This window comes from Anabrus simplex, chromosome 1 (genome assembly GCF_040414725.1).
Source record: "Anabrus simplex isolate iqAnaSimp1 chromosome 1, ASM4041472v1, whole genome shotgun sequence".
NCBI lineage: Eukaryota > Metazoa > Arthropoda > Insecta > Orthoptera > Tettigoniidae > Anabrus > Anabrus simplex.
Genome location: NC_090265.1, coordinates 130,424,389 through 130,546,284, shown reverse-complemented (window position 1 = coordinate 130,546,284; position 121,896 = coordinate 130,424,389). Strand labels below are relative to the sequence as shown.

Genomic DNA, 121,896 nt, shown 5'->3' with positions numbered 1-121,896 from the left:
AGCGTTTCTAAAGTTATGGTGTGGGGATTTTTTGCGTAAATACGGTATTGTACTGACTCACCAAATCTCTTATGATCCTATCTCACATTACTGACCTTTTAACAGAGCATACACAAAAGTAATACCGCAGGAAATTGTTGTACTAATGTGAAGTAATAGGCCTATTGCTTTCTGAAACTTTGCTGATTTAACTAAATAATGAGTGAACATTTGAAATTTTGACCCCTCATCACTATAATCTTCCAATATCACCTCATCGCATAGAAATTGTAGTGCAGGTTTCTTCTCATAACAGTGATCTAAAACAACACACACAATGAAAAAATATTTTATTTACATCATATATACATAATTCTAACATGGCGATTTACACCACCGATGCACAGAATTCTGCAGCCTTTACATGTCAGAGATGTCAATGATGTTGAAGATAATGAAAAATACTAGGAATCTGCAGGATTGAATGGCCATTTTCTGGTCAATCTTCACACTTGATAACATGGTTTTCTCTCATTAGCTCTCCTCCACGTCCTGTACAAGAAGACAACAGGGTCAAGGAATTTCACAAAATTTTACATAAGATATTTCAAGAGCAAAATGCACAATGCACATTACTTCTGGATAAAATTAATGAAGCCAATATCATTCATAATTCACTAAATAACTGTAAATATTGATGAAGACCATGAGTGTACTGATTCAGAAGTTACTTCAGTAAAGCAAAATACATTTTATGTCAGAATGAATTCATAACTCCAATAAGTGTAATGTTAACACATTCACTCCCAGTTCCCTCCGTGGGCATTTAATCATGTAGCCCCACAATTTTTTTATTTTGTTAGTGGTTTTATATCGCACCGACACAGATAGGTCTTATGGCAATGATTGGATAGGAAAGGCCTAGGAGTTGGAAGGAAGCGGCTGTGGCCTTAATTAAGGTACAGACCCAGCATTTGCCTAGTATGAAAATGTGAAACCACGGAAAACCATCTTCAGGGCTGCCAACAGTGGGATTCAAACCCACTATCTCCCGGATACAAGCTCACAGCCACGCACCCCTAACCACACGGCCAATTCGCCTCGTCCCACTATTTTTAAATGCCATGGTGACTCACTAGGTAACTTGTAACACACAGCTTTAACTTACCATTACTCTTATACTCATCATCATCATCATCATCATCATCATTTTTTCGCTCCAGCAAGCCGGGTGCAGTTATGTATAAGCCTCCTGCAGTTTGTCCTGTCCATTCATAGATTATGTTCATGTTTGCAATGCCAGTTTACATATCTGATGTCAAGGTCCTTGAAAATCTGCTTCTTCCAAACATCTTTTTCCAGGAACACTGTGGTCAAAGTATGTTTGAGGAGTCCTATGGGGATCCATTCTTTTTATGTGACCATACCATTGCAAGCTTCTCTCCAATCCAAGCTGTTGTCGGATATTCATATTCCTTATTTTATCCTTTTTTTTTTTTTTTTTTATATAGACAAGAACGGAGGTACTTCATTTTTTGCTGCCTGAAGGCGACTGTTGATCCAGTAAGTATTGATGCTTCCAGTCCATACGCCAATATAGGTACCATATATACTGTATTCTGTACACGATGACCTTGGAAATTAACGGAAATGTTTCATCCCAAAGTATTTGATGTACAGTGTGATAGAACGTATGTATTTGTTTGCAAATCTCTTGATGTATGGTATTGTCTGAGGACAGAACATTACTTAAGTACTGGAAGTTATGTACAATATCCATCGCCTCATCTCCAATTCTTAGATAAACAGCTGGAGAGTTTCTACTCATCACCAAACCAACTGTGTTGGTTTTGCTGATTTTAAGAACTAAGGTTTTAAAAGCTTCATGCCAAAGATCTAGTCTACCTTGTACTTCTGCTTCCGTCTCATCCCATACCAGTATATCATCAGCAAAAACTAGGGCATTAAGTTGCTGGATCCTTTCTTTTAACTACTTTAAAAACTTGATCCAAAGGTCAAAATCCATGCTGTTCCTCATCAAGTGTAGGTTCAACATATTCTCCCTGCTTCCAATCATTGGGATCACATTGTATTTTTTTTTCCTCCTAAGTTCACAGATAACTTAATTATCCTTTCACTAACAAACTCAACTTGACTACAAGCATCTATTCTTTATGAATTGAAATCCCACTCCGTACTTAGACTCTACTTCATTTCCAAACTCTTACAGACTAGACTCCATCTGATATTTATTTACCTGGTTTTCTTCAACTTGGTTTCACTCAACCCCATGATCAGAAGTTTCCTCCTTTCCATGAGGTTGACCAGCTCTTCAGTTTTGTTTGTCAATGTCAGGATATTTAATGTACCCACTCTGATACTTTGTCTTTGTTTGGTTTGGGTAGCTGGTGTAACATCAGGCTGGAAGCCGACATTTGCACCAAACTGATGTTGTTGTTGTGAATTTCTATATCCAAGGCTTGTATTATTCGTGAAAGCAACTTCCTCTGTTGACCTGCTGAGCCGAACACAAAGGGAGATTTTCTTTCAGGGTTTTCTCCCTTAGCCTTTGATGTCCAGTCATCTCAACCTACAGTACAAGGCAGCAAGTTGTATTCATACTCACACGAGTCAAAACATGTATGGATAATTTAGAAATGTCATCTTAATAGACAAAATATATTGTTCTGAACAGGAGAATTTGGTAAACAATTACTTTGTGAAAGTGAGAACGTCAATATGGAATGAAATTGATATCATGTAATATTTGAAACAGTTGATGAGGAACTGAATCATGTGAAGCCTCTTCCTGACCTAGGAGACAATAGACACCCTGCATGAATGTTAGATACGTTCTTTTCTTCTGAGAGTTTGATTTCTTGTACAGTTGCAAGCAGTTGAATAAGGTGCAAATTAGCAGATAACAAAAAAACCTTTGGCACATGAATATTGAATTTTCACAACCGCATTGTAATCGAAACAGACTTTCAACGTATTAGGTCGTGTTACGTACATGTAGTACGTGTTGAAGAGATGTTAAGTACAGAACAAAAATGGCCAGCCGGACACCAGTGGGATCCGAACCCACAACCTCCCGATTTCGCGTCGGTTGCTCTACCACAACGGGCGACTTAAACGCACTCTACAGTGTGCTAGCAGCAGTGTCAGACCTGTAGCTCAGATCCTTTCAAACAGAACAAAGATGGCCTGGGCCACCATAGCTCAACTGGTAGAGCAACCGACGTGAAATCGGGAGGTTGTGGGTTCGGATCCCACTGGTTGTCGGCTGGCCATTTTTGTTCTGTACTTAACATCTCTTCAACACGTACTACATGTACGTAACACGACCTAATATGTTGAAAGTCTGTTTCGATTACCTTTGGCACATCTTTTCTGAATGAAGGGTTACAATGCCAGGTACTGATCTGCTGTGTCTTACCACACGCATGAGTTAGGTTATATTCTGTTATATTTATCAGTTTTAGTTTTTCCCTGCTAAATTTAAAGTGTTTCAGCCATTTTAGTAGAATGCATAATTGAAACCATACTTATCATTTTCTTATTCTTTCTCGCAACAAATAGTACTCATCAAAATGTCATCTTGCCTTTATTTAATTGTTTTTGGTGTTCCTGAAATTCTTTGAGTAGTCCTCTGTTTTGATGGCTTGTCCAACATATGGCACGGTTTCACTCCCGTAATTCTTTTGCTAACTGAATACAGTTATAATTATCCATACAGACAGAAAATCCCAAGTCTGTAGGGGTTTAGAAGCTGAAATACTGTATACCAGAGGATTCCACTAGCATTGCACATTTTCAGCTAACATATATGAGTAATTTAGTTGTAAAAGCAGCTACATCACTTTTACAAAAATTTTCAGGAGAGACAAAAATACTAATACTGCATGAAAGAATGAAAGCTTGAAACTCTGGCAAGATTTTTGCACGAGATAAGTGCACACATATCTCAGATATAAACGATCAATAGTTTATAGTTTTGTAAATAATTAGGAATTTTGGATGTATCTGGTTTAGAAGCCAGCTGCACAGATGTATCAAGTTTTGAAAAAATATAAATACTAATTAATAATTATCATTGTCAAAATGTGAACAAAACATGAACATTTAGGTAATAATGTAAAATGTAAGTTGCAGAACAATCAAGTTGAAAGTATTTTAAGCATGGAAGTACTATGTTTTGTTTGTTCACATTTCTTGGCCATTCAGTAGCCTACACAACCAGATCAGTAACTTCACATGTGACAGTTTCAATAGGCCTGATAGTGTGCTTTGATATGACTGCGTGGTATATCTTTGTGTCAATGGACTTTGCACACGTGACGATTTCATATATTGCACATTTTATATTTATTTATTTCTGGTTATTTGATTTATGCCACAAGACTACAGACCTGTGTTGGCAGCTAATGCATAAACCCGTTTTTTGAAAAGAAAGAAAAAAGAGAAGTGTGCCAACGAAGTTACGAGAGGGATGAAAGACATGTTACCGACTATGTTGAATTTAGCAGGAGAGTGGTGTTATAAATAAATATGGCAATTAGAAGATGATGCTCATTCTCCTAATAATATAGTACATTTTATCATCAGTGATCTTGATATTACAAAGACGCACGTCATGTGGAGTGAATTTTGTGTGATAATAAAATTGTGTCTTGAATTTGGTAATACTTCTGGTATGTGCGAGTCACCACAAGGTCACCTACTTGCTAGCTGTTAGCATACAGTCGGTCACTGGGACATTCGCCAGACGTCATTCTACAGTTGTCAGTCGACATTTATTCTCCATTCTCCCAGCTGACTTTGGAAAGCAACAGTCTTGCTTATGAATAACCTCGTGTTCTTGGAGACTTGCCACTTTAGCCATTTTTATTGATAACAAGCCCAATAGTTAACAGACGTCAAGTTGATCGAGAATGCTTGAGTACGTGTTCACTGATAATATTGTGAGGAATCTGCTAGTTGGCAACATTATTAATAATCTTTGTACAAGTTTCAGCTTAGAATCAAAAGGTGTCTAACCACCAATTTGACATGGAGACATCACCCAGTACCGTGTGTGATATTAGTTTCATCATGAGAGCTTAAGCCCTGAAACCATTGCCGACAACATTGAGATGAGAAAATGCCAGCCGTAATCATAGCATTGGGGACAATTAATCATCGTCCAGTTTGAAAAAGACATCGAAAGCTAAGTCGACTCAAATATTGCAGTAAATATCTGTCCAGTAGTGGGTTAGTTAATGTATTTATAGTTATTAAATGGCCTTGTACAATAGTGTAGTCGAGTTGTTCTCATATTTTGCTATGCAGTAGTTTCAATATATGGTCTTACATGTATTTCTATTTGTCAAGCAAATTTGGATGATTTAGTGATTGGTATAACACACTGTCATGATGATTATGATTATTCATGTGTGTTTCTATTTAACCCGGCATTACTCGCTAGGTCTCTACGAGCGCCGTTACTCGCTAGTGAGCGCAGTGCTCACCTTCATTTTAAAAAGCCAAAATGTGCCCATATAAAGATGGAGGTATTTTTAATACATCAAATTGAGCCCAACCTCACTTCTCAAAACCATTTCACCTCTGTCTAATAATAATAATAATAATAATACTAATAATACTAATAATAAGGATCGAACCTGCCAAGTTGGGGTCGGAGCGCCAGTTCCTGAACCGCCTGAGCACAGCGCTAGGAACACGAATACTTAAATTTGAACAAACAGTTATTTATTTAGAAACTCTAATAATTAAATTAAACAAATCTGACGTAGGAGGATTATGCTAGTACAAAATAAATTATTCAAACATATAAACCAACATAACAGGAAACAAATATTTTACACAGTCATCATTTCACATTTTACATTCGAACTACACTCACTCATCACTTTCGTTGATCTCAGCACCATTTTTGGAACACTGTTTGCACATTATTACAGTATGTTCTTTGCAAATGACCGCAGCACACTGCACACATCGAGCAGTCATTTTTCTGTTCTTCTTGCGTGGACAATACATACACTTTTGACGTTCCACCCCATGAGGACCCTGCTGTTGCTACTGCTCTTATCTTCTTATCTGCATTTTCAAAATTGTGTCCAGATTTACAACTGATTATCATGTAACCAAGTGTGATTTTACCAGCTCTCTGCTCAAACATTTCAGATACTCACGCCGTGACTCAGTATGACCTGTGTTGCTGCGATAAATGATTTGGCTATTTATAGCAGCAATATTCAACAGTGAAAAGAAAATAGTGAGGGGCCACCTACAACTTACTCGAGCTAATGAATATAGACTCTTCATTTCATCGACAACATCAACTGCGCCTTTAGTAAGGTTGTAAAAAGATATCACCTCCGATTTCTCCATATCTTCAGTATCTGGATCAATTTTGTCATTATTGTGCATTGTAGAAAGCATAAGAATATTTTTGTTTCTTTTTGAAACATACGACACCAAGAGAGACTTTTCTCCATACCCAAACATGCTGCTATAAACTGGTCTCCCTCTGACATCAAGAAAGGAAGCGGGAATCTCACGTTTATTCTTCCTGAGTGTGCCGACAATCGTCGTACGGTGATTTTCCAAAAGATCGATGGCTAAGGCACAGAGGTAAACCAATTGTATGTTGTAATATTATGCCCTGTGCTGGCAATTGGCTCAATTAGTCGTTTCACCATGCTCCTTGCGCTAATATCCATTTTATATGGGCCATCAGATTGCTGTCCTGCATAAATTTCCAGTTTCAGGGTATAGAATACCCTGGAATCCACCAAAGCAAACATCTTAATTCCATATTTATTAGGTTTTCTAGGCATAAATTGTCGGAAGCCACATCGCCCTCGAAAGCCCTCCAACATTTCATCTACAGTGCAATATTCACCAGCTTGGTACACATCTGAACAGTGGAAGACAAAATCATCGAACAACTTTCGGATGGGAGCAAGTTTGTCAGTTCTTTTTCTTTCTTCTCTATCATAGATACTGTCGAATCGCAGAGCACGAAGCAGTGTGCAAAACTGGTTCTTGGACATCACAGTGTGAAAGAATAATGGAGCAGTTGAATCATTTACCCAGAGATCGTTCAGGTTGACATGTGACGATTTCAACACGCCAGCCATATACAGTAAGCCCATCAAAGCCCTAATTTTGTCAATATTTGTATCCGGAACATCCCTAGGTCTAGCATAATTTGCCCTCATTTTAGCTAAATATGCATTCGTATATGTGACAATATTCAGCAGAGTTTCCGTAGGAAAAAACAATTCCCACGATTCAATAGGTGTTTTGACACATTGGGCTTTCCTTTTCACTCCAGGTAAATGTGACACCAAATTATGTCTCCGTGTTCAAATTATTGTAGGGGGTGCATGGAGGCCCCACTTGGTAATTCCATCCCTTCCGAGAATGAATGGAATGTGGCCTTCAATCAACGAAACTGCATCATCTTCCTCATAACATGCAGACACTTCTGTTTCAGAGTTATGATCACTTTCGTAAACATCATCTGTTTCATTACCATCACTTTCATTGTTCAAGTCCACTTCCTCCTCCGTTTCACTCAACCACGAAAGTATCTGATCAGTGGACGCCATTATAGCTTGTATAAATTCACCAACAACAGTTACAGTATAAATATTTCACACTAACACAAGCATAAGACAAAACTCGACTTACTACAATGCGAAAAATTTGAGTAACACTGTTACTCGCTACTGAGCACTCCGCTCACCAGACATGCACTGTCGCATCTAATAATGGACTGAGGGTCTTTGTTTACATATATAACTGAAATAACTGGCACCTTTACTTCCTAACAGACTGTTTGAAAGGTATAGGGAGTTTCAAAAGAAAAGGTCGTGTATCATTCCAACAACAAGCAGTATACTATGGAGGTGAGCGCCGTGCTCATCTAGCGAGTAACCGCGGATTAATTCTCTTAAATTGATCCTGTATGGCAGATAATTTGATGGTAATATGTATGATTTTCACTTTATTAGCTGAATATAGGTGCATTGTTGGATGCACTTGTGAACGGTTGGCTGTTGAGAGAGCTCTTGCATTATTGTAGTGATAAAGTAGTTAAAACCTATTGAAATTGTTGAAATTTTGTGTGTTCCATTTAGTGCTATTTATATATTGGTGTTTAGTGCTTGTTGGTAGAAATTTGGATTAGTGACATTTATTTGAATTTTATAACAAGTAATTCACTTGGTGTTCAGTAGATTACGTTTTCTAGGTTAAATAGGCTAGCTACGTGTACCTTGTTTCGAATTTAGGTTTAGGAAATACTTTAGGTAATAATATTAACTTTTAAAACAATATTTTTAAATATCTGTAGGTTCGTTGGTATATTACAAAGGCATATTATCATAAGGAGTTGTAACTCATTGTAACTTCCGCCGTAACTTTTCCGATATTTCCTATAGATATCCATTCAAACTATCACAAAGGTAATAATTTATTAAATTAAATAACACGATATGCCTGTAAACTTCGATTTAAAAAGAAGTTAAGGAGATTACATGGTAATTTAAACTGGATAATTACGGTACTTAACAGTTTTTGGATTGTTGACGATTGTTGCTACATGCACATGGTAGTTGTGTAAATAAATACAAAATCACTGATTACTTTATTCCGATAATTTGTATTCTTAGTTCCCTGCATACTTTGTACATTCCACCTTTGTTTATTCATTGAGTAAAAGTTAATAATCAAACAATCAAATTACTATATCCCAATAATATTGCAGTTCAAGCCCCCGGCTTAGTTTTGACAGAAATTATTGTAGGCAACCTCTTATTTTTCAGCATTTAAGGACACTTTTATTCTCCGTCCCGCGTAGTAGGGAAAATAATAGTAATCCACCAGCCGTAAAAATTCATATAAATGTGCTGAGAATTGTAGTGTAGATACAGTATATTTAGATAGTACCGTATTTTGCCTGCTATATACTGATAATAATCTGTCTAACCATTTAGCTTTGTTAGTAATCTTTGAGTACAGAAGTTCTTGCAAATTTCAAACTTGCAATTTTAATTTCTGTTTGTGTTTAGAAGTGACATATGGTAAGCTACTGGTATTGTAATTAGGATACTTCTGAATGTAGTTTAAAAATATTGTAGTGGACTGTACAGTAGTATACGAGTAATATCTTATTAGAATTTAGCGTCCTTATTTTATTATTGTAAAATATTTGTGTAGTACCGGTATAGTAGAGGTATCTGTAGAAGCTCTCTTACTAAAATTCTGTTGTTGTAATTAGGGCTGGCTTAATTGCAGTTTAGAATTGTTTAATTCTTGTGTATTGCTTACACTATTCAGTAATTAACAGCAGTTTTTATCCTGTTAGGGTGTTGTAGGATAAAAATAGAGTAAGACTAAGTAGTATTGTAGTGTAGTCATATATTAATTACCTTATTGTCGTATGATCTTTGAGTACTATCCTAGACAATATATCCCTCCGTTCATTTTTTTTGCACGTAAGTTATTTTATTTTTATTTTATTTTCATTTTTTCCGTAAAGAATGGCTAGGGAGTGCAAGTGCAGGAACTGTGGGTGTGGCGAGGCATTGAGAGGTATGAGGGAGGAGTTAGAGAGTTTGAGGAAGATAATTAGGAATCTCACAGAAGACAGGAAGACAATGTACAAGTTACAGTATATGTACAAGAGGGAGGGGAAGGAAAGGGGGGAGTTGTAGAAGACAGGTGGTTTAATGTTCTAAGGGGAAGGAGATTGCAGGCTAAGGGCTCTGTTCAGGATCAGAAGTCTGTGCAAAATCGGTACGAGTCACTCCAGGTAGAACAACAGAGGAAAGATCAGGAACAGGGAACTGTTGCTGAGATGTGTGGAAGTAGGAGGAAGAGAAAAGTTAGGAAAGGAAAATGTAGAATAGAGGATAGGAAAAGACAGGTGGAACAGGGTCATGGGAAGGAGAAAAGGGAGGAGGAAGTAACTTCTGCAACTATCAAGAAAGATAGGGCTGACCTGGAAGGGAGGAGATCAAATGAGTTGGGTAGGGTTGAGGCTCTTGTCATGGGGAATTCCATCATTAGACATGTGGGGAAAGTGTGTGGAGGAAAGGGAACCAGGGTAGAGTGTTATTGAGGAATTAGGTTGAGGCAGATGTTGAGGAAAGTAAAAGAGAAGGAGGAGGGGAAGGAGAAGGTGGTAGTGCTTCACGTTGGTATCAACAACATAAGGCAAGCTGATATAAGCACCAACATAGCTGGAGATGTGTGGGATCTGGTAAATGCAGCATGAGTAAGGTTTAAGGAAGCGGAGATTGTTATCAGTGGAATACTGTGTAGGAGGGATACGGACTGGAGGGTGATTGGGGATTTAAATAACACTATGGAGTGGGTCTATGGGAAACTGGGAGTGAAATTTCTAGATCCTAATGGGTGAGCAGGAGAAAGGGATCTGTGCTCAGATGGCCTTCACTTAAACCGCAGTGGTGTATATACTGTAAGTTAGGAAATTTGTTTGGAAGGGTTATAGGGAGGTATATTCAAGGAAATGGGGTGGCCTAGGGAGCGGTGATAAGGGAACAGGGAACTGGAAATCAAGTAGGGATGACATAAAAATGTTAGTGTTGAAATGTAGAAGTATTGTAAAGAAAGGAATAGAAATAAGTAATTTAATAGATATATATACTTACCAGATATTGTTATAGGAGTTGAAACATGGCTGAGAAATGATATAATGGATGCAGAAATTTTCTCACGGAACTGGTGTGTGTATCGTAGAGATAGGATAGGAATGATGGGAAAGGGAGTATTCATACTGGTGAAAGAAGATTTTGTAAGCTACAAAAAAGTTAAAGATGAAAAACATGAAATTTTAGGTGTAAGGCTCATTTCTAAAGATAATAGGCAACTTGATATCTTTGGAGTGTACAGACTGGGAAAGGGTAGCGCTGACACGGATTCAGAATTATTTGATAAGATAATCAGCTATGTGGGAAAAGGAATGTGATTGTAATGGGAGATCTGAATTTACCAGATGTCAATTGGGAAGGAAATGCGAACGACAGGAAGCATGATCAACAAATGGCAAACAATATAGGAAGGACAGCTGATTCAGAAAGTGATGGAACCAACTAGAGGGAAAAATATCCTGGATGTGGTGCTGGTAAAACCAGATGAGCTCTATACAGAAACTGAAGTAATAAATGGTATTTGTGATCATGAAGCAGTTTTTGTTGTAGTTAAAAATAAATGTGATAGAAAGGAAGGTCTTAAAAGTAGGACTATTAGGCAGTACCATATGGCTGATAAAGCAGGCATGAGGTAGTTTCTAAAAAGTAACTATGACCGGTGGAAAACGGTAAATGAAAATGTAAACAGACTCTGGGATGGGTTTAAAGCAACTGTTGAGGAATGTGAAAACAGGTTTGTACCTTTAAAGGTGGTAAGGACCCTCCTTATTATAATAGAGAAATAGAGAGATTAAAGAAGGAGGTGCAGACTGGAAAGAAATAGAGTTAGAAATGGCTGTGGAAGTAAGGAGAAATTGAAGGAACTTACTAGGAAACTGAATCTAGCAAAGAAGGCAGCTAAGGATAACATGATGGCAAGCATAATTGGCAGTCATACAAATTTTAGTGAAAAATGAAAAATGGTAGGGTATGTATAGGTATTTTAAGGCAGAAACAGGTTCCAAGAAGGACATTCCAGGAATAATTAATGAACAAGGGGAGTGTGTATGTGAGGATCTTCAAAAGGCAGAAGTATTTGGTCAGCAGTATGTAAAGATTGTCCAGATAGAGGAGGAGACTAATGCTAAAGAAGTATTAAAATTTACATATGATAACAATGACATTTACAGTAAGATACAAAAGTTGAAAACTAGAAAATTGGCTGGAATTGGCAAGATTTCTGGGGATATTCTAAAGACAATGGGTTGGGATATAGTACCATATCTGAAGTACTTATTTGATTATTGTTTGGTTGAAGGTGGTGGTGATTATTGTTTTAAGAGGAAGTACAAATGGGCAACCATCCTCTATATAACACTAATCGGAGAGAAAGAATGGAAGGGGTCCGACACTTTGGAAAATGAAGGTATCGGCCAAAGGAAAACAAGGGCCATGAACGGCATGAAAATGAAAGACTTCCTAGGCCTCCATACGTAATACCGTCGGGGTCTGAAAAGAACAAGAGTTGACCAAGGACGATAGGAGAGAACAGATGAAAATGAGGAGCCTAGGACAAGTAAGTGGAAGCAATACCAGGACTCAGCTGAGGGCCCCGTGGTCGTCAACCCACGCTCCAAAGTTCAGAGCCCCTGAGGCCCCTTTTAGTCGCCTCTTATGACAGGCACGGGATACCGTGGGTGTTATTCTACCACCCCCACCCACAGGGGGATGTTTGGTTGAAGGAGCTACACCAAATGAATGGAAAGTTGTTATAGTAGCCCCTGTGTAGAAAAGAATGGGTGATAGACATAAAGCTGAAAATTACAGGCCAGTAAGTTTGACATGCATTGCATGTACGCTTTGGGAAGGCATTCTTTCTGATTATATTAGACATGTTTGCAAAATTAATAACTGGTTCGATAGAAGGCAGTTCGATTTTAGGAAAGGTTATTCCACTGAAGCTCAACTTGTAGAATTCCAGCAAGATATAGCAGATATCTTGGATTCAGGAGGTTAAATGGACTGTATCTCGATTGACCTGTCTAAAGCATTTGATAGGGTGGATCATGGGAGCCTACTGGCAAAAATGAGCACAACTGGACTAGACAAAAGAGTGACTGAATGGGTTGCTATATTTCTAGAAAATGGATCTCGAGAATTAGAGTAGGCGAAGCTTTATCTGACCCTGTAATCATTAAGAGGGGAATTCCTCAAGGCAGTATTATTGGACCTTTATGTTTTCTTATATATATAAATGATATGAGTAAACAAGTGGAATCAGAGGTATGGCTTTTTGCAGATGATGTTATTCTGTATAGAGTAATAAATAAGTTACAAGATGGTGAGCAACTGCAATGTGACCTCGATAATGTTGTGAGAAGGACAGCAGGCAATGGTATGTTGATAAACGAGGTTAAAAGTCAGGTTGTGAGTTTCACAAATAGGAAAAGTCCTCTCAGTTTCGAATACTGCGTTGCTGGGGTCTAAGTTCCTTTTGGGGATCATTGTAAGTATCTAGGTGTTAATATAAGGAAAGATCTTCATTGGGGTAATCAGATAATTGGGATTGTAAATAAAGGGTACAGATCTCTGCACATGGTTATGAGGGTGTTTAGCGGTTGTAGTAAGGATGTAAAGGAGAAGGCATACATGTCTCTGGTAAGACCCCAACTAGAGTATGGTTCCAGTGTATGGGACCCTCACCAGAATTTCCTGATTCAAGAACTGGAAAAAAATCCCAAGAAAAGCAGCTTGATTTGTTCTGGGTGATTTCCGACAAAAGAGTAGCATTACAAAAATGTTGCAAATTTTGGGCTGGGAAGAATTGGGAGAAAGAAGACGAGCTGCTCGACTAAGTGGTATGTAATGCCAATATAATGGTCCGTTATTGGACATTATAAATTTTCCAGCTAACTCATTCTTGGTTGCCTGCGTTTCGCCCTTGTGTGCTAAGTTGGGCTCATCAGTTGGTACTTAGCACACCTAGCAAGACGCAAGGCTAGTGCATGCCGTGGAGGCCACTGCATAGGCTACTTGAAGCCACCAGCAGCACTATGGGAGATTATGTCTCACTTCCAAAAATTGATGCCTGCCTGGCCATCAGATGATATAGATGTTGATTCCCATAGGGAACATGAAATATTTGTCCTGAATGAGTAAAGAATGAGTTAGCTGGAAAATTTATAATGTCCAATAATGGACCATTATATTGGTATTATAAATTTACTCATTCAGGACAAATATTTCATGTTCCCTATGGGAATCAACATCTATACCATAAGTGGTATGTTCCGAGCTGTCGCCGGAGAGATGGCATGGAATGACATTATTAGACGAATAAGTTTGAGTGGTGTCTTTAAAAGTAGGAAAGATCACAATATGAAGATAAAGTTGGAATTCAAGAGGACAAATTGGGGCAAATATTCATTCATAGGAAGGGGTGTTAGGGATTGGAATAACTTACCAAGGGAGATGTTCAATAAATTTCCATTTTCTTTGCAATCATTTAAGAAAGGGCTAGGAAAACAACAGATAGGGAATCTGCCACCTGGGTGACTGCCCTAAATGCAGATCAGTATTGACTGATTGATTGAACTTGTGGAGAAATGTGTCAGGATCTTCGCAAGATTAACTTAGATTTTCTCGTGTTTGGAGTCATCATATTAAACCAAATTTTGATTTAGGATCATGTATGTTCTGAATATAAATTGAGAGGGATTACGTTATAACTCAAGTGATAGAAATGATTCCATCCTTTTGAATCAAACCAGCTAATGTCTAAATAGTGTTGCCAACTCAGTGGATTCTCCGCCAAATTTGGCGGATTTTAAAATGGAACAGTGGATAAATTTTCCATTTAGCAGACAGCGGATTTTTTGATGGATTTTCAAGCTTCTTTTAGCGAATTTCAGCGATAACAATATCACCTTTCATCATCTGGAGAAAAAAATAATATAGAACTTAGTACGGCATAATAGTTTACTTATTCCTGTTGTATTGAACTTTTGCTGCATACTAGCACTCATTTCCTAGACCAGCTCTGGCCCACAGCCTCAGTCAGTATTTGTTACAATCGTTACTGTACTCTTGATGAGCCGGGTAGTGTCGTGTTTATAAACGTGCTTCTTTTGACATCAGGTTCTTTTTGGTACGTCAATATGCCGAAGTAAAAGGTTAAAAAGCAGTCACATATTTCGTAAAAAAAGTAGTCATATATTTCGTAAAGAGTGGTTAAATAATTAAACTTTAAAAGCCTAGTTGGTTGAGCTTTCCAGTGATCCCAAATATGGACGGTGCATCTATTGGCAGTCCAATATAAATGAGAAATTGTTTGACATTATTTCTTTCCGCAGTTATCGAAAGCAATGAAAACAGTAATGAAAGTGAAGATAACTTTATAAATAGATTTGAAAATTTTTGTATTGTCTTTGCTGCTGTAAACTGTCAGCATAATCTTTGAAAGGAATAGTACCATGTGGCTTCATATGAAGCAACAGGACCTCAACTCGGCACATCTGCTTCAGAGCATATAGTACACGGAGAAGATGATGAATTCCTGTTCTGAAATTGGTGAGTGTTAATATCTTTTATTAAAATAGCTGGTATATGCTATTTTGCTTCAGTTCGAAATTTAGCGGAATTTAGCACACTTTCAACTAAAATTTAGCGGAGAAAGATTTATGGGTTGGCAACACTGTGTCTAAACGATACACAAGATACTCTTAACTTGTGACACGGAAACCGGAAGATATGTTGGATCTTTGAGAGTCCAAATGTATTATTTGAGGATTGTGTATGCGTAGGGTATGTTGCGTAAGATCATATTTGGAATTCGTGACATCCAGGGTGGATCACGAATGTATTACGATGTTTAATGGGACTTGATATTATATTTCATGATTGATAGAGTGTTAGCACCATGTCTTCGAGATAAAAATGTGTTTGTAGTATAATGAATTGTTTACAGTAAATTGAAGATTGTTGTGCATGCAAATTATAGACGATTAAAGGAATATTTAGGATCTTCATACGATATTAGATAATTCTAGACTGCATGTGTACGATTTTGACTATGTCTTCGGTATATTTGTATCCAGTAATATTTCATTCAGAGTTCTATTGTCATTACTTTAATCATTTTTCACGTTTATTCACGTTGACTATGGATCATTCTTCGAGATTATTCCCAAACATTCGAGGACTTTTATCCCGGGTCAACCACTTGTGTTTGAATGGCGTGGATATTCATCTAGTAAAGCTATGGATATGTGATTGTGTTTGAGCATAACAGTCATTTTGCGTGTTCTCTAAATTTGTAAATATTGTAATATATATTGTAGACATTGTGCTGGGACTAGAGTTGTAGTTTTGGTGTGTTAGTTATAGTGATATCATCATATAACTCCATTGTTTCACATGTGTTATATTGTGGACTAGGCAATGTCATTTTTCTATATTTCAGCGTCTAGATTTGCACTGTGGTGTTGTCAGAGCTTAGATTCTGTTTAATTTAGGTGGACCATTTAGAGTGACATTTCACTGCTTGAATTTAAATCTTTAATTTAATAAAACCTTAGATAAATAGAATAATGGACAGATGCTTATTCCACTGCATCGATTCAGTTTTAAAAGAACATTATCGCATCAAATTATGTCTGTAAACAATGATGGTAAATTCATATTTTGAATAGAATGATTGTGATCTAGTACAATTTTCTTACCAATTTAATTTTTCTTCTTTTTCTGATATTTTCACATTTGATCATGAGAACCCAGATCTTTTCCATTTAATTGAATATTAAATATCAATCAAAAAGAATGTGTAATTATGAATTTGTTAGGGCAAAATAGGAAAGAGTTTAAATGCACCATCCCATTTGATCTATTTTTCTGTACCTCAAGAGCAATAACTAATTTTCTATTAACAATTATTTTTATCATCATAGCTAGAAAGGATGACAAAATAATACTTTTCTTAAGTTTAAATAAACCATGCCAATGTTTGAATTTTATTCAGTTTTCCTTTGTCATATGCCACATCCTTAGTCATGTCATTCAGGCTTGCTAAATCCTTACTGAGCACCCCTGAGGTGTCTCAACGTTTTGCCGCTGATGTCTAACGGGTGCACGTCTTTCTACACACAGAATTTTGCGGAGTAGCATCTTCAGTTTGTATGTCAGTTATCTGGACTATGTTCTTGTAGTACGACAAAGACTTCAGTACAAGTTGTAAATCTCATTATAAAGCCGTATTGGAATTCAGAATAAGAAGTTGTTACAATAATAAAAACCACCTTTCCAATACATAGTAATCCTTTATATTTAGGATCTGTTAATGGTTTTATCCTAAATATAAAGGATGACTATGTATTGGAAAGGTGGTTTTTATTATTGTAACAACTTCTTATAAAGACTTCAGTGACAACCAATCAGGACCAAAATGTTTTTCAAGTAATGCTGAAACATCACAGACTTTCAGCGGAGACATCTTAACACATGTTGGTATCCAAGTCAGAGGTAGCACGTCTTTGATTGTCTTGTATCTTTTGCAAACAGTCCTGTAGCATACTAAGTTAACCCTGTAATGGACTTCTCCCCTAATGAGAACATCATTACATTGCTGTTTCTTTAAAAATAAAAAAACTTGCAGCGATTAAATTGAAAATGCCACCGAGCAGGTGTGAGGACAGTATTAGTAATCACTCTTTTCCAGTCGAAGACCTTACCTGCGAGAGGAATAACTGTTCCAAATTGGGAAAAATATTGGTATTTCTTGTGGATTGAGTATAATATCACGCCTCTTGATTTTGTTTTCAATTTGTGCAAAAACACTGTCGGACGGAAGGAAAGAATGCCCCACAATTGGGAACACAAATTCTATTTTCCCGACAGTCTGAGAAGTGCAGTTTAAAAATCATACACATACCATGCCCATAATGAAATTGTTCTTGTTCTGTCCCCCGCATCCATCTGATGTGAGGCGAACTAGTAAAGCTACGGATATGTGATTGTGTTTGAGCATTGAGGTTTGACAGATAGTGAAATACAACTGAATCTACTTCATTAGAGCTTTTACTGTGCTCACTCTCATCCCAATGGTAAATAAATACATTCTCTTTTGTTAGTTTTCATTCTGAATCACCAACAACTATGCTTAGATTATATTTATATATTTGCCATGAATAATATGCACTTTGATCAGTTACACGAGGCAAAAGTTAATTATTTTGGCAATCAAACAATACTGTCATGAGGCCGTCATGCCTTTCTTTATGGAATGCTTGTGATTTTAGCTTAATGGAATCTCTTCTCACACATCAAAGACTGTCTTTCCTCTGGCTTTCTTGTATTTTTCATTCTTTCATCAGGGGAGATGCAAGTGGAACATTCATCCGTTCTAGAACTGCCAAACCTAATATTGAAAACAGTCCGAAACACATGATGAAAGTAAGATAATTTCACTTTTTTCCTATCGTCTGATGCCGCGGCATCATACAACCGCCACATTTTTCTAATGTTTAGATTGGAATGCAAGTACATCCGACAGCTAGTTTTGCTCCTGCAATAATGATTTTCTACCACACGAATTTCTTAATAAACTCTACCACAGAATTCTGCTTCTCATACAATCAGCTTGCGACCACCACCCCTCTTTTCTACTGGCATTTCCCCTGACCTAAAATGTTGTGAAACAATACCATTAACATGGTTCTTTGACAATCGCAGTGTCTAGGAATGCCTTTTGGCTAACTGGCAAACATTGTGTACTTCACCGTGATATGTTTGTCCCCTTTGTTCTTGTTTACAGGCCTCGATATCTTAGGAGTGAATGAATCATTATATTTTAAAATGTACCAGTCTTGCTTGATTTTCAACTGTGATACATTTCCACTAGTATCGTAGAACCTCCTATGAAATGCAATCTGATCAGCTCGTGTAATTTTCCTGCAACGATAAGCTGTTGCTTTTTTTCCCCCACAGTTACATGTAAGCAGCTTTGGTGGACCAGGTAGGGCATATCTGCAATGAGAATAAAACTCATCTGGTACGAGCTGGGATGAAACAACACAAACTGATAGTAATCTTGTTGTGAGAATGCTACTCAAACATAACTAAAATGGTGGAAGGTTTTATATGTTACTCTTGTAAATATATAGATTAATAAGAACGATACCTTTACTTTTCCTGTCTAGCACTACTCCACATTTCTTCATTATGTGACCTCTTCCTTGGTTTATTAGTTCCAACCAGATGGCACTCCATTTCACACAAAACAGTACTTTAAATCAGTGAATACCACACAATAATCAACACTAACTGTCTGCAAGCGGCAGTCAGACTGAACAGCTGACAATTGTCGGGAAAAAGTGAAGCACAGTACTATACTGCGCAATGCCTTCTCACCGATGTATCTGATTTTGCAGGTGAAATAGTAACTTAGCTGATTTTGAAACTAACCCCCCACTTCGCCTGCTTGTAATAGCGTAATGTATCAGAATATGAACTGTTCTGCACTTACAGGATTACAGAGGACTATTTGGAGGAACAAACCCAGTGAAACCACACTTTTACAAAAAAAAGTGATGTAGTTGCTTTTGCAACTAAACAACTCATATATCCACTAGAGGATTCGCAAAGCATTATTCTGTAATCTTTCCTAGATTGTAAACAAGGAATCGAAGGAGCCCTTTCTAAGCCAGCATACCTTGATCTAGTGGCAGGTTTTGCTCTGGGGGTGTACACTAAAGGAAACTGGTCACTAAGCTATTCTAGTATCGGCCTAATTTTGTAGGGCCTACATGCACTACTATTGTAGTGCCTGTTGTCATTGAAATGAAGAAATTACATACTTTTGAACCGGTTCCTAGGCACTGTTTATGAAGAAAATTGGAATTCAAAAGTGGGATCATCCGCTCAAAAGTGGGATCATCCGCCCAGTAAATCTTCAGTTAATTCTTTGTTAACATAAATGTATTTGGGTTTGATTTAAGCGCTCCAATGTGGGAATGAATGAATGAATGAATGAATCAATAAATAAATAAATAAATAATACCAGTAATAAACATTAGCCCAAAAAATTTGCTTCATTTCTGACACTGAAACTGGTTTCCATGTCAGCAGTATTGAATACTTCATGAATGGGCATAGTGTGGTATTAATGACCTGTTCTGCATACAGATTGATTTGATCACAAACATATGTGATAAAATATAAAAAATGACTTCACGAATGACATCACATCATCACTGTTCTGAATGTCGATATTTAATCCTGCAATGGCCATGAACTCTGTTAAAGGACGACGATAACTTGGCAACTTGTTAGACACGACTGGTATGTCACTCTCAGCATGAAATAAAGAAGTTTTGTCTCCTCATCTTCGCAATCACAGGAATAAGATTATCACCCGAATTTTCCACCTGCAATAACACGGTCATTTACTCGAAAGATATAAATTGTTTACTTGCCATACCAATTCAATCACTCAGCACCACTTAAATTTCAACTATGCACTTTAGGGACTCAAATCTGGCACGTGTTTGTTTAGATCACAAAGTCCACATGGGAAATAACTCCAAATGTTCATCTGCCTGCTATCTTCTTGTAAACTGATATACTATGTCTTCTAACGTATTTTTGAACATAAAAAGTTGGCATGAATTAAAATCCAACTAAGGTCAGATATGGTATTTACACATGTGAAACCTAATCCGACTGTGGTCGGATGTGGGAGTGAATGTGTCAAGACACTCCAAATTTTGTATTAGGTACTCTCAATTACAGTACACTACCCTCCTTACAATGAAATACACATTTTTATCACAACGATTTCAAGTATCCTAAATATAAACGCAGGCCTCAACACATTGCACAAGTGTAATAGTACATTGCACAAGTGTAATAGTAGCAGTATGGTCACTTATTTCAGTTGAAATACTGGAATACAAACAAACCACTTGTGTATAGAAAACAAGGGTAGTTGTATACTGCATGAAATAAATACACAATATTTTATAAAGAACATTTTAAATTAACTTATATAAAAAAGTTACCTCACACTTAATCTTCTTTTCTAAAGGCACTTCTTCACCTTCTAGATACTCCTCAGGCTCTTGTTTGACACTGACAAATGTTGGTTCCTCTAATAAGCTAACACCAGGCTCCTTCTTAACGTTTGTAGTTATCTCTTGATTACTGTTCTCCGAATCCTACAAGCACATTACATTATACAAATAATAACACTAGATGATAAAACTAGAGTAACCAACAAAAGAAAAATGGAAATATTTTCATTTTCAATCCTAGGCCAGTTTCAAACTTAATAAGGAAAGATGAAGATACAGGATTAACAGAAAAATCTTTGTCAAAAGAAGCATTACACATACTGTAATAAATTTCATCATTAAAGAAACGATGAATTGAATAGTACACTTGAGAAGTGGTCACTTTTCCAATTACCGTAACTTAAATTTAAAGGAATGTACTATTTTTATTTTTTTAACATGTTTCATCATTTCAAGGACATCTCCACCTAGAAACTCACATTAGAAGACAGATTCCAATATTTAAAAAAGATATACATACATGAAATAAAAATACATAGAATGTCTATGTAAAGGCAAACAGATAAGCTAAAGCACAAAAATTAACATGGGACATCTACAAAAAGAAATGTTCATCAACAAATGCAAAAATAATACACTACAACACAGTTATAAAACCAGAAGCTACATTATGCAGCAGAAACACTTTTTCACCTGAATAAACAATCAAAGACTGACAGACTTCAGAAAATTGAAAGGAGGATTGGAAGAACTTGCATCAACAAAAAATACCAGAAAGATGGACAGTGGCGGGTAATACCTAACAAAGTCGTGTACAGAGAGCTAGAACCCATTACAGATACTATGCATAAGAGGAGACTGGGATTCTTTGGACATATCAATAGGATGCAGGATTCGAGACTTCTGAAACAACCAGTACAACACAATCCCGTCTCAAAAAATGCCACAACAGTATGTAAATGGATCAGAGAAGTAAGAGAGGATCTGAGGGAAATAGGTGTTACAACAGAAGGCACTACAAATAAGATAAACTTGAATACAAAACTCAGGAATACAAACCTCCGCTTTACCCTTACAAGAAACAAACCAACAACACGCATATTTTCAACCGAGGAAAGGGCCTGAAGATCGGAGGGTCTAAAGAAGTACTGGGAGGGCCGCGCAAAGCCCGAACAATCCCTTCAAAGAGACCTGGACAATGGATTGACTAAAGCGATCCTATGCGGTCATAAAAGAAGAAGAAGAAAGGCAAAAACATTGCTGTTGTCATAGAATATACACTGAGTCTAAAATCTAATTACACATTAAAATGGGCTGTCCATATGGCATCTTGATGATATTACATGTGGAAAGATACCAACTTTACGTTGTGGAATTGACAGTTCTATTTAAATAAGGTAGTATATCTGCATATATAATGGGGGCTGATTGAACTGGGGAACACCTCTCAAACAGAACAGTGGTGAAATATCTTGAAGATAACGCAAGTTGGTATATATTCCTTTAAAATTAGAATATAGGATTGAAAAGGTGGACAATTCTCAAAAGTATATTATTCAAAAGAAGCAATGTAATAATGGACATGTGTGAGAGTGAGAAAGCAGTTAATGTGGTGATTACTAGGGCCTGGATTCATATGCACTGAAAACTCTGAAAATATGCATGCACATATGCACTAAAATGTTGAAAATATGCACAAAAATATGCACTAAAATGAAACATATTGCAATTACCAAACAAATTATTTAATTTTAACTCAGTGTTAAACTGATAAACAAGTTTCATTCTTTGAAAATGATGCATGGCAGTAGGTTTCAACAGTTTTTCAATGTTTTCAGGAGTCAATGACATTCTGTTGTCGGACAGAAGTAATTTATATGCTGAAAATGATCGTTCTACATCGACGGACGTAACTGGGCAATACCTGTACACCGGCACTGACTGCTCGGAACATTCTTCTGGCAAAGACTTCTGGCATTTTTGCAGTTTAATCTGGTAAAACACTGTAATAGATGAAGAGCCAGTTAACAGATGAACGCACATGTTTAAGCAAACCTCGGGTGACTACTGTAAAGAGGAGGAGGAAGGAATGTCAGGAAGAAGGAAATTGCTGTTGTGAAAAACGTCATTATCCATCTACCTACTTGTATAGAGACACTGAAAGCACTTTCCTTGATCAGGGAAGGTTTCGCATGTTACCAAGTGATACAGATTTCATTAAATTTTTCATTTCCTTCAGAAATCTTACTTAATCACATATAAGAGAAATATATGTCTGTATATGCACAAACGTTGCACTGACATTCAAAATATGCATTTGCATATGCGCATATGCATTTTTAAAAAGTCCGGGCCCTAGTGATTACAAATGAGGGTTGGGACATAAGTCGTGGCAACTACTTTTTTCTCCACATGAATGCAGGATCTACCAGACAAACAGAAATATACGGTGCTGTGGAATGTACGAATAATGCTGAGTAGGTTTACCAGGTGTAGGAAAGTGTTGGTCATGAAATCCTTCTGCTACATAATGTTTATTCTCAGTGTACAGTAACCTTTATGGTAAAAACTCAAAGCAGTCCCCTAGATTGTCCACAAAAACATGATGCAAATGTCTGATACCAGTCACTTCACCATGTGTGAATATTGCAATCTCGTGTTTCACAGCACTGGGAATGTCCTCTTGTGTCTCAAACCATCTCCCATGCAATGGTTCTTTCACTTCGGGGACGAGGTCAAAATCGCATGAAGACAGGCCCGAGCAGTACGGTGGGTACCAGTACTTCCCACCCCACCCAAGATGACTCCATACATCCTCTGCTTTATGCAGTCTGTCGCCATCATGGAGAAGAATGACAATGGTGAGAAGATCCAAGCATTTGTCCCTAATGGCATTACATAATTCTCTCTGCAGGAAGGTTCTGAAGTACATTGTCGTCATCATTGTGCCACGTGGAGCAAAGTGACATGCAATCAACACCTCCGATGTCTTAATCTACAATAACCATCAGCTTCACGGGGGGAAGGTTTTGCTGGAACTTCTGTCTTCGTAGTGATTCTGCACGTCGCTATTCTACAGACATATCAAGTGGTCAGAGCATATGGTATATAAAGTCCCCTTTTGCACACCAGTCAGTGCACGTGGCACACACCGTGATGCAATTTTACACCGATGAAGTTCTTCCCATAAAATTCTGTGGATGGTTTATTTTACGATCAGTAGTGTCCATCTTCTGCCCACATCCATCCACCAGGTAATTCTTGTATGTGATACATCAGTCCAGACACTAACATACCTTCCGGACCGTTGAATGTCGCTGCTTGTTTCACGTCTGTGCTGAAATGCTGCTGCCCATCTCACAACGGTTCAATACGGAAGGGTATTATTCCCGGAGGCTTCCATATTCTCTGGCCCTGTAACCCTGGTGAACAGCCAGTTTGATGTGAGCACACTGTGCTTGGCTTCCATTTTGCATGGAGACTGACTCAGTATTGCAGTCCCATCGTCCTGTGCATGGTACCTGTCCAACGCACAGCCATTTTGTGCTGAGTCAATGTACTATAAGTGTCATGCACCAACCCTCGTATAATTCATTATTTGTTCTCTTGCACAATCTGATCAAAAATATCCAGACACTACACAAAACTGTAATCAGACTGTCCCTATGACTCTTTTCTGTATTGGAATTGCCTTTATGGCAGCTCTAACTTTGCCAGGAAAGACTGTCAACATGGTCCTGAGAGCTTGCTGAGTCATGGGAATGCACCGTGGATTCGCGAGACTCTTCAATATTTCAATCAACACACTTCTAATGACCGCGTGTGTGACAAGTGTTTGGGAGCGTTCAGCATGGCAGGCGAGTCATAAAACTCTAGCGCTCTGGAGCATTAGGAATGGCACAGGGTTAAAGTTCTCAATGCAAAGGATGCAAGGCAGTACCTTAATTAAGGCCACGGCCGCTTCCTTCCCACTTCTGGCCCTTTCCTGTCCCATCGTCGCCGTAAGATCTATCTGAGTCGGTGCGACGTAAAACAACTAGCAAAAAAAAAAAAGAGCAAGGAAAATCCTGTGCGTGTAAACTATCTATGGCGCACCGACATCCTAGTAGCGCTGAGAAGATAGTGGAGAAATTGTACACTAGTTCAACGTATATGCTATACTGAAATAGTTTGCAAGGAATACAGAAAAAGCTAAAATTGCTTTCTGAATATACCCAAACCGTCTAACGGTGTTTCTACTCTCCGAGACCTAAGCAGCTGTACGGGAGGCACGCGCATAGTGCTTGACCTTGCAAGGAGCATGCATGTGTAGTATCAATAGCCAAATCTCAGCTGTTAACAGGCTGAGTCAGTTATCACTGTAACACCGTATTTAGTTATCTTAAGTACGAGTCGGCTCGATGGATACGCGATGCATTTATTCAGCAATTTCCTGGTGAAGTGCCATCTTCACGAGCACAGATTCACGTAATTATAAATAAATTTGAAACTACTGGCTCAGTAAAAGTAAAGCAAAGTCATCTCCGTACAGGCCATGAAGGCCCTGGGAGTGTTGGAAGGTAAAGGCTTCCACTATTCGTACCGGTACTTGATGGGGTAGAGTGGTTACCTCTATGCCCGGCCGCTTTTGCCCCCCAGGAATTAACTTGGTACTCATTTTTGGTGTAGGCTGAGTGAACCTCAGGGCCATATGCACCTACGGAAGTGGAAATATCATTTCTTAAATTTTACGACTTCCTGACGGGTATTCGAACCCACGTCCTTCTGGGCAAACCGAGCATGCCTTTACCGCCTCAGCCAGGCAGCCCCTACTGGCTCAGTACTCAATAAAAAACATGCACGCACACAAACAGTTTTAACACAGGAAAAGCTAGATGACATTGGTGCAAATCTTGAACCGTCACCAAATAAATCACTCACAAAATTAGCACACGTAGGAGTTTCAGTTTCTTCTGCAAACAGAGCTACAAAGCTGTTGCACATTAAACAGTAGAGGTTTACAAGGGCCCATTGTTTAAAACCTGCTGATCCAGCCACAAGAGGGAGATACTGTGAGTGGTATCTTGCATCACTGAATGATCATTTATTTAATTCACAGCTGGTGCTCTTTTCGGATGAGGCCTGGTTTCATCTTAATGGTCGTGTAAACAGTCATAACTAGGGCTTGGAAGTTGAGAATAATCCTTTTTTTCTCCCCAAGGTCCCAACGTAATATATACTCTGGGCCATTATAGGCCAGAAAATCGTGGGTTTTATTTGTCCTTTTTTTTAGCCTTTTTTAGGTCTCTGCAGCATTTTTTTTTTTTTTTTTGCAACTTCACTTTCTTTCGACTACATTTTTACTGCCCATTCTCAATTCGAATCATCATTAGTTCATCTATCACCTCTTAAACATCTTTTCTCCTGTACAGTACATATGTTGGAACAACATTATAAAAGAGAGAAAATGAAATGAAATATGAAACTGGTGTTTAATGAAACCAGATGTATGAAATTGTGGGCAAGATCTATCAAATTGTGTACAAGATTCCTTGGTTCAAATCCCAGTCACTCCATTTGAGAACTGTCTGGACAAAGCGGAGGCAGACAGGTTTTTCTCCGGGTACTCCGGTTTTCCCTGTCATCCTTAATTCCAGCAACACTCTCCATTACCATTTAATTTCACCTGTCGTTCATTAATCATTGCCCCAGAGGAGTGCAACAAGCTTTGGCAGCCAGCACAGTTCCTATCCTCGCTGCTAGATGGGAGCTTAATTCATTCCATTTCTGATCTGGTCGAATGACTGGAAACAGGCTGTGGATTTTCATTTTTATAAGTGAAATAATGAAAGGAGAAAATTTTGATGTGTTTTTGAAGATGGAGATCTCACTTGCTTCAAGTACGAACCCTTAACATCCGTTGAGCTGTGGGGGTTTTCTTACCTGTTCCCCTATCGTGCACGTCTCAGGTGGCAGATAGGGGAGTCCGGAGGGTCTGAGAGAAATAAAATACCCTTTCACGGACCAAAAACAGGTATTGCCAGAAAACGTCTTGAGGCATTGTGATTGTTACTAGCCCAAGTCAAGGCTTGGAAGTGGAGGCCTCACCGACATATGCTAGAGAGGCATCCATGGTTCCTCCACATGGGTGATATGGTAGTTCAGGTGAAATGGGGCTGGTGAATGAGGTGAAGGCTCACTGTGAGGTGCTGGAACCAGCACATCACTTTGCTCTACGTAGCCTGGACGAGGCGCGGGTTGGGAAAGAGGCGATCCCAACCTAGCGGGAAAGTCATGGCTGTGAACTCAGTCATGATAATGCCAAGTGGAGACCACGTGAGTAGGCCTGCTGTAGGGGGAACAAACCTGGCTGGTTCGTGCCAGGGGCGGACCACTGGATGGACGACTCAGGGGCATGGTCTCTGCTACAGAGAGCCTGAGTTGTGGGAGGACAATGTCTGGCTGTATGCCTCCACCACAGATGGTGAGAACGATGCTCAGGACCCTACAAGGGGAAAAACCCTATGACTGATTGAAATATGGATGCTTATAAAGAACCAATTTCAAAAACTTCAACATCAAGGGAAGCCATGGAAGTTCCAGTACAGCAGATCCGAGAGCAAGCCCAAGAGAAAAAAATGTAGATAGAAGTCCCAATTGGACAGGCTGTCATCGACTCAAAATAAGAAATGGCAACAGAAGGTTAGAGAAGACTGCTACCACAAGCAAACCAGGAACGTCCGTAGAGACAGAACTGAAGATTTCTGCATCAAAAAGCAACAGATTTCATATCGACAGACCACCTTGCAACAGTGCATATTACAAAGAAAGGAAGAGAGCGAGGAAGGAAGCCAAATAGCGGCTGGAACTTGGACGGAGAAGAAGCCAAGGAACAGGGATCGGCGAGAGGCTATCCCTCCTACAATGCCCAAAAGGCCAAGGTCGGGAGATAGTACACCATCAAGTTCGGCTACAAAACTGCCCACCAAGGAACAGAAAGAAGAGACGGTCATGACCTTTTCGGAAAGACTAACTTCAATCAAGGTAGCAATAATACCTAAAACCTTTCCAGACGGGAAACTGAAGGAGGAAGATGAGAAGGAACTTTCATCTGCTCTGATAGAGCAAATGAAACCGCTGTCAGATGGATGCCTGTCAGGCTTCCTCGAGTCTCCAAGGCTGGAAAGTGGAGCAATGGTACTAATCTGTGCAAATCCAGAAACTAAAAGCTGGCTGGAACAGAGTGTGGCCAATTGCAACCCTTGGAAAGGGAGAATTTGGAGGTCGCAGAAGCCAAGAAGGTGCTGAATACTACAAAGGTCATCACCAGGTTTCCTTCTCCATTTGACAAGATGAAGGTTGATGATGTGCTTGTCAGGATACATCAGCGTGACACCAAACTTCCGATGAAAGAGTGGTGAGTGTTGAATGCAACAACTACCGACGACACAGGAAGGACAATTGTTTCGGCCCTTAATGAAAGGGATTTTGAAGAGCTCAAGAAGAAGAGAGGCTTTAAGGCCAAGCTTGGACTTGGACAGATCAAATTTCAAGTAATTAAGGGAAAAACAAAACCTAGCGTTGGCAAAGATGGTACTGAAAGTTCTACAGGCCGACCTACAACATAAAAGATCAGCTGTGGCCAATTTCGTCAGGAAGTTCAAGTCCGAGGCTATCGATATGGCTTTTATACAAGAGCCATGGATAGTTAAGGGCAGAGTAGCAGGACTGGCGGAATCTGGAGGTAAGCTAATGTACGATACTACATCGAATATGCCTACTTGTGAGCAGAAAACTAAAATGCCTTCTGTTGCAGGAACAATGTTCAAAGGAGTCCAGCTACATGGCTAAATGGTTAGTGTGTTGGCCTTTGGTCATAGGGGTCCCGGGTTCGATTCCCGGCAGCGTCAGGAATTTTAACCTTCATTGATTAATTTCGCTGGTATGGGGCTGGGTGTATGTGTTGTCTTCATCATCATTTCATCCTCATCACAACGTGCAGGTCGCATACAGGAGTCAAACCAAAATACCTACACCTGGCAAGCCAAACAAGTCCTCGGACATTCCCGGCACTAAAAAGCCACAGAGAGTTATAATAATTGAAAAATCTTCCACCTTTTTGATACTTTTTATTTGCTTTTTAGCAAATTATTAATTATAAACAGTACATGTTTCGTTCTCACTTGAGAACATCTTCAGCTGTTGTTAAGCTTAGGTGAATCGCTAAGTTTCTGAATACATTATGTTCAGGTACCTTGTTCCTCTTAAAGACTATTTGAATATAAATTAAATTAAAATGATGTGGTTATTGGGTTGATGAAATGAGACAGGATGAATACATAGTTAGCCTGCTTAAAAACTATATCTATTCATTAGAATAGTTGTTCAAAGTTTCAACCCTGTTACACTAAAAATATCTATTTGTCTTCCAGACATCAGACCTGACATCAGTTCACAACTACAGAGCAGGATTTAACTACATTACGAAAAATAAACAAAGGAGCTCTTCTAAATACATTAGAAAATCTATATATTTATTTAGAACAAAAATGTAATCAGGACAATAACCTGAATGATACAATTGACATTAGAAACCCTATATTCGAAGGAATATTATCAAGTCTTGAAACTTTAGGCAAAAGAAACAACACAGACCATAAAATGATAAATAAGAATGAGCCTCCACCATTTTGTACATCCACTCTCCCCAGCTCTTCTAAAGCTGAAGCCATGACAGTAAGCGACACGCCTCCTCTCCTCTCCGCAGCCTTGCCTCCCCGAAAGGAGGAGCAAACAGCGGAACACACACACCATTATTATACTAGACGTAAAACAGCTTCAAACGTTCCCCCTCCAGGGTCACAGTAGAATTGGAGTCTAACAACAGTAAGGTATGGAACCATTTTATACATTAAGTTATTATGTAAAGACACATGCTTTCATTACAAAGAAAACAAATTCCTATTTTCCTCATTTCATTACAGAAATTGAGACGAAGCTCCCTTCTCAAAAAGTGACCGGCAATCAGCTTCAAAGTTCCGCATTAGACTCAATTTAGAGCACATTACGCAAGCTCAAAAAAAATAACAGCCTACCTGGAAGGAGTGAATGAAATGAGCATTCAGCAGTAATAAGAACAGTGTCAAGAAGCCATTCATTTTTTTAAAAACCTTTTAACTGGAAGACAAATAGATATTTTTAGTGTAACAGGGTTGAAACTTTTAACAACTATTCTAATGAATAGATATAGTTTGTAAGCAGGCTAACTATGTATTCATCCTGTCTCATTTCATCAACCCATTAACCCTCACATTGTTTTAACATAATTTTAATTTAATTTATATTCAAATAGTCTTTAAGAGGAACAATGTACCCGAACATAATATATTCAGAAACTTAGCGATTCACCTAAGCTTAACAACAGCTGAAGATGTTCTCAAGTGAGAACGAAACTTGTACTGTTTATAATTAATAATTTGCTAAAAAGCAAATAAAAAGTATCAAAAAGGTGGAAGATTTTTCAATTATTGTAACTCTCTGTGATTAGAATTTGATACAGAAAATTAAGCTGATTGCAAACTAAAAAACCATATGACATTTCATTTCATTCATTCAAAGGACTTAGTGGTGGCCAAGATAAAACTTGGAAATTGGGAAGGTCCCAGAGAAATAACCATAGGCTCTGCATACCTCCCATATGACTCAACTAATCTGCACCCATCAGAAGAAGCTGAGAACCTAATTTGCAATGTAAAGAAGAAAGTTGAACACCTAGTCCTTGAAGCAGATGCAAGTTCACATCACACGGCATGGGGCAGCACGAACTGCAATGCAAGAGGCGAGTCTTTACTAGAGTTTATTATTGGAACTGAGTTGACAATACTAAACCTAGGAAACAAGCCTACATTTATAAATAAAAATCGTAGGGAGGTAACAGACATTACGCTAAGCACTACACATATTGCAAACTTTATTAAAGATGGAAGGTGCTGGAGGAACCATCATAGGCAGACCACCAGTGCATCCAATTTGCAATAGATGCGAGACTATGTGGGATTGAGATGTACAGAGACCCAAAAAGAACTAAGTGGGATAGATACAGAGAAGTGCTAGGGAAGGCTGTACAAAAAATTCCAACTAACGTGAGAGGACAGAAAGAATTGGATGAGGTAGTGGAACTATTAGATAATGCCATTATAGACTCATTCCATGACAACTGTCCTCTCAAAGAAGAGAAAAACACTGAAAAAGTAAGGTGGTAGAACAACAAACTAGCCAAAATGAAAAAAGAGGTTATGATGTTGTACAGAATATCATCAGGAAATGGTATGTAGGACGTATATCATAGGAAACTCACTGAGTATAACCTAGAGATATGGAAAGCAAAAAGAAAATCTTGGAGACTGTTCTGTGAGAAAGTGGAATCACACACTGAAACAGCAAGGCTCCAGAAGGTTCTTAAAGCAACCCATATAAATCAAGCAGTTACACTGGAGAAACCACATGGGTCGTTTATTCAGGCAGGGAAGGACATGCTGGAGATGCTAATGGTGTGTCACTTTCCTGAGGCTGAGGAGATGACAGAAGAAGAAACGGTTGGAACAGAGACCGGAGCTCGAAGAGCAGACTGGAACTGTGCCAACAGAATAATAAAACACAACCATGTAAATTGGGCAATCGACACGTTTCACCCTATAAAGGCTCCGAGGCCAGATGAGATACTTCCGATACTCCTACAGGAAGGATGGGAGATACTCGACAATGCCCTGACGGACCTCTTCAGAGCTAGTCTAGTTTTAGGGTACAAGCCGAAATCATGGTCTGAAGCTAAAACAGTATTCATACCTAAACCTGGAAGGGAAAACTATGTCCAAGCCAAAGCATACAGACCACTATGTTTAACCTCCATCATGCTGAAAGTAATGGAGAAAATTCTGGATAAATATATTAGAAGAACGGTGCAACAGAACTCAACGTTACATGAAAATCAGTTTGCATATAGACTTGGCAGATCCAGTGAAGTAGCACTCCACCAGTTGGTTTGTAAACTAGAGGAAAGCCTAGAATATAAAGAAATTGTACCGGTGGCATTTCTAGATATAGAAGGAGCCTTCAGCAATACAACCTATGAAATGACGTATGGCTTTTTAGTGCCGGGAGTGTCCAAGGACATGTTTGGCTAGCCAGGTGCAGGTCTTTAGATTTGACGCCTGTAGGCGACCTGTGCGTCATGATGAAGATGAAATGATGATGAAGGCGACACCTACACCCAGTCCTCGTGCCAGCGAAATTAACCAATGATGGTTAAAATTCCCGACGCTACTGGGAATCAAACCCGGGACCCCTGTGGCCAAAGGCCAGCTCGCTAACCATTTGGCCATGGAGCTGGACAATACAACCTATGACTCTATGATCAAAGCATTGGAAAAGAGCAAGGTGAGTAAAACCATCGTCAAATGGATTAAATCCATGTTAGACGGAAGGAAGATAAAAGCAACCCTTTTTGAAGAAACGCTGACGGTTGGGGCCACCTGAGGCTGTGCTCAGGGAGGAGTTTTTTCGCCTCTGCTGTGGAACCTCGTGGTGAACAAAATCATAGCTATGCTCAACGAACAGAGTGTCTATACACAAGGATACGCAGATGACCTAGTGATTTATTATTTATAAGTTTCATATTCTGTATTGATTGGATTCAATGTAATAGATAAGAAAAATGTTCCACCGATCAATACATTTATTGTGGATGAATTACTACACTAGTACCGGTTTCGACCTATCTTGGCCATCATCAGCTAGCACACAAATTTACAGTCATTAGATGAATTACAAAGAAGTTACTTAAGAGCATGATGCTCTTCATGATGCTCTTAAGTAACTTCTTTGTAATTCATCTAATGACTGTAAATTTGTGTGCTAGCTGATGATGGCCAAGATAGGTCGAAACCGGTACTAGTGTAGTAATTCATCCACAATAAATGTATTGATCGGTGGAACATTTTTCTTATCTATTACATTGACCTAGTGATTGTCGTACGAGGTAAGGTGATGAGTGTTATTCAGGACCTCCTGCAATGATCACTCAACCTTGTGGATAACTGGTGTCGGGAAGAACAACTATCAGTCAACCCGAACAAGATAACTCTGGTCCCTTAAAAAAAAAAAAGAGGGAAAGAGATCACTGAAGCTCTTTGGGCAAGATTTATATATGGAAGAACAGGCACTCCACCTAGGTGTAGTGTTAGATAAAAATCTAACCTAGAATACCCATACAGAAAGGAACATAACCCAGGCCAAGAACTTGCTGTATGCATGTAAAAGAGCCATTGGGAAGACATGGGGCCTAAGACCATCAATGGTAATGTAGATATCCACAACGATCATTAGACCGATGATGGCCTATGCTGCAATCATCTGGTATGAAAAATAAAATGGCGTATGCCCGATACTACATAGGAAATGGATACAAAAGAAACAAATGGAAAACTGGAAAAATACTCCAGGATGCAGGCTTGCAAAAGAACTGATAAAAGGACCAAACAAGAAGCATACTAAAGAACTGTTGAAACTCAGCAGAGAAAATATAGGACTGTAGGCAGGACACTGCCATCTGAAAAAACACCTAAGAAGAATTGGAGTAATAACAGACAACATATGTAGGAAATGTAATAAAGCAGAGGAATCAGCTGAACACATACTTTTCGAATGTGAGGCGCTGGGTAGAATCAGACTCTCCACTCTCGAAAATATCCAAGAAGACCCAATAAGAACAACCGGCAACTTTGTGACAGGAACAGATATATCTAGGTGGGAATGAAGGAAAAACATGGTAGCAAAAGATATTAGAGGTCGACACCAATTAGGAACTAATATTTAGAGGCCCCATGAAGAAGAGGAAGAAGGAATACTTTGCTTGGTGTACTAATCAAGGAGATACCTCGATAGTTATTGCAATCCTTCCTGTTCCCTTGCTTATAGATAGGTGCAATTACTGCTTTTATGCAATTTGAAGGTACCTTACCATGTTAATTTTATTACTCTATGAAGCCATTTCATCCCTACCTTCCACTATACTTCACCATTTCAGGTCTAATTTCATCTATTCCTGCTGCTTTATGATAATGGAGTTTATTTACCACCTTTTCCACTTCCTCAAGCGTAATTTCGCCAACATCATTTTGCTCCTCCCCATGAGCTCGGTTGTTCGCGACACCACCAGGAATATTTCCTTTTAAGTTGAGAAGATTTTCAAAATATTCCCTGCACATGTCCAGTGATTCCCTGTGATCTATTTTGAGTCACCTGAATTACCCAAAACACTGATCATTTCCTTTTTTCCTCCCTTCCTAAGATTCTTTATTACTGTCCAGAAAGGCTTCCCTGCTGCTTGACCGAGCCTTTTCAGGTTATTACCAAAATCTTCCCACGACTTCTTTTTGGATTCAACAACTATTTGTTTTGCTCTGTTTCTTTCATCTACGTACAATTCCCTGTCTGCATCAGCCCTTGTTTGGGGCCATTTCTGATAAGCCTTCTTTTTACGTTTACAAGCTGCTCTCACTTCATCATTCCACCAAGATGTTTGGTTTTTCCCATCTTTACAGACAATTGTTCCATAGGTATTCTGTTGCTGTTTCTACTACAGCATCCCTGTATGTCACCATTCTCTTTCTATATCCTGAACCTGCTTACTGTCCAAAGTTCGGAACTTCTCACTAATCCTATCCATGTACTTCTGTCTAATTTCCTCGTCCTGGAGATTTTCTATCCTTATTCATTTGCAGACTGATTTCACTTTCTCTATGCTAGGCCTAGAGATACTTAGTTCACTACAGATCAGATAGTGGTCTGTATCATCGAAAAATCCCTGGAAAACCCATATAATCCTAACAGATTTCCTGAATTTGAATTCGGTTAAGATATAGTCTATTATGGATATGGTACCCCTACCTTCCGATGTGTAGTGGTGAATAGCCTTATGAAGAATGTATTCGTAACTGCTAAACCCATACCAGCACAGAAGTTCAGTGAACGCTTCCCATTCCTATTAGCTTCCATACCTTCCCCACCATTACCAATCACCCTTTCATATCCTTCAGTTCTATTTCAAACTCTCGCATTGAAATTACCCATTAACTACCCTATCCTTGCTGTTGACCCTGACTACGATGTCACTCAATGCTTCATAACACTTGTCAACTTCATCTGCATCTGCACCCTCACATGATGAATACACTGAGACAATTCTCATCCTAATTCCCCCAACTGCCAAATCTACCCACATCATTCGCTCATTTACGTGCCTAACAGAAACTATGTTACGTGCAAAAGGATTCCTGATGAAACAGTCCTACTCCACACTCTGCCCTTCCAACACCCATCAAGTACACTTTATAATCTGCTATCTCTTCCTCATTATCTTCCGTTACCCGAATACCACTTACTCCTAGCACATCGAGATGCGTCCTCTTTACTGACTGAGACAGTTCTACTCTCTTTCTTCCATAAGCCCCATTAATATTGATAGCTCCCCATTGATTTCCATTTTGTTCACTAAGTTGTTTCCAAGGAGTCCCTCACCTGTCAAATTGGAGCGTGACTCCGTTACTCGAGGCTTGCTTGAAATGTTCTGAGCTCAGTAAATTCGTGAAGCAGGATGCTACCCTACTTACACATAGTCCAAGTGAGGATCTCTCCTCTAATGGGTTATGTACCACCGGTGTATTGTATAGTCCTAGCCGCCTGAGCACAAGGAGGGCCATGACTCAGAATATGTCCCGAGATACCCACTCCCATTCCGTAGCAACTGGTATCCCGACTCTCAGGACCACTTACTAGGCCACTTCAGCCGTTGCTCATGGTTCACGAACCAGGACGTGACTACAGTAACCCACACTATGATTCCAGTTATACTAAATTCAATTTTTCAGGGTGTCCACTGCAGGTTCACTGCATTCATTCTAGGTGGAACAATTATTTCACTCTAAATTCTGCAAGTACCTTTTTAACAAACGAGCAATTCATTTTTTAAATTATGTTAATCTAAAAATATAAAATGTCTGAAAGAAGTATTTCACTCATATATTTTTGCACTGTATTTTGCATATCACCAGAATTTTAAAACATTATATAAAACCAAACCCCATGGCGCAAAAGCCCAAAAGGGCCATGGCCTACTAAGTGATCGCTGCTCAGCCTGAAGGCCTGCAGGTTACGAGGTGTCATTAGATCAGCACGACGAATCCTCTTGGCCGTTATTCTCGGTTTTCTAGACCGGGTCCGCTATTTCACCGTCAGGTAGCTCCTCAATTGCAATCACGTAGTCTGATTGGACCTCGAAGCAGGCCTCAATTCTAGGTTAAAAAAAACTTGATCTGGCCAGGAATCGAACCCGGGGCATCTGCGTAAGAGGTAGGCATGCTATGCCTACACCGCGACCAGCAAAACATTATATCCTTACATTAAATATGCAATTAAAACTAAAATATGGATGAATTTGGATCGCAATTTTACGTCCTTTTTGCCAGTTTTTAGGTCCTTATGTGGGTATTTTTAGGTCTCAACTTCTGAGCCCTATTGAATTGACTTGAACAGCTTAAGGAACAGTATAAAAGGCTGGAATTCATTTTGTGCTTAATTGAATATAAAATTAAGGAACTTGTATTATTCCATATAAGACTATAATATAGCTAATAAAAGCCAAGCTTTCAGCGTCTTGAGAAAGAAGTCAGACAACAGGGAATACAGTAAGAGTCATGAGCATGATAATTCAGTATACAAAGAACATAGGTCAGACTCTGGATGCTGGCCAAGACGTAGAGGAAGAAAACTGGCTTCCAAGCCTGTGATTCGCTGATCCGCTAACCATGTAGTGTTCTATGGTACGGAAATCATAGGAGATTTCTGTGGATTTCTAGAACACTGGGTAGGGCTCTGAGGTCTATATAAGCAAGCAGACTTACCCTGAGCCCTTCTGTTAAGAGCTCACTATAACAGTTGTTATATGAATCTCTGCCAGTTTATGGGGAGATTATGTAATTAATAATAATCATTTCCCGTTATTTAGTACTGGAACATCAGACTCTCGAAGACATCTACTCAGGACTTTAGCAACCTTTAGAGTTATACTCCTTTGTACTGTACACAGTGTGCATGCTTTACTGTAGTCTTAGAAGACAAATATTCTTTGAGGACACTACAAGACTTCTTCTCCTCTTTTCTAACCATCTCATTCCATCTGTTCAGTAACAAACCAATCAACCAACCTCCCATGAGGTCCTCTTCCTGTCAGCCAATGATTGGGCAGGAGGATAAAATCAGGAATTTGAGGAAACTTTTAAGCCCATGAAACCTACACATCATCACTTTGGATAAATACATCCGACTGTGTTCTTGCGCTGTGCCCCAAATTTGACCCCATCAACCTGTCCCGCTCGGGGATATTTGAGAATCTTAGATTTTTCTAGGGATCCTGAGATAAAACTTGATTCCAGAGAAACTGATCAAGTTTCTAAGATGCCTGGACGTGCCTCATTAATTTGCACCTATTTTCACTTTTATACAATTACAGATTGCTCCAAACTGACTTCCATTTACACTGACTGGCCAAAAGTCATGGGAAAACATTCAATGTGATGTTAATAACAAGTTGCTCCTCTGCAAGCCCTCAAAACGGCAGCAATACGGTGAGGCATCGAATCTACAAGGTGTTGGAATCATTCTAGAGGGATCTGGACCCACGCATCTTGCAAGGCTTACTACAACTGATCTTGTGTAGTTGGTGCGGGGTTCATGGAGCGTATACCAGCATCCCATAAATGCTCGATTGGATTACGACTGGGGGATCTGGAGAGCCAATCGATGGTCGTAACTTCACTGGGTGCTCCTCCAACCATCTGTGTGCCACCACAGGGAGGCGACATGGCGCGTTGTCCTGTTGAAACATGACATTTCCATCAGGGTACTATAGGGCCAGAAAGGGATGTAGATGGTCTGAAAGAATGTCAAAATAACGTGCACCTGTCAGCGCTCGCTGTAGCCGGATAATGGGGCCTAACTGAAACCATGAGAATGCCGCCCAGACCAGAACTGAGCCACCTCCCACCTGGACACAACCTTGTTGATACACAGGACCCATATTTTCATGGGGCATATGCCACACACGCGCCCATCGGCTTAATACAACTGGAACCGGGATTCATCGGACAATATCACATGCTGCCACTATTCCACGGTGTTTCATGGCACACTGCCAATGTTCACGGGCCCATGCATGTTGTTGAGCTCCGAGTTGAGATGTCAGCAGAGAGACACAAGTTGGGTGTCGTGTGGTGAAGCCTATGCGGTGCAGTTGCCTCCTTACAGCCCTGGTAGAAATGGGTTCCTGACTCCCAACATTCAACTGGGCGGTGATCTGCCTCACAGTAGCTTGTCAAGTGCCCAGTATGGTACTGCGGAGGCGACATGATGTCCGTTCGTTAGACACGTGTGGTGGTTTATGTGGGTGATAACATTCTCTCTGCAATATTGAAGATCCATCCTTAACATTGTTGACCTCGGAAACCTGAATTCGCGTGTAATCTCCACAATGCTATGACCCATGCACTGATGATCATCCCACGTTTAAAGTTGGTTAATTTGCGATGCATTGCCATATTCACGACACTGGTGTCTGTGACAGACTACTAAGCTATGCCACAGCTAGCTGGAACGCTCAGGGGTCATATATGGCACATGTTCTAATGGGACACCCCTTCCTGTGACTTTTGGCCACTCAGTGTGTATACAGTAGAACCCCGCTTAACCAAACTTTGCTTAACTGAAACCTGGCTTAACCGAAATGCTCTGGCAAAATTGTATTTTAATATTTTGTTTTTACCCTCTCGTTCTTAGCCGTCGATATTAGTAATTCTCTTGCTATATGTGCTGAGAGCTACTAGGCAAACCCTGTTTTTATATCATGACTTATACCAGAATGCACGTGTACAGTAGCATAAAACAAAACAGTTTCTTACCATCTAGTTCGTGCCATGATACATTTTTTCTTGAACAAGCAGGAATTATTACTATTACTGCATTATTATTATTAGTCTATTATTCATCATGAATATTATGTAGACTGTGGTTAACGTTGCTTCATTTCCAGGAGTTTCATCTTGTTTACTGCTTGGACTATACTGCAGCTTCTGTTAGGATTCCCGGGAAGTCCAGCGACTCTTCTCCATTTATATTTTTCTTTCACCCAAGATCGTTCCACTGGCCTTGTGGTTTTATACTGTAGATCCAATGCTTTTCTTACCCCCATTGCAAAAGAAATTGTTTCATGATTTCACATTGCTTTGCACTTTGTTGAACAGAGCAATGAATCTACACCAGCTGATGTATTATTGATTAAACACGCGATATAGCTGCACGACAGTGCTGCACCAAGAAATTTCAGAAGAAAATCACCAATTTTATACAAGGAGCGACATTATGTAAACATGTTAATGTTAATATACAGTATGCACCTTTGCTTAACAGAGTTTATGCATTTTTATTTCAACATTTAACTTCCGAAAATATTCACCATGTGTCATCCGAAAAAACACATCAACCAAAGTGGCTCCGCCCCCTTTATTTTGGATAAACGGGGTTCTACTGTATATAGATAGATTTACAAATATTAGTCTACTCTTGCTTCTGGCACAAAACTTACCCCCGAAGGTGAGTCTTCAGATTCTTTTGTCCATGTTGGTTCATCCTTGATAGATATTTTTTCCTCATCTGATTCAGCATCTGCCAGAACCTGAAGGAATGAACAGTAAATAAACTCATTTGAAAGACAGGTCAAAATTGTAAAAAATTCTACTACGCAACACAATGATTTCTGACATGTTTTTTTTTTTTTTTTGGGGGGGGGGGTTATGCCATGTGGGAGAAACAAATGTAGGGAAACTGATTTCTTTTTCATAAGTCTCATTGATATAAAGTGTCGCATCAAAGTTCAGTGTGCTTGCCAGGTTGTTACCAAGAGATCCCAGCCAGTTAAAGAGAAGTGTAATTGTCATCATTCTCGTAAGTCCTAAGGTCAATGAATACATTACCTGAAAGTGTTTATAAAGCAAGGTTCTTGCCTTGCTAACACAAAGGTTTAGTGAGCTACAGTATAAATTTTAACAAGATAAATAATAATGTTACTGATTTAGCATTCAACTAACTACTTTTTATGGCTTTTGGAGACACTTAGGTGCTGTAATTTTTTCCCGCAGGAGTTCTTTAACATGCTGGTAAATCTACAGACAAGGATGGCATATTTGAGCATCTTCAAGTACCTCTAAACCGAACCAGGATCAAACCTGCAAACTTGGGCTCTACCATCTGAGCCACTCAGCCTAACCAACAAATTTTAACAGTAAAGTTACCATAGACAGGCTGCATAGTCCTTGTCACTGAACCACACGAAGGGCAACAAAAGATAATGTTATTGATTTTACATCCCACTAACAACTTTTACAGTTTTTGGAGATGTTGAGTTGTCAAAATGTTGTCCTGCAGTTCTTCTATGTGCTGGAAAATGTACTGATAATGTACTGATACAAACTGATGTGTTTGAGCACCTTCGAACACCACCCGATCTGCCAACTTGGGCTCAGAAAGCCAATGGTCAATCATTTGAGCTACTCATCCTGATGGAAAAGGCAACAAACTCAGAAAATGGGATCTGATCAAGATGGAAAGGGCATATAGAATGCCTGCAACCATTTCGTGTGTCATGAGCGTGATAATTCAGTATACAAAGAACATAGGTCAGACTCTGGATGCTGGCCAAGACGTAGAGGAAGAAAACTGGCTTCCAAGCCTGTGATTCGCTGATCCGCTAACCATGTAGTGTTCTATGGTACGGAAATCATAGGAGATTTCTGTGGATTTCTAGAACACTGGGTGGGGCTCTGAGGTCTGTATAAGCAAGTAGACTTACCCTGAGCCCTTCTCCAAGAGTGTTTGAAAGTAAGCAGGCGTTGTGGATTCATTACTATGAAACACGTTTAAAATCAAACATCAGCTAGGGCAAGTAATACTGTGCAACATGCCAGCCATGTGTATCATATTGGAACATTGCCAGCTCCTTGTGCCATAGTACTGTTGGAAGGGCTCTTCTGCAAGGATTAACTTTATACTCATAAATGATTTAAGAGAGTAACTTCTCTTAGAGCAGATGTGATTCTAAGACAAATCCTCTGCTATTTGGAAAGAATAGGATTTTCTATGAAAGTGGAAATGTATGGTTTCTAAATAAAGCAGCATGACAGCTGCTTTTTCTCTACCAAAAACTAGTCAATGATGAAATGTGTTTCACGAGAGAGAGGTTGTTAAATTTCCACAATACCTGCTAATGGAACTTAATCAATACAGAACTTGAGAGTGTGATGGTGGGGATTATTTTACGAGAAAGTAAAACTAGGCAATCATCCTCTATATAACACTAATCAGAGGGAAAAATTGGAAGGGATCCGGCACTTCAAAAAAAATGAAGGTATCAGCCAAAAGAAAGACAAGGGTCACAAAGGGTGTGGAAAAGAAAGACTCCCTAAGCTTCAAGTACTCTAAAACCATCGGGGTCGTAAAAATCAAGAGTTGACCAAGGAAGGTTGAATAGGATAATTGAAGGTAAGGAACCTGGCACAAATAAGTGGAAGCAATGCCAGGGCTCAGCTGAGGGCCCCGTGATCGCCAACCCATGCCCCCAAGTTAAGATCCCCTGGGGCCCCTTTTAGTCACCTATTACGAGAGGCAGGGGATACTGTGGGTGTTATTCTACAGCCCCCACCCACAGGAGGTAACTTGAGAGAGAGGCCTCACAAATTACTTGAGCTTCTAACAAAGTGCAAGTTACCTAACTTCCCTTCAGAAAGAACAACCTTGGTATCTTGAGGACATCAGTTCTGAGGGTGAAATCCCCAGGTATGAGGCTACACCAAGAATCAGGAGTAAACAAGTGAAATAATTAATACACCTAGGAAGTCAGGCTCTAGTAATAGAATCGATACAAGCAGATCCAAGAGTGTTTGAAAGTAAGCAGGCGTTGTGGATTCATTACTATGAAACACGTTTAAAATCAAACATCAGCTAGGGCAAGTAATACTGTGCAACATGCCAGCCATGTGTATCATATTGGAACATTGCCAGCTCCTTGTGCCATAGTACTGTTGGAAGGGCTCTTCTGCAAGGATTAACTTTATACTCATAAATGATTTAAGAGAGTAACTTCTCTTAGAGCAGATGTGATTCTAAGACAAATCCTCTGCTATTTGGACTGCTGCATTAGCTAAATCAATTGAAAAGGGTCAACTCGTGAGAAAGATTTTGTTGAAATGGTTGTCTTTATATCTACAAACATGTCAGAGATGTAAACAAGACTGGAAACATCGCTCTTCTTAGTTCTGGACAATGACAATTCATTAATTGTGTAATTCTGCTTCAAATGTACTTCTCATGCACCCTTCTAACTGCTGGCCTTACATCACATACAGGGTGGTCAGAAACAACATGAACCGGGTATATGAGCATTAAAGGGTTGGTCGTACTGATAAATAATTGGAAAAAAGTAATCAGATATCTTGTGCTGTTGTCATTTCATCAGCTACTGAAGTTAGCCAATCAGATCACTTTGCGGGTGACTTCAGATGGGCTTTGCGAGATGGTATTGCTAAACCTGCACGTGGCTTACGACCAGCTTAAGAGTGCCAATAGAAGAAATAAACTTCTCCAGGGGAGGGTCTTTATCAAGGACAAGCCTGCTGATAGACTCGCCCCATACGGTGGCATTGGCTGAAACCCACGGTGTGCAAGTGTGTGATGCTCATTTCTCGGCATGGCTCCCAAGATTTAGCAACACCACCTCGTAAAGCCTATTTGAATTCGCTTGCGAAGTGATCTGATTGACTAACTTCAGCAACACTGATAAAATGATAATGGTGCAAGATATTGATGTAATTTTTTCAAATTTCTTATCAGTATTACCAACGCTCTAACGCTTATATACTCTGTTCATGCTGTTTCCAATCACTTGTATAATGTATGAGCCACCACCTAAGTAAACATCACACAATATAGTCACTGTACACACACAAGAAGCTTTCACGATTGGAATTAAAATCACAAACTGTAAAGTGGCTAATGTCATATTTCTGTAAAACAAACAATTTTGCTTTTTTCAGGTGTGTACAACAGATCTGGAGCAAGAAGGTGGTGAACATAGCTAACTGCATTGAATGATCTCCATATTTTACATTATATGCTCAGAGTTATAGGTCTTTTAAATGGAAGTGTGTCTTTACGTTATGTTTTTGTATGAGTTTTGATGAACAACGATACTTTTCTGAAGTTTCTAGTAATTTTGGAGTGTATTTAACAGTTTCTGTGCTCGGTTATGGAGTGAATTGTTGCTAAGGAGGTTGTTTACATGCTTCGGATGTTACAGATTAGGTAATGATTATTTTGTTGGAATCTTGCATTTAGTACATTATATATATGTCACACCAAAGTGAATCCGGAGAAACTGACATTTCACAACTTCAGTCATTCACTTCTAATCAAAATCTTACACCATGTCCATAAATTATATACGAGGTTAAATATTTATAATACAAGATCTCATCCGGAAAAACACAGGAAAAACTTGCCAAGCAAGTGATGAAAGTTTAGATAATACCGGCACGAAAATTGTTGAAAGCAGTTCTTCACAAAACAGCAGTTCGGTGAATGCACATATGCAACAAATTTGAGAAAAGATTCTGTCATTTCAGGAAACATTTTCTACTTTAATCATGACAGATCCTCGCCCAAGTGAGCTGAATCAATTGTATAATGATTTTATTATGGCATTATTTGACATTAACAGCAAACTGCTGGGTCCTAAGCACCCTTCTGTGCATTGTTATGAAATGAGGAAACAAAATAATTTTTTTTTGAGGAAGGATAGGAAATGCAGTGAGTGTAGTAACTCACAGCAGGGATCGAAAAGAGACAGGGAGAGAAGAAAGGAAAAATTAAAGTATGAGCTTGTCCATTATCAATATTTTAATAAATGTAAAAAATGTGTTAGATCACTGCTGAGTATGGGAAAGAATAACAAAATATGTCAGATACCAATTAAAGTACTGAAGGATGCAATGGAAAAAAAAAAGAAAAGAAAAAAATTGTGATTGCCTAATAATTCCATTCTTTAAGTAGCTCACAGCAGGGCGATCTGGACCAGTCATTCAAAATTTCTGTAGATGACATATAACAATCTCTAAATAATATGAGATCTAATTCCGCACCTGGACCTGACAACAAGATATTAGTAGGGACAATAAAATTAACAGAATGTTGTCCCGTAATTTCTGCACTTCTAGAAGTCATGCTTAAATGGGGAGAGGTTCCTGATAGGATGAGAGAGGCAAGAACTATCTTAATTTACAAGGGTAAGGTGTGACCCGGCTAACTGGAGGCATATTTCTGCTGTTCCATGATAAGACGGTTAACAGAAAAGAATATTGATAGAATATTGATGACCTTCGATGTTAGGTCCCTTAAAACAACAAGCATAATCATCATCAGAATATTGAGACAATAAGTTCAGTAAGAATCAGAAAGGATTTATATCTGAGCCAGGAAGATTTGTTAATGTTTCCTAGGCAGATGGATTTTGGTGAAGGCTAGAAATGTCAAGGTCAACATATCCATAGCAATGCTAGATATAACTCAAGCTTCTGACACTGTGGGGTTAGAGTACAGTAGAAGTCCGTTATAGCGAGAATTCACAACAGCGAAAATTTACTCGCTATAACGGATTGTCGTTATATCCTATTTTTGTATAAAAGTCGGAAAATCCCCATGCACATTAAAATCGGTATGAAACGGCAATCAGTTTGTTCAAAACTTACGTTTCCGCATATGATATCGACACTACGTGAAAATATGTTTAATATCATTCTGAAAAAAATATAGTACCGTATTTCATCAAATCCAAGATGAACCCCACTTTTTCTTTCAAAAAATTTAAATTAGGCTCAAAAAGAACTTTGTAAAATCATATGAATGCCTTGTTGTACAGTAGGCCTACGCATCTTTAGGCTATTTTTAGACGCCGAACATTGACTTCCGTCACGCCGTTTTTTTGTTGTTTTTTCGCGGCTGCACAATTATTCTTCATTTCCGCGGGTTTAAGGACCATTAACCTAACATTGACAGCATAATACCGAAGAGAACCCGTTGAAAATTTTCCGGCAATACCTATTCCATGCGTCTCTACAATACAACGATCCATCAGGAAATTATTCTTGCTGTCTATAAAACTGTTACTTTTACGCAGCGTCAGATATAACCGGCTACCGCTACACGCACGTCTCACTTGCCGGGTTCGGCCAAATTCAGCGGCTAGCGATATATAGGCCTAATCGCGGACGTTGTAAGTCAACGAACGGGTTTATTGCGCCACGGTATGGCCATTCCGCCCTTGCGTTTTTCGTGCACATAGGCCTACCCCACAATTTCATCTTCGACTTCTTTAAAGCGTCCTTGTTGCGGACCACTGAATGCATTTTTTGTACAGTACGCATTTTTTAGCCCTTTGTCTTCACACTAACGTCAAATATTGGCTTTAGTTAAGCCTATGTCGTATTTTCTTGCGGCTGCACAATTATTCTACATTTCCGAGTGTTTAATAACCATTAACTTAAAATTGGCATCATAATATCGACTAGAACCCGTTGAAAATTTGCCGGCAATACCTTTTTCACGTATCTTTACAATACGACTATCCATCACGAAAATATTCCTGCTCCTGCTGTCTATAAACCTTAATTTTACTAAGCGTCGAGTATAATAGACGCGTTATAACTCTGCCACTGAGTAGCCATGGCTTTTCTAAAAATTCGAAGGGTCGCATGTTTCGATGCCATTCTGCAGATTTGAGAAACAAACAGGCACTGTACAACCGGTTGTCGTGGCTAGCGACGTATAGTAAAGAGGCGGTCGTTTTTTTTGTCAACGAGTTCTGTGCGCGTGTGAAAAGAAGCAGCGTGGTTACTGCGATAGTTGCCAGTGGTATCCATTAACTTACTGTTAGGTCGCGAATGCAACAACCATTTGAGTTTTCGCATGAGATTCTGAGGGAAAAAAAGTCTTGGATTCGGAGAAATACGGTATCACTCCAGAGATTTCTGTGGCAAACACCTCAGCTTTCTTCTTCAAACAGCGTCACCTAACCAAACCGTATATGTATCATGAAAACATATTTGAAACGCACGTGGGGAAATAACCTCCTCGCGAAAAATGTACATGTAAATAGCCGTAACTAGACGCGAGAAGATATGAAATATCCTCTGAAATCAGTGATGTACTCTGCCATATCTTGAGGTGTATCACATTCTTACTTAATTTCCGTATATACCATTAAAATTAAAATATCGTTTACTTCAGTCTTTTCTTTTAACGAGTTAACAACTGCTATTGGCCACGTTATTTACGCATTTATTACGAAAACGTGTTATCCTCTTTCAGTTCGAAGTTTCTTTAGAGAACAGCAGTCTATGGATATTGCTATTCAACTCCAACATCGCCTTTGAATGTCAACGAGAGAGCTCGCAAATGCACGAAGTGAGAAAACTATACCGTACCGAAAATGATCGATCGCATTTTGTTGCAAACGTTTCAGTTTTTTTATTCAAACAGCGTCACGTATCCTAACTTAACCGTTCTATACGTATGATGAAAACACACTTCAAGTGCCAGTAGAGAAATGATAACTTTCTCGCTATAAATTTTCATAATAGCCTTTCCGTAATTTAACCAGACGCGACAAAATATAAACTAACCTCTGAAATCAATTCAGCACTCTGCCATATCTCGAGGGGTATCCCATTCTTACTTAATTGCAGTATTTAGCCTCAAAATTAAGCAGTTGTTTAGTCAGCCCTAATTTTTAACGAGTTCACAATGTTTATGTACAGGTTATTTATGCATTTATTACGAAAATATGTTCTCTTTCATTTCGAATTTTCTTTACGGAACAGCTGTCGATGGGTATTACTAATCGACTCCGACATCGCCTTCGAATGTCGACGAGAGAAATCGCTAGTGCACATAGTGAGGAAACGATGCCGAAGGTAATCGATCGCATGCAATATCATCGCTGGGGTGCTTAAATGTCGGTAACGGAAAAAATCGCGTGCGCTTTATTGCTCGTAATAACGGATGCGTCAGTGATAGGGTTCTCGCTGTAACCGAAGGACGATACACAGTTTAATAAAGGAATGCTGAAGGGACAGAAAAGGTCGTCGCTATAACGGAGTTATCGTTATATGCCGTACTCGCTATAGCGGACCTGTATTTGGATAAATGTCTGGATTCTCAAGCAAGTACTTTCAAGAGAGAATTTCACAAGAATACACAATTCTAATGGAATTTCTGACCCAATTGAGCTTCAGAAAGGCGTTTTCCAGGGGTCACCTATATCTCCATTTCTTTTTAATTTAACAATAGATTTCAATCTCAAGGAACTTGTCAGAAAAATAAATAACTGACAAACATGGCTTCAAAGTTTCAAGAGAATTAGAAAACTTGATCATAGCTGCTTTCAAAGATGATATTGTTTTCATAGGACATAACATGACTGCACCTCAGGAACTAGTGATGATGATAAAATCATTACTGAAAAAAATAGGTCTCCAACTAAATGAAAGCAAATTGGTTTCTATAAATGTTTAACAGGGAAAGCCGACACAAAAGGACCTGACTCTTTATACTGACTGTTTCACAAGAGGCATTAAACAAGGGGAATCCATTAAATATTTAGGTGTTTCAGTCAACAAAAAGATAAAATTTGTTTGTGAATCATTCATATTAAATCTTAAAAATTACCTCAAAAACTTGGTGTCAATGCCTGTGCTACATCCAGACCAAGAGCTAAACACAGTTAATCAGTACATATGGCCAAAATTTATCTATCTATTGCAAATGGCACCAATTCAACAACTTCCAGTATTTAGAAGACAGAGATAAAATAATTCATAGCTCCGCCAAGGAAATGCTGTTTTTACCATTAGATGTACCTAACAGAATGTTACCAGTATATACCTGTAAGAAGTTCAGAGGTTTGAATCTGGTATGAGCATCTTGATAGGCTTACCTTCAAAACTGTTATATTATTATTAGAATTACTTGGTCTTAATGGCAGACTGTGCTGAAAGCCTGCAGTCTCAATATCTTAGAACTTGAAATTAGGTGTAACTAGTAACTTATATGAAAATTAGCCTTTCCAAGGCTTAAGTGATGTCAGTAGGTAAGAAACCTTAGAGAATACAAAGCTGGAACAGCTAGATCATTTCAAGTATTTAGGATGTGTATTCTCCCAGTATAGTGAGACTGACTCAAGGTGCAGAAAAGCTAATGCAGCATGCAGTGAGCTTGCAGTTGCAATCAACAGTGTATTCTGCAAGACAAAAATCAGCTCCCGTACAAAACTATCTTTACACTGGTCTGTTTTCAGACCAACTTTGCTTTACGGGAGTGAAAGCTGGTTGAACTCAGGATATCTTATTCATAAGTTAGAAGTAACAGACATGAAAGTAGTGAGAATTATCGCTGGTACAAACAGGTGGGAAGAGCGTTACAAGGATACTCGGAATGAAGAGATAAAGGCTGATTTAGGAATAAACTCAATTTATGAAGCTGTACGCATAAGCTGGGTTTGGTGGTGGGGTCATGTGAGGTGAATGGAGGAAGATAGGTTACCTAGGAGAATAATGCACTCTGTCATGGAGGATACGAGAAGGAGAGGGAGACCAAGATGATGATGGTTAGGCTTAATTTCTAATTATTCAAAGATAAGTGGTATAGAGCTAAATGAGGCTACTGAGCTAGTTCATTGCCTACATTATACTCAAGTCCATGAAAAGAGCTGTTTTGAGAAGTGGCTCAGCGTTGTCTGAGAATGCACAACTAGATTGCATTGCTAAGACCTGTTAAACCGTATGGTTTATTAGGCGGGATACAAAATTGATCACATTTGAACTGAAATGATATATATCTCGCTTATGGGAACCAAAAACTTTCACTTCACATTTTAATAAAATAAATGTTTTAATAATAAACATTCATCATCATCATCATCATCATCATCATCATCATCATCAGTCGGTTTACTCATTGCTGAGCGTCATGACCTCATTTCTTCACTTCATTAGTAACTGCATCTGTGGAAATACATAAAAATCCTAACAATTTCAACAGGGACATGGCTATCACTGAAGTAATACATGGTTGCCAGCCATTAAGAATTTATGTAGGTAGTTCTCTTCCTTGTTCTTACACTATTATTATTTTGTTTCAGTGTTTTCCAAATTCGTACTCTGCTCGTCATGAGATGGTTCATTTTGTGCCCAGTGAGCCATCCAGTGACGAAAGAGAGTACCACTTACTATAGACGAATGGTTCAGCAATCTTAAATTCAAACCTTCATTATTAGAGAGGTCTTGCTCATGAACAGACGAGATTTTCTCCTGAAGATGCAGAGCACTCCAAAAGGTAAAGAATTTTACCTTGTTTTCTGATACGGTACAAGCCCAAAAGCTTATTATTATGTATACAATCACGGGTCGTGAAAGCATCAATCTTAATATTCCTAATAATTGCGCACATTAGAAAACCACTATCTGTTACTTGGTAGTTAAACTTCTTAAAATCATCAAAATCGTTAAGAGTCAAGATCGACTACAATATCTTACATTGTAATATCAAAACCAAAATCGCTGAAGTCATAGCGGATCAGCTGCTGACTGTTCACGGTGAGGGCTCATCTAAATAATTTCATTTTGACGCCTAAATAAGAACTTACAAAAAATAAGACAGAATTGCTAGAAAATTCGAAGTATGTTAATGTGAGCATTAAATTAAATTCCAAAATTGGATAGTGCCCTCAGAAATAACAGTACTCCCATCATGTAACATATCTAATGTTGCAATAATTTTATGATAAAAAATGTTCATAACCAGAGCAATTTTCTGCCTCGCTATAGGTGTAAAATTACAAGGCTTTCCTGATCAAATTTTTTTTTTTTACTAGGGGCTTTACGTCGCACCGACACAGATAGGTCTTATGGCGACGATGGGATAGGAAAGGCCTAGGAGTTGGAAGGAAGCGGCCGTGGCCTTAATTAAGGTACAGCCCCAGCATTTGCCTGGTGTGAAAATGGGAAACCACGGAAAACCATCTTCAGGGCTGCCGATAGTGGGATTCGAACCTACTATCTCCCGGATGCAAGCTCACAGCCGCGCGCCTCTACGCGCACGGCCAACTCGCCCGGTCTGATCAAATTTAGAGCAAGCTTTAATAACATTCTTATGAACCTATTCTATCAAAGTTATACATGATGAGATAAAGTCATGAGGTTTGTATTGACTGATAGGGTCCTGAATATGAGTAAGAAATTACAGCAGTCCGTACCAGAAGATTTTGGGAATACTGAAAGCTGGAACTAATTATTCTAATGTATTATTCCAAAGCAAATTTAATAATAATAATAATAATAATAATAATAATAATAATAATAATAATAATAATAATAATACCGGGAGGTACATCTAAATGCAGCGCATACAAAACTAGCGCACAAATGAACTCCTCTATTGGTAAAACAGTGAAACTGAAACTACACCAACTTAGAACTTTACTCAGAAGATGTCACCACTAAAATATTGAGTTATTTTGTTATTGTGCAGTTTCCTAAACTGAGTGAATTTCTCCTCGTTTTGTTCAGACATTTTTCTACAGATGATTCCACTATAAAACTATGATCATGCACCCTAGTGCAAGGTGTAAGAAATTATTTAAAGAAGTTTTGTATTTCTAGGTTTTTGTAACTGATGTTCATTTATTTTTGGGTTGGCAATATTTCCTTTTCTTTTCCGCCAGTTTTGAAGCTAGCCAATCAATAATTTCTGTAATTAATTTTCAACCTATCACAGGCTTCTTCATCTTCTTCTTCGATTCTGAGTGTAACTTTGAAATTGACCAATTAAATTGAGAGGGTGTGGCTGGCTTAGTCTTGAATGATCTTGAACCTTCCTTGAGGGTTTATAAACTGCGGCTTTTCACGTTTCTTGGCCAACTGATCGTCATCTTACTGAGTGTGTGTGTCAAAGCAGGATGCGGGCGGCCTCTTTCATCAGTCAACAGAACATCTACAAGGTAATGGCCACATAACGTCTTTCTTTCTTGCTAACTCCGCAGTTTAACCCGAGGGAAAGGTCCGACTCTTTGGTTATGTAACAAACGGTTCTAAAATATAAATCTTCTTCCGGCTAAAGTAAAGACTTCATAAAATCTTTAACTGTAAATCGGGGATAGAGAGTGATGTACCCTCTCGAGCTCCCCTTCATCTTGGTTTGAGGTGACAATGTTTTCTAGCTGTTCTTTCTACTGTAATTGGTTAATGTAATTTCTATACGAGTCACCTCAGTAGTTTGGGAATAGCCCCTGTTTCATCGGCCTAGAGCCCTTTAGGTTTATAAGTGTTCATTATATTGGAGCACTGTGTGGCTCCATTCACCTTGTGTTTGGGCCAGTTATCTAACCTGTTCTTTTTCCACGAAGGCCCAGTAGATTGGGTATTTAATACCCCTGTAGAAATTATTTTCAAATTGTAAGTTGTGCCTTGAGAGGCCACTAATTGTAAGTTCATGTTGCCTTGAGTAGGCTTGGAAAACTGAGAGCCTGTTAGCACTTTTCAAGTGTTGTAATAGTAAAGAGTGCCTCTGGAAGGCTAGATATTTAGATTTTGGAGAGCAAGTGCTCTTGAATTAGGGGATTTCTGCCCCTGAATAACTTGTGCTCTTTTGTAAATTTGAGCTAGGAGATCAGGAAATGTAAAGCGAGGGCTTGAAGCCCAAGATTTGTTAACACCACTAATCTTGTCTTTTCCTAGACTTGTTTTATGATTATCACTGTACCTGATGTTTCATTGTTAAGTTTGAAGTTCTGAAAATATAACCTTCAGTTCAAATTTTAAATTAAGTTTGATATTGTAGTTAGACCCGTTCAAGCCTGCACCTTCTTTTACCATCCACAGATACCCCAGAACAATGATAATAATAATAATGTTATTGGCTATACGTCCTGCCAACTATTTTTACAGTTTACAGAGACGCGGAGGTGCCAGAATTGAGTCCCATAGGAGATTTTTTCACATGCCAGTAAATCCACAAGAGGCTGATGTATTTGAGCCCCTTCAAATACCACCGGACTGAGTCAGGATCGAACCTGCCAGTTGGGGTCAGAAGGCCAGCGCCTCAACCGTCTGAGCCACTCGGCCCGGCAAGAAAATTTTACTTTCCTACATCTTACTAAATGCATATCGCTATCAGGAATCAAGGCATCCTCTAAAATATTCACTAGGACATAAATACTATTGGAGGTGGAAAGATGACCCACCAAATTGTACAACTTATCCCACTGTTACACTTAAAATTACCATTTCCTCCACAATACAACATCCACTTAAATGGCTTGGTTGTCATATGCAAATATTTTGTAAAACCCCTTCATATTCAAGGAACTTTACACCCCAAAACAGACATACACTGATGGATATCATCCATGGATATTTCATCATCTACCTTAATTAAAAAAAGAACATCATCCTTCATTAGTATGCAAAATGGAACCGCTGTTTGTTCTGAAGTCATCAAAAGTATATATATATAAAATCTTGTTCACAACACTTAGCAAAATTCAGTTTGTCTCCCCCAAACCACTAACCACTTCCTGTTGGAAAGAGATCTTCCTTGAACACAAAAATTTTGGTTTGATGTATTTAACAGTTCGGTCTTTGATTTCAAAATTTTCACAGTGTATATTCCTCATCTATTTCTCCCTTAAGAGGGACCTACACCCATAACAACAAAAAATCATGTATATTTCATTTTTTTATTCCTCAGCAACAGAAAGTACTAAAGAATTGTAATTTGGTCTGCCAATCACACTACGCTTTGCCAATATGTTTGTGTATTTACAAGTCATATGACAAATGTATTTCATGAAATTAGGCACTTAAAATGGCGGTTGCAAATTGTACACTGTTCCACCGTTTCCCTAATATCATTGTTTTTCTAAAATTCTTTTTTCATTACTAATGCATTACTAATGCAGTAGCTAGAGACTGACCTAGAATCATTGGAATCTATAAAGAAAAAATATTTTTTAAAAAAGCTTATATTAAAGTGTAACTTTTTTGCAAGTTTTTTCACAGATTAATTTTTTTTAAACCGAAACTATGACATGTACAGCAACAGTTCTAGGTCATATTGTTCTTCCATATAAGATACACATGTATACTAAATTTCACTTCATTAAAAACTCTGGCAGATACTAAGAAAACGGATTTGAAAATCCAAAGTTTCGGGAAACGAGCAACAAAGTTACCAATGTGTAGGAAAATGTCTGTGACAGTCCTGCACGTTTTTGGTCATAACTTCAAAAGTATGATACATATCAAAGAAATTGTTGCAGTGATTTGAAGAGGAAGGATCAATAAACGTAGTAAAAAATAAATTGAAAATTGACAAATTTTTATCCTTAAAGGTGTAGGTCCCCCCTTAAAGCTTTGTAATCAGGAAATTTAAAAGTTAAGTATCTGCAACAACATTATTTAATCAATAATCTAGTATGGAGCACAAACAAGCCATTTGGGGAAGTGCTACAGCCATTACAGCAATATGCACAATATTATCAAATAGGTTACAATGAAAATAGTGGAAACACTAAAAAATGCATAGCTTTGTAATAAGACAGTGCCACTAACGCTCTCCAGCAGCTCGCGGTTATAACTACTTACAGCTGTCGTCAGCTCCTGTTGGCTGCTATGACACAATACCTGAACTAGAGATCTCGAAATTTTACTTGTACATGAAAACTTATTACTTTTAAGTTTTGAATTATGGAATAGGTTTTAAAGTACAAAATGTATAATCTGAGGTTTTAACATTTTATTAGTCATTTTATTAGTTAGTATTAAAAGTGACATCCGTTTTAGGCCTACAGCTAGACCAAAACCAATTACATGTGATAATGCTGCAATTTTCAAATAAGGCATAAAAAGTGGCAACTATATACATTCAAAAATAACTTTGCCTACTGTACATGTTATATTCTGAAAATTAAAGTTTAGACATGAAAACTTTCTGGAACAATGTACATACAACTATAGATCTTGCAATCAGATTTACATTAAATTCACTTAGCCATACATGAATTCTATTTTTTGTAATTAGAGATTAGGTATGTAGTGACAACTATGCACATGCCATAATTGTACAAATACTATATTATGTAGATTCAAATGCACATTAACATGGAATCACACATGTATTACTTTCTGAAATTTTTTTTTGAGATACATAGGAATCATTTGTTTTGTTTACAAAAGCTTTACTGAGGACTGCAAAGTATGTATGGGCCAACAATAACAATAGCCACACAAAGTTTCTACACTAACATATTCACTCATTAAGGACTTCACTAACTTGCATTTGGCAGCAAAATGCTTTCACTTACAAATTTATCTACATTATTCTGAAAAATACTGGGCATTTTAGAACACAACACGTGAGCACATTCACTGGAGAAAATCATGTTACTTGATTAATATACCACCCCAACATCTTGGTCTGCCATGGTGTGGTCTGTCCTTGCAAAATATTTTTTAAGTCTTCACCAAAACATATTTCTGGGCTCAATACTGTGTTGTTCAAACATGTTTCAGTGAACATCAACAACTTGACGTTATTAAGCTCAGGTGCAAGTGTATTAATGTCCAATATCTTGTTTTTTAAAACTTTATACATTCTGGTAGTAGATGTTGAGTTGCCCAAGGTTTAAATGTATATCACCAGCTAGTAGAAGAAATGTAAGAAGTGAAGAAGAGGTGAAGACATGGTCGTACTTATCTCACTTGGCAGCCTGGTTATAGTGGCGGGGTAAGTTGGTCGAGCACAAGCTACAAGCACAGGAAACTCTAATTCACGTTTTGCGAAGCACCACTCATTCACGTTGACTGATGAAGTACAAAAACTTTCACTCACACGAAAAGATACAATCCAAACAAAAAGATCTCTGCAAACACCACTAATACTGGGAAGAGACAAAAAAAGTAACAGAATTAGCACAAGCGCATGGCTGCTTACCGACAGACAAAAAAAAAAGTAAATTTTTTCATCATTTATTTCAATATATGGCTTGTCTACCATGCCCACTTAGCTTGTGCAGAGATTCGGATCTGAACTGACAAAGGACAGGACATAATCTTGCGTGAGACACTGAGGTGGGAGGTGGGGGCCTCCATCCCGACACTGCGCATCCCAATGGCTGATAGGAGACGTCCTGCAGATATACAGGACAGGTGTGAATAAGGCTTAGCCAAATAAACATCCACGGATAGGGTGAGGCAAAAAGGAATGTAGTCAACGGCCTAAACAGCAGAAGAGGAAGTTTCCAACAGCTGAGAGGGTGGATGAACTGGCTCTACAGCTCACAACCATAGTGCTAACAACAGATGGAAACACTTTCGGAAGGAACTACTCCAGGTGGTATCCGGTGAGGGAAAACCACTGTCGTTTCAGGCGGCCCACACAGGCCTACGGGTTCTGGGGAGCCTGTACCAGTATGCAAGATGGAGTTGGAGCCATCTGGTAGCCAGACCAACAACGGACTTATGACAAACACAACGATGGCTGTCCCCACAAGCCTATGACTAAGAAGCATCACTATTTTGGAACTATTAACATACAGACTCTGCTACAGATGGGAAAATTAAAATGGACTCTGGATAAGATGGAAATACTAGCATTACAAGAAATGTGTTTCACAGACATGAACAGCTTCCATTCTGAGAAAACAGAACCTTCAAAGGGAAATCTGGATTGAAAATTGAATGAAATTTGCACCAACTTAGTGCATCGTTTAGTTTAAATATAAAAATAACAGATTCTGTAATGGACTTCAATTCTCCCTCTGAAAGACTCGCCATTCTAACACTGAAATGTGCAAACAAGATATATACGTTATTCAGTGCACACGGCCCCATAAAATTAGACAACCGAATAAATCCTGAGAAAGTGGAAGCATTCTGGGACCAGTTAAAGAGCAAACTACAGAAACTCCAAGCAACAATGTCAAAATTCTTATGGGCGATTTCAACACACAAGTCAGAAGAGAACGACAGTTTTGAAAAATAGTTGGCTTCTACCTGTCTCATAACAGAACAAACACAAATAATAACAGGCTTATTGAACTGTGTGAAACGTTTGACCTCAAACTCATGTCTACTTACATCAAGAGACTTCCAAGGAAAAAGAAAACTTGGTGCTCTCTGCGAAAAGACCTAGGTGAATATCAATTGGACCATGTTGCCATCTCAGCACAAAACACTAGAGAAATTATGAATGTAGAAATTAGGAAAAGAGCCAATCTAGATTCAGATCACTTTTTGACACGCATAAAATTCAGGCCTCTTTTATTAAACAAGAAAAGACTGCATCCGAATAGGATCATAAAGGTAAACCATGAAAAGCTGCAAGATAACAGAAACAAGTTTCGAAGACTGTTGCGAGAAAGGAAAGCAGAGACCTGGATGGATATCTGGAAAAACATGGCAAATGCAGTCAAGAAAATAGCGCCATTACAATATACATGAAGACACTGATGCTGCACCAAAGACTGCGACGAGGTAACTGACAAGACGAGCAGAGGCATGGTATGCAGACAAAACAAATGACAAATGCGAGACATACAAAGTGGTGCGCAAACAGATGGCAAAGATCCTCCAGCAAGCCAAAAGAATCTCTGAGGAGATCCGCAGCATTGAGACAGAATTTAAGAAAAACAATATGAGAACCTTCTACAGGATCACCAAGCAACACTTAAATGGGTATCAAGCATCAAGCTTGAGTTTTAGAAGGGAGGATGAAAAACTGGCAGTGAACAAGGACAAAAATCGAGAGATCTCAGCCAGATACTTCGAGAAACTGCTAAACTGTGAAGAACCCACAGATAAATGGCCTAAGAAAAATCTGGAACAAAGATTCTGTCACACCAGACAAAAAAAGAGCTTTGTAAAATAATTGCGGAACTGAAGTATAACAAAGCCGCAGATGAAGGCTCGGTCACAGCAGAGATGCTGAAAAATGGTGGAGAAATAATTAAAACATTAAGGGAAGAAAACGAAAAGATCTGAGAATCTGTAGATTGGAAAATTGGTTTTTACATTTTAAAAAATTTAAAAAAAGGTGATAAGCTCATAATGGATCCTAATAATAACTACTGTGGCATTTCCATTGTCCCATAATGTATAAGGCACTATCCAAAGTACTGCAGACAAGGCTAGTGGAGCAAATAGATCATCAGCTACGAGAATATCAGAAAAGGAAGATCTAACGTGGAGCAGATCTGTAGCCTAAAATGAGTACTAAAAAACAATCTCCAAAGATCTGGTAGGGGTCTTTGTAGACTTCAAAAAAGCATACGATTCAGTAGACAAGGAAGTGCTATTCAACATACTTGTAGAATTTGGAGTAGACGCCAAAAGTGAAATTATTAAGCAGACATTAATGGACACCCGTTGAAAAGTAAAATTCATAGGGGAGCTCTCAAAGGAGTTTGAAATCAAAACAGGGGTCAGACAAGGTGATGGGCTATTTCCAGTTCACTTCAACTATCTCTTCGAGAAGATCTGCGAAAGGCAAAAAGAACTGGACAAGGAAGTATGCTCAAACAAGTACATATCGCAATAACAAAAAATGGCATCAAGATCAACTGCCTTGAATTCGCAGACAACCTCGTGATCCTGTCTAGAAACACTAACACAGTTACAGAGCAGATAAATATATTAAAACAGGAAGCAGACAAAGCAGTATTCTAAATTTCCTTCTTACAGTAATATATGTATTTATAAGGACTATTAAAATCTATTAAAATCCTGCCACTCTTTTACAGTTCAAACAGTACACTGCTGGTACAGTGTGCACACAACAGTAGGCCATGCACCACATACCGCAACAAAAGGCTAACTTCATGGACACCGCATTGAATTGCGAATCTCCACCAGCTGCAATCTAAGAATGTGCCAGTTATTTAATCATATCTTCGTGTGCCGTCCTTGATTCAACCATTGACAATTTCCAACATAGGAACTTTTCAGCATTTTCATGATATTTTAACAACAATCACTAATGGAACATTTTAAAATGATGCAACGCGTCTAAGAATTTTAAAGCCCGATATTAATTTAGTCATATTTTACGTATTGTCCACATAGTTCATCCTGGATGTTTTTAAATACTTTTCAACGTCATTTGTGTTGGGGAATATCAAACAGGGTTCAGAAAAGGAAGATCTAGTGTGGAGCAGATCTGTAGCCTGAAAAGAGTACTAAAAAACAATCTCCAAAGATTTGGTAGTGGTCTTTGTAAACTTCAAAAAAAAGCATACGATTTGATAGACAGGGAAGTGCTGTTCAACATACTTGTAGAATTTGGAGTAGACACCTAAAGTGAAATTATTAAGCAGACATTAATGGACACTTCTGTATCTGTTGTTTTTGGAGTCTGCCTCTCAAGTGCTGTGTTTTATCAGTGTAATATGGTTCCTGCTGTTTGTTTTAGTTATTGAATGTGTTTGTACAGTTTTACATTAAGGCTGATGATGGCCAGCCAAGGCCGAAATTAGTTCCTAGATTAAAAATGTAAACATTGCATAATATAGTATTGAAAAGGTGGACCATTATGATATAAGTTTAGTTATTATCATCTGTAATGGAAATGATAAAATAAATAATTACACTTGTAGGAAAGGAAAGCTAAGATTTAAACGATGTAGATTGTATTAACTCAAATTTTGCCCACCTATCTTTCCTGTATCTGTTGTTTTTGGAGTCTGCCTCTCAAGTGCCGTGTTCTTATCAGTGTAATATGGTTACTGCTGTTACAGGAAGAGGGAGGTCTTGCACGAAGGGGCGGAGAGAGTTGCGTCAGTGTAGGGGAGAGTGTGGTTATTGTATGTTGTGGGTGGGACTTTGTTGTAGTACTGTTTGCAAATGATTGGCATAAAAGTTTCTATTAGTATATTTTATTTTTCATTTATTACATTTAAACTGCATATGGTTCATGGTGTGGGTTAGTGTAGTCACGTCCTAGTTCGTGAACCATGGGCAACAGCTGAGTGGCCTAGTAAGTGGGTCTGAGAGTCGGGATACCAGGTGCTACGGAATGAGAGTGGGTATCTCAGACATATTCTGAATCATGGCCCTCCTTGTGCTCAAGCAACTAGGACTATACAATCCACCGGCGGTCCCTAACTGTTACAGCAGAGATCCTCACTTGGACTGTGTGTAACTAGGATAGCATCCTGCTTCACGAATTTACCGAGTTCAGAACATTTTAAGCAAGCCTCGGACTTATGGCAGTAACGCGAGTCCCACTCCCATTTGACAGGCAAGGGACTCCTTGGAAACAACTTGACGAACGAAATGGAAATCGATGGGGAGCTATCAATATTAATGGGGCTTATGGAAGAAAGAAAGTAGAACTGGCTGAGTCAGCAAAGAGGATGCATCTGGATGTGCTAGGAGTAAATGATACTCGGGTAAGGGGAGAGATAGGAGATTATAAAGCAGGGGTGGCCACTAACCTTAATTCCGGGAGTCCCAAAATTAGGAGACAAACTTTGGAGCATGTTTAGAAAATGGTTCATAAAATGAAGACACGTTTTTCATTTTATAACAAATGAAGGAACATTTATTTTCTACACAGAACATTATTGTTCAGGTACACACCAAAGAATGAGATTTTACTTCTGAGAAGTGCTTTTTCGAGTGTTCATTTTTGCTTTAGTTTTTTTTTGGTAAGCGCAGTTCGCAAAAGTTCATTTAAATGTTCATTAGTTAGTTCAGGTCGATATTTAGATTTAATAAATGTAAGCGTTGAGTACAGTGATTCACATACTTAAGTAGTCCCAAAAATTGAGATAAGTCTCTTGGTACACTCCTTTGTTAGTATATTTTTTTTTCTGGAAAATTCTTCCGAAATTCTATGGTAGAAACGCCACTTCATTTGAGTCCTTTTAGTCCTTCGTTCTCTTGCCATTGATTTCGACAGCAAGGCCAGACATTTTACTCATGTAATCTTCAGTTTCAACCTGAACGTCAGGAAGGCTTTCAGTAATTTTCTTCAAACATTTGAAGTGATAAAATATTTTAGTCTGAAGATCTTTCCCCAAAAGCTTTAACTTGCTATGAAAGCTAAGTACAGTCTGAGCCAAATCAGAAGTAAGTTTTTCTCTTCCTTATAAAGTTATGTTTAGCGTTTTTAAATGCTGGACCACATCTGTAAAAAAAAAAAAAGCCAAATCTAACAACCACTGGGGGTCATTTTCAGGAAATGATTTTCCTTTTTCTTCCATAAACTGTTCGATTGGATCAAGTAATTAAAAAAAAAAAAAATTTGCTAAGAATATTGCTTACAGATAGCCATCTTACTAAGCAGTACCAATATACATCATCAGGAGGCTCGTCATTGTTCATATATTCTATAAAAATTTTGAACTGTCGGCGTGTTTTGGCACATGAGCGAATAGAGTTCACAATTTTCAGAACTACCTGCATAATATGCGGGCACTGAAAATATTTTACTGCTAAATGTTCTCTGTGAATAATACAATGTACAGGTAGGAAATCAGGAACTGATGTGTCAGCATTTAAAAGCCCAATAAGCCATTGTTTCATGCCAGTCATAGATGGTGTACCATCAGTAGCAATGCTGACAATATTACCGATAGGCACTGAGTTTTTCTGTAAAACACCATCCAGGGCTTCTGTAATGTCACAACCACGAGTAGTATCCTTCAAAGTAACCAGGTCTAAAATTTCTTCCACCACCTGTTAGTCCCTTGACCCATACCTCACAAATATGGATACTTGTGGTTTATCCTTGATATCATTAGACTCGTCCAGAGCCAGACTTACTGCTGAGCACTTGCTTAGATTTTTTGTTTTTCATTTCATTATACATACATACATTATCATTATAGACTGTTATGCCTTTCAGCGTTCAGTCTGCAAGCCACTGAGAATTTACTAAATGACGCCACAATCCTCGATTTGCAACTAGTGTTGTGGCCTCATTTAGTTCTATACCTCTTATCTTTAAATCGTTAGAAACCGAGTCTAACCATCGTCGTCTTGGTCTCCCTCTACTTCTCTTACCCTCCATAGCAGAGTCCATTATTCTCCTAGGTAACCTATCCTCCTCCATTCGCCTCACAAGACCCCACCACCGAAGCCGGTTTATGCGTACAGCTTCATCCATTGAGTTAATTCCTAAATTAGCCTTTATCTCCTCATTCCGAGTTCCCTCCTGCCATTGTTCCCACCTGTTTGTACCAGCAATCATTCTTGCTACTTTCATGTCTATTACTTCCAACTTATGAATAAGATATCCTGAGTCCACCCAGCTTTCGCTCCCGTAAAGCAAAGTTGGTCTGAAAACAGACCGATGTAAAGATAGTTTCGTCTGAGAGCTGACTTCCTTCTTACAGAATACTGCTGATCGCAACTGCGAGCTCACTGCATTAGCTTTACTACACCTTGATTCAACCCCTTTTACTATATTACCATCCTGGGAAAACACACAACCTAAATACTTGAAATTATCGACTTGTTCTAGCTTTGTATCACCAATCTGACATTCAATTTTGTTGAATTTCTTACCTACCGACATCAATTTAGTCTTCGAGAGGCTAATTTTCATACCATACTCATTGCACTTATTTTCAAGTTCCAAGATGTCGGCACAGTCTGCCATTAAGACCAAGTCGTCAGCATAGGCCAAACTGCTTACTACATTTCCACCTAACTGAATCCCTCCCTGCCATTTTATACCTTTCAGCATATGATCCATGTAAACTACAAACAGCAAAGGTGAAATATTACATCCTTGTCTAACCCCTGTAAGTACCCTGAACCAAGAACTCATTCTACCATCAATTCTCACTGAAGCACAATTGTCAACATAAATGCCTTTGATTGATTTTAACAATCTACCTTTAATTCCATAGTCCCCCAGTATAGCGAACATCTTTTCCCTCGGTACCCTGTCATATGCTTTCTCTAGATCTACGAAACATAAACACAACTGCCTATTCCTCTCGTAGCATTTTTCAATTACCTGGCGCATACTGAAAATCTGATCCTGACAGCATCTCTGTGGTCTGAAACCACACTGGTTTTCATCCAACTTCCTCTCAACGACTGATCGCACCCTCCTTTCCAAGATGCCAGTGAATACTTTGCCTGGTATACTAATCAATGAGATACCTCGATAGTTATTGCAATCCTTCCTGTTCCCTTGCTTATAGATAGGTGCAATTACTGCTTTTGTCCAATCTGAAGGTACCTTACCAACACTCCACGCTAATTTTACTACCCTATGAAGCCATTTCATCCCTGCCTTCCCACTATACTTCACCATTTCAGGTCTAATTTCATGTATTCCTGCTGCCTTATGACAATGGAGTTTATTTACCATCCTTTCCACTTCCTCAAGCATAATTTCACCAACATCATTTTCCTCCTCCCCAAGAGCTTGCCTGTTTGCAACACCACCATGATGATTTCCTTTTACATTGAGAAGATGTTTAAAATATTCCCTCCACCTCTCCAGTGATTTCCTGGGATCTATTATGAGATCACCTGAATTACTCAAAACACTGTTCATTTCCTTTTTCCCTCCCTTCCTAAGATTCTTTATTACTGTCCAAAAAGGTTTCCCTGCTGCTTGACCTAGCCTTTCCAGGTTATTACCAAAATCTTCCCATGACTTCTTTTTGGATTCAACAACTATTTGTTTCGCTCTGTTTCTTTCATCTACGTACCAATCCCTGTCTGCCTCGGCCCTTGTTTGGAGCCATTTCTGATAAGCCTTCTTTTTACGTTTACAGGCTGCTCTCACTTCATTATTCCACCAAGATGTTCGCCTTTTCCCATCTTTACACACAGTTGTTCCTAGGCATTCCCTTGCTGTTTCTACTACAGCATCCCTGTATGCCACCCATTCACATTCTATATCCTGAACCTGCTTACTGTCTACTGTTCGAAACTTCTCACTAATCATATCCATGTACTTCTGTCTAATTTCCTCGTCCTGGAGATTTTCTACCCTTATTCGTTTGCAGACACATTTCACTTTCTCTATCCTAGGCCTAGAGATACTTAGTTCACTACAGATCAGATAGTGGTCTGTATCATCGAAAAATCCCCAAAAAACTCGTACATTTCTAAAAGATTTCCTGAATTCAAAGTCCGTTAAGATATAGTCTATTATGGATCTGGTACCCCTAGCCTCCCATGTGTAGCGGTGAATAGCCTTATGATTGAAGAATGTATTCGTAACAGCTAAACCCATACTAGCACAGAAGTCCAGCAAACGCTTCCCATTCCCATTAGCTTCCATATCTTCCCCACATTTACCAATCACCCTTTCGTATCCTTCAGTTCTATTCCAAACTCTCGCATTGAAATCGCCCATTAGCACTATTCTATCCTTGCTGTTCACCCTGACCACGATGTCACTCAATGCTTCATAAAACTTGTCAACTTCATCCTCATCTGCACCCTCAAATGGTGAATACATGGAGACAATTCTTGTCCTAATTCCTCCCACTGACAAATCTACCCACATCATTCGCTCATTTACGTGCCTAACCGAAACTATGTTGCGTGCAATGGTATTCCTGATAAAGAGCCCTACCCCAGACTCTGCCCTTCTCTTTCTAACACCCGTCAAGTACACTTTATAATCTCCTATCTCTTCCTCCTTATCTCCCCTTACCCGAATATCACTTACTCCTAGCACATCCAGATGCATCCTCTTTGCTGACTCAGCCAGTTCTACTTTCTTTCTTCCATAAGCCCCATTAATATTGATAGCTCCCCATCGAATTCCATTTCGTTCGCCAAGTTGTTTCCAAGGAGTCCCTCGCCTGTCAAATGGGAGTGGGACTCCATTACTCCCATAGGTCCGAGGCTTGCTTAAAGTGTTCTGAGCTCGGTAAATTCATGAAGCAGGATGCTGCCCTACTTGCACATAGTCCAAGTGAGGATCTCTCCTCTAACGGGTTATGGACCACCGGTGAATTGTATAGTCCTAGCCGCCTGAGCACAAGGAGGGCCACGACTCAGAATATGTCTGAGATGCCCACTCCCATTCCATAGCAACTGATATCCCGACTCTCAGGACCACTTACTAGGCCACTCAGCCGTTGCCCATGGTTCACGAACAGGGACGTGACTACAGTACTCACAAACATGAACCATTAGATTTTTTTGTAAATTATAAAAATTAACCACCCTAATAACAGAAACTCGCCTCTCTATTGTGTGTCTAGCATCGGGCATTTCTTTTTTTTTTTGCTAGGGGCTTTACGTCGCACTGACACAGATAGGTCTTATGGCGACGATGGGATAGGAAAGGCCTAGGAGTTGGAAGGAAGCGGCCGTGGCCTTAATTAAGGTACAGCCCCAGCATTTTGGCTGGTGTGAAAATGGGAAACCACAGAAAACCATCTTCAGGACTGCTGATAGTGGGATTCAAACCTACTATCTCCTGGATGCAAGCTCACAGCCTCGCGCCTCTACGCGCACGGCCAACTCGCCCGGTGGGCATTTCGTTGATCAGTTTCAGCAGTTTCTTTTCGGGTTCTAGAACAGAAATAACTTGTGCCAAGTTCTTCTTAATAAACTCCCCCTCTGTGTAAGGCTTTTTTTTGCTTTTGCAATATTAAAAGCCAAGATGAAGTCAGCTTCTGTTGTCATATCTGCTTCCTTGGTAAACATTGACATAACCCTGCTATGACCATGGAGTTTTTCCTTTAGTGATTTCAATTTGGTTTTCCTTAACTGAGAGCAACAGGAAAATCTTTGTTGAAACCGCTGTGGTTAGTGTTATGATGGCCTTGAACTTTGACGAAGTTATTTGACACAAAAACACATTGGCTTACCGTTCCTTTCAAAAAAAAAAAAAAAAAAAACCTAATTCTTCCTCCCAGTCGGTATTTAAAGCTCGATTCTCCTCTTCATATTTACGCTTCTTAGACAGCATCGCAACTGTGCGGACACCAGGCCACAACTGTACTGAAACAGCACACAGAAATGTATCGGCACTCGCTACTGCCTATACGTGAACGCAAATGGTTTCACCTCACGACACTGACTCACTGACGCACTCTCCCGCTCAAAGCACTATCTAAGGGAAGGCCCCGGAACTATATTCACTCCCATCTCTCACTACTGTGCTACAGCGCTAATAAGGTTAAGCCACACATCGCTGCTGCTGACTGCCGCTGACCGCGAGATGTTGTTAGATTCCATTAATTATATCATTTAATTTTACTCTAAGGTTGGTGTCAAGAGCCGCACGAGACTGACTCAAGAGCCGGATGCGGCTCGCGAGCCTCGTTGTGGCCAGCCCTGTTATGAAGTGTACTTGACAGGTGTTAAAAAGGGAAGGGCAGAGTGTGGGGTAGGGCTGTTCATCAGGAATACTATTCCATGCAACATAGTTTTTGTTAGGCACGTAAATGAGCGAATGATGTGGGTAGATTGGCAGTTGGAGGAATTACGACGAGAATTGTCTCAGTGTATTCACCATGTGAGGGTGCAGATGAGGATGAAGTTGACAAGTTTTATGAAGCATTGAGTGACATTAGTCAGGGTCAACAGCAAGGATAGGATAGTGCTAATTGGCGATTTTAGTGCGAGAGTTGGAAATAGAACTGAAGGACACAAAAGGGAGATTGGTAAATGTGGGGAAGATATGGAAGCTAATATTAATGGGAGGCGTTTGCTGGACTTCTGTGCTAGTATGGGTTTAGCACTTATGAATACATTCTTCAAGCATAAGGCTATTCACTGCTACACATGGGAGGGTAGGGGTACCAGATCCATAGTAGACTATATCTTAACCGACTTCAAATTCAGGAAATCTGTTAAGAATGTACGGATTTTCCGGGGATTTTTCAATGATACAAACCACTATCCGATCTGCAGTGAACTAAGTATAGGTAGGCTTAGCATAGAGTAAGTGAAATCTGTCTTTATTAATGTCCAGAAAGGTTTCCCTGCAGCTTGACCTAACCTTTCCAGGTTATTAACAAAATCTTCCCAAGACTTCTTTTTTGGATTCAACAACTATTTGTTTTGCTCTATTCCTTTCATCTATGTACAGTTCCTTGTCTGCATCAGCCGTTGTTTGGAGCCATTTCTGATGACTTCTTTTTATGTTTACAAGCTGCTTATACTTTATCATTCCACCAAGATGTTTACTTTTTTCCATCTTTACACACAGTTGTTCCTAGGCATTCCCTTGCTGTTTCTACTACAGCATTCCTGTATGCCACCCATTCTCTTTCTATATTCTGAACCTGCTTACTGCCACTGTTTGGAACTTCTCACTAATCATATCCATGTACTTCTGTCCAATTTCCTCGCCCTGGAGATTTTCTACCCTTATTCGTCTGCAGACAGATCTTAGGAAGGAGGAAAAAAAGGAAATGAACAGTGTTTTGAATAATTCAGGTGAATTCATAACAGATACCAGGGAATCACTGGACAGGTAGAGAGAATATTTTGCAAATCTTCTCTACGTAAAAGGAAATCTTCCTGGTGGTGCCGCAAACAATCAAGCTCATTAGGAGGAGGAAAATTATGTTGGTGAAATAACGCTTGAGGAAGTGGAAAAGATGAAAAATAAAATCCACTATCATAAAGTAGCAGAAACAAATGAAATTAGACCTGAAATGGTGAACTATAGTGGCAAGGCTTCATAGCGTAGTAAAATTAGCATGGAGGGTTAGTAAGGTACCTTCAGATTGGACAAAAGCAGTAACTGCACCTATCTATAAGCAAGGGAACAGGAAGAATTGCAATAACTATCAAGGTATTTCATTGATTAGTATACCAGGCAAAGTATTCACTGGCATCTTCGAAAGGAGCGTGCGATTAGTGGTTGAGAGGAAGTCAGATGAAAACCAGTGTGGTTTCAGACCACAGAGGAGCTGTCAGGATCAATTTTCAGTATGCGCCAGGTAATTTAAAAATGCTATGAGAGGAATAGACGGATATGTTTTAGATCTAAAGAAACCATATGACAGAGTACTGAGGGAAAAGATGTTTGCCATACTGGGGGACTATGGGTTAAGGGTAGATTACTCAAAATCAATCAAAGGCATTTACAGTATGTTGACAGTTGGGCTGCAGCGAGAATTGATGGTAGAATGAGTTCTTGGTTCAGGGCACTTACAGGGGTTACACAAGGCAGTAATCTTTCACCTTTGTAGTTCGTAGTTTACATGGATCATCTGCTGAACAGTATAAAGTGGCAGAGAGGGATTCACCTAGGTGGAAATGTAGTAAGCCTATGCTGACGACTTGGTCTTAAAGGCAGATTGTCCCGAAAGCCTATAATCTAATATCTTGCAAATACTTAAGTGTGAGAGAAGTAGAGGGAGACCAAGACGACAATGGCTAGATACTGAGAAAGTGAATCTATTTAGTAGAGAATTCAGAGTATGGTATGAAAATTAGCCTTTTGAAGACTAAATTGATGTCAGTAGGTAAGAAAGCCAAGTGAATATTGAATGTTAGATTGGTGATACAAAGCTGGAGCAGGCAGACAATTTCAAGTATTTAGGATGTGTGTTCTCCCAAGATGGTAATATAGTGAGATTGAATCAAGGTGCAGTAAAGCTAATGCAGTGAGATTGTAGTTGCGATCAACAGTATTTTGTAAGAAGGAAGTCAGCTACCGGTCGAAACTGTCTTTACATCGGTCTGTTTTCAGACCAACTTTGCTTTACGGGAATGAAAGCTGGGTGGACTCAGGATATATTATTCATAAGTTAGAAGTAACAGACATGAAAGTAGTGAGAATGATTGCTGGTACAAACAGGTGGGAACAATGGCAGGAGAGTAATTCGAATTAGGGGATAAAGGCTACATTAGGAATGAACTCGATGAATGAAGTTGTACGCATAAACTGGCTTCGGTGTTGGGGTCATGTGAGGTAAATGGAGGAGGATAGGTTACCGAGGAGAATAGTGGACTCTGTTATGGAGGGTAAGAGAAGTAGAGGGAGACCAAGACGACAATGGCTAGATACTGAGAAAGCAAATCTATTTAGTAGAGAATTCAGAGATTCAGGAGAAGATTGTCAAGGGTTGGAAACTGTAACAGAAGATAGAGAGGGAGAGACACATAGGAAAACAAGAAGCTTCTCATTCACAAATGAAGATATTTTCAGAGAAATCCAACTGCTTCAGCAAGGAAAAGCAGCAGGAAGTGATCAAATTACTGGGGAGGTATTAAAAACAATGGGGTGGTACACAGTGCCTTATTTAAAATTTCTATTTGACTATGTCATAAATAATAGTGTAATATCAAAGGAATGGAAGGATCTATAATAATAGCAATTTATAAAGGAAAGGGTGATAAAAGGAAACCAGAGAACTAGCCTACAGACCAATCAGCCTGACCAGTATAGTTTGTAAAATACTGGATAGTTTAATAGCAAAGTACATCAGAGGGATATGTGATGATAAAAATTGGTTCATGAGGAGCCAGTATGGATTTAGAAAGAAAGTTTCTTGTGAGGCACAACTGGTGGGATTTCAACAGGACATATCAGATCAGTTGGATTCAGGAGGCCAGTTAGATTGCATAGCCATAGATCTTTCCAAAGCCTTTGATAGAGTGGAACATGGAATATTATTAAAGAAATTGGAGGAAATAGGATTGGACGTAAGGGTTATATGTTGGATAAGAACATTTCTAAATTCAAGGGTTCAGAAAGTCAAAGTAGGAAGTAATGTATCATAGGAAGAGAAAGTTTGGAAGGGAATTGCACAGGGTAGTATAATCGATCCGTTACTTTTCTTAATATACGCAAATGATTTAGGGAACAATATAACATCAAAAATAAGATTGTATGCAGATGACATAATTGTTTATAGGGAAATAAATAACAATGAGGATTGTTCAGAATTACAAAGGGACCTTGAGAGTATCCAAAAATGGGTTGAAGAAAATAATATGAAGGTTAATGGAGGCAAATCAACTGTTACAACATTTACAAACAGGAGCTTTAAAAATGAATTTGAATACACTTTGGATGAGGTAGTTATCCCAAAAGATGGCAATTGCAAATACTTAAGTGTGAGATTTGAAAGTAATTTGCACTGGAAGGGTCATGTTGATGACATTTTTGGGAAAGCATACAGATCGTTACATGTCATAATGAGACTACTTAAAGGAGGCAACAAAGAATTAAAAGAAAAAAGTTACTTAAGTATGGTTCGTCCATTATTGGAATATGCAAACAGTGTTTGGGATCCTCACTAAGAATACCTAATAAAAGAAAAAGATAGCATGCAGAGGAAAGCAGCAAGATTTGTAACAGGGGATTTCAGGAGAAAAAAAGTAGTGTATCAGAAATGTTAGAGGAACTTGGGTGGGAAACTTTAAGTAAGAGAAGGGAGAAAACTAGACTTATAGGATTATATAGAGCCTATACAGGAGAAGCAGCATGGGGAGAAATCTGTGAGAGGCTTCAGTTGGAAAATAAGTATATCGGCAGAACAGACCACAAGTATAAAATTAGAAGGAATTTTAGCACAAGTGATTGGGGTAAATTTTCATTCATTGGGAAGGGTGTGAAGGAGTGGAACAGTTTACCAGGGATAGTGTTTGATCCTTTTCCAGAATCTGTACAGATATTCAAAAAGAGAATAAACAGCAACACAGAAAATAAATGAATTGTTAGAGGGCATTCGACTTCGAGGGCCCTAGGACCGCTATGGTAGCTGTGAAGGCCCTTCAGGAACTCTTGAAAAGTGGTGGCAAAAGGGGCTCTGGTTAAGATAGAGCAGGTTGTTATGCTACTTAGGTTCCAAAATGCGTAAAAAAATAAGTAAATAAATGCAATGTAAACTTTAATCTTATACCAGTTGTATAGTATTATTTGAAGTAATTCCACATACTGTATACGAGTTGACTATGTTTGTAAGTACAGGAGATATTATAAGTAGAATTTTGTAAACAATATAAATTTATTAAGGATGAGCTGTGTGTTTAATAGAAAAAAAAAACTGTTAGCATAACTTGTATAATATTGTATTCTAGGAAAATTTTCTTCTCTTGTTAATTTAAAATTTAGTGCTTGATAATAACTTATTTTAGTGTACCATTTGCCACCGAAGTAGACACCTCATTTGCAAATAAAGAGATTTTGATTTGATTTTGACTCAGTTTCTAAATATAAGAGGTATAGAAGTAAATGAGGCCACAGCACTAGTTGCACATAGAGAATTATAGCAAAGTTTAATAAATTCACAGAGGCTTGCAGACTGAATGCTGAAAGGCATAACAGTCTATGATGATGTATGTATGTACATAAATTATATGGGGGATTCTTGTATTGATCAATGTTAATGCTCTCTAAAATATTGAGTAAAGGGCCCTTTTGTTCATTACATAGGACGTTTTAAGTCTACCTATTGTAGTATATTTATGACTGGAATCCTTATGATGGTTACTCATGGCAGAAAAATTATTATATTTAATGGCATTAAGATGTTTTGTATCTCTTATTATAAAATTTCTATCTGTTTGTTCAATGTACATAGATTCACATTCTTGATAGTCCAATTTATATATTCTGGATTTGTGTTTATTATTATTATTATTATTATTATTATTATTATTATTATTATTATTAATTCTTCTGCTTGTTTTATGACTGGATAGGATCACTTTAGTCAGTCCATCCTTCACGTATTTTTGAAGGGATTGTTCTGCTTTGTGGTTCTCCCAGTATTTCAGATGCTTTGATCTTCGTGTCCTTTCCTTGGTTGAAAACGTGCGTGTTGTGGGTTTGTTTCGCAAGGGTAAAGCGGAGGTTTGTATTCTTGAGTTTTGTATTCAATTTTATCTTTTTTGTGGAGTCCTGTTTAAGGCTTATTTCCTTCAGATCCTCTCTTACTTCTCTGAGCCATTTACATCCTGTTGTGGTATTTTTTGAGACGAGATTGTGTTGTACTAGTTGTTTTAGAAGTCTCGAATCCTGCGTCCTCACGATATGTCCAAAGAATCCCAGTCTCCTCTTACACATAATATCTGTAATGGGTTCTAGCTCTGTGTACATGACTTTGTTAGGTATTATCCGCCACTGTCCATCTTTCTGGTATTTTTGTTGATGCAGGTTCTTCCAATTCTCCATTCAATTTTCTGAAGTCTGTCAGTCTTTGTTTATTCAGGTGAAAAAGTGTTTCTGCTGCATTTGTAGCTTCTTGTTTTATAACTGTGTTGTAGTGTTTTATTTTTGCATTTACTGATAGATGTTTTGTGCTTTAGCTAATCTATTTGTTCTTGTTTGGATTGAGATTTTTTAAATTTAGGTTATGTGTTGTTACTTCTCCAAGATATTTAAATTAGTTAAATTTTGATTTTATTACCATTTAAGGTAACTTCTTTTAATTGTGTTGGTTTTTGGGGCATAATTTCTGTTTTTTTTTATATGATACTTTGAAGCCAATTTTATTAGCAAAGTTTTGAAGTTCTGATATCTGGGTTTTTGCTTATTTTATGTTAACTGCTAGTACTGGTAAATCATCAGCAAAACCCATGCAATTTGTTTTGATTTTTCAGCCAATCTTCATTTTTATAATAATAATAATAATAATAATAATAATAATAATAATAATAATAATAATAATATGGGCATTAAATAATAATTTTGTATTAGTACGATTAGTTCTCTATATGCTATTTTTATATTATGTGTTTTAAAAACATTAGTGACCTGATATATATTGCTGTTATCAAATGTAAATATGGAGAACTTTTCTTTATTATTGGATAGTTTCTTTAGTGTTGTCTTGGTTTTGTTTTTATGTTTATTGATAATTTTATTTACAAACGATCTGCTGAATCCATTATTCTCTGTTATTGTTTGGATGGTTTTTATTTCTTTTTTTTTTTTTTAAATTTTGCTGGGATAGTGGTATTTTTAGGGCTGTATTTACCATACTCTTACGGGCAGCCTTCTTGCATGTACCAGGGGGTAATGAAGTTTCATGAATGGTGCTGCAAAAAATTTTGTTTGTAAAAACCAAATATATGGCCAACATCAAAACAGCCCCTCATTACTTCAAGACAGAGCATGGTAAGATAGAAAGGGTTGACAGCTTCAAGTACCTCAGAGAAATCGTAAGCTGGAAACTAGTGATAGAAGATGGCCACTGCTGTTCACAGGACACATGCTTTATACAAGGGGAAAGCCACCTCAAGGCAAGATAAATTAAGACACTACAATACAGTAATCAAAACAGTGTGTCTGTATGCTAGTGAATGCCTCCGAATTACAGGAATGTCAGGACTAAGAGAGCCGAGAAATTTGAGAGAAAGATCCTTCGCAAGATAATGGGTCCAAAATTCATGGATGGCCAGTACATGTTAGAGGAAGGGGAGAAATATACCAAGAAAGTGAAAGATTGATCGAGTCAATGGAGGAAAGAAGACTCAAATTTTATGGACATCTGTTTCGAATGGATGAGAAGAGGCTGACAAAACAGATTTTTAAAACGCTTGACAACAGACCTCAAGTTTCCAACAAATGAATCAGGGAGGTAAGAAAGGATCTTGAGCAGTCTGGATTAAATTGGAAGACGTCCTAAACCAAACAAAGTATAGATCAGTCATCAACAACTCAGAGGCTTCCATGATAGAACAGAAAATGAATAGGGGATATAGGGGATAGAAGACAGGTTGCAAGAGAAAAAATGCAAAGATTTTGGGCTGCAAAGAAGGCTTCCAGTGATTTTGTCCTACATATAATAATAATAATAATAATAATAATAATAATAATAATAATAATAATAATATGGCTTGTCTGAAATGAACCCCAAACTTTTCATTTTAACATTGTTTGCTCCTTGATCATAAACTATAGTCTTGGCTACTAGTCCAGTGCCCTGAATTTTCAGCAAGTGCACCTGTAGCATATCTTTAATGCTCTACCCTGACATAGCGTCACTGGTCAAAAAATATCCTATAATTTGCCTGAATTTCAGGTACAGACCATTAACCTTATCACCACAGCCTGATTACATAAATGTCTTTCAGCGCCATTTAAGTCAGGTAAGATTTCCGAACCTGTGTCTACAAACCCTTGAAACAAATTACAGGTATAGGCCTGCCTTTTTCTTGGGCTTTCATTTTTTTGCACTTAATTTGTAGCAAATCAAGAACCATGCCATTATACCAGACTTTACCTCTGAATTTTGCAGCCAAATTTTCAATGGCCTAGTAATAGGTAAACAAAAATATGTCTGCAAGAACCTGCATGATTTTGGAGAACAGAAATGAAGGGCCAAAGCAAAATTCTTACCTTATTCTGAGTACCTCCTCCCCTGAACCCTTATGTTCTTAAGTTTAGCCTGGAGTTTTACAAAGTTACCTGCTACATCACTATAAAAAGTACCTGCACAAACACTAAAAACATTGTTTACTGCAGTTTTACTTCTCATTTTCTTCTGATTTAAATTACTTAGCCTAGTTTTCAATATGCAATTGTTTCTTATATCTGGACACTTTTTTTTGCAATGCTCTACACTTTTTTGCCATTTGTGGACACAGTGAACTTTTCCTTAACACTGAAGGTGTCATTACTCACTACTTTGGTTTCATCACACACGGCTGACTCCGACTCCAATTCCTCTTCTCTCCACCTATTTTCTGGGCTTCTCTTATTGATTTCCTTTGTAGAAGGCAAAACCGAGGGGAGAGATCCAGGCCAAAGTCTGAAAAGATAAATTAAATGTAATAAGACAATCTATATATATAAAGTAGCTTGTCCTGACTGACTGACTGACTGATTCATCATCGCCGAGCCAAAACTACCGGACATAACGAAATGAAATTTTGGGGATATATTCATATTAAGATGTAGGTGCTCGCTAAGAGAGGATTTTTGGATATTCCGTCGCTAAGGGGGTGAAAAGGGGGGTGAAATTTTAAAACGAGTGTGTCTATATCTCAAAACTAAGTTTACAGATGTGAAAACTGGTATTTAGAATCTTCTTTAAAAATAAGGAAACACGTATTTTTTTGTTTTCAGACAATCCCAATAGGAGGGGTGAAAAAGGGTGAAAAAGGGGTTGAATGCCTTTAATCAGGATACGCTACTTATATCTCAGAAACTGAAGATATTACAGACCTCAAAATTGGTACTTTTGATCGCTGTGAAAAATAAAGAAACACATATGTTTTTGTTTTTGGAAAATCCAATTAATGCGAGGGTGAAAAGGGGGGTGAATTTTTAAAATGAATGCATCTATATCTCAAAGGTTTTAAAGTTTAGAGATGTAAAAATTAGTATTTAGAATCTTCGTTAAAAATAAAGGAACACGTACTTTTTTTGTTTTCGGAAAATCCCAATACGAGGGGTGAAAAGGGGTGAAAAATGGGTTGAATGCCTTTAAAGAGAATACTTATATCTTAGAAACTGAATATATTACAGACCTGAAAATTGGTATCTGGGATCTACTTTAAAAATAAAGAAACAGGTATTTTTTTTGTTTTGGGAAAATCCAAATATTGGGGGGTGAAAAGGGGGATGAAACTTTTAAAATGAGTGTATCTATATCTCAAAACTTTTAAAGTTTATAGATGTAAAATTTGGTATTTAGAAATCTCCTTTAAAAATAAAGAAACACGTACTTTTTTGTTTTCGGAAAATTCTAATAGGAAGGGTGAAAAAGGGTGAAAAATAGGTTGAATGCCTTTAATGAGGCTACTAATATTTCAGAACCTGAAGATATTACAGACCTGAAAATTGGTATTTGGGATCTACTTTAAAAATAAAGAAACAGGTATTTGTTCGTTTTTGGAAAATCCAAATAATGGGGGGTGAAAAGGGGGGTGAATTTTTAAAATGAGTGTGTCCACATCTTAAAACTTTAAACGTTTACAGATGTAAAAATTGGTGTTTAGAATCTCCCTTAAAAATAAAGGAACACGTATTTCTTTGTTTTCTCTAAATCCCATTCGGAGGGGTGTAAAAGGGTGAATAATGGGTTGAATGCCTTTAATGAGGATACATATATCCCAGAAACTGAAGATATTACAGAACTGAAAATTTGTAAATGGGATCTCCTTTAAAAATATAGAAACACGTATATTTTTGCTTTTGGAAAATTCAATTAATGGCGGTTAAACAGGAGTGGCAAATTGGGGTGAATTTTTTGAAAGACTATATCTACAGAATATCTTAGAAGCGTAAAATGTTACAGACGTACATAGTGGGTATTTGGAATCTCCTGTAAGTGTAAAGAAACATAGGTGATTTGTCTTTGGAAACTCCACTTAAGGGGAACTAAAATGGGGTGAAATTTTAAAATGAGAATTTCTACAGTATATCTCAAAAAACTTAACATGTTACAGAAGTGAAAAATGGTCATTTTTTATCCTATTAAAAATAAAGAAAAGTGTATTTTTACTTTCGGAAATACAACTTGGGTAGTGGGGGGGTAAAAGTGACTGAAAATGGTGTTGAATTCTTTTAATTAGGCTACTGATATCTCAAAAATGAAAATGTTACACACGTGAAATTTTATTTTTGGAATCTGCTTTAAAAGTAAACAAACACGTATTCTCAGAAAATCCAATGAAGGGGATTTGGAGTGTTAAAGGATAGAAAAAATTAATTGACTTAATTGTATGAGAATACATACATCTAATAAAAACTAAACTTGTTACAGACGTGAAAATTGGTATTTTGATCTCCTTTAAAAACAAAGAAAAGCGCGTTTTGGGGGGAAATACCTTGGGGGGGGGGGGGGGAGTGAAAAGGAGTTGAATTCCTTTCATGAGGACACATAAATCAAAAAGTGAAGAGGTTAGAGTGGTGATAATTGGTATTTAGAAGATCCTTTACTATTAAAGGAACAAGTATTTTTTGCTTTAATATCACTTTGTGAGGGGGGTGGGGAGTGTGGAAGGAAGTTAAAAAAGTGAATTATTTTTAAGGGGATACTTATATCTCAAACCTGAAGGTAATAAACGTGAACATTGGTATTTGGAATCTCCTTTAAACATAAAGAAACTCGCCTTCTTTTAATTTTTTGGAGGGTGGGAGTAAATAAACTTAACGGCGGTGGGGTGTAAAAGGAGGTGAGACCAATTGATTTTACTGTTCGTAATGTACTTATAAGGAGCCTCCGTTGCTCAGTCGGCAGCGCGCCGGCCTCTCACAGCTGGGTTCCGTGTTTCAAATCCCGGTCACTCCATGTGACATTCATGCTGGACAAAATGGAGGCGGGACAGATTTTTCTCCGGATACTCCGGCTTTCCCTGTCATCATTCATTCCAGCAACACTGTCCAATATTTCATTTCAATTGTCACTCATCGATCATTGCCCCAGAGGGGAGCTTCGGCAGCCGACACAATTCCTATTGTCGCCGCTGGATGGGGCTTTATTCATTCCATCCCTGATCCTGTCGAATGATAGGAAACAGGCTGTAGACTTGCGATGTACTTATTCTGATCATAAACCGATCATTTTTAATCTTTCCTGGGTTCTTTTCCAACAGCCATATTTTCCTTCGGAGAACGCTCTTAGATTAGAGTAGATTCTCCTGGCATATAAATAAAAATTTAAACACATTTGAAATAAACGATAGGAATGAGATTGGCCGTCAAATTGTTCACCTCTATAATAAGGTCAATGATACACGGAGGTATGTCATTCGTATCGCCAGAAATTCCGCACACTTGCCTACGCGCAACAATGGTGCTGGTCACATTGTTAGCAATGACAATGGCAGCAGATGTATTTTACCGCCAAGTAGCGGTCTTGCATATTGCTGTGGGGTCCAGAACATATATATAATAATAATAATAATAATAATAATAATAATAATAATAATAATAATAATAATAATAATAATAATAATAATAATGTTCTGGACCGTCGTCAAATGTGCGGACCGCGCTGGAAACGGGTCCTGGACGGGCAGGCCCTAATGACTAAGAATGCAGTCTGGTCGCGGGTTCAGTACCGCCAAGACACCCAAGACGGCACCACGCCTGATCTGAAGGATTTGTTCCATATTAAAAATGCTTTTAGGAAAAGATGGCAAAGATTTAGGGACCCAAGTGACCGGGTGGTATACCTGGAACTAGCCCGGGAAGTACGAAATCGATTGCCGGAAGGAATGATTGAAAAGTGGGAGGAAACTTCCAGTAATCTATTAGAAAACGAGTCAGATCGAGAATTTTGGCTGATTCTCTCAGAAAGAGAGTCAGATCGCGAATTTCGGCGGATTATATATAAAACAATAAGCATTAAAATATAAATTTCAGTATAATACCGTAGCGAAGCACGGGTATCATGCTAGTCTTATATAAAGTCTGCATACTTTCAAATCCTAATGTGTTTGAAATACTCACCCCTGACTTAATGAATTCTTGTTTCTAAAGTCTTTCTGTACAAAATGATCTGAACACATAACATAACTTTTGTTCAAACGTTCTGGTCCTTCTCTTTTGAATATATCATCCAGGTCTGCTCGTCTGCTCCGAATAACCCACTGCTTGCATCTAATAAAATCAATAATAAAAATTAGTACATGATTGTCATAAAACAAGGTATTCTATATAAAATGAAATTATGTAAATATATGGAAATCTAACCTAACATTTCAACTCATACTTACATTTCTTTATTTTTTGGAAATCTGTAGAAAGACTTTGGTGCACTTTGCTGCCTGTAATTCTTACAACCATATACAGTGCAAATACTGCCCCTTCCAGCCATTTTTCTTAAAACAGGCCTAATAAATTAAATATTATTAACATTTGATAGTGTATTACTTCACAGTTGCCAAAGCCTAGTTTTTAGTGCTTCACAGTTGCCAAAGCCTAGTTTTTAGTGCGCACTTTGAGGCACCAGAGTGAGTCACAGTTGCTGTTTCAAGTTTTCACGCCTGCTTTCCACTATTATTTTTGTAACCCATTTGATATTATATACACTACATATTTTAGCAAATACACTTCTAACACTAAACCACAAGGATAATAATAATAGTAATAATATAACAAAATGGTCTTAAGAGCAGATGATGGGAAAGAGATGTTCATTTGTGTGCTCAAATATGGCTTATATGAAGAAGGAATTTACCATGTGAGAATCATACATTCCTATGAACTGTGCCATTTTCCTCTCGATCGATAGTAGCTTTAAGGTCCGAGGCATTGCAGTCAGACTTGTCAAAGTCTTCTTCGAGAAAGCTAGTACAGATATAAAATGTATATTGCTAAGTTTGTTACAAAACCAACATCTGCTACTTTGCAGTTAAACTTCTTGAAATGCTGCTGTCTACCTGACTTCCTAATTTAAAAAATGCACATGAACACCTGAAAATGAATTTTCTTGAAAATGGCACCCTCACAGATTGATGTCTAGACCCAAAAAATCCCTACTCTGTGAATTTCATTGAAATCATTACAGCCATTTTCAAGAGAGCTAGTGCATATACACAAGAATTGTTTGTTTAATAGTAGATGAGAGTACAGGAGATCAGAAATACTACAGAAGAACCATTCAAATCTCACGGCTACAGAATTTACAATGGGAAACCTGGACTAAGGGTTATGAAACAATGTCCCCAATTTGGAACTGGGTTTATAGTCAATGTAAAAATAATAGATTCAATAATCGATTTCTAAGCCATCTCACCTAGAATTTCAACTTTGAGTTTAAAAGCATCCAACAAAATTTATACCATCATAAATGCCCATGTCCCTACTAATGAAAAGCATTTTCTAACAAAGACTAAGAAAGAAGTGGAAAAGATTTGGGAACTCCTTGACCAAACAGTAAACCAAGTAAATATTAATAACATTAAGATCCTATTAGGGGACTTCAATGCCCAACTCGGAAGAGAAAAGAAATACCTATCACTGGGAAATGGGCTCCACATAAACGTACAAATAAGAATGGTTAAAGACTTGTTGAACTCAGTAGAGAACACAAACTGATCTCAAAGTCCACATACTTCAAAAGGAGGCCAAACAAACTTAAAACTTGGAAACATCCTGATTGGAGAAAAGAGGAATGGCAGCTGGATCACGTATTTATGGACAAATCCTTCACACAGAGAAATTGACAATGTTAAAGTATTAAGAGGAGTAGATACAAGTTCAGATCATTTCATAGTAAAAATTAAGTTCACACCACTAAAAATGAAACCAAAAGCAATAAATGAAAGAGGAACTTTGATCCACACTAATTAATTAGAAATGATAAATATACAGAAGTCACACAAAACATAAAACTGACAGACAACTTAGAAGAACTGGTTCCAATTCTCAGGCAACAAGCTGAAAATTTAGTCCCATTGAACACACATAAGACATGCCTGGTGGACCTCAGAATGTGACAAAACATGAAGAAAGGCATCAGGCATGGTTAAAATCTCAAACTCACAAAACAGAAGAAAGTGCAACCAACCTCAGAAATATAAGGGAAAAGTTCAGACAAATTATCAGGCAAACCAAGAGACAATCATGGACAGATCTAACTGATTCAACAGAAGAAAATTACAACAAAATCAGTTCCAGAGACTTTTACACAATCGATGGTCCCAAGTAGTAACACTGTATCTCAAAACTCAATGTTTGCGCATTTCTCACAAATCAGGAAAATTACTTAGTGTTCTTTTACAATTTACTGTTGATATTGAACATAAAGACAACAATATATAAAAATTTTGATTTATTTTAAGTACTGATTACAAAATTAAATGAGATACAATAATCAGAATTCTGATGATTTAAAATATGAACATTGTATGTTGTTGAGTTACAATGATAATACTTGTAAAACACACAAGAATTTGACGATTATTTGATAATACTTGTAAAATACACAAGAATATGACGATTTATTTATTTATGTTTCATTGTTCATTGTGTTTCATCATAGGCACCTTTATTTATTCATCTACAACATACAATTTAAATTATTTAATACTCAACAACAATGATTGAAACTCCATGCAATAAGTTCATGTGTAGATTTGGTGTGCAAAAAATAGATCTGTTTGGAATAATTACGCTTCATTTATACTTTCAGGGAAGGGATTCCGACATTGTTTTGGATTATAATTACGTGTTAGTATCGTCTGGTGAATTTATGGATTTTTAATCAATATTTTTTATAAATTTTGTGCCCTAAGTGGGAACCATCTTGTTTTGACTATAATTGTCCATAGTTAATACTAAGAAGAGGGGTACTTGATTATGATTACAATCTTGCCCTAAGTGCCCAACATCATATTTCAATTTACCATCGCTCTCACAGAAATCACGATGAAGACGAAAACCCTATACTCTCTGCATGATGTTGCCTAGGTCACAGAGTAGGCCTATACATTATTTGTTTACTACTTTTGACATTAACTAAGACACCATCTTTATAAAGGACAACCTGCACTCTGTGCACGGTGCTGCATAGGATATGACAGGGCCTCTCAAACGCCCAAAATCTCACGCATGCAAATTGAGGCGCAAGAGCTCTGTGCACTGTGCATCGGTCCCACTTGGCTCGGACCAACGCTTCATCTCTGGGCTACTCGGCTAAGCTCGGCTCAGATTTGGAGCGCTACGGAGCACATGAGGAAGAGGGAGACGGGAGAGCGAGCGAGACAGGCGTGGGGAAAGAGAGAGACAGCGCTATTGCTCCAAATCGAGGAGTGGGGGTCTGCACTCTGGTCAGCCAAGCGAAGTCGTCTTTTGCACCGTGCACAGTCATGCACCAGGCGCATGCACCCTGAGAGGCCCTGGGATATGATCTACATTTCACTCAAACCTAGCGGAAGGTATAAAACGTGACCCAGTTTTATGGAGATAATAATAAAGTAAGATATTTACAACTTTAAACTTACAATTTTTACAGTTTTTGCTTGTGGAGTACATCCTTTATCCGAAAGGACTAGTTTTAAATTTTTTTCGTGTGGTGCAGATTTTTTATAGGTGAAACGTTTAGTGAGGTTAACTTTTATACATGTCTCTTGTTATGTGATTGTCGCTTGTTATATATTTTAGTATTCCGTTGCCTCATTCAGAAAATCAAGTCGACACAGCAGTGATGTTAGAAGATTGCGTGGTTCATTTTATATTCCTTTCTAGATAATAGCGCATTGGTAAGAATATTTCAATTATATATATTATATTTCAATTCAGTTATATGGTCACATATACGTGTTCATAGTACAGCTAATCATCTTTCTGAAGAACAACAATCACATGGTGTACAATGCACGCACTTTGGAAAATATTATCGACCCGACAGGGGTGTAAGCATACACATTAGCAGAGCTCACCCTACACTGTACAGAGATACCCTGGTCAAGAAGCAAAGTAAAGTCAGTATTTTACGAAATTCCCCAGAGAATCGCAAGACAATGATACCACGACCAACACCACTACTACTCCAGCTCCGAATATAAATGAGTACAACAGCGAGCTGATTAAATGGAAATCAAAGTTTTCTGAAAACCTAATAGACAATTTCGACAATTCAGTGCCTAATATTCTTCCCGGACCGAAACACCCCGCTCAGAAGTTTTATGAATTGACAAGAAAAGGCCAATTTAATTCTGCCCAACGTTCATATAGGAACTCTTCAAACCCTCAAAGATCAATAAAAAGGGGAAGAGAGAAGAGAAGAATGAAGTACATGTATGAATTAACTCAGTTCTACTATTACAATCAGCGGCGAAAAGCCATACGCAACATGTTTACAAACGAACAACTGATTTGCAGGCTGAAAGAAGAAGTGTTGCACACCCACTTTTCGGGCATATTTTTTGGCGGAACAACCACAAAAGACCAGAGTTCCTTCAAAAAGACAATGAGAGTGAACTCATGGAGACTAATGACTTATACAATCCGGTCATTGCAAGTTATAAATCTCATTCCGTATTGACGGTTGTCACTTTACAAAAGAAAATATTTTCTTTTGTAAAGTGGCAATCCGGTCATATCTAAAGAAGACATTGTTCAGGCAACACAGAAAATCAAGACAGACACTGTAAGTGATCCTGACCATGTAATCGTCCGAGCTATTAAAAACAGCACGATTTCAGAGATAATCGCAATCATTGCCACTAGAATGCGAACAACAGGGTTAGTACCATCGTCTTTCAAGAAAGTCCGTACAATTCTAGTTCATAAAGGAGGTGATGTAAATGATCCCAGTAACTAGCGTCCAATTACTATATGCTCAGTTATTAGACGAGACATCGAGAAAGTTCTTGATAAACAGTTTCAGAACTACATTCTGCTTCATGACAATCAAAGGGGTTTCACCGATACACCCGGTACTTACATAAATACCTTGATTTTGGAAGCCGTTTTACAGCACACTAGGCAAGAAAAGGACGATGCATGCATTATATTTCTGGACGTTCGAAAAGCTTTTGATAACATCGGATAAGCGCACCTCCAGAGCACATTAGAGTCGGTTGGAGTGCCCAAAAAATTGACGAGGCTGCTAATTGCTCTACAAGATGGAAATGTAACACAGATACAGAACCCAAAAACAGGGAACAAAACCCATCAAATTTCATTGCGGTGTGCTTCAAGGCTCCTCTTTGTCACCAGCATTATTTAACATTGCCACCAATCATACTGTGGAAGAATATCTGAAGACTCTTTAGCAGGGAATTATGGTTACTCGATTGCAAACGAGCAACCTAACCTCACTATAATGTGTTTCACCGACAATAGGGTAATATTTGAGAAAAACACTGAATCTGTCGCCGAACTAGCCAGGATTGCCATAGAAAGATTTAAGGAACTCGGCCTGGACATAAGCGCTTCAAAATCGACTTGTCTTTCTATCAAGAAAGGTCAGCTAACGGAGGAGAATATGATCATAAATGACGACTGTGAAATTAAATCACAGTGCAACGAAAGTGTGATTCGCTACTTAGGTGTGAACTTCATTAATGAACTTAAACTGGATCCACAAGCCGTACTTGACAACACGCAAAACAAGATTGACACCCTTGTTAGCTCACCACTGCTGCAATCGGACCAGAAATTTTCAATTTTAAATAGTTCAATATCCCCTACTCTTATTTACCCACTTCAAGTTACTCCCCTAAACAAGATCCCTCAAACTTTTCTATCAGATGCGGATAAAATATTTAGAGTGGAACTAAAGAATTATTATAACTACCAGCAGACGTTCCGGTTCATATGGTGTACACTGAAAGGAAGTATAAAGGCCTCGGTTTGTTTCACGCCTCTTGGGAAGCCAAACTGCAGCATATTAACATCTGTAATAAATTAACACTTGCAAATAACAGCTACATTAATGCAACTAGAAACTTGGAGAAAGAACATATAATTTGTTTGCAAGATCTAGGCATAGAAATGAATGATCAAGTTATGTCCAAAAACAGCCATCTTCCCAATGTAAGGAAGGTCTGACAGATACTACGAGACAGAGAAGTTCAGTCATGGACGAAACTGCCGCACAAAGGAAAGGGCGTTCCAGGAATACACGCCAGGGAACAAATGGATAGGAGATCACCGAGGCTTATCCTGTGCACAATGGAGAGAGGCCATCAAGATGACAGCGAATGTGTGTGCCATACGCTCTGTGCCGGGAAGGTCCCAGGACAACACCCTCTATCAGCGTTGCCACAGAGAGCATGAAACTCTTGCCCATGTCCTGGGTGCCTGTCCACGGGAAGGTATCAAGAAATTCCCACCATCATCCAATACGACCTCGCTGAGGGATCACGGTTGCACGGTGCAAGGAGAGGTTTCTGTCCTAGCTACGGATGGGAGTAACAGGCGTATTGACATGATAGCCTTTCAATCAGGTAGCAAGCAAGGATTAGTCTTAGATCCCACAATCACACATTGGCCAGGCCGAAGAGGTGGACGCCGAGAAGTAGATTTACCAGCCAACTGTGGACTACTATAAAGACAGATATCATCTAGACAATATTACTGTTCATGGACTCATGATCGGAGCTCGAGGCACTATCCCTAAATTTCTTGTACAGCTATGGGATTCTCTTGGTCTCAGCCGGACATGACTTCATAACATAGCTATCACCGCAATACGAGGTTCAATAACCATACTCCGCAATCATCTATATAACTTTTAACGAGCTATACATCATGCCACATTTCAGATTTATTCTTGAATGCTGTGGTAATTATTTCTGTCTGACGCACTAGCAAACTCATCAATAACTTTGGAAGACAAAATACTGTTTATCACACAAGTAATTTTAATGTAAGGAAATCCACCTTTTCAATACATACAAAACCGTTGCACATAAATTATACTACAACATTATTATTATGAAGGTACCGATTTCGATATGTTTTCAATGTCATCATCAGCCTTTCGTAAAACCAAGCAAGAGAGTAAATTCACATATAGCAACAATATACACATACTAGGTAAAAATTTGTGTAACGACACACATTTAAAATAGTTTATATAAAATATTTGCGGATTGTTTCGCCTTTAGATTTACAAAAGGAAGTAAGACTAGATGTAAAAAGGAAATTGAGTAAAATATATACTTACGAAAATAAAACGACAACTCCTAATCACCATAGTAATAATAGAAGTTCATTCGTTGAACGGGAACAGGTCCTTAAGTTTAAAAAGAAAATCAAGGATCATAAAAGCAGACAAAGGGAATACGACCATTATTATGGACAAAGACAAGTACATAAATAAAACAAACTTTTTTAATTAATAGTTCCTTTTCTATAGTGAAGAAAGATCCTACCCAGAAAATCCAACGCCGTTTGAAACAAATCCTAAAAAACTCCTCATTTCTTTTCACTGATCAGGAAAAAGCAAAACTTTACAACATGAATCCAGGTCCGCCCACCGCTAAAGCATTCCCTAAGATCCACAAGGCCACCCAATTATTAATTATAGGCCTAGTCCGCTTTATAAATTTTCTCAGTTCATTCAGTATTCTTAAAGAACAACTACAGGTTTTTGTCAAATAAATCTATAAAAAACACTATAGAGCTGATCAAGAAATTATGTAAATTTGAAACAGAACCCCATTATTCCACCCACTCGTTCAACATTACTAATATGTATCCAAATATTAACATAAGAAAATTAATTCCCATCATTGAAAGAAATCTAAATCCACACAGTTCCCTAAGCAAACTTGAGATCCATGGCTTCATGAAGGTCCTGAAATTAGTAGTCAATAATAATTTCTTTATCTTTGACAACATCATATATCAACAGGATGGACTGACAATGGGGTCACCGGCTTTGGGAATCTTAAGAGGAAATATATCTGGATTTCTTAGAACATCAATAATTGACAACGATGACATTTTTGCCAATATTCTCAATTCTCATATTGTCAATGATATTTTGGTAATACTAGACTAGACTAGACAACAGGGTTACTAGTGCTACCTCTACTCTTGACAACCTAAACAATATAGATCCAGATATTAAATTCACCCTCGAGTCAGAATCCAACAAACAAATTAACTTCTAGACCTCACGGTAAGCAGGCTCCCATCCTCCCTAACATACAGTATATATAGAAAACCCACACAAACTGCTACAACCATAAGACACATCCTTACACACAAAAATTTGCTACTCGTAATAGCATGGTCGACCGAGCATTTAAAGTACAAATGTCAAAGACAAATTTTTAAAAATAATTCGACACAATCCATTCCATTGCCAAATTTGATTGATATAATGACTGTTTCATAGAAAGAATAATAAACAAATTCAAGCATCGACTAAATACGTTACAAAAAGAAAAACCCAACCCTATTACATATTCTACCTTCACTTTCAACAAAAACGTTTACGGTATCACCAACATTTTTAAGAAACATAATATCAAGATATCCTTTCGTACCAGTAATAGGAATGTGGAAATACATAACAAAAATAATACCTTCGTGACATCAGGGGTATACCGGTTTAGTTGCAGTAACTGCTATTCCTCGTACAATGGATAGACCGGACGAAACTTCAAAATTAGGTACATGGAACACGTCAATGCTCTTTTCAGCAGTGGGCCAACATAATTTTACCACTATAGACCAAGAATTAGAGATTCTCAGGACCTTAGGAAAAGGCCCTCTCCTAAATATCACTGAAAATTGCTTCATACACCTCGATCAGTTTTTCAACCCCAATTTAAACCTAAATGAAATTTCTGAGAAACCCAAGGTTATTTATGACTTTCTTATTACGGTTCTTAAAAGTACCAAGTTTTTGACAAAGCGTTCGATCTTCCACGCATTACGTAACACCCTCCCTTACCATACGTCCCCACCGCATTGCCCTCCAGACCTGCCCGCAACACCTCCCCCATAGGCAGTTCCTTCCTCCCCTCTCCCATATACTTCTACTCTACCCCCGCAAACCAGCTCCAGTTGTCAACTACTCTCCATAAAGTAAGCTTATTGGCACGCTGCAGCTAGGTGAGTCTCACAGTATAATTCTCTTTACCTTTGCTCCATATAACTTGCCCTTTATACAACACCATATTAAAATCAGCTCCCCTTTTTTTCTCTAGGTTTCACGTTCTGCTTGAACTGAGGAACCTCGGTCCTACATATCATCCTAGGACCTACATGTACACTAAAACCACCTTTTGACGTGCATCGTACAATTTTAAGATAAGCAGACTATGTCACCCACAGCGCTCAGATTATTCCTCAGTGCCGCATTTCACTTATCAAGAGTTTAACGTGTTCATTAAGCTTTATCATACCAAAGCCCAACTTTACAGGAAGTGTCTCAACTTATGTACCAAGACAATATAAGGCTATTATGCTGCCAACGCGTAGCAATCTTCATATATTTTATATAAACTATTTTGAATGTGTGTCATTATACAAATTTTACCTAGTGTGTTTATAGAGTCAATAGGTTGTGTGTGTGACATTTTGACATCATATTCACTTGCAAAATACACTGTAGATTAAATGTCTTTAGAGCTAACATTCTGATTTTTACATATCATATAGACCTGCAATTACATAACTCTTTCATGTTTTTAGTTCGTTAAGAGGAACAGACTTGAATAAAAAATACGTTAACCTTTGTTGCGTGCGTGACAAGTTAATACACCTCTTACCCAAGTAAATATTTTATTAAAATTCTGTTCTCGTGGATGATGAATGTGATTGAAAATTGGTGGTAATATAGATAAAATATACATTTATAAGATGATATACTTGAAGCTGCTCAGAAATATTTTTATTCCATGTAAATTCTAATTTGAGTCTCCATGGCTAAATGGTTAGTGTGCTGGCCTTTGGTCACAGGGGTCATGGGTTCGATTCCCGGCAGGGTCGGGAATTTTAACCATAATTGGTTAATTTCGCTGGCACGGGGGCTGGGTTTATGTGCCGTCTTCATCATCATTTCATCCTCATCACGACGCGCAAGTCACCTACGGGTGTCAATTCAAAAGACCTGCACCTGGCGAGCCGAACTTGTCCTCGGACATTCCCGGCACTAAAAGCCATACGCCATTTCATTTTCATTTCTAATTTGAGTATGTTGCGTGTGTGACAGTTGGAGACCTGTTAAGATTATACATATTTATCAGTTGTAATGTAAAACAAACCCCATGGCGCAAGAGCCCGTGAAGGGCCTAGGCCTACCAAGCGACCACTGCTCAGCAAGAAGGCCTGCAGATTGAGGTGACGTGTGGTCAGCATGACGAATCCTCTCGGCCGTTATTCTTGGCTCCTGAGACCAGGAGTTGTAATGTGACAGATATATTTATTCACAAAAGAAAGAAACAAAGGACCATTGCTCTTACAATAATTAATTTTTAAAACATTGTCGTAAACATTAATATAAATGCAAACACAAACATAATCACCTAAAAAACAAACTGACCCCTGTTATTAAACAAATTAGGAGGTTTCACTTTCTTCAAAATCACTGACATGTCTTCCCAAGATGTATCCTCATTCGCTGGCCACACCCAACACTTCCCACTCGATGCATATACTTGAGCAAAACTTGATCAGTTTCTTCTGCATACTCCATCACAACAGCAATGAAGTCTTTTTTTTTTCTGCTAGACTTCCCTGTAGCAGTTAAAGATACAAGTACAAAGTCCCCTGGTTCAATTTTAATATCATCCTTGTTGCTTAATAAAGATCCAGACTTCACTTCTTTTTCCTCAACCTCGTTTTCTTATTATTATTATTCAATATGTTGGAGTAAAACTGGTCTTAAATCTTCTGGTTGAGAGGTTACAGATACCTCCACCACACCTTCTTTAATGGGAGACACAAAGTGAACTTTATCCGGGCTTGGAATAAGCAGTGTATTTTTCCAACGATCATCCAGGAATGATGATGAATCCATTTCTTCAGCAGATATGAAGAGCACTGTTACATCTTTTACATTCTGTTTGGCACAATGAAAGAATTCATAAGGTGTGTTTATTATAGCTTGCTGCGATTTGACCATTCGCCAAACAGTCCTTTTCAAAGTTCCCTCAACACCATCAACTGCTCCTCTGCCATGGGAAGTGGCAAAAAATTTCCAGTCAACAGATGTTGAAGTCAGACTTAAAATGTGTGAGATTTAACAACGTGAAGCGGTTCTTGAACTGTACAGCACAGCCATCAGAAAAAATCTTCATATGATGAATAGTTGGAACATTTAGCTTCAAGTCTTGTAGTAAGGTTTTAAGAAATGCCCAAACAGAATATTTGCTGTGTGACAAGTCGTCACTTATAATGGCATAATTGTATATATTTAAACACGGTAACCAAACAACAGCAGTGAAAATCGTGGTTTGCCGTTGGCTCCAGTGAGCACTTTGTATTTCATCTTGACTCACAGCAGTGTAGTTCTCTGCAAAATCAATCTGAATAAGTGCATCATGAGATAAGTTTTTCTTTACATCTTCAAAGTGTTTGGATTGTTTTCTTTTCACAAAACAATGGAGCTTGAATGCTGTACATCTGTATTTTCTTCACACATTCAGATACAGTTCCAGTTTCAATGACAATTTGAGGATGTCCTTCCACATCTTTCCACTGTGGCCATTTAATTTCATTACTGATTCTCTCCTCATCACAAATTATATTTTGAACAGAACTGCAGGCCGACTTACATTTCTCACATACTCCCGACATACAGTCAAAGCGTTCAATATCACACACAAGAGTGCCTAATAAATCTTGTGCACTACGTGGAAATACGCCTGTTTCTTTTTCTACACTTTCCACTAAAAACTGCATGTTCGCATGGTAACGACATACACATACATTATGGGTCATAGAGGAAACAGGAAATACAAATGGTGGGCGAAGCTCAAAAAATTTAGATTTCTTTATCACACAGTCACGATTTTCCTTCACAAATTCTTCATAAGCTTCAGCAATGGTCATCATCATTGTACGTTTCTGTACAGCTTCTTTCTTGCCAGGTTGAGTATACGTAATGGTGACTATTTTTTATTCCTGGCTCAGTCCTGCTTATATCATCACAGAGATAAAACTGCAGAACATTATCTTTTGTTTTTTCATTGAGTCTTTTACCAGAATCTTTTCCCAAATTCAGGTAATTCATCAATGAACAGTTTTGCTACTACAGCTTTACGTTTCACTGGACTGTTCGGTAAACCTCTCTTCACTTTGAAAACTGCTTTCCCTAATGATCTGCTGCTCCTATATGAACCCTTTGTTGGAGATGCATTGCTCGTCTCAGGTGGTGATTTTAACGATTCTCTGTACCACCTCTGTCTTATTCTATCTTGCTCTCGCTTTAACTTAACTTTATCACTTTGAAGTGCTTGTTTTTGTTTTTCTCTTCGTACGGTCAAGAATGAATCAGTGGATAACTCGGGAGATACTAGACCTGACTGACGAACAGCAAAAGTACAAGAATGCAAAGAATCAGGACAGAAAAGAACGCAGGGGATTAAAGAATAAAGTAGACAGAAAGTGCAGGACAGCTAAAAGAAATGAATGACTGAAAGAGAAGAGTAAGGATATTGAAGGTTGTATGGTCACAGGAAAGGTAGAAGCTGCATACAACAAATCAAGGCAACCATTATAGAAGGGAAAACTAGGTGTCTGAATATTAAGAACTCAGATGGAAGACCACTTCTAGAAAAAAGAAGATAAGGCAGAAAGATGACAGGAACATATTTAACAATTGTATCAAGGGAAGGAATTATATGATAAGGTTTTGGAACAAGAAGAGGCTGCTGATGCTGATGAAATGGGAGAGACAACTTTAAGGTCAGAATTTGACAGAGATTTGAGAGACCTAAATAGGAAGAATTGATGACATTCCCTCAAAATTACTAACTGCCTTAAGAGAAACCAGCATGACAATGTTATACCATTCAATGGTAAGATGCTTGCATGATACAGGAATGGAATGGCCGGTGTCGGGGCCGGGCTGAGTGGCTCAGATGGTTGAGGCGCTGGCCTTCTGACCCCAACCTGGCAGGTTCGATCCTGGCTCAGTCCGGTGGTATTTGAAAGTGCTCAAATATGCCAGCCTCGTGTTGGTAGATTTACTGGCACGTAAAAGAACTCCTGTGGGACTAAATTCTGGCACCTCAGTGTCTCCAAAAACCGTGAAAGTAGTTAGTGGGATGTAAAGCAAATAACATTATTTAGTACCGGGAGTGTCCGAGGATACATTCGGCTCGCCAGATGCAGGTCTTTTGTCTTGACGTCCGTAGGCAACCTGTGCGTTGTGATGGAGATGAAATGATGATAAAGACAAAACATACACCCAATCCCCATACCAGCGAAATTAACCAATTATGGTTAAAATTCCTGACTCTGACAGGAATTGAACCCGGGACCCCTGTGACCAAGGGCTACCACGTTAACCATTCAGCCATGGAGCCGGACACAATACAGGAGAAGAATGTTGACAGAATTTTAGGCAAAATGTTGTTATATGTATTTTCAAGAAAGCAGGCAGAGACAAGTGTGAAAACTACTGCACCATAAGTTTGAATCTCATGCATGAAAAATGTTTACACACTTTATTTACAGGAGAATGGAAACAAAGTGAAACTCTGTTGGGAGAAGAACAGTTTGGCTTCAGAAGAAATGTAGGGATGTGAGCAATCCTGACTTTACGTCTGATCTTAAAGGATCGAATTAAGTGGGACAAGCCCACATTCGTGGCATTTGTAGATCTAGAAAAGACATTCGTAATCTTGAGATTCTTTAGGTGATTCGGATCAGATATCAAGAAATATGAATTATGTACAATCTGTACAAATATAAGTCTGAAGTGGTAAGAAATGAAGGCTATGAAAAAGCAGCAGCAATCCAGAAAGGATTGAAGCAAGGCTGCAGTTCTTCCCCTCACTTTTTCAACATTTAAATAGAACAGGCGGTAAAGGAAACCAAAGAGGAATATGGAAAGGGACTACAATCCAAGGGGAGGAAATCAAAACTCCGAAGATTTACCAATGATATTATGTTAACTGAATGGTATGGACACAGTGTTGGAGAAGGAGTACATGATAAAGAAATTTAAAACAAAGTTAATGGATTGCAATCAAATGAACTCAAGTGATGCAGGAAATATCAGATTAGGGAATAAAGTCTTAAAGGCAGTAGATGAATTTTGTTACTTGGGTAATAGAATAACTAACGATGGCAGAACTAAGGACATAAAATGCGGGCTAGCACGAGCAAGGAAGGCCTTTTTTAAGAAAAGAGATGTGCTCACTGTGAACATTGAGAATTCAAGTTATTTATGAAGACTTCCACCTGGAGCGCTGCATCATATGGAAATGAAACATGGATGATAACCAGCTCAGAAAGAAAGAGAGCAGGAGCTTTCAAAATGTGGTGTTGCAGAAGAATGCTGAAGGTGAAATGGAAAGATCGAATCATGAATGAAGAGATACTGTATAGATTTGGTGAGAGAATGATTTGACAAAATTTCACCTGAAGGAAAGATAAAATGATAGAGGACACATCATAAGACACCCAGGACTTGTTTAATTGATTTCTGAGGTAGGTGTAGGCGGTAAGAATTGGGGGGTTAGACGTGGAATGGCATCGAATGACTTCAGTAGATGAATAAGTTTGAGGGGTGTTTTTAAAGGAAAGAATATGAAGATAAAGTTGGAATTCAAGAGGACAAATTTGGGCAAATATTCGTTTACAGGAAGAGGAGTTTTGGGATTCAGATAATTTACCAACGGAGATGTTCAATAAATTTCTGAATTATTTGCAATTATTTGGGAAAATACTAGGTAAACAACAGATAGGAAATCTGCTACCTGCGCGACTGTCCTAAATGTAGATCAGTGGTGACTGATTGATTTATTGACTGAAGGTATGAATATGACAAGCTGATTAGAGTAGATGTAGTGGTTACGTAGAAATGAGGTCAGCATAGGTTAGGGTGGTAAGGCAAGCTGTATTAAACGAGCCTAAGATATAATGACCCAGACTACTACTACTCTGCAGTTATCGTTTCACATAATTTTTCAATGCTTTTTCCACTTGTGATTGACTAACAGAAGCACCAACCTCTCTTTCTTCGAGAAGCCCCATTAATACTGATAGCATTCCATCGAATTCCATTTCATTCGCCAAGCTGTTTCCGAGGAGTAACTGGTGTTTAAACGTGAGGAACTTCATCTTATTTGCCCGTATTGAACTGAGATCACAATTGAAATAAAAATCTTGTACGTTCCACCTTGTTCAATACAAATAACACTGTTGTTAGATGGTTTTTACAACATATATTTTATTGCAGAACCAGTTTTGGCGCTCATTTAGGCACCATCAGCAGCTGCATAATAAGTAGAGAAACTTGGAGATATAACAGTATAAAACAACATATTGATATAATTAACTCCTTAATTTCTATCTAATGTTAAGTTTAAAAACTAATTTACAACAAGATAACCCTTGTGAGTCAAAAATGTAAAATCTCATCTCTGAGAGATGAGTTGTCTTCAGTATTCTGAGATGGCTATTATTCTATACACTCGTAAAAATCAAGTTCAAATACAACCTTAAAATTGTGAAATTAGAGCTGAATCAAGTCCTACAATGTTAAAATGTTCATTTCACAGATGCATTGCCAGCCATTTATTGGTAAAAAAAAAAATATGTGTTCATTAAATTGCTAAACTGGCCGTCTTCTGAAATGTATTGGTATGTGGAAACTTAGTTCTTATGTTGTATGTCTAATGGTTGGAACTGTGATTATTTGCCCTGATGTTGTTAAGCGGGTATAGCCTCTCAGTTCAATACAACCCTCAACGGCTGTGTACTTTGCGCAGCGACTGCAACACGACGAGTGTGTCTGGCTAGCAATGCATCTGTGAAATGAACATTTTAACATTGTAGGACTTGATTCAGCTCTAATTTCACAATTTTAAGATTGTATTTGAACTTGATTTTTACGAGTGTATAGAATATTGAAGGCAACTCTCTCAGAGATGAGATTTTACATTTTTAACTCACAAGGGTTATCTTGTTGTAAATTAGAGTTTTTAAACTTAACATTAGATAGATATTAAGGAGTTGTTTTATACTGTTATATCTCCAAGTTTCTCTAATTATTATGCAACTGATGATGGTGCCTAAATGAGCGCCAAAACTAGTTCTGCAATAAAATATATGTTGCAAAAACCATCTAACAACAGCGTATTTGTATTGAACAAGGTGGAACCTACAAGATTTTTATTTCAATAGCAACTGGTCTGTCAAATGGTAATGGTACTCCATTAGATCCAAGGCTTGTTTTAAACATTCTCAACATGTTAACATTGATGCTTTCACGGCTCGTACTTATAGACAGGTTATGGGATTTTGGGCTTCACTTCTGAGGTCGCGGAGCAAAGTCCTCTGCAAAACGTAATGAGTTTCACCTTGTTTTCTTCACACAGCATAAGCCCATATCATGTCTACATTCTGAACATGCTCGGTGAATTGTCTGTCAAGTTGGGTGCTACCATACTTGCACATAGTCCCAGTGAGAATCATTTCCTGACCTGCGAGCGTCAGTACTGTAGAGTGGTGGGGATACTGACAGTTATACTGACCGTGTAAGCGCGTTCGTCATTATTTCTGTCAGTATTAACCAAGCAGCGATGGATGACAAATGAGTTTCTCACCAAGGCCAAGTAGAGGAGCTTGTGGAACCGCCAAGTAGGCCTACTGCAAAAGTTTATCGAGCTAGGCCTATATGAAACGCTGCCAGAATAAACGCAACACAATACTTCACGTTTCCACAACTGCTGTACTGATGGAAACTGGTGACATTATAGCGGAAAATTTTAAATCTTCAAAATTTATACCAATTGAAAGATGCCTCAATGTCACTACTAATCTCTCTCTGCCACCGATAAACAGATTCGCATGTTTGTATCTTGCCTTATTAGAAAAGGCTCTACCACTCCTAGTAATTTTGCAAAAGTAGGCCTACCGCACTCATTCGAGATAGTTCTGATAATCTTCTGCTTCGATATATTTTATTTACCTCAACAACTTCATATGAGTCCGCCTCTGTAGTATAGTGGTTAGTGTGATTAGCTGCCACCCCCGGAGACCGGGGTTCAATTTCCGGCTCTGCCACGAAATTTGAAAAGTGGTACGAGGGCTGGAACGGGGTCCACTCAGCCTCGGGAGGTCAACTGAGTAGAGGTGGGTTCGATTCCCACCTGGAAGTGGTTTTCCGTAGTTTCCCACTTCTCCTCCAGGCAAATGCCGGGACAGTACCTAACTTAAGGCTTCCTTCCTTCTTCCTTGTCTATCCCTTCCAATCTTCTCATCCCTCACCAAGGCCCCTGTTCAGCATAGCAGGCAAGGTACTGGTAATCCTCCCCAATTTTATTCCCCGACCTAATGTCTCACGCTCCAGGACACTGCACTTGAGATGGTAGAGGTGGGATCCCTCGCTGAGTCTGAGGGAAAAACCAACCCTGGAGGGTAAATAGATTAAGAAGAAGAACTTCACATTAGAATTCTCTTCTCGAGTATGTTTAACACAGCGTTTTGTGCAGAGTCCTAGTATGATAGTTACACATGCTCGTCTTTTACGATCCATTTTGATAGAATGCCACAATTTCATGTTATAAATCTCACTCCGCATTAATGGTTATTAACTTTTTATTTGTGAAGTGAGAATACCGCAATGGTAAGCAAGTGCACTAGTACTGACCAAAATATTGATAGTAATAATGATCATGTGAGGTCGCTACAATATTGATGCGTGCTGTCAGTATTACTGACCGTGTACAGCCTGCTTAACAGTTACCAAAGAAACTGTTTCTAGAACAAAGACACTAATGAACAAGTGCCTAAATTCGATCTAGTTTCATACCTTTTCCCGAACTGCCTGCAACTGACGTTCCAAAAGTTCTGATGCACTAAGTTCCGTAGATTTAGATTTTTTTGATTTGGAGCCTACTGTATCTGATACATCATCTGGAAGCACTTGACGAGGCTTCTTTTTCAAATCTAACAGTGTTCCCTTCAGTCTAACATGGTTAACAAGTTTGTGTATAGCACTTTTACTCGGTATTATCTCAGTCGGATATTTTTCGCGAAATAGCTTCTGGGTTTTCTTGGCCGAACCAAACTTAACATATGAATCGTACAGGCAGAGGCGCTGTTCAAGCGAATACTTCTCATTCACCATTATCACCTGAATGTCACTGAGGGGAGATAAATCACTTTTGTGAGGGTTGTTTACAAGAAGAGTCGATGCTACCTGCTAGTGATCTAGTGAGGGAGACATTTCACAAACTTCTTTTTTTTTTTTCCCCTCACTGATAACTAAAAATCACGGGTAACAACGGTTACTTCCTACGCTGTCGCAAGCTTCTTCTTCTGCTTGATTATATGGGCTTCTCAACAACATCCGAACAACATAAAAGATAAGACTGCTACCTGCCGACCATCTTTGAATCTACTTGAACAACTGCTGGTAGCTTCGAGCATAGATGTATGCTCGAAGGCTGGTAGCCATGACACTTGGTCGAAGGCAACGAGCTAGAATAACATCGTTGCCTACGTTATAAAACAAGGCCTGGAAATAGAGCCCGTAAAACGCTATGCAAGTGGTTACACAGACGTTCAATGCCCGGCCGCTAGGATTGCTATCTTGCCCCATGTCTACCAGGCTCGCGCCTTTAAACGTGTTCATTAACTGAGTTGGTTGTGAATGTATTATGTATTTGTCTGATGTTAAGCATTCACAGTTCCAGTCATGGTTTATTCACGAGAAATTAAAGGTAGTGGAATTTCGTTTCGCAAGTTTCCAGTGAATGTTCAATGTTCGAAACATTATACCAATGATTATACAGAGGAAGTATTACGCATGAGAACGACTTCAAGCTGATCGAAGTAGCCCTCTGTTCCTAAGTTTTGATCCGTGTTACGTCATAAAAATCGGGCGATCCCAAAATTTGTCACAGGACTTTTTTAAACTATGCTACCGTGGCCGGCAATCATTTGAGAGGCATCTTCACACTCAGAAATCTTAAATTAGAAAACCAACGAGGAAAATAATTTGCCCAACAAATTTCACGAAAATGAATGTAGCATGAGCTAAAAATATTGTATTTTCCCCTGAAACAATCTCTGGTTTGTAAAGTATGGAGGTGGTTTTGTCACGAGAGCATAAAATACAGTTTAAAATAAGCCATTTGTTTTATGGAACATTTTATTAAATTGTTCAATGCGCATAACGTCTGCAACACCTCACATGGGACATATTCAGGAACGAGAACAAACGAGCATCTTTTAACCGGGCGAGTTGGTCGTACGGTTAGGGGCGCACGGCTGTGAGCTTGCATCCGGGAGATAGTGGGTTCGAATCCCACTGTCGGCAGCCCTGAAGATGGTTTTCCGTGGTTTCCCATTTTGACACCAGGCAAATGCTGGGACTGTACCTTAATTAAGGCCACGGCCGCTTCCTTCCAACTCCTAGGCCTTTCCTATCCCATCGTCGCCATAATACCTACCTGTGTCGGTGCGATGTAAAGTCACTAGAAAAAAAAAGCATCTTTTAGTACTGATGATGAACTCCTCAGTTGGTTAAGTAATGATTTCCTGTCATATATTGAAAATGAAAATGAAAACCTACAACCTGTTTTCCAGTCTTTGGCGGGTCAGGGATGTAATGAATGAATCATATATAGGCTGTTATTACGATGGGGTCGCCACTCCCAAAGTGATTTATATTAATGATTGATAGATGCTATGAAATGAGAATGGAGAGTGTTGCTGGAATGAAAAATGTCCGGTCATATATTAAGAAACTTAAAATGCATTCAAAGAAAGTAAAAAAGAATCATGAGAAAAATGTATCAGGCATAGATCTTGACTACCCAGTCCACTGTGGCCTGCGTAAAATACCTCATAAGTATACATTTGCATTATGCATTGATGAGGAGCCTAACGAGCTATGACATCGAGCTCTTCTTCAGCTACGGTACCTAAGACGCCAAGCGGAATACAATGACATTATGGTTCGTGTGGAAAAAGAAAAAACACAGTCTGTTTAGAACATATCTGCTTCTCCAGCTACTCAAAGTCCAACATTGTGTCTTATTCGTTTTCAAGGTCGAGGAGCCCTCAGATACCGAAAATCGTCCGTGGCACTTCTGCAGTGAACGACGGAATTTGTCACTTCCGCTACGCAGTACTTGTCCCGAAGAGAGTTACTAAAAGGTGTACGTTTATTTTTTCGAAAGACATGTTCAACAGTGAAATTAAGTGTGGAAAGTGTAAAGGCGACAAACCACCTCTTTTTCTACTATGAACATTTCTGAGACCTCTGTTAGACAACATTACTTTGAGCCACTCAAGTAGAAGAGAGAAAGTTTTTGAAACTTGATAAGAAGCCCCTCAAAAGGAAAGTTATGAAACTTCAACGACATATCCAAGCCATTGCAGCACCACTCTAAAAATAAAGTACTGTCAATACTCGCAAAAACATTCAGTCTTTTTATTTAGGATGTACTTTACTTATTGACATATACGGCCATGCAAATAAAAGGGGGCAAGACCGCGATCCTAGCGGCTGAATGGTGAACTAGGAAGCAACCCGTTTCCACGAGTGCATTTCAAGGCCTTGTATTATAGCGTAGGCAACGAATAACATAGAGGGGCTGTAGGCCTGACATCAGCGCTCCCTGCTTGAAGCAAGTTGATAAGTGGCAGCCATGTTAACGGTTGTCAAAACAAAGCGCATGCAGTTGCATCTGCCATCTACTGAGGCCTATCAAATACTTTAATATGATAATACCGGACAGCTTGCGGTCTTCAGCGAGAAAGTATGATTCTTGGCGCTCTGGCGTGTTGTTTATAATGTATCAGTGTTTGTCACTAAAAAATCTTACATTGCAGTTATATTCCAAGAAAAGCGTTATGCGCTGAACAAATTAACTAACAAGATAATCGTATGGGAACTGATCAGGACCGCAAGTATTAGAAAAAGTAATGACCTCGCATCTATATTGAGGTTACATTCTATGCCCCTTTCATTAAGAAATCAATCAGATACTCTATTGAAATATTGGTGGGACGTAAAACCAATAACATTTACACATATGGAACTCTAGTTCACTCAAACTTGAGGGTCCACATTGTTAAATAGTAGGCTACCATAAATTTCACAGTTGAAAACTTGTGGGCCTGTAGCGTAGTGGTTATCGTGGTAGTCTTGAAATTGAAAATTGAAGGCCTCGAATCCAGTTGGCTCTTTTTACTGTAAGATAATAATAATAATAATAATAATAATAATAATAATAATAATAATAATAATAATAATAATAATAATAATAATAATAATAATAATAATAATAATAATAATTTTCTTTACGCCCCACTAACTACTTTTACGGTTTTTGGATACGCCGCCGTACCGGTATTCCATCCCACAGGAATCCTTTTACGTGGCAGTTAATCTGTCTGCACGAGGCTGGCATATTTGAGCACCTTCAAATACCAGCGGACTGAGCCAGGATCGAACCTGCCAAATTCGGATCAGAAGGCCAGCGCCTCAACCGTATGAGCCACTCAGCCCGGCGTAAGAAAATTATTTCAGTGTATTATTTGCATAGGCTTGAGCACCAGTCCAACTAATGTAATACGCATGTAGGATAATTCTTCATGCATAAATATGTAAAAGAGATTTTAGGAAATTCTGAACACTTCTTAAATGTCAGACACATCGAAGGTCACTCACGTAACCCCAGTATGTATTATATATATACAGATTAGTATTTCTGTCTTCAGAGGTGAAACAGAACAATCAAAGTCCGGCAAAGGTGAGATAGCAGCTTGTGGTGAGTTGTTCTGTAGAGTTCGGGAAGATTGGCCGGGTATCGAAGAATAATAATAATAAGAAGAAGAAGAAGGAAAATGATAGGGGGAAGAAGAAGAAAAAGCACTGGACCAAAACTCCTGTTCCTTAATTACACCTTCTGTTTCCCGAAATCTTAATAAACCATGGATATTGTTAAGGTATCTGCCTCCTCTGGCGCTTTGGTTGAATAGTTAGCGCTTCGTGGCCCTTCTCTTTCTTTTGATGATACCTTCATTCTTCGGAGTTTTTGTCCTCTTCCATTTCCCTTCCGAGAGGATGGTTGGCCAGTTATACTTCCTCTTAAAATAATAATCACCACCACGGAATGGTCAGCACATTGGCCTTCGGTTCAGAGGGCCCTGGTACGATTCCCGGCTGAGTCGGAGATTTAGATCTATTCTGTTAATTCGTGTAGATCGGGGCCTACGGGTTTGTATTCGTATTCATACGCACCTTCAAATATATACAACATATCACACGAAAAACAATCACAGAAACACGCAATAGTAAATACATATACGGTATCCGTCCACATAGGGTTGGTTTTAGGAAAGGCATCCGGCCGGAAAATTAGGCTAAGTCTACACAAAGTGCTGCCCGAGGTAACTGGGTAAAGTCTAGAAAGAAGAGAAGAGAGTAGTAGGTGAATATTCCTCCCAGAGGCTGGGCGGATAGTCAAATTCTGATTTTAATTTTTAAGACATAGGGAAACGCACGGCTAACACAGTGCTCGTTTGGAGGTTTATGAAGGAGGCATTTCATATTTTAAAATTTAATTCATAATTATTATGATTGTTCAGTTATTTTAACAAAAATATTTCCAATGTGCGTAGATGCATTCCTCTCAGCTGTAGCATAGATAAGTGTGCAGTTCCTGGGCTTGTCACACCTCCACGCTAGATGTCACCACCGTCGCTGTTCGCACTCCGCTCAATGCTGTTGAGATAGAGCTGTCCGGTATTGGTGTATTAAAGTATTTGGGCCTATAAACAATTATTACACGAGCTGCAAGAGAAACGGAAGGAAATATGGGGCGATTTCTATGCGACCGAAGCAATGATGTCAACTGACTGGATGGACTCGAACTACGAGCTTCGACATATAGTTACCCGTCTTGCAGTACATGGGTTTCACCATAGAGTGTGCAGCATGAAGAAGTTCCACGTTCCGGATATACAGTGTCTGTGTGAACTGTGCGGTCGGCCATGTGACAGATATCACGTACTGTGGTGTAATCGACGCGGCTCCTCTCTAAGAAAGTTCTGTGAAAATTAACTACTCCATGCACATTGTGCGAAATTCTATACTAATAATAAAACAAAGCGAATTGGCGCGAGAGCATAGGTTTGTTCGTGCAGTAAATCTGCGATAGTTTGTGTTTTGTACGAGAACGCATGCGCGGATTAGGAACAGTTGGAAACAATTTCCGATTCTTTCCTGCGCGAACGGTCACATAGTACTAAATATTACCACTAGATGTCAGCACATTTCCCAATTAATTTATATTCGATTTGATTGATTGATTCATTGATTGTGTTTTACTGCGAGTTGTTTTGTCGTAAGTACATTACTCATTTGGAATAAGAGGAAGAAAATTGAACGCAACATGCAAGGTACGAGTAAAACAACTTATTATTAAAGTCTATATTACCGTCAACTGGGGTTACTATGGTCACTTTTTTCAGTTTTTTGTGAATATCTTGCACATTTTATGAGATATCCATGTAAAAATGAAATATGATTTAGTATAAAGCGTTGGGCATCATCTCCTTAGTAAAATAAATTTTTCGAACATCCGGTAATTGTCTCACATCTAAAAATGTAGTGACCATAGTAACCCCATGGGGTGGGGGACACTATGGTCATATATTAAAATCACTCAAGAATTGTTACTAAATATGCAGGAATTAGTAGGGGGTGACTCTGGTCAAACAGAACATGCTTTTACAAGCATATTGATGTAAGAAATCTCATATTTAACTATAGTCTAAAGCTAAAAAATTACAATTAGGCCTATGACAAACATTAAAGAAAAATTTTCAAAATGTGTTTAATTCGTCCTTTTCATTTATAATTGTCTCATTTCAGGTTGAAGCCAGTAAACTTTATATAGAAGCTTAGCTTACCCCCACCTCTGCTCAACTGGAGGTGGTAGTATTTTAAGAATTTCACTTTGATAACAGAAATGTATGCTTCCTTTGGTCACACAAAATATTCATGACATCTTCTAAGAAATGTAACTTTCACTTCATCTTCTTGACAAGTACCATCATCATCTATCACTTTACTATGTAATGAAGTTTTTTTTGGTACTAAACTCAACCAGAACATAGTCTCCTGCTGTTGGTTTCCTACAGCATTCATCATTATCTTCTTCTTCTTCTGCCATCCTGCCTACTTTAATCTCTTCCCAAGTATCTTCATCACTTCCATTTAAATGAATTTCAACATTTTCAGAGTCTTCTCTTGTATGCCTTTTCTGTTTTTTTCTGAAGACTGGTAGCACTGATGTTTCACCACTTGTTCCTGCTTGAAACTGATCTTGAAGAGGTGGACAAGGTTCAATATTCTCCAAAGAGACACTTTTTCCTGGCTCAACAAAATATCTCTTCTTTCTTGGGGGGCCATTTCTTTACTTGGAATAGCGCATTTCTTCCAAGAAACTTATTTAAAACTGACTCAGCAATGTCACTAAAAACTGAAGAATTACTGTCAGTTTCTAGGACAGACCTCACCATTTCGCCACTAACACTGAAATAAAAAGGACACAAACATGAATTATGAAAGAAAGAAGTGAATAATAAAATATAAATATATTAATTGTATACAATATTTAACAAGAGTAATCCAATATAACCCATAAGACAAATGCAATGAGTTGATACTCATGACCATAGTAACCTCAAAAAATAAGACAATTGTACTATTGTTTATAAATTTGCACTTTTAAAGTACAAAACAATTTCTTATAAAGATAAAATTACATACCTTCACAAGGAATAAACAAAGGTAAACAACACTGACATTTAGAAGTGATGACCTAGGAGCAACAATGAACAGTTTAACCAACTGTTATTTTTGTCAAAAAATAAGTGTTGAAACAAATGATAGTCAGAAAAACGCACTTCAGGTTAGTATCACAAGTTTTCCCTTTCTGGAAAGAAAAATGTGCCTAGATTGGAGGGAAATTTGAAAATTGAGATTTTAAAAATATATAATATATAAATAAGCCTCAATAACATTTTCCCTCAGTTTTGACCATAGTCACCCCTGGGACCGTTGTCACCCCGGCTGACGGTATGTAAATTCTAAGGATTTTTACAGAACAGTATTATTGTGTCCATTAATAATACAATGGGAATAAAGAACGTATGTTAGATTGCAATACAATACAGTACAGTTATTTTTCTTTTACAGAAGAACTTCAAGAATTTTTGATTCTTCAAGGCACATCAGCATCAAATAGTGATGTTGAGTATAGGTCATGGTCACATGATAATACGAAACTTTTAATAGACCAGTTCAAGAAATACAGGAACAAAGTTGGGTCGATGGAAATTAGGAATATGAAGAGATTGTGGGAGTTAATTACAATGAAACTGAATGAAGAGTTTAGTGTGAAAGTTTCTCCAGCCAACTGTGAAAATAGATGGCGTGTAATAGAGAGAAATTATAAGAAAGACATAGACAATATGAACAAAACAGGGAGGGGTCGGAAGACCTTTGAGTATGCCAACGAGACGGATGAGATTTTTCAGAAGAAAGGAAATATTTACCCTGAACTTCTCTTATCCACCACGACAACTGCCCATCTCCCGGTAACCACACAGTGTGAAACAGCCGAAGGAAGTCTTGCTTCTTGCAGTGAAGGAGCCTCCGTAGCAGTTGATGATCCCAACCCGACTGTAGGGAATCAAACTCCTAATAAATTATCGCCCGAAAACAGGAGCTCATTAAGGGCAATTAGAAAGAAATATAGAGTTGATGTGCTAGGGAATTTTAGGCAAGAGTGTTTAAAGTATCAGAAGGATAGGTTAGATTTTGAAAAATTAAAATTCGAAAGAAAAATGGAATTGGACGAAAAGAAATGGCAAGAAAAGAAAAGAAGGAATGATCTAATTGAACAGAGGAATAACTTTATGAAACAGTTGATAGACAAGAATGTAAATGTAGCTTCTACAAGTGATATGTAATGTATGTATGTACAATTTAAGATTTATTTTTCTGTTACCGTACCCATTATGTGTAACATCTATTGTGAAAACTGTTCAAATTATGTTAAAGGCAACATGATTTCTCCTAGCTATCCCATCTCTGTCATCTCTATCCTCTACTCCCACGACCTCTATCTCCTCTTGAACAATCGGCACCTCATGACCTTCTTCATTTTCATGATATTCAAAGTTGTCGTCAAGAGCAAGGTTATGTAAAACACAGCAAGCACGAATGAAGTGCACAATATCGGAGATCTTCTTCAATGTTATGTGATATAATTGACGAAACTTTTGTTTTAATAAGCCGAAACAATGTTCTATCACATATCGGTTTCTGGCTACTTTCACGTTGTACTCTTTCTCTGCACGCCTCAGTTGACCACGGTCCCTAAAAGCTGTCAACATGTTGCGCAGACAAGGGTAGCCGCTATCACCCAGGATATAAAATTCACCGCATTTCTCTGGCAAGCTCTGCTGTAATGGTGATCTGTGAAATACCCTGCTGTCGTGGACTGATCCAGGGAATCCAAGAAACACGTCCCTTATTCTCCTTGTGTTATCGCACACAACCTGTAACTGAGACAAAATTTCGGCTTCGTGATTAGGATTATCGTATTCCTTTAATAAAGTGAAACCATTTTACCGATTTATAAAGCATAAAATGAAGGGTAGAGTAAACTTTGTATCTTACCTGGATGGAATAAAAAGATTTCTTGTTGAGGTAGGAATCAGGATCATTTTTTGGCTTATCAATGCGAATATGTGTACCATCTATCACTCCTATTACTCCAGGGAAATGATTATGCCTAAAGTGTCTTTCAATAGTAGTGATTTCATCTCCTGTAGGCCACTTTATTATTTGATCAGATAAATTACTTATGAAGTACACCATACGTTGTATGACTTTGTGCAGTGTACTTAAGGTGATATTGAATCTATCACTTACATCACGATATGAAGCTGTCTGATGAACAGCAAACCACAAAAATATGAGCGTCCATCGAAAGCTACTTAATTTCCCATTTCCCCCTGCTTGATAATTAAAATATTGGCTGTTGGAAAACGTTCAGCCAGACTTTCTGCCACGTGTAGACTGACTCTAACATGTTCCATGAACTCTTGATCATTATATCTTGGCACAATAACCTCAAAATAATTTTCATTCTTCGGCCGTGCTCTATTCAGATTACCGGCAATATCATCAAATAAATCTAGATTGTCATCATCAGTTGAAGATTCACTGGAGTCACTCGTAAAACTAATGTCTGACATCTGAAAATATACAAGATTTTATGTCGTCAACAGTCTGTGATATTCGCGATTACTGACTACCAACAAGTAAGAATAGACTAACAGATTATTAAAATGCACTCGTTTATCCACAGTACCTGGACTTACTTACATTGAGAGTTCACGTGTATTTTATCATGATATTGGTTTTAATTAACGATATCTACTGGATGAAAAGTAACCGCTCATGTACAGCCATTAAACGGAATGTGTAACTGCTACATTTAATTAAGAATTTATTTCAAAATACCGCCGTCAAGGAATGTTATTTTCAAGAAATACACGGAAAAAATATATTTATAAGGATATGTGCTTTGTGAACCATGTGTGACAAGGGCTAATGCGCATGCCTCATTTAGAAATCCGAAAACAATCCACACATTCTGCTGACTGTTCTCAGACTGTACGAAACTGGAATTCACGACTGCACGAACAGCAGACTAGCAGTCAGAATACCAAATTCTCGCTGCACGAACGCTTCAAATAAAGCGAAGTGCATGTGAGCATGCGCCTGACAGTTTTGGATAGTTTCGTATTGCTGCACGAACAAAGCTCATATGTTGAGGTGACAGGGAGATCGTGCATGCCAATTTAATTCCCTAAGTTTTAAGAAGTGAAAACATAGATTCTCGCTTTCAAGAATGCCAGCCGTAAGCTCAGCGTATGGTTGTACCAATAGGAGTAATAAAACCAAGGATATGTCGTACTTTAAGTAAATATTACTGAATGATAGCCGAGATTCCTTTTTGTAATTTCTGTTTGTAATTAAATCCATTTTATTGTTTACTTAGCGAAAGTACGAATAGCCACGGTAATTATTTGTCGAATTTTGTTTCAGATTTCGTTTAAAGAACAAGGAATTAACGGAACAATGCGTTGTGAGGGCGAAAAGAGATAAATGGTACCCCACTCAATTCAGTTGCTTATGCTCTGTACATTTCCAGCCCTATTTAATTTTCATTCACATTTACAAATAAAGGAAATGGAGCGCCCACCACCAAGAAAACGTAACCACAAAAAATCACTTATTTCGTTCAAACGTGCACTAAGTATGGTAAATACAGTATTTTACTGCTATTTTTGAAATGTATGCAGCCTTTATTGTAGATGTCTGTTGCCACACTTCATAATGGACAACTTCCAAGCTTACCTTTCAGTATGATATGGTTATGGGAGAAACATATTATATTATAATAAATAATTACACTAAACGATTACTGCGGTAAAGTATTCATGGGCCACCTCAGTGGTGCACTGGTTAGCGTGAGCAGCTGCCACACCTGGAAGCCCGGGTTCGATTCCCGGCTCCGCCACGAAATTTGAAAAGGTGTACGGGGGCTGGAACGGGATTATATCAGCCTGGGGAGGTCAACTGAGTAGAAGTGGGTTCGACTCCCACCTCAGCCATCCTCGAAGTGATTTTCCGTGGTTTCCCACTTCTCCAGGCAAATGTCGGGATGGTACCTAACTTAAGGCCACGGCCGCTTCCTTCTCCCCTCCACAAGGCCCCTGTTCAGCATAGCAGGTGCAGCCCTCCCTCACAGTTTTATCCCCCGATCCAATGTCTCACGCTCGAGAACACTGTCCTTGAGGTGGTAGAGGTGGGATCCGTCGCTGCGTCCGTGGGAAAAACCAACCCGGGAGAGTAAACAGACTAAGAAAGGAACACAGTACTCATGAGGATGCAATAATTTTAAAAATATGAACAGAATGAGGTTGTAACCTATTGTAGGTCCCTATGATTTTAAGGCTTCCTGTCATAAATATTTATGCCCATCGTTTTTATTCTAATTTACGTTTAACCACAACAGCCAAGCAGGGTAACGCTCTTGTTCCGATTTCGAGGCCTATTCGTATGTCACTGTGCGATGATTTCGAACTACCCTACAATCAACTGATCGTGATGTTGGCCTCGTGCCGCAATATGACCAAGTGGCGGTATTCGCTTTAATGCTTCAAGCTTTCGGCAACGGTCTTTAATTCTCCTCCAGTGATTCTAAAATTCGTATTTTCTACACTTTTCGTCATTTAAAGGCCATGCCCCCTTGCTTGTGTGACCACAGGAAACATGGCGGACGTTCGTTCTATTAGCTTCACCCAGGCAGCGCTTCCGCCTCTCTATGTTATTCTAGCTCGTTGGTTGAAGGCAAAGCAGCCATGGGATGCAAATCGAGCAGGCAGTGAAAGCAACACCACCTATAGAGAAGGCCTAGCAATACGAATACGATCCTCGTGTGACCATAATGTCTCATAAGTGCAGTGTGCCAAATTGTAAAGGCAATTATTTAAACGGTCCAAAAGTGAGTGTATTCTCTTTCCCTGCTAATGAAGAACTGAGGTTAAAATGGATAAGAGGCATTCATCGGGAGGATTTTATTACTACGAAACACTCTAGGGTATGTATAGTTTTGGTTTATTAAATCCTTTTGACACGGAAATCACATTAAGAAATTACGAACAGCATAGTTTACGAACATGTGCATTCACGTTTCAATCTCATTGTATTTTAGGTATGCAAACTTCATTTTAAAGATGATGAGATTGAAAGATCCACGAGCATGTTCGATGAAAAGAACGGGAGGTTACTGACCGCTCCTTTGTCAAACCCCAGATTGGTGAAAGGTTAGTTCATAATTCCTAGATAGAACACAATGATGTTTTAGGCATATTCTTTGTTTCTTAATAGAATGCCAGTTTCAGTACAACTGTGTAACAAATAATTTTAAACATTTTAGATGCAGTTCCGTCACAGTTTCCAAATTGCCCTCAATATCTCTCTGGAACCACTACCGCCTCCGTGAAGATCCAGAAAACAGGCGGCGTAGAGTGGAAAACCAGTGTTTAGAAAATGCTATTACTGACAGTTTACGTACATGCTGAGGCAATAACATTTAAAGACTTTGAGGAATTAAAGCTGAAAGTGAATTACATTACATTTAATACTGAATGGGACTTGCTCAAGAAAGAATCAGGTTTATATTTCATTTTAATGAAAGAGGAACCCAACCCTCATATTCCTTGTTGCGTTAAAATTACACAAGATTTACATGCTTCATTATTTGTCAATAATGTAGAAGTTAAACGCTGTAAAGGGGTGTCATTGCCCAAGCATGTTAAGAATCTCACAGAAATCGAAACATTAATACAGAATGTACATTCTCTGAATGTATCTTCTACTATGTCCAGCAGCCAGGATATAGAAGTAACTTTGACTGTTCTTAATGGTTTATGGCAACACTTAGAAAATAAGTTTCGTGAGAAGAAAAATATGTTGAATTTCTTAAAAGAACAGTTATTCTTGTTACTTAAGAAGAGGATGAAGAATGGTTCCTGGGAGTTAATGGTATTTTCTTCATTAACTCATTCAATTTCTCCCCATTGTTACAAATTTATTCGAGGATCTGGTCATTTAACTCTTCCTGCTCCACGTACGTTGCAAATAATATGCTTAAAGCTTGTAACAAACCCTCTGCAGGAAAAGAATGACAATTATCTGAAGAGTAAATTTCCATTACTCTCTCCAGAAGACAAATTAGTGCTATTGTCATTGGATGAGGTTCATATCAAACCCCAGTAAGATTTCAAAAAGGGAAGGGTAGTAGGTACTGCGACGAACAGTGATGAATGTGCCACAAGTGCATATGTTTTCATGGTCCATAGTGTACTTCATACAGCTAGCAATATATTGATCAATAATTTTGTAAAGGACTTCAATGATGATGCCAAATCTAAAACTCTCGCCCAGCATAAAAGAAGAAAACTAATGCAGTGAATTATAGTGTTTAGTGCTGTTTATGACAATCATTTTATAAATAGAGTACATACTGCTTTTAGTGTAAGAACTATGACTAAACTTAAAAGCAGACAACTAGTTTGTAAATTAAATTATCTGATATGTTTCTGTAAATGCTCTACGCAACTGTCAGTAATTGGTATTTTAAACTTCTACATTGATGTCTATGCCATGTAGGCCTCTACTGGACTTCATATATTGTTAAGGTAATTATAGTATGATTGAGTGTGCATGCCAGTTTTTAGTTGGTGTGTTTTAAGTTGTTCATGTTTTAATGGTAAGCTTGTGTGTCATGTACTGTATTTTGTTATTAAGCCAAATATGTGGAGTCATTGATTGTGCATACCATTCTTATAGTTGGTATGTTTTAGCATGCTGCTGTTCTTGTTTAGAAATTGCTTTATAAAGTATCTTAGCCTATGAATTCATCAGTACCTACTGTAAAATCTATGGATTACTAACTATTTCACTTTTCTCTTGAACAGAGTATGAATATTTTGGAAACTACCAAACGAAGTATAGGGATAGCCGGGTACTTAATTGCGCGAAATTTCGTTGTTGAAACATTGGTTGTTTTTGCCGAATAAACCTTACTTAAAATGATCAGTAATACATCTTACATGTTTTGGTACGTTAAATGCTCGGTAAAAATAAAGATTGAACTGTAGATTCGAACTGAAATAATCCGGTATAAGTGTTTAAGTTGCGAATGGCATGGCATACGCCCATGGCCCGTTCTCGGCCTTAGCGCTGTGACGTCACGAATCTTATTGCGAGGCCTTCTCTATAGGTGGTGTTGGTGAAGGCAACAAACGACAGGTGTCATGGCCGAGTGGCTGTACTTGTATTGACATACAGACGTGCACATTAATGGTGTCCCGACATAAACAATCAACACTGCCCCACTCCAGTACTGAAAAGAGGGGAGAGAGTGAAGGTGTAGTGGTGAAGGCCAATCCAGTACAAAACATGGGGGAAGGGAGTGAAGGGGTAGTGTCGAAGGTACAATTACACACCTTCTCGCTTAACGCATTGCTGCATGGACTGCATGCAGACAGCGGCTACAAGACTTCGTTGTGATCAAAATGGGCACAGTGGTGGATGTGTTGAAGTACAGCATTAGGTTACCTACTCGTCCGGCCCCGCGGTGTACGGGGCAACGCGTCCGGCCGCCCCGGGTTCGATTCCCGGCCGGGTCAGGGGGGGTTTATTGTAAATGATTATATCCCTGGCCTGGGGACTGGGTGTTTGTGTCGTCCTTAACGTTTCTCACATTCAGCACTCAACACTCCCGCAATTCCAATTACATGCAGGTTCATATATTGTGCAAGTAGGGGCAAAAGAACTCTATAGGTCGACACCCCGAACAAATAGCATTTTAACATAAAAAATTAAAATGTAACCTACTCTGATAATTACAGTATTAGGAGGTAAAGGAGGTTTTTAACCGAAAAGTATTTTATACTAGTTAGGAATAAGTAGATGTAAAACAAGAATTCTGGGCCAGCGGTGCGAGAGAGGAATTCTGGACCAGCGGCAGCCAATGCGCATGCCCGTGCGCTTCCTCTCCCCCTGAAGGGGCCTCTCACTTGCCAAGGCGTGTGTGGAATGTTAACTACACATACTGCAAGGTCTTTATGTGAGAGGAAATTAATTCTTGAAAGGTGTGGGGGGCAAGGTGCTGTGACTGGATTTGCTGGAGTAGCTTTCACTGGCTAAGGGGGTCAACCACATGTTGAATGAGGACAACACACTCAGAGGTCTTTATGTAAGAGTAATTAATTTTCTTGAAAGGTTACTCTTGTGGCTAAGGTACAGTAACTATGTGGCAACTGGATTTGCTTTAATAGGTCACTTGCTGGTGAAAGCTGAACAGGATGTTAGTTTATGTAAAAAAATGATATCTCACTCCTCTCTTACTGTGGGTGAGGGGGAAACACTAAGGAGTGCTACAGTGCAGCTGTTACTAGGCAAGATCCGCTTTCTAACTTGATGAAGGTTATCTCTGTCACGAACAGGATGTTTATTGTAAGTTGTAATTTTGAGTGAAGGTGATCTAGTGACAAGTCCAGCCTACTGGTGAGGAGTGAAGGTGGTGGCAGGGAGTATTTAAGGAGCAGAGCACAACATGAAAACTATCATCTAGTTGGAAGAGTTCTCTACTACTACTACTACTACTACTTTTCTTTCCTCTTCAGTAAGTGTACGTTTATTTAGTTTGTTAATTTTAAAAAGATATAACAGTTTCAACAGAATGGATATGTTAATGAAATTAAACAAAATTGCAAAGGCACCACAATTTCATAATAGAAAGTTAAGTGAGTTGCAACTTAACCATCCATTTAAGGTTAAAGCGCCGAGAGCGGTAGAAACAAGATTTGGGAGGAAAATAATCGTTGATATAGAAGGGGAAGATGAGGAGACTGTGAGTGTTTTCCTGCCGGCGCAATTCTCAAAACTTACAGCAGAAGAAATAGAAGAAATACATTCTTTAAAAAACAACTTGAAAATGATGTACAGAGGCATGGAGAGGGACTACCATCAAGTGTGCTTCCTACAGTAGAATGTCAACAGTTACGACATCTATTTTAACTAAGTAAGTATGCAGAGAGTATTTTCGTTCTTAATGTAACTTTTTTTCGCCGTATTTGCATAATTGTTTTGTTAATTGAAAATAGTATGTGGTGTTTCTTTTCAGGTCCGAGGTGGTAATATGATGAAGTGGAAGAAAGTTGAGATTAAACCAGAAACTGAACATCAAGCATATCCAAGCATACAGAGTCGTCGTCTGCAAGTACATCGAGAGGAGGATGTGTTCGCTACTTCACAGCCTGTTGAAGATGAAGCGGGACAACTGAGCACACAACAAGAACAAGAAGTGAGTGCTAATTGTATTGAACTATGGAACAGAGGGGGTCCTCTTTTTAATTATACAGTATATGTGACGAACCTGAGTAAAGCTTACGAAAGCCAGCAGGAAGTGACAGCTGCTGTAGAGCGATTTCTTTTTAGTGAACTTTCAAGTAATGAACATTTTTTACTATTTCTTGGGTATAATACATTCGAAGAAATTTATAAAATTGAATTTTCCTTTTCTTCACAAGAATCGAATAAAATTTCCTATTACCGGAATACATTGTTAGGGAAGCTTCAGGACGAGTTTCCAAGCGAAGCTGTACACTGTTCACGCGATGCAGAAGGTAGTGACCTAGCTCGATGGTTATACTGTGTAATGACGGATTGTACATTCTTGATAAGTCGTTGCTACAGCAACTGCTGGACTTGTCTTGAGATTGCTGAAAAATTTAGCACCAAATCGTAATTTTTTTCTGTAGTCATGGAGTATCCTTCGAGCAAACGTAGAAAACTAGACATTAATTTACAGACAGATGAAGATGCGGGAAGAATGCAAACTCATTTTGATAGAGCGTTTGAACGCATTCGCGAGTTTATGAGGGAGGTAAATGGATCAATACTAATTTCATATCGGTTCGAACCTAGCGACGAGCGAGAAGAAGCTCAGTTCAAGCTGATTGAAAATCTTAACGAACTAGAGGAAATGCGTAATCAGATGTTAGAAATTTATTTTCACGCTCGCGCTGTTAATGGACTAACTTTTCAGATAGAAGATTTGTCTGCTTTCCAGTGTAAACAAATCGAGGAAGCTTTTCGGCGCAGAGTGTACACACTAGCGGTGGTAAATGTTAACAATGATTTCTTACTCCCCGAAGAGTTCCTAGATAAATCTTACGTGTGGTTTAATAAATACGTGAAGGAAGCACTCAAGACACAAGCATTAAAAGTAAATACCGTTCTCTGCACACAACATGTCCTTCACGATAAAATCGATAACAATTATTTTCATTCAAGGAACGCTGAAATTACTGAAGGTACTAATTTAAGAGAATGGTACAACGAACATGTAACGAAACCGATTCTGAAAAAATTATCAGAGTTCGAGGCTCGTGATTCGGGATGGTCTCTGCTACGAATTCGCGAATTGCGGATAAACATTAATAAAAATGTAGGTTTTCACGTGGGCAAGTTGCCAACTAGTCTAACGTTGCCTACAGCAATTCGAAACAAGAAAGCAGTTATTAATCTGCCGAACACACGAGATGCTTGCTTTGCGTGGAGTGTAGTTGCTGGCTTAGTTCCAGCTAAACATCATGTAGATCGCATTTCTTCTTATCCAAATTATAATGCAATTTTAAATTTAAAAGACATACCAATCCCGATGGAAATGAGATACATGAGAAAATTTGAAGATCAAAACGAAATCTCCGTGAATGTATTCGGAGCGCAGTATGACGAGAACAACTGGGTGTGCATAGGACGGAATAATGACAGAAAAGAGTTTACTCTTGTACCTTTGTACATTTCACATAAAACGTGTGAAAAGATCGTAGATCTTCTAATGCTTCAGATTGGCGACAGTGAGAAGTATCACTTTTGTTTGATTAAGAATCTTTCACGTCTTGTGCGCTCATCTCTTACGAAGAACCATAATAGAATTTATATTTGCAGACGGTGTTTGTCTTACTTTTCTAATAAGGAAAAATTAGCTTTGCATACTAATAACTGTATACAATTTCCGGTGGGCAAAAGTATAATGCCTTCGGATAGGGAACGGCTAGTGTACTTTACCGAGTATAAGGTTAAAGAGACAGTGCCTTTTATTGTGTATGCTGACACAGAATGCATACTGAAACCTGTGTCTACTTGTTTTCCGAGTGATAACACCTCACATTCAACTCCAATTCACGAACATGTGCCATACAGCGTAGCATATTATTTACACTGTAGTTTTGACAGAGATTTGTGCTCTTTCAAACTCTATCGAGGTAGTGATTGTGTAAAATGGTTCGTAGATGAGATGTATAACTTGGTGGACACGCTTGCGCCCTATTATTTTGAAACGAAACCAATGTTTGCATTAACTGTTGAGCAAGAAAATGAATTTCTTTCGTCTACATTATGTCACATATGTGAGAAGGAAATTGCAGATAATGAAATTAAAGTTCGCGATCATTGTCATTTAACGGGTATTTACAGGGGATCAGCACATCAATTGTGTAACTTAGAGTATCGTAAAATTTCTATCTTGCCGGTAGCATTCCATAATTTGACAGCCTATGATGGACATTTCATAATTAGAGAACTGCATAGGAAGGGAGGGGATGTTGTGACAAATCTCAGAACGAACATTAAACTATTAGCAGTGAACATGGAACGATACAATGGATTTTCAAACTTTATACGTTATAACCAAAGACAGTGTGTTGAACTAAGATTTATAGACACTTACAACTTTATTCCTTTTTCGCTGGCCAAAATGTCCCTATTACTTAGTGATGAGTCAAAGCTTGTAACGAGACGGTATTTCACCGATGATTTACAGTTTAAACTCGCTTCTCGGAAAGGGATATTTCCATACGAATATGTTACTAGTATGGAGGTGTTAGACGACGCTAGTTTACCGTCAAGGAGTTCATTCTTTAGCTCTTTAAAGGGTGAAACTGTTTCGGAAGAAGACTACGCGTTTGCTCAGCTTATTTGGAATAAGTTTAACTGTAAATCGTTGGGTGAATATTCTGATCTTTACTTGAAAATCGATACTTTACTCTTGGCCGATGTATTTGAAAACTTTAGATTGAGTGGAAAAGAGACATATGGTATTGATGCCGCTCATTTCTACACGGTACCGTCTATGGCATGGAGTGCTATGAAGAAAATAACAGCTGTCCAGCTAGAATTACTTCAGGATATCGACATGCTGCAGTTTTTCGAACGCTCCATACGCGGTGGTAATGTGCAATGCGTTACGCGGCATGCAGTAGCAAATAACAAGTACATGTTAACATACGATGAGTCCAAACCGGAATCATACATAATGTACTTTGACGTGAACAATTTGTATGGATTCGCTATGCAACAATTTCTTCCAACGGGCGGCTTTCAATGGGTCGAAAACGTTGAGAATTTAGACATTATGAATGTAGGAGATGAAGCAGATGTTGGGTTTATGGTAGAAGTTGATTTAATCTACCCGCTAGAACTTCATGATAAACATGCCGATTATCCATTGTGTCCTGAAAAATCTACGAAACTAATGAGCACTCTTTACAACAAGGAACGGTATGTTCTTCATTATAGGCTATTAAAACAGTGTGTAGAATTAGGTATGAAAGTAGCTCACATTTACAGAGCGATTTAGTTTAATCAGAGCGCATGGTTAAAATGCTACATTGATTTGAACACAGAGAAACTAAAGTTAGCAAAAGATGAGTTCGAGAAAAGTTTCTATAAATTAATGAATAACGCAATTTTTGGTCGTTCATTAATGAACGTAAGGAAGCTGCGCGACGTCAGATGGGTCACGCAGTGGGAGGGTCGTTCTGGTGCAGGTAAGTTGATCTCAAGAGCTAACTTCAAACGTCGTATTATAGTAGACGAACAGTGTATGGTTATCGAAATGAAGAAACTTCAAATTCATCACAATCAACCGGTTTACCTCGGTGCTACAATTTTAGATTTGTCAAAAATGAAAATGAACGATTTTCACTACAACGTTATTTTGAGAAACACAGAATCAAACTCACAACTACTCTACACTGACACCGACAGTTTGATATACAATTTTTCATTTGATATATATGAGTTTATGAAGGAAAATTCAGTTTTGTTTGATACAGGAAATTATGATGAAAATAATCCTTTCCAAATTGAAAGAAAAAATTCAGGTGAAATAGGTTTGATGAAGGATGAAAACGGTGGAAGTATTGTTGAAGAATTTGTAGGTTTGCGACCAAAGATGTATGCTATGAAGTTGTGTGAAAAAGAGAAACCTACATGTAAAGCTAATGGTGTCAAAAAATGTTATCGATCACCTTACAATTGATCAGTATAGACGTTGTCTGTATGAAGGTGAACAAGTGACCAAACTACAAGTGTGCATTACTTCCAATTCTCATTCTGTGTTCACGGTTCGTCAATACAAACTAGCACTCACAGCTAATGATGACAAAAGGTACATCACAGATAACAAAATTAATACATTACCATTTGGACATTACTGTCTTGCAGAGAAAATAAGTATAACTAATGTATAGCTATCTTGCAAAGTAGGTTAGCTTTTTTTGTGAACACCTCCTCCACTTTGTCATCAGTTTACCCTTCTGTATGCAAAATAATGTAATTTTCTCTGAAGGTGAATATTAAGTAATAAGAGGAGAAGCTCCTGTGATTGCTTTAATCATTTTATTTTAGAGAAACTTTTGTTTCATTCTGTAATTAATTAAAGAAAAAAATGTAATCTTATAGAATTTCAAACTAGATAAACATTTCACTCGCTGTTTCTTTTATTCAATGTATTGTACGGTATTTATACTTTTAAAGTACATTGCATACTATTATATTTATTTAATTATAAAAAAAGGAATCTTATAGAATTTCACTCGCTGTTTACGTACATTGTATACTATTGTACTAACTAGTATAGTACTTTAAGTTAACTTTCTATCATTTATATGTTAAAGTGCATTGTAATCCTTTATTTAATTTTTTTCTTTTTCGAAAAAATAAAAACTCTACACTAGATGATCAAAAAGTGATTTTCTTTCAAACTATCCTGCGCAGCCTGTCTCCTTTTATTCCTGCTACTCTAACTAAAGTAGGAGTAGGAGAATGAAAAAAGAGAGAACATATTTCCTTTTACAATCAAGTTTATTGAATAGGAAAATACAGAGGTTTTTCAAAATATAAACTTTTGATTGAATTTGTAACTGCAACCACGAGGACAGATCTGCAGAGACTGAATCTTCGACCGCCACCAGAGGAGAGTCCTGCAGAGGGGGGAAAAAAGAAAGAAAAATTAGTTGATAGCAGCATAAAACAGAAAAAGCAAGCAAGAAAAAAAAGAAATCTATTTTTTTCTTTACCTTAATAATTGATGAAATAGTAACTAATATCAAGCTCGGACGTTGTTGTTGGCACTTAATATCAAGCTCGGACGTTGTTGTTGACACTATGAGGTGAGACCTGCAGAGGAGAAAAAATAAATAAATTAGTTAGAAGCTGAATAAAACCGAAAAAAACAAGCAAGGAAAAAAGAATGGTATTATATCTATTTTTTTCACCTTAACAATTGATGTATTAGTAGCTGATATCAAGCTCGGACGATGTCGTTGTTGTTAGCTCCTGAATCCTGACAAGCCTGGTGTAAGTTCGCCTTCAGATGATCTGGTAGATACTGCCAGAGCGCACTTAACTGATGTTGTTCGTAAATAGATAATATGTTTTCAGGGAAGAAAGCCCACTCAAATTTATTGAATCTGCTCACACCTTCTTTCTTAAATTTGTTTATCACTGAACACACTATTCTCATCACACCATCTGACGATTTTAGCCAACTATGAACTGCGTGAACGTTGAACATAGCACAGCTGCCTGAATGTCTTGCAACATGTGGTAAATGGCGCGGACAGTCAACAGGGAAACACTCGTTACGCATTGTTCTTAAATCAGGTACACCTTGTATAGTGTTCAAGTCAATTATGCATGTACGAGGATACTCTCGCAGTGCTAATAGACGTAACTCATTAACACAGTTGCACACAACCAGATATTGGTATTGTTGTTCACTGAGAAGAGTGAAAAACGACGTAAGCGTGAAATCTAAATTAGGTACACTCATACCTAATAGAGCAGTAGATAACACATTTGTAGACGAATCTATATTACAACAGGCTATCTCGTAACCTCCAGTAGGTAACCTCTGAATGTCAACTATCACTCCTCTGGGTTTTGCACTCATGGTGTGCTTGATATCGAAGAACTGAAGCAGAGAATCTTCACTCTCTCGTTTATATACACTATTAGAAAGAAAAAAGGAAGAAAAACTCGCGCAAGATTATTGGAAGAAAAATACTTCATTCGTAAGTGGTTTATAATTTATTATGCGATCATGAATAATAATGCAATGCAGAGTAGTGTTGGCTGGAATAGGTTCGTTTGTTTCAATTTCAACGCGAACATCTACAGAGGAAGATTTTATCGATTCAACCTGTTCCATGCAATTAACAACAACAATAGGACAATGCGAGTGAAATTCACTTCGTGATATGTTCGGTTCGGAACGATTATCATCAAGCTGATAGTACGCATTACGAAACTTGATGAACATATCATACAATTCACTGTAGTCGCCATTGTTAAAATTAGCTACAGCCTTTTCATAGGGATAAAAGTTTGAATTTAAGAATACGCCAACGGATCGAATATAACAGTGATCGAACAGAGAAGAAGAAACATTAATTTTCTTACGATCGGTTTGGAAAGCAAGCATAAAAATTCTCGGTTTTTCTATTTGTGACGTAGTCATAACAGTCCAATTGATTTTCGTTGAATTTGGAATAGTAGGTAACTCGTGATAACTCCACGATCGAAATGCTACAGGAATAGAAGGATTTTTTGGATTAACTTTATGCGTTTAACTTCTTCCTCGTCGGACAGTATTAGAGTTGGTAACTTTATATACATTTTTCGTACTTTAACATTAGCTGTATCTTCCGCGTTGGCTGAAAACAGTGCACATTTGTCATCTCTAGAACGAATAAAGATTTATTCAAGTTTACAGTATATGAATGGTTTCCTGTAGTCTTCAAATAATCCGCAAAGAAGACTGTGGGATAATTTCATGGAACAGCTTTGTAATTGCGTGGGCAATATTAGCTTCGTTTGGTGGTGTAGAAATTGATGGAAAATAGCCAGCATTTTGCAGCGCTAACATTTCATTTTTAGAATAAGAGGCGAAAGTTTTTATAGCACTAGTCGTGCCTACACGTCGTGTTCTTTGAATCTCTTTCCCATTCAATTCCATACGCATTTCATCGAAGAGATTTGCTGCAAAGTTTTGATCGGGAGCGGCTGTAGCTGAAGGTGTATTATCTGCGCTTGATTTAACTATTTCACCTTCGATGTGAACATCAGCTTCAGAGGGTAAAAAGATATGTACTTGGTTGTGTACAGGAACTCGAATTTCATCGTTGTTTTCATATTTCGTGCCAGCATATGGATGATACTCCTGACTTCCCGCCTGGCAACTCTGTTGTCAAATATAACTTTGTCCGTTACGTTGAGCATATTTCTCCTTGATGTTAGCGTGATTCTACACAAAAAGAAACTAAAGTAGTTTTTGGTAGAGAATTAGAATTTATATGCTTTATCCTGGGGGGCAGTCGGTAGCATTGTAAAGTGATTTCACACGAAAATAGAGTAATGTTACCTTGATTACGCACACGAAAAGAGAGTAAAGTAGTTTCTGTAGGAGAAATAGAACTTATAGTAGTCGGTAGCCTAGCGATTGTAAAATGTCTTTATTGTTTGTGGTTAATTATTTCTTGTCTCGTACACGATGAGATTGTTTTTTTAGCTTTACTCTATATTTTACTACTCTAGCTGCTTCCTCTTTTAATCCTCGGTTTTTTGACTGGTTGTTGTAAATTACTACCATGATGTTGTTGTTCAACTGTTCTTTACTCGAATGATAGTACATAAGTGTACGCTTTATGTTATATATGATTACTGTATTTTTACTGGACGAATAATTAACTCTACTGTTACATCCTCATTTTGTAAGTCGATTGGGTTTTCGAACTGATCTTCGAGTACGACGGATATATGTTGAATAACACTAGTGTTTACCGGTAAGAAGCTTATAGTTGACGGTTGAACTACGATAGGATAGCCTGCTGGAACAAGCGGTTTAAAATTGTATAACGAATGTGTTTGTTTACCGTTGAGGTAGGAACCGGTACCTAACACGAAATTACAACATACACGAATCGAGTTCACGTTATTAATTTTAATAATCTCCCCTGAAATATATAATTTATTAGCATCATATTTTCGACGTGAAAATCCTAACAAATCAGCAATTGAATCGGAAACATCAAAGTCTACGTCTAGGTTGGAGGACATTTTACAGCGAAGATAGGTCTTTTCGTAAGTAATAGTAATAAGTTTACTATCTCCATCTAGAGGGTCATTCTCCTCTTCGAGAATAGGAAAGTTGTTAATTATTGCTTCTTGAACTAGAGCTCCTATTTCCGAAAAAGTGTAACTACCTTCCGGTAATGTGAGTACAGTTGTTTTGTCTCCCTTCATTTTAATACCAATCTGGTTATTTGTGCTATTAACGATTACGTTACCTATTTCATTCAGCTGTGATTCATGGTTAGCATATTTCTCATATACATTTAACAGATAACCTAAGCTAGTACCAACACTGTTCGGTACATTGCAATCAATGTCAAACGGAAAATGCATAGTAGGTTTGTTGTTAATAGTCGAGATAAAAAACTAAGTTTTGGAGTGTACTCCCGCAGAAATAGTTTCACATTTTTAATAGTTAGCAAACTTTCTATTTTTGCAACAAGATCTTCGAATTCATAAATGCCTTCTGCTACACTCAAAAGAATTTTTTTACCATTGAATATATGGCAAACTTATTATTTTTACTAGTGACATTTCGAATACTATTAGACGTAAATAGTGCGGCAAGACCTATTTCATAGAAAGAAGCTCTATTCAAATAAATCGGAGTTTCTAATACTACATCAATCTTCGAGCCTCTACCCTCGAGTGTAATCCGTCTTTCATACGGCATCGTGCACACTGAACACAAATACTAAGGTCTTGCTTTATTTATACAGTATAAAAATAGTAAACACAGATGACCACAAATTGATGAATTAAAAGTTTGATAAGAATGAAAATTATATCGAATGTAACAGTTTCTTAAATATTCTAATACCTCTTTAGGGGGACGTAAATTACCAAAACTATCGAAGTAGTAGACATACGCACCTCGTTTACTGAACGCAACCCAGTGCGAACCAGATTTACTTATCGGATCTAAAATCAAAATACAACTCTCATTTTTACGAGAAATTTTCGGTAACGTATCTCGCATAAACACACCTCTGAAGTAGGGAATTTTTAAACGATATGCGTAACGATATAGATCTATGTTAGTTAATGCTCTATTAGGCAGACCTTCCATTATCTTTTGTATGCTGGAGGATTTAAGTAAATGCCCTTTCCTTTGTTTCGAGTAGAAAGCCCTTTCGCACGCATCGCTTCTAGCATTCGATTGTGGCGCTTCATTTCTTTTAATTCTTCCTGTGCGGCTTTCGCCTTGTTTACAGCCGATGCTATGCCCGCAGCTCCACTTGCTAGACCGCCCAAGCCCGACAAGGCTGCAAATATCGGAAGGAGTGGAAGAAAACCACCTTTCTTTTTTTACAGCATGTTGTCTTTTTTCGGTTTTACTCGTTCTCTTCGATGTTTTGATTTTCTTCTTCGTCTACCGCCACCTACTTTAGTTTTCGCTTTCATAATACCCGTAACTGATAGTGCAGCTGCTCTTCCTCCTAATGATGCGTCCTGAGAGTTTACACGAGACCAAGCCTTAGAGGCTAAGATTTCATCTGTTTCTTTCCTTCTGTTCTGGTCTTTGTATGTAGCGTAAGCGATATCGTGTTCTTTACATGCCTTATCTAATAGATTTATTCCTTGATCACCACGCTTAAGTCGTTTTTCTAACTTTGTCCCAGGTCCACAGAATTCATAACCTGGTATGTGCAATTCTACTGGTAATTATCTATAGCTTTATTAAGAACTTTGCCTATTATTCCTCCTTTCCCTACTCGTTTACATGGAGCTGCTACAACGTTGCGTCTTCGACGCAGCATACTCAAATAACAGCTCCTGCTATCAAGTGTGTTATTATATACGAATTACATTTTTACACGATGTGCAACTGTTGAGTACTAAAAATGTATGTAAGTTTATTTTTATTTCTTTTTTTGAAAGGTAGAAAGATATATATATATAAGAGAGATATTTTCTGCTCTCCTCATTTTACAGCGACATGGCATACATTCCTCGTCCGTTAAATTTAAAATCTGAGGTAGATCGGATAAGGACTTTCGCTAGATGGCGTGTACCGTGGATAGACCCCGTAAGTTTAGCTAAAGCTGGATTTTACTTCACGGGATACCTAGACGCAGTTAAATGTATTTTTTGTGGAATCGAATTATTTTCGTGGGATAAAGATGATGATCCGTTAACAGAACATAGAAAATGGTCACCTTCTTGTCGGTATATGAGGGGTTGTGAAGTTGGCAACATATTATTAGATCACCAAAACAGGACAGCTCTTCCAGCACTTCTTAATACTATGTGTAGTGTGATGCACGAACCATTTTGGAACTAGATAAGTAAAACAGAAGGTAAAAAATGTTCATGTTTATTTAGTAATCAACAATAACTTTGAGAAAAAAGAAATCCACTGTGCACTCGATCGTTGAAAATTATTATCATCAAAAGAAAG

The 121,896-nt window shown here is 38.3% G+C and overlaps 1 protein-coding gene across 9 annotated transcripts; it reads right to left on the bottom strand.

The window, feature by feature from the left end:
* Positions 1-315: 315 nt before the first annotated feature.
* Positions 316-95,811, bottom strand: LOC136884746 (52 kDa repressor of the inhibitor of the protein kinase). 9 transcript variants are annotated; one of them, XM_068230330.1, is made up of 7 exons: positions 95,780-95,811; positions 77,527-77,643; positions 77,261-77,410; positions 73,484-73,610; positions 39,387-39,476; positions 20,702-20,857; positions 316-531 (listed from the first exon to the last, which is right to left on the bottom strand). In XM_068230330.1, the coding sequence occupies exons 1-7, from the start codon at positions 95,788-95,790 to the stop codon at positions 514-516; spliced, it is 669 nt and encodes a 222-aa protein (XP_068086431.1). In that variant the 5' UTR covers positions 95,791-95,811; the 3' UTR covers positions 316-513. The 9 variants fall into 9 exon arrangements, with proteins under 9 accessions (XP_068086431.1, XP_068086433.1, XP_068086410.1 ...); XM_068230309.1 differs by lacking the exon at positions 316-531 and adding an exon at positions 571-2,569; XM_068230312.1 differs by lacking the exons at positions 316-531; positions 95,780-95,811 and adding exons at positions 571-2,569; positions 95,211-95,770.
* Between the last annotated feature and the right edge of the window lie 26,085 nt (positions 95,812-121,896).

Excerpts from the sequence above, each read along its gene's own strand:
- LOC136884746 (XM_068230309.1), bottom strand. Across the intron at positions 77,411-77,526 it reads TTTCCAAAAAATAAAGAAAT|ATGCAAGCAGTGGGTTATTC; the intron begins GTAAGTATGAGT and ends TGATTTTATTAG. Across the intron at positions 20,858-39,386 it reads CTGAAGACTCACCTTCGGGG|GATTCGGAGAACAGTAATCA; the intron begins GTAAGTTTTGTG and ends ATGTGCTTGTAG.